The sequence below is a fragment of the Pleuronectes platessa genome, chromosome 7 (genome assembly GCF_947347685.1).
Source record: "Pleuronectes platessa chromosome 7, fPlePla1.1, whole genome shotgun sequence".
NCBI classification, from domain to species: Eukaryota; Metazoa; Chordata; class Actinopteri; order Pleuronectiformes; family Pleuronectidae; genus Pleuronectes; species Pleuronectes platessa.
Window position 1 is genome coordinate 11,142,348 of NC_070632.1, and position 110,582 is coordinate 11,252,929.

At 43.2% G+C, this 110,582-nt stretch overlaps 1 long non-coding RNA gene across 1 annotated transcript; it reads right to left on the reverse strand.

Moving 5' to 3' along the window:
* Positions 1 to 9,449: 9,449 nt before the first annotated feature.
* Positions 9,450 to 108,558, reverse strand: LOC128444979 (uncharacterized). Its single transcript, XR_008339227.1, has 4 exons — positions 108,300 to 108,558; positions 98,807 to 98,872; positions 67,987 to 68,038; positions 9,450 to 9,551 (listed from the first exon to the last, which is right to left on the reverse strand). It is a non-coding gene; the product is annotated as an uncharacterized LOC128444979 (long non-coding RNA).
* Positions 108,559 to 110,582: the final 2,024 nt, after the last annotated feature.

The window sequence follows — 110,582 nt, forward strand, 5'->3', positions numbered from 1 at the left end:
CATATAATGTATTCAATATTGAACTGATTCCCCATGAATCGCTGAGCGCTGCCCAATCGGTGATCTAGGTCAGAGATCCACACCCCTCACTAAACCACTCGTCTGTCACCAGCAGACATGAGGCTGCCTGCGTGTCCGGTCATGAAACGGTTCCTCCCCCTCAGGTGTGTGTTCTTCGTAACCCCCAGTATCACTCCCGTCTGTCAATCACCCAGAGTGAAAACATGGCATCAGTACTGTCGCTCAGCAATCATTGTGCAAGGTGTTCTCCAATCACTCACACTGACAGGATAAACAGACGCGGCTGAATGAGCCCGCCTCCTCTGGACAGTAAGCATTAAATACTGCAGATAAAATGTTGGACCGACGGCCGCTGATCATGTCAAGAAGGAGAGTGGCTGAGGATTAGGATGTGAACACCAAGCAGATCCTATCACCAAGGCCTAATGATAGGTGCAGAGAGGGAGGCGGAGTATCACTGTCACTATGACTGAAGTTATCTCAAACATATTGTGTTCATAGACATCTGATCACACTCGTTGTGCTCAAGATGTGATGAAATGTTGACTGGGATATATTTATAACACTGAATCACTCATTTGAGTAAATATTCAAGATGGATGGAGGAGGAAACCATGACTTTGGTCTGGGTGTAATGAACAACACGCAAAAAGCAATGGTCATAATAATAATAATAATCAGTTTTCATTAGAGAAGAATTGATAAAAAACAATCAAGTTTGAGTGAAAATGTATTTGAAATAAAATAGGTTTGCATCAATGTAGAGAAAGGCAGTGGTGACAGAAATAATGCTTCAAACAGGAAGTTTTCAAATTTTAAAGGGGACATATTATGAAAATTCCACTTTTGTAGTGATTCTACACGTTCATTTGGGTATCTGGCATGTCTACCGTCCCAAAAACTCTGGAAAAAAACAACTCCTGCGATTTGTTGTGGTTCCTCTATGTCAGAAACGATACGCTAGAGTGCGTCGCATGGGATTACGACCGAAATAAACGTCATAGTCACACCATGCCCATGTAGGGAGTCTCGCTACATGGCCTTGGACGAGCGAGCTAACGCTAGCCGGGCTCCACCGGCCTGGTTAGCTCACTAGCTAACGCTAGCATTAGCTCGCTGCTGCTACCCGTCAGACATTTCAGTGGCCGCATAAACAAGGGACCCCCGGGACACCTCTAAGCGTTGACTCAACAGTGTGGAAGTATGCTGCTGCTGCGCCAGCTCAAGCTCCCACTGCGGGGCGGCACTGGGGAGCTGGGGCTCTCGCAGCCAGGCTCACCGGGGCTGAGGGGGGCGGGGCACTCAAAACAGGTCAATCTGAGGAGGTCTGTTTTAGACAGGGTAAAAAGGTGCTGTTTTAAATGATCCTTGTGGTATTTTGACCAAAATATGTTACAGACATTTCTTTAAGATCCCAAGGAACCATATCAACTGTGTTAAAATGTGCATAATATGTCCCCTTTAAACGTTGGATAGTAATGGGACATTTGGCGACTAAATGTTTTGTGGGCAGCTCTGTGTTGCATCTTGACCGGACCCACAGAGGATTCACCATGAGATGCTGGTAAACCTCAAACACAGAAAGGTCCGGCAGCACGGAATGAAACCGATGGAAATATGAGAACCGAAAGAGGATAGACAGAAAAAAAGAGGAAAAAAGCAGCAGCTGTTGATCTCAAGCCAGCAGCTCACCTATCCAGCTTGGTGCTTCAACGATGCATTGGAGATAAATAGCTGCCAGTGTTTTTGATTGATGATTGCACTGCTTTTAGAATGAATGAAGTAATTAATGCAGATCAATAAAGGAGTTCTCAGATTCAGTCGAATGCATACAAATTAATTGTTGGACTGTGCAGCATTACAACAGGTGTACCAGGCGAAAGGCAGACGGAGCTGCAGTGAAGCTCAATGAGAGCATCACCAGATAAGATGTAAAGTGTCTGCAGGGGCCTGTAGTTCAAAGACTACAAACTATTTTCAACCAGTTATTAAATATGATGCTTTTTGCTTCATATATGTCTGTTCAGTCACATTCAAATCCCTAAGATCTCTAAGCACTCCGATCCATATCTTACACCTGACACAATCTCTGGATGCATTTTCTCACCTAGTGCCGACATTGTTTAACATTTTGGACTAAAAACCACCTCATCTGAAGTCAGTGGCTCAGTTTTTCACAGTTGTTTTAAGGGTTCATTATCAAGATGGTTGTATGATCCTACACAGGGAGGTGCCTATCACGCAAAGATCATCTGCTTGCGTGCAAAGAAATATTCTTCTGACTACCTGTTAAATCCATTCCGATAATAGCAACCCACCAAGGTGCAAGCACATGGCTTTTTTAAAGGAACGGGAGATGGCTCTCTGATTGGTTTACTGCATGTTTCATCCCCCCCCCCCCCCCCAAAATAAAAAAAAAAAAAAAGCCGTTATAAAGAAACTTTTCTTTCGAACATAAAACTAACAAAAGTGTATTTGGACGCACCCTGAATCAGCTGGCATTATACTCTTTAGACTCTGCATCAAGACCATTAAAACAGAGCTCCATGTATTTAAAGGCCTGTGTCTCCCACACAGTTCTTCAAAATGCATATATAAAACTCAAATATAAGCTCATGCTTGGCACGTCAATGTCATACGCATTGTTATGATTAAAATCCAATGTGCTGAAGCTCGGAGACCAAAGAACAAACACTTCCAGCCTCGATTGGATGAATCCACCACATAAGAGTTTGGTTAATTAAAAACTGTGGGCAAACACTGACACCTTCAAAGAGTAATCTGCACTGGAACAGACATAATGACTCATTCACACCTGCACTTGCACGATATTACCTCAGTGATTTATGTTGTAATCACTCACACAACTCCTCTAATCTACCCATGAACAATAGTTGATTTATCAGTCGGGCCTAAAACAGCCATCGGTGAAATGAATAATTTCTATTGACTGTTCATTCTTTCCATCCTTCCTGTTTCTCTGCTAAACATATTTTTTCCACAGCCCCCACTCACTCACCATTTCTTCCCTGAATCACTCAGCCCCAAATCACACAGTGTAACATCCTTCGGGAGCATTCATACACTGACACACACACTCTTCCGATCTCGAGACCCATGGTCTCATTCCGTGAGACTCATTCTTCCCAGCGAGCCTCTTCTTCACCCACGTACCCGTCTGCCCTAAACTGTTCAGTGATGTATTCCCCGTCCACTGTCGAGGTCTTTGTTTTCTTGGGTTTGATCTACCTCCTGTTGGGAAGTGACTGCTTTTCCAGGTCTGGGGCAGGGATGGCCTCGAGCTTATGTAGCCATTTGCAGGTTGGATGGCATATGTCCCGGCTGAGCATGTTACAAACAGCAGCTTTTCTCATCATTTGTCTCCAGAATATGGCTTTCATCTCAGCTGCGGAAGCATTCCTCCCAACGTGGACGGAACCGCGCGCCTGTGTAAATATACCGTACGTATTTGTGTTTGCATAATACGAGGCTACAAATCTTTCTGAGTGTGTTTTGAGGCCAGATTTATCTTTATCAGAAAAAGAATCAGGTTTATTGGCCAACTAAGTTTGCACAAACAGGGAATTTGACTCGGTAAAGTGGCTCTCAGGTGCTTACACAGAATACACATCACAAAAACAAACATAACAAAACAAAGCAAAACAAAACAATACAAACAGTCCAAACAGTGCGTCGGTCTAAGAAAAGAAGTGCAGGTGTGCATATTACAATTATCCAGTGAGGGTGAAATAAGTAAACATAATTAAATATAATTATAATATATATTATATATAATATAATATAATTTCGGGAGTAAATGTTGGTTATTATAAGGATCCAGAGTTATTGCACAGTACCAGAGTGGGTTGGCTGCTCAGTTGTGAGACGGCGAGGGGGAAGAAACTTTTTTGTGTCTGGTGGTTTTGGTGAACAGAGATCTGTAGCGCCTACCAGAGGGGAGGAGTTGGAAAAGGTTGTGTCCAGGGTGAGAGGGGTCTGCAGGGATCTTTCCTGCCCGTTTCCTGACTCTGGAGGTGTACAGGTCCTGGATGGTGGGCAGGTTGGCACCGATGATCTTTCCTACAGACCTGACTGTCCATTGGAGTCTATTTTTTATCCAATTCAGTGGCCGATCCAAACCAGACAGTTATGGATGTGCAGAGAACAGACTCGATGACTGCAGTGTAGAACAGGATCAGCAGCTCCTGAGGCAGGTTGTGCTTCTTAAGCTGGCGCAGGAAGTACAACCTCTGCTGGGCCTTCTTGAGGATTTTATTGATGTTGGGTTCCCACTTCAGGTTCCGGGAGATTGTGGATCCCAGAAACCTGAATGATTCCACAGCCAAAACAGTACTGTTGAGTATGGTGAGGGGGTGCAGTGCTGGGGGGCTCCTCCTGAAGTCCACTGTCATCTCCACGGTTTTAAGCGTGTTCAGCTCTAGGTTGTTGCGACCGCAACACAGGACCAGCTGTTCGACCTCCCGCCTATATGCAGACTCATCATTATCCTGGATGAGGCTGATGAGTGATGTGTCGTCTGCAAATTTGTGGATTTTAACAGATGGGTCTCCTGAGGTGCAGTCGTTGGTGTAGAGGGAGAAGAGCAGTGGGGAGAGCACGCATCCCTGAGGTGCACCAGTGCTGACTGACCGGGTGCTGGATGTTATTTCACCCAGCCTCACCTGCTGCTTCCTGTCTATCAGGAAGTTTTTGATCCACTGACGGGTGGAGGCAGGCACAGTGAGCTGGATGAGTTTGGTGAGGAGGACTTCTGGGATGATGGTGTTGAACGCCGAGCTGAAGTCCACGAACAGCATCCTTGCATAGGTCCCTGGGGAGTCGAGGTGTTGCAGGATGAAGTGCAGCCCCATGTTGACAGCATCATCCACTGACCTGTTAGCCCGGTAGGCAAACTGCATGGGGTCCAGCAGGGGGCCTGTGATGTCCTTCAGATGGGTCAACACCAGTCTTTCGAATGATTTCATGACCACAGACGTCAGGGCGACGGGTCTGTAGTCATTCAGTCCAGTGATGCAGTGTTTCTTAGGGACTGGGATGATGGTGGAGCGTTTGAAGCAGGAGGGGACTTCACACAGCTCCAGAGATCTGTTGAATATCCGTGTGAAGATGGGAGCCAGCTGATCTGCGCAGGCTTTCAGACAGGAGTCTGGACCTGGTGCCTTCCTTGTCTTCTGTCTCTGAAAGAGCTGGCACACATCCTCTTCAAGGACTGTCAGTGCTGGTGGGCAGTCAGGGGGGAGGGGGGAGGTGATTACAGGGGGTGCAGATGAATGTGTGAAGTCTGGGTTGGAACGGGTGAGAGGTGTTAAGGCCGAATTATAGTCCTGCGACTGCAACCGCGGAAGGTCGAGCAGTTGCATCGACGGACTCGTTTTGGTTTATGCTTCACTAACGTGTTGCGCGTGTTGCAAGGCAATTCACCCCCAGAAAACTAGGCGGTGTAACGTTGTTTGTCGAAGACAAAACACACAAAGAAGAGACGTCTTCTTCTTCGTCGACTGTTTATTTAGATCGCCACTCCGGCTCCTCATAGCCTATTTCTGGCGGACAAATCGGCCAGTCAGTGACGGGTTATACAAGTGGTCATAATTTCGGATCTCTTCTGCCAAGTGCTCTTCTATTTGGTCCATATTCATTCTTCTAAATCTTCCGTGATTTCCGCGTATTGTGGGGCATGAAACCGGAAACTAGACTCCGGACGGGATGTAGTAAGCCGACCAATCACAAGCCTTGCGGGCTGCGTGAGGCTCGCGTCGCTTTGTCGTATAGTTAGAAAAATTGGCCGACGCACGCAAGCCGCCAGAGGGCAAGAAAGGGGCGTGTTGCGTGTCTTGCGTGCATGCGTGCGTGCGTACAACCCAACTATAATTCGGCCTTTAATGTGGGGTGATCAAACCTGCAGTAGAACACATTCAGATCCTCAGCCAGTTTAGGGTTCTCCATGGGGCGGGGGGAGGTTTTCCTGTAGTCAGTGGTGTCCTACAGGCCTCTCCACACTGATGCAGGGTCGTTAGCTGAAAACCTGTTTTTCGGCTTTTCAGAGTAGTTCCTCTTTGCCACTCTGATCTCCTTAGTCAGTCTGTTTCTGGCCTGGCTGAACAGGATCCTGTCCCCACTCCTGAAGGCCTCCTCTTTGGCTTGACGAAGCCGCTTGAGCTTTGCTGAGAACCACGGTTTATTGTTATTAAAGATGCAGTACGTTTTGGTGGGTACGCACATGCCTTCACAAACACTGATATATGACGTCACAGTGTCTGTGAGTTCGTTCAGTGATGTCACACAAGCAAACCAGAGGGAGGCCCAAACCATCAATCATGCACAGCAAGAGACCGCAGCGTGAGAGAGGGAGCGATGAGACTTAATCCGCTGAACTGTTTCACAGTTTATGTCCCGTCCCCTGTTACCCCACCTGAGAGGCATCCATTACTTCTCCTCCCTACGCCCATTTGCTACATACTGGCAACAAATCTATGATATCATTTTCATAAGCCACAAATCACATCGTGCTGTTACCCTGTTCAACACAGGCTCCAAGCGTTATTTATGTTTATCACACCAATCAGGTGAGAGAGTCTGTTTTTGCAAAATGGAAAGAGGGAAAGAAAAAGGCTTATGAAATGACAGGGAGTCTTTGCACATCGTAGTAATGAGGTAATGGGGAAATTCTGTATCTGGACCCAAACAGTGTGTGTAGAGAAGCTGTCAAAACCTGAGGAGCTCGGGGGACGATTCATTTGCTGCTAAGAGATCCAGCTGAACAGCAACGGGGAAGATTCCCAACTGAAATCTCCCGCAGCCTCCTAGGACCGAAATAAGCATCTGAAAAAGGGGAAACATTGTAACTTGACTGTGCGTAAAGCCGTTAAAAAAGTAAAAGTGGAGTTTTACTGCAGAGAACTAATAGCCTGGGTGGGATAATAAATCTGATGGATTTGGTGAGCCAGGAGAAGGATCTCGCGTTAGAGACGGAGCACGGCTAAGCCTCTGGGAGAGCGAAGAAACAGGCTCAAAAGTGTCCCTACTGCCTCTGACGTTTTTAACCTCTTTTGTGGCTTCGCAACCTCATGTCTTTGGCCTCCAGTCACTCTCTATTTATGCAAGAAAATAAAGAAGAGAACACTGCCCCTCCTAAATCTGTAAACTGCAATTAAGCTAAATTCCAAGTTTATTTCCAAATGCCGTCCTCGCTCCAGACCATGTGAGAGACTTTAGTCTAAAATTATCACACTTTTGGTCAGAAGGCCAAGACGAAGCCAGCGCTAGGACTGTCTTCTCACAGGCCACAGGATCACAAAGATGCTGTGGATGGCTGAGACCATTGTAATAATCCTCAGAGTGGCCATAATTCAGAAATGTGTCATTTAAAACGTATTTTTACCAACTTTGAAATGAGGCAGTTTTGTGTATGTGACTAAGACAGCATGAGAAAATATGGTCAAAGTTGAGGCACATGTATCGGGCTGTCACAGGATTCAAAATATTGTATTATGGCTATGGCCTGAGATTCTTTAAGCAGCACAAAAAGATGAAGGATATAAAAAACAAACGGAAGAAGTGAGACGTAGAGAAAACTTAAAAACATCTTGTTTTAATGAAAAGAGTTATTTCTATTGTTTCATAAAGGGCCCGTGCCGCCAGTCAGTTTAACTGAAGGCATCATGTCGGTTTAAAGGTTTTTAAATTCAACCAAAGGTCTGACGTCTGGAGGCAAACAAAACGCAGCCCACGCACCCCAGCGCATGTCTCTCTCCCTCTCTCTCCCTCTCTCGCTGTCTGTCTCTCCATCATGTGTTTATGCGTCTGTGGAGTAAGTGACAAGGCTGTAATCGGAAGTCGACAACCGTGTCATTTGGAAGGCTGTTGTCTTTTCCTGGGAGCGTGGTGGTCAGCGGAGAAAAACAAGATTTACATCTCAGGGAGGGGCAAAGTGTCAACCCTGAATTATCCCCTATTGGCTGTGGTCAGGGATGGGCGTCAACGTGTGGGAGAGGTAGACACAAGATACCGGCACATTTTTATATCAAATACTAAGGAATGTCATAACCTGAGAATGCATGCAAAATAAAAAAACATATGCCAAACCCTTCCCTATGAAGTGTTTGGCCCTTTCCTGTGTCACATGTTTTACTCGTTCTCTGCCAGTCTCCAGTTTTATAAACTTAAAATCATCAAAGCAGGTGTGTTGTCCTTAAACTGTTGATGGTGCATGTGCCAATCTGCCTTTGTTTGAAAAGAAGTACCACCTATAAACAAACACGAGAATGGATCATGGTAAATATGGTTCATAAAATGTGAATCAGTGGTCTGGGGAAAGGAACCAGGGTATTTCTGAGGTTATTTTGAGAACTCTATATTTTTGTTTTCCTTCGTGATTGCCTTTGATATCGGAGCAGTTTTCCACTTTCAGTTGGAAATAAAAAATAACAACGAGGGAGTATAATTAACAATTCCTCCATAGTGCTTTTATTACAGTTTTACTGATTTCGTCTCAATGTTTACTGTTTATTCTCCATAAAACTATGAGAGGTTTACCGCCACAGTCCTTCGTTCACCTCCTGGAAAGAATTAAAGGGCTCGGAGTGATATATATTTCTCACTGTGTTGGTCTAGTCCTGGTATTGTGGTTATAAGACGGGGAGGTTGCTTTGTAAAGAGGTCTCAATGGAGAATCACCTTTGTCATCCGTTTGCAGCTTATGAAACACGCACATGAGACATAGACTGAAGCGAACAATGAGTCTGAGGTGGCAACACATAAAAAAGAAGAGAATACACTTCTAATTAATATATGAAGCCTCTGAGAATTGATTACTACTGGACAAATTAGGCTTTAATGGATACATTTGGAAATGATATATTGTTAGAATGAAAGAACATCATAAACAGGGCATGGACTACTGACATTGCACTGGGAATATGCGGCGATGGTTGTACCGCATTAACGACTCTCCACTGTATTCCATAACCAGATTTGACATTATCATTTACACATGGGAACAAAAAGAAAGGACAAATCAAGAGCTGCTTAAATTCTTTATTGTTAGTAAACGACATCATCATAAATGTGATCCATTTCTATCTTTAAAAGCTCGAGATATCTTTATTTTCAAGCTCATCTGAAGCCTTCTCCGAAAACTGCTTCGGAGCGGAGAGAGTCAAATGCCCCAAAAGGGCCATGCCCAGTTTTCAGTTAATCCAGCCAGACAGCCAGACACGTTTAATCCTGCACAGGTTCAAAGCTCCGCCAGCGCACATGTGGCCACAACCTGAGCAGAGTTAAAGGGAATAAAAGAAAGAAGGACCCAGAGAACAAAAGCAGAGAGACGACTGTGAGTAATGTATTGATGTGTGTGCTGTGTCTGTGGGAACTTGCAAGTCTGCTTATTTTCTTCACCCACAATCTTTATCGGCTTGCCTGTTAACATAAGTCACAGTTCATTGGTGGGTGTGAAGAAGCTGTATCCCGCCTCCTGCCCAATATCCGCTGTGATAGGCTCCAGCTCACCAAATCTGCAGGGAATCACAGACTCCATCAATTATTGCTGACTAAGATTGGGCATCACACCCCTTTTCATTCCAATGACTCACACTGGGGAACCCCCCCCCCCCATGAGACACATCAAACATTTGATCATCCACCAACGCAGGAGGCTTACTAAGACCCATGCGGACAGCAAGGAGACATTCACACAGACTTAGATCAGAGTCAGGACAATAACAAACATGTGCACAGACGGACACACAGACGTATTGTGTATTTTATCTCAGACATGAATCATGCAGATCCACACGGACTCCTTAAAAGTAGCCACAACTTATTTATCCTTTAAACCAAACTGTGTCTATTCAACAAAAGCAACAAGTTCAAATTACTTCCAAGGGTTAGGGTTAGACACAACTCATGAGGCATCTTTATCACGTACATTTCAGAAGACGTAGATAACACATGAAAAGTTGAAAGGTTCAATTTGAGCAAAAGCTCAAGTTTAATTGTCCAATCAATGAGAAACCTCTGAACCCCTGTCCGGTATTTTATACTATTTTTGCCCCAGATAAGAGCGTAAGAAAGATATAGAAAATAGTTTAGCCTGTTGTACAAGTGCAGAACTATCTCCTATCGTAAATCCAAGCTTGAATGAACCTGTATCAAGCATGGGACATTGCTTTTTTTTAAATATCTAACAATATGAAATCATGTACAGATTTATAAATAGACGATAGACGATTCCTCTGTAAATCACAGAAATGCATCGCAAGAGCCTTTCATAAAACATGATTTATTTCTTTGTAGTAGACTCAAATACATTCTCCGAAATACAAGTCATATGCTCGCACTCAGCAAGACGTAATAAATGTATTGTTCATGGTCGAGTGGCGATCTTCAAACATCTGCGCCGCATATTGTATCACATCACAAAGATTCCATACGAATTATAACCAAATGCAGAAAAGGTTAAACGATGGACTCTAATATCTTGATGTTTTCTTATTAATACTTTTGCACAGTTATTGTTACACATGTCCTCCACACCTCTGTACAGTGTGTACGTAGAGCTGATCACTTCTAACTTGTGCTTATTAACCTCTTGCTCTGGGACCATGATTCTAGCATGATCGAGTGTGAAGATAAACATTTCTCCATGCATCCAGCAGGGGGAATGCCCTGCTTGAGCGCGGCTGCATGGGGAAGGCCAAAAGTGCTGGTCTCAATCTAAACAGTGTGTGCGACTCTCAGAGGTCACGGTCGAGCACCATGATGTGCTCGAGAAGCAAAGGAGAGGAACAAATATGTAAGGAGTAACACACTGTGAAAACAGCTGCACATGTTTTTCACTCAGCTGATATCCTGCGAAGAAGCTTGAGATGATCACTCTGTTCAGAGGAGTCTAATTACTCTTCCTTATCTCATTTGTTACGGTCGATTTAGGATTTCGCATGACATTCACTCTTATTATTGAAAAACTCATATTTCATGTTGAGGAGAGACATTATGCCAACATCTTGGTTTCCGCCATAACAGGATTATGTGAGTTTGGTGCCTTTTCAGCAGCAAATGCTTTGACAGCACATGCCCAGATGTAACGTGTAATGTTAATAGTGGCTGTGCTTCATGAAGGTGTGTCCGTGTCAGGGACCTGGATATGTCCATGCTGGCTCACTGACATGACTAACTGGGACACCGCATTGGAGAGGAGCCATCATTAATGTTATTAGTTCCACAGTTGCTTTTCCCCCATGGCAACTCAAAATGTCTGCCGCAATAACGGTCCCAGACAAAAACTTTTCATACTTTCCCATAGAAGCTGCTGTGAAATGGGTTGCTGGGAGCAGTTAACACACTTTTACACATTTACTTGGAGAATTGTTATTTCTGTTTGTGGGTTCAACGCTCCTCTTGTACATGACCTGAACGCTTCGATGCGGGTGACCATGTGTAGGTCTGGAACGAGGCTATAGGATCAGAATGGGTAAGGTGGGAGTAAACCTAAAACTTCCCAGGTCCATGAGGGTGCGAGCAGATGTCCGCATGCAGCTGGAAGTACGACTGCACGTGTGCACATCTACAGTATGGGTGTGTCCCACTATGCAGACACACAAGTGAATATAAACAGAACCGCATGTGTGTAGTCTGGCTGCACTGATGTCCACATGCATTTCTGGTTTAAAATATATCAGGCCCTTAATGATTGGATGTGTGTTATAGGTTATAAACCTTAATGGTGCATGGCCTTTGATAGCCGACTAGTAACCCATGACCCCCACATTTATATTGTTTCCTCTTTGGGGATTGGAACTCCAGCGTTTGGAACCACTTAAGACTCATTCATGCTCAATGTTAGATGATGAAACCCTCTGTCGGTGCTCTGCGTTCATTTCGTGCGTATTTGTACACGGCATCTGAAGAATTACTGATAACAGATGAAACAGAGCAGGACCACTGGGTATTGGGGGGGGGGGGGGGGGGGGTCAGTGTAGCCAATAGTTCAAGTGAAATGATCAAAGGAGACGAGAAACAATCTCTACAACGACGTAACGGAAATAGGAAAAGCCTTTACAGCACAATTGTTACATTTGTGTTCCTGTCGGCATTGAATATGTGACAATTCAAAATGAATTTGCACATTTTGGAGGTGTTGACTTGGCCTGTTCATGACCTTTGCAGAATGTCAGGATAACTGATTCATATTGCTTCGAGCTAAACTAAGCTAATCCCCGCCCAGCTTTGACACCTTACTGCACAGGAGTGTGAGTGGCATCAATCTTCTTATATAACTCTTACTTATCCCACCAAAAAAACATCCCAGACAGAGATCTGGTCACGATTAGATGATCAAAAGATTTACTGACTCCCTGACATAATTAAGGAAGTGGATCAGGGTCATTAAAGATAAAGGCACATCCACCTCCGACTGCAAAGTCCACGCCCTGCAACCTGCATGTGATACATCGTCTGCATAATCAATCCAGAAAATGATTCATGTCTTTGACTCTAAAGACCGTCTGCAACGTTACAGTGTGCTATTTCCGTATGTGTGCACAGCGTCTTTATTTAGGCTCCAGTCACTGCAAAAGCAAACGTGATGGGAAAAGGAAAACAGTGGTACGAGGAAAGAGGGCTGAGATTAAAGTATTGATTGAACAAATAAACCAGTAAAGCCAATGGATGAAAGAAAACTGTTTTGTCACTTCCTTGCGGGTAAATAAACAGCCACACCAGATGTGCCTCGCTCCTCATTCAGGCTGGCTGTTCTTCTGCACCACCCTCCCTCTGCTCTCTCATCAAGCAGATCCGGTGCAATCTGTCATTCCCACTCAAGTGCAGCATCAAAACCGAAATGCCTCGTTATCATGGGCACGAGCGGCGCTGGAACACATCGAAAGATTATACAGACTTTCCCAACAACTCTACTCCCCTATCAACGGGAATGTAGAAAAGAAAGAAACGTTTGACTCATGAGGAACGGTAACTGTTAACCCTCGAATCAACCACTGGTGACTCACAACTGTCTGGAGAATCACGGGCTCTTAATGGTTTACAGGTTATTCATTAGCATGATCTAGCCATGATCTTTCTGCTGCATTAGCACCTCACATGGACCAACAGGATGAAATGCACCGCTGATTCCATCCTCAGCCTATTCCGATATTTTCTCTGTGAACCTTCGCACACACACACGTATCAGGTTACCCCTTAATTCAGAAAGTCTGATGCCCTCGACTTCCTACAGTTATTCACGCCACTGCATGTCTGTTCCTGAGCAAAAACAGACTGGGGTCTAAAACTGTTCCAGGAGGGTATTTGCTAATGTTTTCTGAGTACTTATGTTCTTCTGGAGCACCCTGACACCTTTTAATAGTTCAAGACACTTCCCCTTGTCATATGCAAACAAGCCTCACAGCTCACACGGGCCCCGCTCCGCTCAAGGGCCTTGGCCGCATCTCGTGAGCTTTTCGGGCTCTCAGTCCAGATAACACAAACTATCGCAACACTCCAGTTCACAAACCCAGACGCCGGCCCTCTGGCTATGCTTTGGTTAACCTCTCTATCACGCTCAGGCCTCTAAGTCCGGCTGTTGTCCAGACACAAACACACAACCCACACGGCCAACATCATGAACACGGAGTCAAACCAGACTGCACTCCTGCCCCTGCAGCCAGACGCGGGCCAGAGGGAAAATAGCAATGTTGTTTATCCGTCACCGGTCAGTTCCTTGAATCACTGTACTAAACATTCTGGGAGACGTAAGTACATGTCCATGCAGCTAAACAGGTGTGTGACTGCTCCAAAAGCAGCTTGTGAGCAGCTGAGCTCTCTCGATGAGCCAGAGAATCAGGCGGGGATCTTGTGTCTTACAGACAAATAGCAAAACAGATGAATCTCTGGGGGCACATGAGAAAGAAAAGCTATTTCCTCAACAAAAAGACATACACACTCACACACACACTAAATACATTATAGTCATCCAGGGCCAGAGTAAATGTCTTTGCCCATAAATATTTGCCCGAGAGGTTCATACATGCAGAGTGTGTCGGAAAAGCAACTTTTCTATGAATGAGCAATAGTTTGGCCGCGCTGCCTAATTACTAAACACAGAGGACATCATCTATCACCCTTTCCAAGACTGTGAGTCACAACAGGCGGTAAAACCTCTGCAGCGAGGAAAAAAAAAAAAACATGTTGAGGAGAAGGTTACACTAAAGATAGCTCCGATATGATTACACACAAATAGAGACAAATTAGGACGGAGGGAGACAAATACACTCAAACACGCAGTATAGTTTCCATAGACACAAACACAATACACATGCTATCAAACAGATGTGCATGCAACTATCAGATGTGGTTTGGAGAAATCATTTTCCTCTTATGCGGCCAGTCCAACATGTGGTCCTAGGTTTGAACGCCCTCCAAAACCTGCATGAAGCCTGTCTGGCAGCTCCGGGAAAACAAAGGACTTTTCAGAACAAGAGGGAGAAGAGTCAATACTGATTGGCAGCCGGCCCGGAGCGAATATGTCATGCTATCTGCCGAGGGGGCCAAGTCCCCCTAATCCGGTCAGAGAAATGTTCTTGCTGGTCGTTTGAAAGTCACGTCCTGTTGGATGGCCACTTCGCTGATTCCACCACTCAAATCGTACCCAAACCACACAGAGCCCCTTCTGAAAGTCTACAGGGAAGTCGATAATCACTCCAAGACAGATAATCTTAAGCGCATAAGTAATGTAGCCAGTTTTCTGCATGCCTCATTGGCTTCTCCACAGCTCTCACTTAGGAGTGTTTTTTTTATGTCTCCCATTCGCAGATCTCCTGTGTATCCTCTTTTATTCCCACCGCTTCATCAGCTGGGTTGATTAGCCATTCAACAGTAGGGCTGTTAGAGAGTCTAGACTACGTTAGACTGAGGTGGGAGGGCACCATACACACATACACACACCCCCCATGACTACACTTACACTTATGTGTAATCACTTGAGTGTGTTGTGCCCTGAGCAGCTACACTGAGTGTTATCTGGGGGGGGGGGGGGGGGGGTTCCACCACTGTCAATCATTACAGGAGAGATCATACCTGCACGCCCTGTGTCCCCAGTATTTGTATACATACACACATGCATCTAAATACATCTCCAACCACAAGCATACATTTACATTTGCAACTCATCCATCGTGTTAGGATTCACCGGACCGGAGAGCGTTGAACTCCCTGATCTCCTCAGGAAGAAAACAGAACAAAACATACACACAAACACACACACACGTTTTTCTAGACTTGTGAGGACGCCCATGGACATATCAGATTTCCAGGCCTTCAATCCTTAAACCCAAAGACAAAACAAGCTTAACCCAGAGCCTTGCCCTTACATTAACCTAGACCTAATTTTAACATTACAGTCTTCGACCTCAAACATCCCTGTGGAGAAGTGAAGATGAGCCGAATTATCTCCAGATCCAAAATAAAACACAGGCATGCACGGGCACACACACACACACACACACACACACACACACACACACACACACACACACACACACACACACACACACACACACACACACACACACACACACACACACACACACACACACACACACACACACACACACACACACCTCAAATTATTCAAACTAATATGACTCTGGAGACCCTGAACCACTATTACTCAGGCACAGCGATGGTATCTGAAATCCATGAAGTGTTCCTTGTTAGCACCCAATCAACTCCTCATTTATGGACCCAGGGAAAAGAAAAACAACCCTCTGGGCTTTCAGCAGACGAGCGGTTAATGCAGACCTTTAGAAAGCCTAATTTATTACTCTCAGGGCTAAGTGGAGCATGATGAAGGTGAAAATGAGCCATCGCTGCACGATGAAACATGGGGGTTGTGTTGTGGGACAGCGATATTATCAACTATCAACACTCAAGTGTACAATCACACACACACACACAAACACACACACACATGTAATCACATGCACGCACAGAGCATGAGGAACAGTCCCTCTTTATCCCTGTCTTTGGCGGTAGTCACTTCCTCAGGATACGGACCAGTTTTGTTTAACTTCAAACACGAGCTCTCCCTGGTTCCTGCCCTGTCCTGTTCCCTCCTCTCTACCCTCGGTGTGTCTGTCTGTCTTTTTCCTTCTCATTTCCCCCCCGAAAGAGCCCAGGCACATAAACTAAATCAGGAAAATAAAGGAAATCGTGACAGGAGGAGGAAACCACGGAGCACTCTGATCTGAAGAAGACAATCGGAGAGAGAGGGGGGGCCCGAGCTACCATTCCCAGCCACTCACTTCCACCGAGTCCAACCAACACCAGCCATAACATAAATCCTTACCCCAATACTAACCACAGTCTGAACCCAAATTACTATCTGCCAAGCACGACAATCTCACAAGCCCACCCACAACTCCAGCGATGCCGCCGCCTCAAAGCAGGACAAAGACCGACAACTACTACTTCTGCCACATTCAGCACACTGTAATCAACCAGGACTCAGGCAATTACTGTGTGCGTGTGTGTGTGGGTGTGTGTGCATTGTAGTGCATATGCGGGAGTGTGTGCTCATTCAAAGCACTTTGAGCAGACGAGCCGAGAGACAGGACACGTTTTTTTATTGCCAGACCGCATTTCATCCCAGCACTTGCCAAAATCTTTTCCCACCGCAGACGCTGATAGCATCAGTGTCTCCGGTTTCACTATCAAGCGCGATCAGGTGGTGCGGCAGAAGCTACTGGATGCTATCGCTCTCTTCGGGGAGTGTCAATTTTTGTTATAATGCAACTATGGCAAGAAATCAAAGACGAGGAACTGAGCTGGAAAATGCAGCTGGAAAACAGTCAAATCCCACTTAATCGGCTCATCAACCCGGATTGTGTGTGCAGAATGCGAGAGGACAATCGGAGCTGTGTGAAGTGTGTTGCCACTGTGCATCACGCCAGGCCATAATTAAGATGATTTAAGGGCTGTTAAATGCAATCAGTCTGTCTATGCATAAAGCCGGCGTGCGATCGGCCTCAGCCGCCCGTCACCACGTGCACACGACTGGATTAATGTATGGCGTTAGTGACGTCACAGTGTTACTCCAGCTCCAGGACAACAGACAGGCTAAGTTCTCTTTCATCCCCCCCCCCCTGCCTCACGTTACCAACTGACTGGTTGACGTTCTAGCTAATCCAATCAGATTTTGTGTGAAGATGTCAACTTGGAAAGACAATGAGATTCAAGAGCTTTCTATACGACCTTCCCTGCCTCCTTCATGCTGAATGTTACAGAGAATTCGTTCCTGTTGTTGTGAACCAGCGTGACCTGGACAATCTCCTGCTGCTCTTCAAATGTTAAACGCAAACTCTGGAAAACGTCCGCAACCAATTTGCTAATGTCTGAAAACAGTTTAACACAGGCTGCAGTTACTGGGCCTCGCCCTGTGACGTTTGAAGAAGAACACTCGCACAAAAATGAAAACATTTGTGTTATTTCCACTGCTGAAAATAATGTGGGGGAAATAATACTTTAGTGGAAGACGCAGCTGAAGAAAATAAAATGCTGCCACAAAAAGACATCACGGAACTCTGTTGGAAGAAGTTGTGTAAACAGAAAAGATGCAACTCTCATGTCAGGGTCTTTTTGAAATGCAACATTTAGACAAAGATTCATGTAAATAGTACAATTAACAGTGGAAAAATGCATTGAGCTGCTTTAGCTCCTGCATGTTGTCTCACTATTAAGCTTATTGGACACTTAAACAGAAGCAAAGATCATCTTCATGTCAACAGTAACAGACCTCGTCCTGTTTGTGTGCGAAAACTGAGAAACACAGACTGAACCAATGAACAACTTTTGAAATCTTAACTTTTTCCATGGTAATATTTACTTTGTTTATGAACAACAGTGTTTGTCCCACTTTTCCAAAGGAGGTGGAGGTGGAGAGGTCTCTCAGAGGACCTCCCGAAACCCACCACGTAAATGTGTTCACACGGAATACTATTCGCTGCGTCACATTTCTGAGGCGTTATGGCCGAGAGCTCTCACCTCATAATTCAACTTTAATGAGGCTTCTGGAGAACATCGCCACTTTTGCTACTCAGTGACCAAATCTAATATGGATGCTTTGGTTCTGTCTTCGTTTAACTAACACATGTCAAAGGGATCTGTGGCCGCACCACTTCTCCGGCACAGATGGTTCCATGTCTCTGGTACACACACAGCAGATTGGGGCGTTTCACATAGGCTTTTTTAATATAAATAGACAATCTGCAAACTGTCATTTGTGCCTGCAAAGCTCTTGTGGACAAATAAAATAGGTGATAATCAGGGAAACCCAACTATCACCTCGTTCTTGATCCCAGCGCCCTGTGAGGCCTTCGCAGGCCCGTCTCAGAGGCCCACTACAGCTCTGGAGAGGTTGAGCTGACGACTGCAGTCTCGGTGCTTATGGCTCTTGTAAAACCAGGGGGACCTGTCTGCACTATATAAAAGACATAAGTAAGGCCTCTGTAACACTGGGACTGATCCTCTCAAAAAGAACAAGCATGACCTCCTGCCTCCTTACATGGGATTTCACCACCTAGTCATGGCATTCTGTAGGATTGTGTTAGTAAGAAGGCCTTGATCTGTGTTGTGTGTGTGTGTGTGCGTGTGTGTGTGTGTGTGTATATGACGTCCTGTGTTATTTTACCTCCGTCCAAAAAAAAAGAAGATATGTAAACCATTCTCCAAACAACAGCACTTTCCTGCAACACGTCTGCACTATTTCAAAACAAACCACATGTGTTTGTGTGATATTGAACAGCACACGAAACAAGAGGACAGTTACTTTGCTTTCTGCATATGATAACTTCTCATAACCTCTGCCTGTCTGGAAAAAATACAATTTTAAAGTGACATGCTTTTGCAGATGTGTGAGAACGCTGGTAGCACGCTGAGGTCAGGGTGTTTTTCTTATCCAGTCAGGCAGAGTGGCTGACTGTGTGTGTCTTGGCTCTGCCCCCACTGACATTGAGATGAAAAATGAGTAGAGACAGCAGGCTATCACTTCAAATATTTTCTTTCCACATACCCAGAGTTTAACTTCAACAAATGATTGCCAATTAGATTAACTGCGGCTAATGTCATTTGCCTCCATCTTTCTTCTGAGACGATGGCCTTGATGTTAGCTCACGAGTCGCCGAGCGGTCAGAGCCGCGCGGTTCATAGATCTACACCGCACTTGAAGTTATTGACAGTAATTAAAACATAAAGATATCGAGTGATTGATGCTGTGTGATGAATTCCATACCGCTTGAAAAAGAAGTCCCGACATTGCTCCAGACAAGTGCTCAACAGATGTAATAACACTCTTTAAAGGAACTGTGGGATTTTGGACGTCCCTTGGCTGCAGAGACACCGCGATAATCCTTTCAGTGCCTTCGCTAAAAAGGGCTAAAGTGTCTTGACCACTCGAAAATGAGGCGAGGGCAGAGACATGCTAGCAGCACGAGCTCATCCCGCTTCTTAATGTCCCATTATTGTGTCTGGGCATCTCTGCAATAGTCTTTGAATCATGTCCATAGAGAGCAACGCCCCCCCCCCCCCCCCCCCCCCTTTGGCTGGGATGTGATAGCTGCCCATGTGTTGCTTGTTTAACTTCCTTTTTTTCAGCGCCACCTGTCTGTCAGGCAACTGCATGGATTCTCGTGTTAAGCCATCCCACACATTGTCCGGAGGAGTCGAATGGTTAACCTTTGCCAAATCAAACAGCAGCACACTGTGCAATAATACCAGCACTGTAACAGACACTGGTAAAACAGTTGCCAGTGCACAGCAGAGGGTCCCGTATCACCTCAGGCCCCTACATCTCTGGAGTAATCAGAAGCTCTACATGTCGGGGTCGCTCTATATGAACAGTAGCGTCGGGCCTCATTCATTCGAGAGGTTAAACCACACGGCATTGGAATGGCGATGACAACGCCCCAACCAATCAGAGCACAGGATCCAACAGGGCTATTATATGTGTGTGTTCTATACAAGAGTCTCTGGCGCTGGTAGTGATTCCTGCTAATAAAAAACCCATCAGGGGTCTTCCTGTTTTCTCCTCACGCTGCTGGAAGAGCTGACAATCATTCAGGCCTGAAACATTCTTCAGCGTGTTTTCTTTACGTCGTCGATAAAAGCTGAAACCTGACCTCTCCATGAAGCATGTCACATATAAGCTCTATTACGGTCATATAATTGCTGGGTTTGGACACACAATCAGCTGTCAACGCTTTGAGCAATACACTGTGGATAGGATACAACTATGTTGGATGAACACAAGGTTTGGCAAAATCCAAACGTGCCAAAACCTTCCAGAAAGGCAGATTTAACAGAATCTGAGGGTCGATCGTTTGTCTGATTGCTTTAATTCTTCAGTTTATTTATTTTACAACCTCTGAATCACAAAAGTAAATTGTTCCATATTGAGACATTATTCTGGGAGCTCATCAAAATGTTTGGAATCTGAATTTAAAATCGTTTAATCTCAGTATGTTTATCATCCATTTGGAAGGTTTGTTGGTATTTGACAACATTGGCGTTGGCAAGTTTACACCACTTGGCTTAAGTGACATCGTTATAATCAGACAGAACTTACAGAAATTAAATCCAGATGTAAATGTACCCGAGAGCTAACGCAATGGCATTGCTCAAACCAAATCATGGATTGTATTTATTGATCTTTTATTTCACCTTTCTTTAACCAAGAAGACACTGAGATTAAGACTTAAGGTAAATAAAGCTCATGTAATGTGCAGATGTAAACAAATTTGTATTATTTTTTCATTCAGATTGTAAAGTAGCTGTGTAAATAAATAAAGTTAAGCAGTTCATATGGGTCTGATTCCAAAGGATCTCACACTTCCAAGTCTTCATAAAAAAGCTTAAGGCCTCGTCGCCATTTTTAAATATAGTTGCCTTAGTTAAAGTCAGCAAAGCCTTAAATCAAATGTGCACTTATGTGAAGCAAATAAGATAAACATTTCTCACGATGTTTCAGCCAATTACAGACAGACAGTGTTCTGGAATTGGTAGACAGAAGATATCATTAAAAAAATCTGGTGAAGTACAAAGTTACCAGGCAAAAAGAAGCCAAATATTTATGCATTCAAGGAGCCTCATAAAACTCCACAATCAGTCCTCGATGCTGGATCAACACCTCAGGCTCGATAGTTACCATCAACATTAACAGTGACTCTGTAGAAATATCACACTCTGACAGGTCTAAGTCTAAAAACACACTACAAACAACAGGCCGCATCATTAAATAGTTCAAATCCAGTACACTGTTAGCGTACTGTAGATAAATATTTATATACACGCAAAAGTGGAATGTGTATATTTAGGTTTATGTTGTTATTAAAAGAACAGAATTAACATATCTTGAAAATTCTTTGCAGTAAAAAAAAAAGCAGCAAAGTAAATCACATTGACGTGTTTGTGGTGGTGTTCGGACAGGACATCTCTCTTTTCTCCACTTGGTGTTTTCAGAACTGCAAATCCAACTGTGCCAAGGTCATGGGTGACGGCCCCAGCATCTGATTGGGATGTGCTGACATTCACTGACTTTTACTGACCCGCTTCTTTGTCTCCCTCACTCACCAGCTCTATCTTTCCCTTACCCATTTTCACTCACCCGTTCAATTACTGCCTCTCATCAGCCCCAGCGGTCCTCCCCGCACTCACATACTTTGCTGCGGGGGGAAAGTTAATTGCATGTGAAATGGTAGTTCATGTAAAATACTGGGCAAAAGGCAGAATGAGAAAAACAAGGAGGCTTTGTTGAATGTCATGCATGATCAGTCAATAGTTGTAACTTGCATGCAAGCACTCATACAGTTACTGTACCAACTTGCTGGTTCAATTGGTACTTTTCTTAAAACACATGTTTGTAGTATCTTTGAGGCAATCAGCTGCAGCTACTTTTCGGTTCTGGTCACTGTGCATTTATGTTTGCATCTTGGTAATGTAGTGTTATTTCCATAATGCTCTATATTTGATTGTATTTGTGTTTTTTTATTTATAGTTATCTCTATATAAAATATACTTTGAACAGTAAACTATCGAGCTTCAATGACATTTCTTTTTGACAGGGGTTTGAAAACGCCATATAGGAATCCCTGCCAACTTTTATAGATGGGCTGATACAATAATCTAATATCTGCATTGACTCTACGACCCCCCCCAAAAAAAAAAATCCAAAATAGGATTTTAATAATCCCTATTGTTGACATTTGACATTGAGCCACAGGCCGCTGCGACTTCACTTTCTCTCAAGCCCTCTTCAACTCGACGCTGCGGCTCGACTCTGCAGAACCACATCTAGCATTTCTTAATCCTGTAATGGCTCACTCACTTTCCCCGTCACTCATCTGAGAGCCATAGTTATTCAATATGTTTCCATATCCATACTCACAGACACGTTTAGTTGTTAGCTTAGCTGCAGCCGCCGTGTGGCCAGAGCAAAGGAGGAAGTTACACTGACATATGTATGTGTAGTGTAGTTCCAACACTAATATTCATATTCATCATTGTGTCTTTTAACTAAGACAGTTCCACAACTCTGCATATGTGTTTATTATTGTAACCATGAATATTGAAGGTCTTCATATGGAGAAAATCTCCTGTTTCAAGAACGTGTGCGAGTCCTGATAACGACTCGGAGAATCAGAATCTGTGGTTTATTACAGAGCCAATCATTTCTGCTGAGTCAACCTCTTTAGGAGAGGAATGGAGAAAAATCATATTCACTTGACGTTTAGTTTATCCTTTGACGTGGAAGAAGAGAAAGAACAGAAATTCCCTCTGTTTCTGCGGATGCATTGGTTTTTAGACGTGCTGAACATATTGGTGGTGCAGAATAGCAGTGTCAAAAAAATTAAAAACCTCCAATGCGACAAACTCCTTGTTCTGAGTATAATAGTTTATCCAGCTTAGAATTTGTTTCACTTCTGTCAACCAGTTCTACATTACAAATGTTATTTTTAATGATAACAACTCAGAATATTTACTTTTGGTAATTTACTCGAAAGTAAAAATTGTATCTGTAAGCTGTCTTCAGTTAAAGTTTTTGGTTTACTCAATTAAATGAGCCTGTTTAGTTTTTTTTTTATAATTTCTAATGTGAAGACTGTTGTTATATTATTAACTCTAACAATGATCCATTAGACATTTTAGAAGCTTAACACATGATTATTAGTTCTGAAAGGAAAATATTAAAAACAGATGCAGACAACTAATCTAATGACACTTCATATTAAAAGGACGTTTACTCAGAATAATTAGGAGATGTCACAGAGAGCTGATAACTTTCAGCACATCCAGGCCGCTGTGAATTCGTATTGAAGTTCACTGACTTCTTCTTATTCAGAATCCAACGACTGGCTCAGCGTTTCTACAGTAAACAGCTAACTCATTTACTGAAGCATGATTGTCTCTTGGGCCAGTTTTACTCACATCATAATAAGATGATGATGCTTTACAGGCTCTCGTTCATAACCCTGTTTATGTTTCCACTGTTTCTTGATCAATATTTTTTGATAAATGTGCAACAGATGTTAGTTTGTTTAAACAAAAACTACATTTCATGCTGACATCTGAATTTGCTGCTTTCTTTATGTGTATAAACAGAAAATCTGCCCTAACAAAACACATTTATTTATTATTGATATTATTGGGCAAGGCCCATCGTGGACAGATAAATTGAGGAATGATTCAAGCGGCCACTCGAGATCTTGGAAAAGTCCTGCAGGCGCGATGTGTTCAATGCTAATCCCAGAGTATTAGTGTTCCATCTGCTGATCAGGGTTGCAGAGTGCATTTATATAATTCTACCCAGAATGCTGTGTGTGTGTTAGATGCAGACTAATGTGAAAATCCTTAAGGAAACAAGCAATTTGTCCACGTCACAGCCGCCAAGTTGTACAGGCCACAGGACGCCTGGTCGGAAAAAGATCTCCTCCAGCGCTGACTTAGTTCTTTGTCAACAGGAAGGAAACCTTTGCCGTTACGGACAAGTTAAAGTGTCTTTGAATCAGAATGGCTGCAGATGCTCATCACCTGATGTAGTGAGTGATATTCAGAGTGTGAAGACAGAGGCTGGGCGACTTTCCCACTGAGCAGGCGTCACCAGGAGGATTAGGTGTTTCCGACATGAATTGTTGTGGATCAGGGAAACGCTGCAGATTTTACAAAACTATCAATCATGTCAAAACCGTCAGCACTGTGAGGTCTGCATAAAGAAAACTGCTGATTTTAACGTCTACGTCAAACTCTCTGTAAGCAAGAACAGACACATTCTTTATAATGGGGGCTCCTGTTAAACAATAGCTTTTCCAGACGTCACTACCTCCACCTGTGTGCACCAAAGAAAACAGTCGACTTCTGCTGTCTGACAAGACGTGACGTTGTTTTCTGTAGAAAAGTTGAACTCGGCTTCAGTTTCATGTTCCTTTGTTAATGATGACTATACCAGAAAGAGGAAAACTGTTCCTGTCAACTCCGTCTTTAGGTTTTATTGAGGCATTTAATCCACAGTATCCGCTGTGGGACCGAGCACTACAGGTCATATGTTCACGATTGTTTAAATCTATTCAATATTTAAAAGAGATTAATTCTATTATTGTGCAAAATCTATACTGTGGAGAATTTGAGACCATCTGAAATTAGCACACAAGGCAATCTTGCACAAGGTAACGCGATTGACTTACATTTGACAAGCTCAAACTGATGCTCTGTCACGTTGCCATATTTAAGACCACCATTAATATAAAATCTCACAGAAATATCCATATTCCTTAAAGCTAAACTCCTGGATTATATTTAAACACTCAGTATAGAGCCCATAACTCGGCTAAGGCCTAACAGTCTTCCTTAGGTCTTCTTAAACACTCATAGATATTAGTTTGCTAAAAACGCCGGATTAAAAAAGCAATCAAAACCCATTAATTATTCCCTGGGAAAACCAGTAATGTCAAATAACGCACTGGAAATGTTGAGGAAAGTGATTGAAAACGTAAAAAAATACGCATCAACCATAAAAGGACGTTGAACCATAACAAAGACAGCAAAGTGATGCGGGTTGAGAACATGTGTCCTCCTTTCAAGTCCACACCCTCTTACAGATCTGCCTTTTCTTTCAGATGATACTCAAGATACAAGAGGTCAATGCAAATGAGCTGCACGCCTGCAACCTCTCCTTTCCCACATGTCTGAAGTGAGGGGACGTGATGGGAGCATTGCATCTCTATTGCATCACTGCTGGATACGTTTGGGGGGGAGAGAGAGAAACAAAATGAAATGCAAATTACCGCAGCACATTAACTGTTCCAAAACAGCCTGCAGATTGGAAGCAGGCATGAAGCCGTGGCCAGACAAACAACAGCGGCGCTGTCAGATCCCCTGTGCGAGGACGGAGGTTTGCAAACCACCAGAACACAATGAGCTGGACCGCGGAACGGCCCGATGGTCACCCGGACGGTAAAAGGTCCAGAGCCTCACCACAGGTTAAATAAGATTGTGACCAGACTTTAACCTAGAGATCTCAAAGTTTAGATCCACAAACACGCAACCCTGTTTTGGCTCGGAGGCGTTTGTCAAGGCCGTTCAACCAGAGGGAGGCCGGCGACTGTGCTCAGTGTCTGGTACATTTCACAAAAGGCAACTTTATTTATACAGCGCCTTTCATACACAGAGGGAGATTCAAGGAGCTGCACAAAACAACTCAGAGACAAATCTAAAAGAAAAATGATTAAATCTAAAAGCAAAGAGTAAAATAGAAGAGATAAAATGGTTAGAAGAGTTTAATTTATTTTAAGGATAAATCTGTATAAAAATTTAAAAGAGAGGTTGAGAGTGAAAATGATCAGAAATGAAAAAGAACTGTGGAAAACTTAAAATAACATACAGTGATTGTATGACCTCATAAAATAGCTTAGTGAAATGCAATTGTGAAGGAAAAAAAGAAAACAGGGCCAGTTTAATTATACAGTTAGTGTGTTATCCTCCATCTGCAGAGACCACAGCTCTTTCCCTTCATCCTTCTTAAAAAAGTATACTTGGACTGGTTTAACATTAACAGAGATTTATAGAACCAGCAAAGATGTGACAAATAGTTATTCCAACGATTTCCTGAAACAACTTCAGGTCAGGAATTATTAATACCACCATGCATTCAAAGCTCCCATTGACATCAGGAAATGCTGGAGGCAGGAGAACCCGTGGACGGAGGCGGAACCACGGACAGAGCAAGACTATAGCTGGGCGTTAGGTGCCAAGAGGACATCCGGCTGGTCGCGGTCGGGGTGTGTGCCGAGGCTGGGTAAGTACAGGCCAGAGGCTTGGAGCTGCTCCAAGATATAGTATGAGGCTCTGGACGAGATCCAAGCCAGCTGGGGAGCAGCGGAGTCAAGTCCTACAGCGACCTGGATCTGTGCGGCCTGGTCGCACCGCTGACAGATTTATCAACGTGGACCTGGCTTGGCAGGTTTAAACTGCAATATACCATCAACCATATCGCACTCACTCCCTGTAAGCCTCTCTCTGCATAAAGTGCCCTGGATTTGTTCTTCAATCTCGCCCTGATACTTGATCTCGTGAGGTAAATTCTAGTCAGTCCTCCACTTTCCAGTTTGTTATGCCAGCGACAGAAAGTTCCTCCTCACCATTAATATCGGTGCGGGATTGAACTTTATGATGTGAGCCGAGAAAACATTTTAGATTGAATCGATACCTCCGCATCAACTTTTCATTTTCAATCCATCGAATTGAAAGCAGACTTAATATTACTTGGCAGGACTGCAGGTATACTGAGCTGCAGCAGTGTGTGGGGGGGGGGGGGGATTCAAGGAGGGTGCAGCACTCCTGGGGTGAGGCGAGCGCCGAGCGGCACACCTGCCTGTCTGATTAGGCCACGGACAATAAGGCCTCTGTTGCTACCTGTCCACCTGTCTGCAGCGAGAGGCCCCCTCGCTCTATCTCTGCAAGCCATGGAATTCCGCTCTACCCCTCCCCGACTTCTTGTCCAGCCCAGGGCATGCTGGGTATTAATAATTCCACTCCCTCACACATGCACGCACAATCGGTGGAGCGTCTGCATTCAGTGAGAGTCCTAAGACATGTCTCTTTCTCCAGACCTGCCTGGATAAACACCAATGACCTGCAGGTACTGGTTTTGCTGTTGTCATCAATCACAGACATGTAGAATATTAGCTTTCACTACAGCACCTGTTTAAGAGCTCGCGCTGCCAGAACCTTTTCACTGCTGATTGGATTATTAGCGGTGTTGTTTCCACAGCGCCTGCTGAACGTCTCCTATGAGTCTGTCTTGTGTGGTACTGATTCACAATCATGTCTGTCAGGACTCCTCTCTGCCAGAAACAGAGGCCGGCCACCCTGCTGTGTCCTGATCCTTTATTTAATGTATGAGTCATCTGTGTGGTCGCTGGTCAACTCTTACACTTTACTGGGTTTTTTTGCGACACTAGCAAGTGAGTACAGAGAGATTTCACGAGTGTGTGTTTGAATGTGATACATTCCCCCCCCCCCCGCCATGCCTTAGTGTGTGTCTTTGTTTTGGATAGAGTACCTGAAACAATAAACACAATGATTACAAATAAATACAGATGGGAAACGCCGCATGGAGGATTCTCTGGAGCTGACCCATGTATCAGCCAAAACTAACACAGCCCTCAGTTGCTAATCCCCTGTGAAGCCCCTTATCATCCCACTGTTTCCAGCTCGTCCACACGCCTCTTCTCTCCCACATCTCCTCGGTCTGGACTGCAGCCTGATATATGAAGTATGTGACACATGGTATCACAAACACCACTGATGAACGATGTGAATGTGACGTTAACGCTTAGAGATGGATCTGATACTGGTGACAGTCGGGTTATTCGTTTGTGGTGAAGTCACTCCGAGGGCCGAGCGTAATGGAACGCAGCACAAGTATGGACTCTGTGTGTGTGTGTGTGTGTGTGTGTGTGTCTGTGTGCCTCTGTCTACACATACCTGTTTCCTGTTTCCTTTACTGCTTTACTCATCAGAGTTCAGTCGCGTCTTTGAATCTTTTTCTCTCATTCAGGCTCTCTCCCCCCTGGAGTATCTGAATAGTTGGGTAATTGTTGCTTAAACAAAGTTATTAAGTGGGAACAGTTGCACTATTTTAAGTTTCCAGATTTTTCAATGATAAAAAAAATTCTCTTGTTGGAAATTGTAGGCACCTGAAGACATTTGCAATAATTATGTTCACCATTTTCTGATATATTTATGCACAAAAAGTATAATTGATACATTCAAGAACATTTTCGCCTAATTGATAATACAAATATTTAGTTGCTCCATAGCAACAGGCTCCAAAGTACCATACTGATGCTAAAATCCCCATCTCTGAAAAATTATTTGAAACTATTAGTATAAATGACTAAGGAGTCCAAAAGAAACATTTCAATTATTCTCGTACATCCAATTGAGAGGACAAAAGATCAGCCGAGTACAGAAACGAAGCACTTAATAATAATAATAATAATAATAATAATAATGATAATAGTGTAGTTTTAGTCTAGGGGCGCAAACAAACAACAAGTGCAAACCTGGCATTGATTCTATTTGCAATCACTGCCTTAAGTTTATTTATTTTGTTTTTATCCTTTCATCTACCACTGCTCTTGTGTGTGTGTATGTGTGTGTGTGTGTGTAAGAGTTCAACACTACCGCCGTCTTACTCCATGAGAAAAAGCAATAATGTGTATAATATATTTTATGTGTAATAGTCACTTGTGGAGTAGGAAACACTTCCTTACTACGCATTTTAAAAGGTCACCTTCGTAGAACTCCTGGATGACAAGTGGACTTTTTGAAACGCAGCGACACATTTAATGAGAAATTGTGCAGGAGAACAGTAGTAAAGAGGTTCCACAATGAGGAGCCTTGTTTTTCCCTTTCAAGCTTCCAGGAGACTCAGACATACTTAAAAAATTATAATAGATATTAAACTATGTATGGATCCGAGACCGTGATACTTTCCAGTGGACATTCTTCTGACAGAGCAAATTTGTCAAAAAGCATTTGCCACATTTTTCCAAAGCGGACTAATGAAAACCTTTTTTTTTTGGAAAGAGGAGAGAAAGTGCGCAAGGCTGTATTGTTGAATGCCCCTTTTTTAAAAGGCCTCCCAGCTGTGCTCTGTCCCCCCGCCAAGCGTATCCATTAAAGAAGGTTCCAGCATGTATTGTTTTATGTGAATCTAATACCCGATGTTCAGATTATAAGAGCCCAGATCCCGACCTCACCACAAGCACAGCATCAAAAACTTTGTGCGGCTGGAAACTTTGTTTGAAAGGGGGACAGATGAAAGTGGTGGTTTATCCCTATCAATGATAATCCCCTTTCCCACCATTCTCCCCATTGTTTCACCCTCCACCACATCAACACGCACGAAGGCTTTGGATCGGCAGGAAGCGTGTGGTCCATTGACAGAAGTAGGTCGGAGCACTTTTAATCCAAGAGCAGTAAAACAACCACCAGTAAGTGGAGCACTCACTTCCAGAGATTATAAACTAGCTACCTATTACTGTATTATTAATAGGTTTGTCGATACAACTGTATAAATCGTGATCCTCTCGCAGAGTTCAAACATTTTCACTGGCCAACAAATAGATTTAATTGGATTTTCTTTGGAGCAGCAGCAGCAGTAAAGTTCCTTTTTTTCAAGAACAAAAAAAAGCACATTCTATCAAAAACATCCATGAGGTTCTCTTTATTCCAGTATTGTGTTACACACTCTCCTTTCAATAATCTGCACGAGAGACATCCAGCCCAGGAGGGGATTAGGAACACGATGGAGTCTGAGTGGTTTCTGTACCACTAAATATCACATGAAATTAACTGCACGGCGTTTTATGGAGTCGAAGTCGCAGCGTGTGATGCAGATGTTGGATAATGTGTAAATAAAAACTGTATGTTTAGGATAAAAGTTTACTGAGGCGGAGAGTTCATCCTGTCGGTTGATATCAACATCATCCTGAACCTCGTTCTGCCACTTCACAAACAAATAGGCTTTGAAAGGTCAGGGTTGGGATCCGAGATGTTTTTCTTTCTTTAACATTGTGAGATTTTCTGTTTGTCTGTTTCCATTGTTTTCTCGGATAAATATAATTCTGGAAAAATAAATCGGACATGTTTAGTTGACTGATTGATATTGAGTGTGGAATGTGTGCAGTTCGGTGCAGATCACAGTGAAAATCCCGATCTGGTGAATGTAAATGTGGTTTCATGAGGGGACGGTCGGTCCCTGGTGGAGGTGTGGTCTCCACTGGAAATAAACAGGGTCAAGGGAAACCACCACCTGCTCTGTTCACTTCACATCACACAGATCTGTCCAACAGAGAGCAGACTCACAGCGAGCCACATTGTCTGGTGGCAACACACACACACACACATACACCACTCCCTGCATCAAAGTGTGTGTGAGATGTGTGTGGACACTGTGTGTGCATTTGTCAGTTGTTTGCAGGTGACACACAAATGGGATTTTCCTCATTAACTGCATTTCTGTGATCAGGTAATCAGAATGTACAGGGTGCGAATTAATGTGTGTGTGTGTGTCTGTGTGTGTGTGTGTGTGTGTGTGTGTGGCTCCTGTGGTATGTCCCCTCCAGTCATCTCAGGGGGCTGTTTTCACAGTCTCATTAGGGAGCCTCACTATTAACTGTGATTAAAATGCTATCATGGCCCAATTCTTCCCTTTCACAATTTCCTGTCCCCCTCCCCCCCAGAGCACCCGGCCTGCAATATAATGAGCCAGTATACTTGGCTGACTGGCTGTGGACGCACACCAGTAGTAGAACGTCTCACCTTTTAACCTGCAAATAGAGACGTGGGTTTGAAGAAAAAGACAAAAACATATTTATAAAAATCTCCCATAACAGGACCCCCCCCCGGAGTCTCGTTCTTTCTACCTCTCCCCCTCTTCCTCCTGATCCCTCTCTCTGCTGCCAGACGCATTAAGAAATGGATCGTTCTGTTTGCTTTGGCAGCGTTGGATCAGCACGGGCTGGCTGAGCAAAGGGAGTGTGCCTGTGCAGATGGCTATCAGCCTTATCTGCTGCTAATCAATCTCCAAGAGGGACCTCAGAGGATCTCATACAAAACTCTAGACCCGCCTCGATCACCCAACACATCGAGCAACCCACCGATAAGCAACACAGTTTGGGACGCACGTGCTTCCAGGACAAAACAAGGGGCTTTTCAGTAAGTGCTCAGGATCAGAAGGTGCCTTATAGCTTTTGAATTTAGGTTTAAACAGCACATACACTACACTGAATATTTTATTAATTTAGTGTCAAACAAGAGAGGTTCTCAGTTTCCCCTTTGACTCTCTGCAATGCTCGAAATGTTCAAAATTTCTACAACGAAACATGTGTTAAGTTTTGTATGGAAGCACGGAATCTGTGTGACAGATGCAGTTTAAAAGTTAAATATTCCCTCTCTTCTTCTTGAATCGTCTCAATTTCTTTCATTTTTAGTGTCTGCATGTGTTTTTTTGTCTCTCGATGGGAGACGATAGTAATTCTGGTAAAGGGAACATCTGCATCCAGCACAAGTCGCACCAGTCTACACACCCTCATCTCCTGACCGTACTGTACACAGTGATTTGGCCGGGATGTGTTTACTCAGGCAGGCATGTGCACACCCACACACTGCACAATCCAGAGTGTGGAGCTGGGTCCTCACAAAGGCAGAGACAGACAGATGCACCAACAGACCTACAGACAGACATTCAGGGTGGGCTGCAAACCACCTCCTCCTTAACCGTGCCCTGTTAGGCCTTATCACAAATGAGGAGAAACCGTGTAGAAAAGAAGAGTCACTTTCACCACAACCGTCGAATGTACTCACACACTCTCGTGCAGTTGCACCAGAACAAAGTCCCGACACTCCAAGCACAACATCTGTTCCAGTCAGAGAGCCGGCCGCTGCCAGAAACATGTTCAAAAACAAAATAGCGTAAAAGCAATGGAGTAAAAGAGAAATAAAGGAAAAGAGAGATGCATGAAAAAGAAAACAAGAAAGTCTATATTTCCATTTGATATTCAGTGTTTTTTGTGGCACACGGTGGCGTTTTCCCAGCGGTTGCGCTCCCACACAATCCTGAGCCCTGCAGATTTTTTTCTCCTAGGTGATAAAATCACGTTGACATTAAAAGGTGCTAATTGCCAGAAAGTGAGGGTAATTTAATGAGAAGAGAAAGGAGAGTTTACCATAATGAACATGAATATTTACCCAGTAGGAAGTGTGTGTAGGAATGTGTTGTGGCAGGTGCCCAGGGAAAATAAATATATTCTACAGTATTAAAAGTGTTCTCTAGAAGAGGAATAGTAAAAGAAAATATTTCATTAGAAACTGCTCTTAAAACATCGCTGAGAAATTTTGTAATTTTATAAATTTACAAATGTTAACTATTAAATGTGGTCAAAATAAATTGGCAGATTAATTTGCATATTTAGCTTTCCTCTTGGCTAATACAAGTTTGTAGCCAGTATCATGTGTTTGTAGAACTTGGGATCGACACTGTTTCCTCACTACTAGGAAGTGGGAGCTTTAATAGTTCAGCCATCGGCAAAACTTCCCCTTCAAGACCAAGCTATAGGTTTATAGTCTGCGCGGCCTTGGCAGGAAACGTTAAAGGCAATTACAGTGGATTAAACAAACAGTTTCTTGGGGCTGGTAGGTGAAACAGGCATTAAAGTCAGGTAAATGTTCCTCGGGTGTCATCATTTCAATGTCTACCCATCTCCTCCCACAGGAGGCTGATGCAGAACATATGGACATAATTGCTGCAGGAGGAAAAACAAACACAAATTATCTCAATTTATATCTTGTCTACTCTTTGTGGTGCTCCAACTCTTTCTCAGAAACCCAACAGATGAGCTTTTAGAGGGGTGCTGCAAATGCAACGTTTAGACAGGACTATTTTTTTTTGTTCTTGTTTCATTTTGTCTGAAAACATATTTAATAAAAACAAAAATCTTTGCCCCACGCTTCCATGAAAATAATAAGGAGCCGAGATGAATGAGCTTGAGACACATTTTATTTGATTGTCCCGCCTACAAATCGCAACCTAGAAAGAAGTAGACGGATTAGAGACTAACAAATAAATATATACCTCTCTGAGCAATCAAGAAAAAACATTCCCGGACGTGAGTTTCTAAAGGCCTTCCTCTCTGTAGGGGTCCTTCCTCATTTCCCACAGGAAGTCAGAATGGTTCAGAACCGGGTCATGGTTAAAATCTGTTTTCCCTCTGTTCTCTGCTGTCATCCCCTGCTTGTATGGATGTTTGTCCTTCTAACTGTCTTTTTTTGGTTCTTGTTTAATTTTGTCGGAAAACATACTTAACAAAAACAAAATCCATGAAAATAATGAGCCGAGATTATGAGCTTGAGACACATTTTATTTCAAATCTAAATTATCAATCAATTTATTATTCCTAGGAATTTCCAGTTTTAATATGGACTATTGCATTTCAAGAGCAAATCCTACACTTAAAAGTAAACGTGTCAACAGTTTATCATACATTTAATGACAAACGTGCAGGAGACAAAACTTGCTCCAGACTCTGGGTCGTGTCGTGGGTGTTGGTCTCTGAGCACTTTGGGCTCCTTTCCTGTTAATGGCTCATTAGCCAACTTCTTAAAGACCTGCAGTGATTCCATCTTAAAGACTTGAGGGTGTTGAGTGTGTGTTTTTACAGTCTGAGTGTATGTGAGCTTCAGAGAGCACCTCAGGACACATGGCTACTGTTAAAAGACACTGGCTGTGATCACGGCGATGGGCTTTCATTTGGAGGAGACCGAGGTATTTGGACAGTGGAACAATTACAATAAGCTGGGACTGAATATCGACTTGTTCTGCCAGACTGCTGGATTGTCTTCACAACTGGGCGGTTTAGAAGGAGTCAGATTGAAAGGTAACCAAGGAGAGAAAGTTTGACAAAGGGTATAGAAGTGAGATGGAGTAAGCTTACACTCCCCTCCTGTGTCTAACTTCACCTCTCGGGAGATTTGTCAGGGCTCTGACACAATTTTCTGTCCCTGGGGCATCGCAGGATTTATTGAGAAAGTGAAAGCCACTAATTATGAAGACATAGTGGGGAACATGCAGGAGAATGTATGTATGTTTGTTTGCCGGGGTTATGTGGGGTGCACAACTACATGTGCTACTAGCATGACAACGCAAGCTGCAGCCAGAGAGAGAGAGAGAGAGAGAGAGAGAGAGAGAGAGAGTATAGAACAAAGGTCAGGGAAGAATCCATTAAATAATGGAGAGGATTCTTGATATAACGGCAGATCCAGGAAATTGTTCCGTTAGCAGTGGATGGAACAATGGACTTTGATGATGGAAGAAAAATAATCCGACGTGGGACTGATATTTATGAGTGTGTGCAATTTTTCCTGTGAATGTAAATATGGTTTCATAAGTTGACAGTGGGGCCTTGGCAGAGATGTGTGCTTGCTTCAATTCAATGCCTTTATTGTCAGTGCACTGTGAGTGTGCCGTCTACATGTCACAACCTAGAAAGAAGTAGACGCATTAGAGAGTAATAAATAAATATATAGCTCTATGAGAAATCAAGAAAAACAATTCTGTCCTTCCTCGTTTCCCACAGGAAGTCAGAATGGTTCAGAACCGGGTCATGGTTAAAAATCTGTTTTCCCTCTGTTCGCTGCTGTCATCCCTTGCTTGTATGGATGTTTGTCCTTCTACCTGTCTGTACGTGTGTGTGTGTGTGTGTGTATGCATGTCCGGGCTAGCCATGGTTACCTGGCTCATGCTCCAGCCAGACCACAAGCACACGTGTCATTCATTCAGCTATTTACCTTCAACCTGCTGTTGTGTTTTAAGCCCGGCTAATCCCTCACTCGACCTTGTGAAACAGACGTTATGACCAAGTTCGAGTCTGTTGTGTTTTCCGTGCTGCAGGTTAACTCGTCGGGCTGCCACCTCCAGCTCCGTCCTCGTCACCTGTCTCCGGTTGGGATCTTATTTTAAGTGAAATTGTGTCTTTTACCTTGTCTTGCAATAATAAGACATTGTGAACATCTTAAATGTAATTATTCATCCTCCCGGTATTAAGTATTTTGAACACAAATAACAACAGAATACTTTGACCTATTGTTTAGTGATTTTAAAATAGTATAAATGGTGGTTAAAAGTTATTTTAGAAATTGTATTCCTACATGTTTATTTCCGCGTGAACTACTTTGAATAAATAATCGTGCACGCTCATTACCTGAAACCAACAAATAGGTAAGTGTGTCAGAGAGGTCAGACTATCATCTGAGGCCTAAATTCTGTGTGTAAGGATTAATTATCTACTCACCACTTTGCCGATGGGAGGGCGGGTGAAGTGTTTGAATCTACAAAACACTTTTTGGAGTCTAAACAGTGTTGCAGCCCAATCCGATCCAATTGAAGTCAACGGTGAGTCATTCTTCAGACATAATAAAACAACAGAAAAACCACAACATGTCTCCATACTACTCCTGTGGTGTCATCCAAGTGTCTGCAAGCCAAGATATCTGTTCTTATGGCTACATCCACTAGCTCAGCTACTTCTGGAGGCCTTTAAGGCTTAAAACCAGGGGTAAATTTGTGCAGGATCCTGCCGGAACAGTATCCGGCACCTCTTGGTTTTGGCCTGCCCGTGTTCCGGGACTTATTTGGGCTGATCCGGTACCTCTCGTATAGAAAAAAATATTAATACAGAGCTGCCAACTCTTACGCTTTCGGCGTGTGACACACATCCAATTTCTCACGCCAAAAACAAATTTGATTTCTTACAAGTGGCCAATACGTCGATCGCGAAGGCAGTGTGGGCCGGCGCCCCCCCGACAAGAGGTCGGCCGCGGACGAGGTTCGCTACATCGTCCAGGGCGGGGGGTGGCGGCGGCTAAAGAAACACCGCCGCTGACGTTTTGTAATAAATCTCATTTGATTTTTGTGTTTGCAACTTGTGTTTCTGCTTGCGCGGCTATATTTTGGTCACCCCCGACAAAATCTCACTCCAAGGTTTTTTGAAAAGTTGGCAGCTCTGTTAATATTAAAAAAATGTTTAAAAAATGTATAAAATAAAACAATAATATTCATATAATCATTTACAGAACAAATCCAATGAATTTCATGTTGTTTATTAAGATAAAACGACAGATAAAACTACGTCATTTGAAAGACTCGGAGATCTGTTGTTGATGCACCCCGCTTCGCAGACAAAAACTTTTGAAATTTGCCGCATCTGGGGAGCAAGCAGCAGAGAGGAACAAAGAGTTACCTGTTCAGTGCAAACATGTCAAAAAGACAGTTGAATTTACTGTCCTTTTTCAAAAAGAAGGAAGAGTTGCATGACGCTTCGAAACGAGTCAGAAAAGCCTCGACAAGTGGCGACAAGGGCAGTTGCAGCGGTCATGTTGACGAGCAAAACCGGCTGGAGCAGGAGACTAGCGCCGCAACCGCTAGCCAGCTTCACCGACAGCTAGCCAAGCCAGGGCAGGAGGCCGGTACCGCGGCAGCAGCAGGTCAGGTTGCCCGCCAGCCGGAGCGGGAGCTAGCTACAGCGCCAGCATCACAGACACACGCAGTAAAACCCGAAACAGGGAGGAGGAGGAGAATCCGGACATGGTCGTGATGTGGGGTGTTTTGGACAACTAAATATGGTGAGCTTACTGTCTATTAATAGGCCGCCGTGCCAATCTTTAAATAATAATAATGGAAGATTTATGTGATTTATTGTAAGCTTTGAACTTTTATTTTTTATGTTTTACAAGTTAGATCTATGTTGAGAAATTAATTGCTGACTGTAAGTCCCACCTGTGTTGATGTGGGCATTTGCCTGTGCTGTGCAGTATAGCCTAAAATAAAAATGTAAATTATTGTCATACAATTTATACCATGGATATTATTTGAAATTAAGGCTTGTAAGTCCCACAGCATTGTCAGTGGGCATTTGCATGTTCTTTTCAGCACCGTTTTCTGTATGCGTTCCGGGACCTGTGTCCGTCTCGTCATCCCTGCGCTGTCATATGTACTTTGCGTTCCGGCACCTTGTGATTTACAAATTAAGCACTGCTTAAAACACAGTGTAAATGACCTTGTTTAGAGTCGAATATGAATGTCAGGGCCTGCGGACATTGTGATAACACCACAGGAGCAATATGGACGCATGCTGTGTTTGTTTTCTGTTGTTTTATTACATCTAAAGAAGAGGTCGCCTTGGCTGCGACCTGAGACTCCAGAAGTGTTTTGTGGACTTAAACACGTCACCCACCCCTCCATCGGCATAGTGGCGAATAGATAATGAGTGAACATTTTTTTCAGTGAACTATCCCTTTAAGGCGTCACTCTCTGAAAAGGACAACTGACCTTCAATAAATCTTAGGTCTAATGGAAAGTATGTGACAGGTCTCCAAGAAGCAAAGACGCAACCGAGAGGAAAAACCAAGATGAAAATGCTGCTTTGGAAAATGTGTTCCTGTAACCTGAGAGCCAGCGGAGGATAGTCATCTGGGAGCTCCGTTTACCTTTTCCTCTTTGTTTTCACGTGTGTGTGTGTGTGTGTGTGTGTGTGTGTGTGTGTGTGTGTGTGTGTGTGTGTGTGTGTGTGTGTGTGTGTGTGTGTGTGTGTGTGTGTGTGTGTGTGTGTGTGTGTGTGTGTGTGTGTTGCTCCTGCAAGTGACCCAATGCTTTCCATGTGTGCGAGAGGAAGTCGGCAGTGTTTTGATGGGACCAGATAGATCACTCATATGACAGAGCCAGGGAGCTGCGCTGCCGCTCGGTGCTGACGCCATCCGTCACCATAAAGCCCAGCGTCAACAAAGCGAGGACACAAATGAAGAGAGGCTGTGTTTTTAACATTTGATTTCACCCTTTCTTCGTTTTTGTTCACAAAAATCATCACTTAACAATTTCAGAGCACACTGTATACATAACCTCTTTCCTTCTGTCGGCCATAAATCTCCTGAAGACTGAGGCTGGAAATTCTCCAACTACCGTTTCTTTGATCAAACAAATTGGGCCTAACAAAGGGAAAATTCCATTACAGCGGTTGAGCAGATAAAACATTATTGTACAATCACAGGCCCGAGCTGTGAAATCTTTGGAATCACTTTTTCAAAATCTCAAATATTCGTCAATGAATTAAACATCTGTGGGATTGTGTGTTGATTTTGTGAGTTCAAAAGTAACAAATCTACGAGATGTGACAGCGGCTGAAACCTTTGAAGTAAACATGTGATAATAATTGAGCCTGCAAGAGGAGAAGCGGGTTTTCACTGCAAAATGATGGACTGTCGACTCGCTGGTGTCGTCTTTATGGGGGCAACGCGCCGCCTCCGAGGACAGAACGTGAAGCGTATACAGCGACTGCTTCCTCAGCTGGTTAAGACTAAACAAACAACAGCCATCTTCTCAATTTTGTGGTTTTAACTTTACGTTTTCCATGTTGTTGTAATTATATTCATCATTTTCTGATCCGTGGCTAATCCCGAAAGTCATTCCCTTTGGCTTCATACGCACCCCAATGAAAATGAAACCTTTGCTTTTCTTTCTCTCAATCACACACACACACACACACACATACATACACACAAACACACAGAACCCCACACCCCTCACTTTCCCCAAACTCATCCACATGCGGAAACAGTAGTGAGGTCGACGCTGCGGCTGAGGGATCCTGGTCTGTATGATGTGGAAGCTGCACGTCTACTGTTTCAGAAAATAAACATAGCGAGATTGTCCCAGAGTAACACACACTTGCCGGCAGACAGACTCATAATATTTCCCCCCATCTGATGACAACTGGGAGAGTTTTCCACAGTGATAACAGAAATGTTTTCACACCCTCTGGACACATACAGTCTCCTCATTGTGGTCGGTTTCACACAAAGAACCTGTAGAGGGTCCAAGGTGCATACAGTGGAGTCCAAATGAAGCAGGCTCGCCCACAGATGATAGACTCTCGTCCCGGCGGGGACTCTCTCTTCCAGAGACTTATCTCAGATTCTGCTTCTCTCTGTTTTTGATCAGTTTCTTATCCCTCAGCTTTATTATTTGACTCCTGACTCTTGATTTCCTTCTATAAACCTACAGTGCTCTTAACAGAGCCCTGGGCAAGCACAACCCCCCCCCCATACTGCAACACACAAGCACATTTTCTATATGCAGATGTAATATAATACACACACTTTCACAGGCATAGTGTAAAACACTTGGGGTTGTGAGGAGCAGTGAGGCCTGACACAGCGGCAACCATTGATAATCCTTGGAATAACACAGACTAGCCTTCGTCGGCTTCCTCTCTCAGGCCAAGGCTCTAGTGTTACACACATACACACATACACACACACACATGCCTCATAATACACAGAGACCATTCAAAACCACAGATGCATGAATACTTGTCTATGTACATTCAACAGTCAGGTGAGAAGTCGCTGCCTTCCAGCTTCTCGGACTCTGTCGAGGAATATCACGCTGGCTGTCCTCCACCTTTCCAGCGTTCCTGTCAAGTCGACCCACATCTGTCATGGTCCTGAGTTTCAACCTTTCATTCATTCAGTCCAGTTGTTTGTGCATTCAAGTTCTATTTCTGATATGAGGGGGCCACGCCCACCTGCCTGCAGAATAACCTGAACCTATTCAGGTTCAGGTGTGTGTGTGTGTGAGATCATCACTGGACCAAGTCTAAGAAAAGTTATGAACTTAAAGTTAAAGTTCACAAAGCTTATTGAAATATCAAATTGAACTCGCCCTAAAACCTGTTCCCTCATTAATGTCATTGTATGATTCTTTTTCTTTTTTCATTTTGCCTCTGCTTGATCCATTTGTATTTTGCACTTGCTCTGGCTCGGAGGGAGCTGCATCCTATTGTATTTGTGCCAGTTTACTATTATCAATATTCATATTCTGCAGCAGTGGCTCAAATTAAAACGATCTTAAAAATAGCAATCGCCTTAGAACTGGAAATAATATGAAAGCGCTTTCTAATCAATATGAGCCTTCAACCAGATGGTGGCGCTGTAAGTGAGACCCAAAAATGAAATGTTGGAGTCAGTCTGTTTTCAACAACAAAATCCTCTTGGTAAATAGGTCTACCATGCTGGTCCCCCTAAACTGCAGGTCCAGTTGCTTCCAAATCATCTGGAGATCATCACTGGACCAAGTCTAAGAAAAGTTATGAACTTAAAGTTAAAGTTCACAAAGCTTATTGAAATATCAAATTCACAAAATTAAAATATATGCTCATTGATACTGACTAGATCAATCCACAGTACTGATGTTGACTCTCACTGAAAACTATTTGAGTTGAGGCCAGCAGTGAGAGTGTGCTGCAGATCAAACAGAGCGCTATGCTGACTGGAGGCACTTCAGGAAGACGTGAATACGCAATGAGGACCCCTGGGGTTCAACTGGATTCCTGTGCGTTCCACGAGCCCCTGTCCCGGCAGGTTTGGAGCAGGTGGGCTGGGGGTGTTACACACACCTGACTGACTTTGTAACTGCTTTCCTGAACGGTGGCAAGAGAACCATTACTGCATTATAAGACACCTGAGAGAGCACACATGCAGACATGCATACTAACAGTGCTGCGTTCACATGAATGCACACAATTACCACATTGCCAGACTGGCTAACACACCCTATAGAACACTGTACTGCCTCTGACCAACATCTGAATAAATCCTGTGCTTTAAAACACGCTCTGAATCACTACAACAGCTCGTACTAACATGAGGAAATAGACAAATACTTTATGCTGCCAAGCAAGTCTCAAGTATAATCTAATAAAAGTGCTGTCAGCACTCTGCGTGGTTAGAGGGAAGATGCATGGGAAAGAATTTCCACATCTGAAAGATCAGAATAATGCTGGAGAGAGGCCTCTGCATTCCCCAGAGGGCAAGATAAGCAAAGATAACCTTCAGAAAGACTGTGTGGCTTTCTGTCTGCCACAGCCACATGATTGGTGTGTAAATTATAGTGGTCATGAGTGTTTAAAAGCAGTTTAGTACCTTAAAAATCTGCTGTTGACTTTTACATTACAAACATGGGATTGATTTACCGCTGCTCGGCCATGCAGGTAGCGGGAACTGGCTCGAACTGTAAGCAGCTGATGGGATTGAAAAACAGCAGCCAGGTCACGGAGATCAGAATTTTTAAACCAATAATCAAATATCCCTGAGGTCCTGCTGTCATAATACCAAACTCTAAGTAATGTAAAACATTTCAATACTCAACTCTTTGGTAGTTTTCTTCTTCAAAAATAAAACATTCTGTAAAACCAGTAAGAAAAATGTACTTAATTGAGGGAGGCTTTCTTTGTGAACCATAACAAAAAGAAAAAGTGTAATTTTGCTTCATCCCTTGGCATTTAAAGTTTGTTTAGGTTGTTGTGTTTCTGTCCTCTCCTCCAGTCAGTGTCAACACAACACATTCAGAGCTCTTTCCTCCGAAACACACACACACACACACACGATTATTTTATAATGAAATGTTCCAGTCATCTACCACACAATCAAATTCTAGATGATCCAAGATTGTCCAGCAACGGAAACTGGAAAAGGCCTTTTCCAAAATTACAATTTAAAAGAAGACAACACAACATCTGCGTATTTATATTTTCTGTGAGAAGCCCCCCAGAAATTGTTGAGAATGAAGAATAGAAACAGCAAAACGTCCTCCTGATGCAGATTACTCCTGCAGTGCAGACAGATGTGACACTGGTCTGGTAGCTCTGCAAAGCGATGCACGTTGTAAAAGATGACCACACTCTCGCTGAATAGCAACGCAGTGAGCTCAGCGACAGCAGATCCTCCGGTGTCTGCTCCCTCACAGTGACGGCAGCTGAGTGCACTGACACGGCTGAGCAGAGCCCTTGTTGTAGGATGAAATGCACGCTCCGAGCTGAACGGGAAGACTTTGCCACATTGCATTAACCTCACATTGAGCCGAGCAGCGCTGATGAAGTCATAAGTTCTGAAGTCCATTCTGATTTAATTAAAAAAAGTCTTTCACCGCAGTACACAAGTCATCAATCATGTCCCCACTCGGGCTGCCCCGGGTTCAACGTGCAGATACAGCCACACTCACATCCACTGAGCCATATGTACACTCTCAAAGGCACAAACACATACTTAAACACAGCAGGAACCCTTTACGTCCGGCCAATCGCCATCCCACCCTCGCCCAGACTTGTTTTCCTCATCCAATCCCGCTGATGCAGACGCACATCTGTGAAACAACGTGCGTCGAACGGGAGAGGGTTAGGGTTAGGGCGAGGAATCGCTGCTTTTATTTAAGCCATTTGGCTTAAGGAAGCCTCTTCATTCTGTCGAGAGCTGGAGAGAGCCGGCCACAGAAACTCTGACAGATGAGTCCAATATAATCAGTGACGCCTGACGTTTTAAAAGAACAAAGTAAAAAAAGGGTTTTTTAAAGGAAAGAGAATAAATATAAAGAGGATAAACATCAGTACATTGGATGCAGTGGAGTGCGTATCCCAATTCAAGTTAACTAAATTAAGATCCACCAAATTGCACAATCATAGATATCAGTCTTCTACGCATGTCCGTTTTTTCCCTCATGAGCCGTGTATTATTCAAAAACTAAATGTTGAAAACACATATCTCACAATTTTCAAAGTATAAACAAATCCTGGCATCTGATCCCTATCCAATATCCAAATGTTATTGGTTCTTCCGCACCCCTCCACAAAATGTCATGGATATCGGACAAGTGGTTTTGTATGATCCTGCTGATAAAAAATGAAACAAACATAGATGAAAGCCTAATGTCCCTTAGTGGGAAAAATAAAAAAAAAGATATAAATTCCTTAAGAAATAACAACACAATGAAATTTAAAAATACAATGTAAACAGAATTGGTCGGTGTTGATTGCATGTTCTGGCCCCAGCAGCCAGCTCAGCAGAACAAGGCTGATGTCACAACAGAGTCAATGAGGGTTTAATCAGTCACTGTCAAACAGTCACCAGCTTCTTTAATGTTAAGAATTGCTTAATTTCTGTTTTACATTTGGTTATGAACTGTTGTTTATTCAAAATGTCTTGTACTGGCACTTTTCACCATTTTCTGACACTTTATAGACTAAACAGTTGATTCATAATGGAAAAGTGTAGTGTCGCTGACAATGAAAGTAATTGTTATTTGTAACCTTTTTCGTGAAGGAGCTGAGTAAGACAGTGAGAAAAGCTGCAGCACCACAGGGAATTTTAAAATATTTATGTGGAAATAAACCTCCGCGTCTTGGTGAGGGCTTGTAAATTGAGGAGTAGTGTGGTTCAGACTGGCAGCCACCCTGAGTCTGTTGTACATGGAAAAGAGAAAGATAACTGCAAGCTCCGACCGAGTGGAGAAGCCTGTCAGGCCCTTTGAAGCCCTCCACATCACTCACACAGTCTGTCCACCTGCAGGAAATGCCTCCTTACTGCAGTCCGTTTCCAGACATCCACTGGACTTGTCCACTTAATAAAGTGCGCTGGACCTGCTTCAATATTAACTTTCTTCCCTCATGGTCCCAGTAGAGCTAGTTAGTGGAGTGCCTCGTTTTTAAATAAGAGCTCAGAATATGAGGCCACGAACAAACAATAAATCCTGTTCATTACTCCGATTCTTTGGGTAAAGAGAACTAATGCAGTAGCTTAAGTATCCCACCACCCTCCATTATAATCCAGAACCTCGGCCTTAGTGCCCTCTTTAGTGTTACGGCGTCTCAGCATGAGTTGGATGAGGTCCCAGAGACATTAAAAGCAGCTTTGCTGACCGCAGAAAAATACGTTGTGTAATGAACTATGCGCTTTCACTGCCATATCAAAGAAGTTTCACCCGAGTGCTGGCAAGATTTACGGCCGATGTTCCAACAAAAGTTCAAATTCTGCTCTTAAAACAAGCACTCTTTATTGCATCACGTCCGAGAAAAGATATTTTAATATATCGCAGTCACTGATCTCACCAGTATTCTCCTCGCAGCACTCATCGCCGCCATTGTTTTTAATGTACTGCAAGTGAACTATGTCTGAAGCGAGGTGGAAGTGTCGGGCTGGGAGAGAGTGGCCGCTGTCAGTGGGAGCTTCTCAAGCCAAAACCCAGGATCTTGCTCCTCATCCGTGGCCCATAAACATCAGTCTGTGTTTTCGTTTCCGAGAGGAAAAGCTGTTTTTACCAGGACTTTCCTCATCTTTGGCAGATACGGCCTCCACTAGCGAAAACATTTACTCCATCAAAGAAATATACGCTCTGACAAAACACATATCTATCTTTTTTATTTGAATCCGATGAAAAATGCACTTGTATCGCAGTCTGAGATGTTTAGGATCTAATCATTGTATATCCTTAAGATCATTAAAGTGTATTTGAAAGAATGGCAATGGGAGTTCTTCCTTTTTCTTTTTTATAAATGCACATGTAGAAATATTGAGTAAAAAAAGAGCAGGTCCAAGTTCTAATTAGGGGCCCTCAATGTTCCTTGATTGTTGTGGCAGTAAACATTCTCATAAATGTCACGTATGATATCTACCGATTTTAAACCTCATTAGGAAAACACATTCTTTTCTTTGTAGAGTAAAAAAAAAGTGTTTTTGGAGATATTGTATTACGGTTGTGTTTATATGTAAGGGTAAAAGGTTGGCGGAGAAAGATTGGATCCAACTTTTGCTCGTAAAGATTTAGGGGCCTTGTGTGTGCAGAGGTGAACTTGCTCTGAGGACATGAAAGTAAATGCAGATGTCTTGTTTCTGAACCTCGTCACCCGCTGCCATGTTGAGACGTTTACATGGCCGTTCAAAGTTTGTCCAACTGTCAAGGGACGGTTAGAATATCGTTATAGTGTTTACATAGAAGAATCGTGGTTTCTGTGAGCCAAAAGAAAAGAGACAAACAAGAGAACAAGGATATGTCACAGGGAAACAATGGACACACACGAGGAGGCAAAAAGGGGTTAACGTTGAATCTGGTTTGGTTTATTACACACTTTAAAAATTAGTTCCATCATAAAGCTGGACTCACACACAAAACTTTACGGTTTACAATTGCTGGATTAAATTGCAGGAGACAGGAGGATAATGTTGTTTCTCATACGAAGCACAAGACAGAGAGTTGAGAGGTTGGAAAATGAGTTGCATATATTTCTCAAGTTCTGATGGAGAGCGGCTCATGTGATACAGGGAGATGAGAGAGGGGCGATAGACTGGAAGAGACGGGGAAGGGATCGGGTGGGAAACAGTGGATCTGAATAAGATTAACGTGTAACAAAAGACACTCCTTGAATCTATCCCAAAGTATATTAGTCGCCATCCCTGAGTGTCGACCACGTCCTTTGTGGAAACTTGAAAATCAATTGCTGATCAATAAAAAAACATTGGAGGCCTCCTCCGAGCCCCTGGTGGAGACGTGGACTCAGACCCAAGGAGGGACCAGACTGGTGCTGTGGTGGCGGAAGGACGGCCACCGGGTGCCAGGGGGCTCAGCGCCACAGGGAACCGAGCCAGTCTGGCCAGCGGACTCTAGAATAAAGTACTCCCCAGCTAACTAACCATCATCAATGTGGTAGCAATCAGCTGTGGTGCTGGAGGAAAATGGAGCTAAAGGAAAAAATGTCTACCCCCCCCCTACACAAGGCGCCCCTGTGTTTTCCCTGCGCTGCTTCCCACCTCTCCCAAAGTCACTGGTGCTGATTGTTCATTTGGAGACCTGAACAAACTAACATGGCTGTTCTGGGCAGATGGACAGAGGAGACATGCCAGTGGTTGAGGCAACTGGCAGGGCACAGGACACCACAATATCCATCCCAAACTTCGTTTTCCCCCGACTTCCAGTACATACCCCTCAGATGTGAATGCTCTCCACTAGTATCAGAGGGGATGAACAGTAATTGCAGTTATTTCTCCTGCTGTTTACGCCACAAAACAACTCCCCTAATGTTCATCTATGCTTCGATGGCTTCACAAGGTTTTTATTGCTGCCTGGTACACTGCCCATAGCCTGAGCGGAGGAGGTTTTCATGCTAGGGGTTGAAAACCTCCAGCCAAGTGAGAAAGGTCTGACTTATGGGAGCATTAAATCAAACCTGCCAGCGTTCAGATCAAGTAATCACACTGCCGTTGAAAAAACACACTTGCACCCACATACAGATACGATCTCAGCCAAGACACATCCTGTCCAAGAGAGCACATGGTAAATCATAACCCCCCCGCCGCCCTGTAAAGATCCCTGATTATCTTTACAGACAAGGATCTTCAATCTGCAATGTCATGTCTGACGTTTTACCGGTTCCATATACACACTATAGCTGCGTGTCTTTCTGCAGCACCGTTTCAACTGCGGAGCGATTCAAACCAGAGAAAACAAACAGTGAGTGCGAGAGAAAGCCTCTGTGTTGGTTCATTTTCTCCACGAGTGTGCGGACAGCCCGGCATGGCTATTTGTCTCCCTTTTCAAACCACTAGAAAAAGCGCCCGCAGATCCAGCGAGATGGTTTCTAAACCAGTGAGTTATGGTTTCACCACACTGATGTCACTGTTTAATAGCGTGCATTTTGCTGAATTCTGAACTTTTCCTCCGAGCACTTCAAGCCTCTCATCACTTCTTCATCACTCCTCGCTGCGCAGTCTGCCTTCTACGCAATCAGCAGGCCATTTATCGAAATTAACCGTATTCAAATTGTGGGCCAGCACTAAGACCACGGGTACTGAGTAATAAAAAGCAGAGATGTATGGTCGGACTATGGTTTTTCTTTCATTGAGTCTGTGTTGGGAAATACAACACACACACACACACACACACACACACACACACACACACACACACACACACACACACACACACACACACACACACACACACACACACACACACACACACACACACACACACACACACACACACACACACACACACACACACACACACACACACACACCAATTTTTATTCATGAAAATGAACTTGAGAGTATTGTACCCTACACTTAAATCTATGTGTGCAAGTAAATAAAAAGCAGAACTAAATGGGCAGCCCGTGGTTTGCCTGTCTAAAACTGTTTGTGTTGACGTAGATGTCCCTTTAGAATCTCCCTCTCTGTTTCTCTTCATCTCTTCCTTCTTTAGGTTTCCTCTTTCCAGTTCTGACTCATTCTCCATTACAGGTCCCAGGTCTGGCGTCAGACGAAGCACAAGTCAAAAACGCCTTAATCAAATAAGCCATTTAAAGCAACTAAACGCTACCTCTTAGTCCCCGAGGTCTCCTATTCTATTGGACTTTCACCATTTCTGCCTCTAATGAAGTCGACTGCAATACAAGATTTGAATAGTGTGCAGTTCTGTCACATGTTTGCGCATATATATGATTTTAATCATCCAAAAACAGCATCATCTCCAGTTTTGTATAAATAAGAGAAGAGCAAAGCACATGTTCATATCTCTCTGTGTGCGTATGATCCTGTTAATGTGCCGTGTATGGATAACCAAATTAAACACTGTTCATTTCAGTGACATTTTCCATAAATACACACAAGTCCCCACAATGACATCATGGCTTGCAAATGATGACAGTGACCCATGCAGAACCTTCTCCCTTTGCACGATGTGAAACAGAAAAAATAAAATCCTATTTACAGGAGTGGCTCTTCATCTGTTTTCAAAAAGTCTTCTAACCATAAAAAACGAGACAGGCTGAATACTCACTTCCACAAAATCATAACTGGAACGTAAGCATGTGAAACAAAGCTAAAAGCTTCTGCGATGAGATGATGCAGTTTAAATATCCTCACTGTCCTAAATCTCTTTATATCTCCCTTTTGGATTTGGCCCTGACTCCGTCTGCCCCGAGTCTGACCTTCCCTCCTGCTGCTTGCTGCCCTCTCTGACCCCCTCCGCACACAGCGGATCAAACGTGAGACCACCTTTACATTACCATACTTTCTAATTGCCAACATTTTTCAGGCTGACAGTTGTGGAGATGAGCTGTGGGGAGTAGAGATGCTCTTGGCTTAGCTTGCTGCTTTCTGTGCTCGCTGGCCTGTCTATTATTTCCCTGATGGCGTTTTAAAAGAAGCTCATCCGTCAATTCCTGACAGCATCTGTCCTTCTAACCTCTCTGGCCTGATATGAAATGATAAAAAAAAATAAAGGAGAACAGAAAATCAGTCACTGTAATGGACAGCTCCTCCCACTGGGTGGCAGGGAGTCAGGGCTGTGACGCATTTGACTGAGGTAATTTACTGTGTGTGTGCATTAACGTGTGTTCGATAGTAACAGAGACAAATAACGAGGCAAATACTGCAAGATCGACTTGGACAGACGTGAGAAAATAGAGATTGAGTTACATTTAACGGAGACTACATTAGAAAAACAACGAGCTGTGTATGTTTTCTTTGGTGAGCGGGCTACCCGAGTTTAGGATTCCCTCTCTGGATTGCATGATGGGAAGTGATGAAAGGTTTAAAGAGGAAAGCCCCAATCATGAGGGGCTGCAGCCGTGTGTTACTCAATGCCATGTGTGGTGCCTACTGTCGGGCACGCAGACCCTGCTCTCAGTGTAATTAATGCCCTGAGGACCCATGTAGCAGCTCCTATACCACCTAATGAAAGAAGGATGGCTGTATGCAGCAACAGTTCTCTGGCAAGGTCTTTCGCTAACAATCCCACTGTGGATTATTCATCTCTGCTACAATACCCCACTATTATATTCAAATGATGCATGCAGTGCATGTGCACGATGGTGTCTCGGTCCAAGCCTTGTCCTGGGTTTGTTTTTCTTTATTACTCTCGCTTCCATTGACTTGTGCATGTTCTTCTTGTGTATTTCTGCAGCCATCTGCATCCCACTGATGCAGATTTGTCCTTGTGCATATGTTATTGTGTAGATCGTCTGTGCTGCCGTCGGGGACTGTGCTGTTTCAGCAGGTTCCTATTAACAACAGACAGGCAGAGTTCACCGTGTGCCAAGCTGGCATGCTCCCTGGGATAATGAGAGACTATGCTTTGGTTTGGATTGTTGATTGTGGATTATTCAGCAACCAAACAAGCTACTGTGTGCACAGATGAAGCGCACTGGGCACTAAAGGGCACGGCTAGATCAGGTCTTAGCACACGGAAATGTGGAAGGAAAATATACTGAGAACAAGAGACGAGATAATGCAGTAAATGTGCATTAGTGATGTCTGTGTAAACACTGGATCAGCGAGCTGGCATCCTTTCATGCATGCTCTGGGTTTCTTTCTCTCTGCAGACACAAGTGATTGTAAATGCCTGTGTCCTCTTGCCATTTACAAGTCAATTTGCAAGGCAACATGGGATTCATTCTTGGTTGCATAAATTGTTCTAAATTGAAAGAAAATGCTTAAACTGTACAAACTGTAGACAACTGTAGGTCTTATTATCATCTAGCCACAAACATACAGTGGTTAGCTTCTTGTTTACTTTACTGGCCTGTCGGGAGGCCTTGTGCGTCTTGGCAATTGTTAGCAAATAAAACGGGAAGTCAACGAGACACAAACGCCCCATATTTCACACGCTTTTAAAGGAATACACTGACAGTGAAGTGAATATCTGCCAACACATTTTATAGCTTCTGAAAAAGAAAAGGAACACACGTGTGAAATTAAGTTGGCAATTTAGCGACTTGGCTCAATGAGGAATCGAGTTAAATGATGAGAAACAAATGAGTTTCCAAAGAAGATTTAAAAGGCAGATGTAGCAAACAGTTGTTGTGATGTGCGTACTCGCTGTAATAGCATCTGGAATGTGACAGTCAATCAGTCAGATCATATTCTGCTAATATCCAAACCCGCTCCAACCATTGCACATCATTATTCAACAGAAACACACTAAAGCCATTAAAGCCTATGCTTATAGTGGGTTGATGGTCGTGCACCTGCAGCTACACGAGACACTATGAGAACTGAATGCTTCAGCGCCTCAGACTCAAACACTATGTGTGTACAGTACAGTCTGTCCAGATCTCCCTTACGTGTGGGAATCGATTTGATTTGTACACTTGGATGAGTCATTTGTCCAACTGCAGAATCGAATATCACTCGTGGGGAAAAGAGCATCTGTTTCCGAGAGAAGACATGCATATGTAATATAGTACATTCTGTATGTCCCTACTGGTTCACACCCATAAATGTATTTACATTTGACTCGATGAGGTTAAGCCACTTAATAATAAGTGCTTCTTGCTGACTGAGTTACAGTGAGGCAGAGGCGGACAGAGAGAAAAGGATGGCAAGAGATGAATTTTGACAACACTTGCTGAACCATATGAACACATTGAGGCAGCGTGTGGGCCAACTCTGTTTGGATTCCTCATGCTTCCCATTCCCAGAGTCGTGTATGCCGCAGCAAAATCTCATTTGTGTCAAAATGTTTACTCAGATTTTTATATTCAGCTTGCTTACACACCTGAAAGCAACCTCGGGTTAGGAAATATTCTCAGCACAAATTAGAGAGGAAGGAGACATCGGTTGCACACTGCTCCCTTGTGCATTTCGCCCTGCTGTCTATTTTGGCCTCGCAGATGGTTTCTTTCCAGTAGCATATTTGTTGTAGTAAAATTCACCTGGCTCATGGAGCTGAAATCAGTGGCAACTGCATTTCCAAGGTGATCTTATAATTAGTGTTGACTACTTTCCAGTTCTGAAAAATGCTGGTTTGGTTTGAAGGTGAGGGGAAAGAGCCCGCTGTCAACTCGCTACATCTTAGAATAATGGAAAAAATCAGTTATTCATTTATATGGAAATGAAACAATATACTTTTACCATCTGTCAAACACTCCACTTAGAATACCTGCCAAAGTAAGTCCTATGTCTGCCAATATCAATCAGCATGAACTTGGTTGAGACATGCAAGGCAGAGGTCCAACAGGACGCAGCATGGGTCCCCACTGACAGGCCCGGCTGACGTGATTCACAAGATCAATGATGAAACATGTAACGAGGAACATGCCACAAAACCTCAGCGTGTCACTCGGAGTCTGCGGAGAGCAGCCACTGCGTACAGCAAGGTGTGCTGATCACATCCGAATGAACTGGATTCAGATCAGAATGTCCATCATCCTCCTGCACACACAGCAGTGGTATGTAGCAGTTTGTTTTGGTTTAAGTGCTTCAGATCATCTGTTAATGTGAATGTAATTGCGTGAAACTATTTTAATTTCCCCCTTTAATTACAAACACTCACATAAAACTCTGCAGAGACACACGCACACACTGCAAATCTACAGTACACACCAATGTCACATAAACACCGACCAGACTCAAAAAGCTTTATTTCGACACCACAAGCAACATTCAACTGCACACGTGCACAGACATGCACAACTTTCATTGCCGCTCCAATATTATCATCTAACCCAGACCTTTCTCACAGTGAACATTTCGACTTGCCATCACTGAAAAAGCAGTGTGACAAATAACATTAGTTGTGGCTGCGCTCCATTCAGGTGTGCCGGTTCCAGGGCTGTGGTAATATGCACGCTCGCCCACTGGCACGGATTACTGGCGCTGAACAGAGCCATCATTAATGAGTTACACTTGTGCTGGACTACCCAGAATGCCTGCTGGGATAGAGACAACTCTATCCAAAGAAAGTACAATAGCTTAGAAATCAAATGAGCAAGAGGCCACAACCATGACAGGGACTGTACACAGACTTAAACGCTCACATCACACTAACAACACGGTCACAAGAACGGTTAACTTAGTTTTCAAGGTGCAGCCTGACGTATTGTGGCACAAAAGAAATGTCTTAGCTCTAAAGAATCCCGTGGCACAAATACTTCACACTACCGGGATTATGTAGCCTCTCGCACACAAACGCTGCATCCACAGGAACATTCCTGGTGGCAGCACAAGCGGGAACCTGCCAGGCCCAGCATCCGACGAAGGGCGGGAGGTGACTGCGAGAACAGAGCCGTCTCAGGGACCCAGGACAGCATCGTCATTATGAGCCCTCGGGGTAAATAAGCCGGCGTTAATGCAATACGGCACAGCCTGGCCGCGGCTCGCCAACCCTTGTCAATCGGGCCTCAGATAGCGCGGGGCCCGCAGCGCCCGACATCTCGACAAGTACACAGGAAATCCAGATAAATACATAAATAAATAAGAGTGTTGTAGTTGGCAGGCCCGCGCTGTTTGAGAATACCTCTGTTTATTTGGATTGCTACTTGAAGCTCCGTGCACTGCTGGACATTCGGTGTCTATGCGGGTCTTTCACAGGGGCGAGAGCTGAGGCTGAATATGTGGGTTTGATGATCACGCGGCCAATTGAAATGCACCACACTTCAGGTGCTGAATGTTTAGCTTGTGGAAATTAATGTTGACATTGTGCATCATTATGGTTAATGGTGTCGCTGCTGCAAAATACCTACGAACACCGTGAACCCCCCACACATGAAATACACGCAGAAAGGGGAGTGCCGTCATATCCATGTCATGCGGATCCGTTTTGTTTTCATAAGGTTTTCTGATATCTGTCATGAAAGACATCTATCTGCACGTACAGTTAAAGTGAATGTGCGTTTATTTGTACAGCTCAAAGCATTACGCAAAAAAATCACATTTGGACAGACTCAACATCAGCACGTCTTTCCAGAAACAATGTTCCTGTTTCTTTGGATAATCCACAGACCTTACCGTCAACAGTTCTCTTATGAACATTTTCTTTGGTAAAAGAAAAATAGTTCCACTGAAAACTTTGACAATGAGGTCTGTGGGTTTTTACAGAGAAAGGAAAAAAAGAAAAGAAAAAGGTACTGCTGAGTTTTTCAAATGTCATTTCTTAAAGTTTTAAGGAAAATTTGAACGTTTGCAGTGAAAAGAAATCCAGTAGATTTAACAGACGATATCGTCATGGTAAGAATATCAGTGCGGCTAAGTCACAAAATGTTTGTTTTGGTAATTTGGCTGAAGTGACACGTAGATACCAAACCAGGCAATACACAAAGGGATCTCCTGCCTCTCCCTTTGTGTGGTACCTGTCTTTTATTGACCACGTTGCCGTGCTTTGATTTGTTTTAGTGTAAGATCCTTAACACTCTGACAAACGCTGCACATGATGTCTCAGACTAACAAAGTCTGCATGTTGGGAAACGCAGGGTTTGCCAGTTTTCCCCTCTCCTCTGTTGTTCTATTCTTTCACTCTGCCAAAGCTTGGGAGAAGAGGAGGGGGGGGAGCGGTAAGAAATCCCCTAGCGAACGACAGCCCAGACCTGGGACATGTTTTAAATTTGGACACTAATGTTGGCTCTTTTTACAGCCCTTCTATAATATGTTTTATGTGCCTCCCAAATATTGGAACAGGGCTCGCATCCCTTATGCGAGCCCCCCCCCCCCCCCCCCCCCTGCCCCGCCCCCTTATATCCATCTCATACATCACACGGAGGAGCTGGATGTCAACACGTCCTGGGTCTCCTATACTTTCTCCCACTCAAAGGTCTGGCGGCTCATGCACCGATATGAAGCAGCATCGGGAGCAAGGAGAAGAGAATAGATGAGAAGGGGGGGGGGGGACAGAGGTAGAGGGAAGAGCATAAATCCTCACGTTAATGTCTTTCTCAGTGAGAGTGAAAGATGTTTAGAGAGAGGGGGGAAGGAGAGGTCATCATCTGTTGAAAGCATCCAAAGTGTTGAAGCCTTTTTCTTTTTTTGCCGAGGGCGCCTTTAATTAGCAGCAGAGCATTTTTGTGGACATGACATGGAATATCTATTCTCCAATCGCGGTTGGAAAGAAAAGGGAATGACCCAACCACCTCTATTTACCAATAATGCACTCGAGTTGGTTTCTCTCAACAGCCGAAAACTGTTCTAAATGTTGGTTTGTCCTCAGAGAACCTTCTGTTTCTCTGAAAACACCTGAACTTCATGAGGAATATTTCAGTAAACATCATATCCCGAGTATTAGGGGCTTGATATTAGCACTGTGTCGCCTGCCAGCACGAAGGTTGACGGTTTAAATCTCGATCTGTTTGAATGCTCTCCCTGTGTTTTGTTGGGTTTTCTCCTGTTTCTCGAGCTTCCTCCCACAGGCCGCAGACATGCAGATTAGGATTAAGTTAGTAGGCGACTGTAAATTGCCCGAAAGTGTAAATGTGATTGGTTGTTTGTTGATCCTTTGATAAACTGGGTGTAACCTCTCGGCCAATTTCAACTGGGATTGACTCCAGCACCCCTTGAGACTCTCAAAGGAAAAGCAGTAAAGTAAATGGCTGAATGGAAGTTCGTATTAGAAATTAAAATGATGCTAATCACAGGGCAAAGTGTGTACGGAAATAAAGATGTCCTCCATTTCAACTAATAACTAATTCTAAAACATCCATGCACACACAAACAGACACAAACAGATGTAGATAGATACGGTGTGAATAACGTTGGGGTTCAGGGGCACCTCCTCTCATCTTCCTCCCCTGGTGAAAACAGGCCTTCTCCCACCGTGGCTGGATTAATGGTGAACACATGTTCGGAGGAGGTCACTGTCTTCCAGTGGCTGCAATTTAGCATTAGTGGAAACAATTAGATGGAAACAGCTCGGCTCCCATTCTGCCTTTCATTTAACTCCCCCTCCTCCGCTGAAGCCCTCCCCTCACTTTAAACCCCACTACTTCATTTCCCTCAATTCACCAGTCAAATTGTCGGGCTCATGCTCTTTCCTACACGGTTGGTGTGGTTTGTCTCCGAGGAGGAACATAAACAAGACCGACACTCAAATTGGGGAGAGAGAGGGGAGGAGAAGGGCAAGATGAGTCTCTGGATGCTGGAGACCGAAGCGCTGCGGCAGGGAAACACTCTGGCAGTCAAGCACTTCGCTGGTCCAACATTAACAGTGACAGGCTGTATCGCACACGCATGATCCCAAAATATATGTTCTCTGCAACGGCCTCGGCGTGGAGGAATAGACAGACACGTGCGCGTACGATATCACGAAAATCTTTCACAATCCAGTCAGCTACAGCTACAGTCATGGAGGTAAGAAAAGCGGCCAAGGACATGGGAGAACCGACACCAAACCAGAACAAATAAACCGCACCGTAAGTTTTTCCCCCGCTGCGGGAACTGAGCGAAAAGGGGAGAGAAGCTGAAAAAATGGAGTGGAGTGAGAAAGAGAAAATCTACAGGGCTTAAAAGGGGCGAAAAGCCCACAGCACGTGGCCGAGAGTGTGCCTCGCATGCAACTGCTTCCCACCCACTGAACCAGTCTCCAACATGCTGTGCTAGCAGGACTGGGGATGGAGTAGGCTGGAGCTGACACTGCAAGACCAGATAACAGATATCCAAGCAGCAGTGCTCCGACTTATAGGGAGAGTTCAGGGCTTTTGATTTAAGAGCAAAGGAAGGTGAGCAAGGCAGGAATATTTCAGGAAAAGTGGCCATGACGGAAAAAATGAGGAAACATTTGAGCAATAAAGGAAACTGCAAAGATGATGTTCACATGCAGACGGAGTGAAAAGAATGGAAATGGTTATCTGCTGCATCTGATGATGATGTGCAGCGTCTATTTGCAGCTTTAGATTAATTTGCTTGTATTTACGGCTACACCAATTGATTTAGATAAACAAAGACAGAGAATTTTAGGCATCTCTCAGCAGCAAATACAGCTGTTTCTGAAACTAATAAATACCCTGTGCACTGCCGGCTTGGTTGCTACAATGAATACCTGTGTGCAGTGCAATACTCTGCCTGCTCATCCATAAAGTAGTTACTGTCCACGCAGACAGTCAGACCTATAGGTTCAGCTGCAGCACATAACTGGCAGCATCATGCAATCCAGTTCTCTCTCACACGAGAATGTCTCTTTCCCTCTGAAAGGTAAAGATGTTTATGTACATCTAACTCGGAAATTGCTGTGCATGAGGGCGAGCTTTGTGCACGTGCACATGCAGACTCAACCACTGCAATTAAATAAATTCTGTGGGGAAAGGCTGCAAAGAACTTGGGCCACGTCCCACTCCACAAAAACGTTTCATGAAGATCTGCTCGGCATTGATTGTGTAATCCTGTTTACAAACAAACGAACAAATGCGGATGAAAACACTGAGGTAATAAACTTCGTAAGGAAAACTATTTCCTGACACTTATATTGCCACGACCCCATGTCACGAATAAAACAACAGATTCTTTATCCTCAATCGTTTACATTTATGTGCTGAACATTTAGCTCAACTTAGAAACTTTTTTATCATACAAATAAACAATATTTTTACTTATATATATTGACACTGCACATTCAAACAGCTCAAACTGTGTTTTTTTTCTGTTTTTACACGTTGTTCATGTTTCCATGCAGCATGAATGTATTATAAACATAAAAATTTACATTTTGCTCTTTAAAACCGTTCCAGTCTAGCGTCTCTTTTTTTTTGTTTGGGGGGGGGGGTCAGCCCTGAATCCACCTTCAAAAACAACCAGTGACATTATCTCCACAGGGGGAACATTGCTGCCGACCAGAATGGGTTTCGAATGAGTCCCAAAGTGTGGGCCAACTGGTGAGGGGAAGAGAAAAACTACAATTAGACGAGATGTTATGGCGATGGGAGGCCGGGCAGATTAGGGGCTTGGGCTGTGTGTGTGGACTGTGGACAGTGGGGTAAAGAGGTCCATGCCTGACCTCAGCTGCTGTTGCGGAAATTAACCCGACAATTATCCAGGACGTATTTCCCCAGTGCTCCCAACACTCAGTGGCCAGGCTTTACGACCTTAGGAAACTTTCTGTGTTGTTGGACTGTGGTGACTTCACTGTAGCGTGCACTCGAGCTCTGCTATAACCCAAAAGCATGACATCAGGGGTAAAGAGAGTTTAAAGAGCGGTGCAGCTTCTACATAGTAGTCAGCATAGATCGTAATGTGTTCGCCTGCAGGAGACAGACTGATGAGGAGTGGATGTCAAAAAGGAATAAACAAGTCGTATGAGGTTTAAACCTGCCAACCAACCAGGGCCTTTCTGTTTCTATGTTCTCTCCATGTGCATGTGGGTTTCCTCTGGGAACTCCTGCTCCCTCTCTCAGCCCAAAGACATGCAGGTTATCTAGTGACTCTGAACTGATGTAAATGTGAATGGTTGATTGTCTCTATTTGTTGGCCCTGTGATGAGCAGTAGAAAATTGATGGATGGACGGAACTCTCTGTTTAAACTATGGCACTGTATGGCTGAATGACATCAACACTGACTGGGATAGAAATATGTACTCCATGGACAAAAAGAAACAGCCTCATGCAGCTGATACTCTACATTGCTTGAAAAGCCAGTAAGAACAAAAGATTCCAAAATAGGAACATTAAATGGGTTCTGGAATGAAAGCTGAATAAGAGGAGGTAAGAAATGAGCACTCCCCTTAAAGTCACATGAAACATAAAATGCTTAAACCTTCTTCGGCCATGACCTGGATGAGATAGAGCTATGCTAAATCTCCTACATCAATCAGACTGATGATGTAACGTTTGTTATCAAGTACATACATATGCTTTGATAAATGTTCTGTTTACGATTCTAAACGTATGGTTCATGTGCTCGGTTCACGTTGAGGTCATCTTTATCCCCAAGGAATCAAGTGACTTATTACCTTCGGAGAGGAGGTTGTGTTTTTCACCCGTGGCCTGTTTGCTTGGAAGAATTCGGATTCCTCCTCAAAACTTGGAGGAAGGATTTCTTTCAACATTTTCCCTCTTTTCACAGAGAATAATTCTCGATGAAAAAAAAGGGGAGACAAAGTTAGAGAACTGATATCTATGAGTGTGTGAAAGTTGGTGCAGCTTGATTGAATTTAGTTGGTATGTGATATAGATTACAGATAACCCTGATTAAAAAAATGAAACCATATTTTTGCAATTTTCTAAAGGCCAAAATTATAGTTGAAAAAGAAATAAGGCGTCTTATACAGAAGCATACACACACACACACACACACACACAAAATAGCAATAACAGCCAAGCAGAGGAAACAGGTAATGCTTCTAAAACTCAGAGCCAATCACAACGATGTTAATAGTCAGTCACGGACAGTCGAATACCTTAGTGTCAGAACTGGTGGATTTCATATATTTAGCTATTTTTACAACTGTATTCGATAGAAGCTTTTTGCTTCAGAAAGAGCCTGAATGATGACATGAGCCAAACTGGACTTAGCTCGAGACGGACGTCAGCCAGGATTAAAATAAACAGATGCCCATATTAAATAAGCCAGATAATTTGTCCAGTGCATTATTCACAAGTAAAACAAACGCTCTGTCAGTTTGTCTTGGTGAGATTTTCGTGGAAAAATACTGACAATGCAGAAACATGACTGAGAACATACAGGACCTTGAATTTAGCACAAAAGAAAATATATTATTAACATGATATCACCTGTTGACTATAAAAACTGAGGAAACAACCTGATGCTGTCATTCAAACCAAGTGTTCGAGACATTTCACTCATCAGATACTGTTGCAATACACTTTCAGTATCATATTCATTTCTCACAGGCAACAGAGCACGATTAATAATCCATGATCCATGCCAGTGAAGCCATATGGCCGTGCAGGCTGAGATCCAGCAGTGGAATTGCTAACATTAGTCCTTCTGCGGCTGCAGGAGGGGGAGAATTGGACAAATATGCGGGGCTGCTCTGCAGTCGTGCTGAAAACACTGAAACGGGCCGATGGATTCCAGACAAAAAGGAGTGCAACAAACAGAAAACCACGTGTCTCTTTTTGCCATCATTAGCATGCAAATGGGAAACATAAACATAAACATGACAACAAGAGTTTTCCAGAGGAAAGCGAGAAATAAAACATGAGCAGTCCAGACTAAAAAAAGATCCAAGGGTTCAACAAGACAATGCAGTCCATGCTCGGCTGCTCCAGATCACATCACACTCCGCATCTGCCTCTAACACAAAGACAGTGGCCCCCATTTTATCCAGAGATCTGTGTTTGCATGTACTGCAAGCATGAGCGCAAGGCAGGAATTGTCTTTGCGCTGCGGTGAATAGCCCAATGATGTGTTTACTAATGTGTTGCACCCAATCCTTCTCCTGCAGGACCCCCCCACCCACCCACCGAGCAATGACATCATACCGAGACGGACATTAGAACCATAATATTACTTCTATCTTTTTGTCAAACGCGCTGTTAACAATTTGAATAATATCTTGTGTCCCAGTAGATTTTCCTCCTGGTGTAATAAAATAACATCTGAAAAACCTGCACCTCATAAATAAGGCTGGAAGCGTTTTTCCATCATTATGCAGCAGCACGCCGTCCATGTCAGTGTGATGGTCACTTGGGAGGAGATACTAAAATCTACAGTAGAAATTATGTATCAGTAAAATGTACACCCTCTGGACCTCAGAAATGTATTATTATTGACGAGGGACTTAGGTGGAGGTGAAAAGTTGAGAAAAAAAATGTCATTATCATTTGTTTGGGGGAATCTTTTCAACTCTGAATACATTAGACACCATGAAGGCAAAACTTGGAGAATCTCAGTGATCACTTTCAGTAGTTGCCATTTTGTATGTCTTTACCATGGACTGTTTATAAAAATGGACCAGGTGTCTTCCCTTCATCACTCCATCCAGAAACTAGGCCAAAATATTCTGGAAACAAACAACATGATCTTACGCCAAAGACATCTTGAGCCTAAATCTGATGGAGCCGCGGCAGCGAGGTCCCTCATATACACGCACATGACCAATCTCGAGTCAGTCTCAGCTGTCAATGTCACCGTTGCACCACATTTCTATAACATCAAATAACTACTCAAACCCGACTAAGCCCAAAATGTACTCTTGAACATAGAGAAGGCAGGGTTTGTAAGCTATACTGCAGCCAACCACCAGGTGGTTTTCAAGACAATTTGGCCTCACTTACAGGAAGCTGTTATGCCTTCAATCATTATGTACAGTCTATGATCTTTTCACAAGACTTCAGTCACTGAAGTGCAGTTTTGGCTACAAGCCACAATAACACTTATGTTATTACAGAGTGAATGAAAAGTTAAGTAATTTTTTTTCAGTTTTTATTTCTAATACAAATATACTGTATCTGTTGTGAAATGGCAAACAAAATAAAAGAAGGGTTTATTCAATTCAACAGAGGGAGAGATATATTCAGGCTTTCCCCCTCGAGCAGGGTCGATTTCCAAAGACACTAGATTTAGCATTTCCCATAATCAGAATCATTTATATACTGTGGCTAGAAGGGTATAAAACACCCGGCCTTGCTGTCAGGCCTCGATAGCCCATTAAACTAATTTGCTCTCGAGTATTTTACCTACTGATGTAATATTAAAGGAAATAACATGCGTAACGTATTACTGTATGCACTGGAGCAGTCAGACCTTTAAATCTCAGCAGTAATATTTGGAGCGCAGAGCAGCAGATTTAAATCCCCGGAGACAGAATCCCTCCCACGCCCACACACCAGCAGTGTTTGTTTTCCATTCCTAGGATGTCAGTAGACATGGCAGCAGAGAAGAAACAACCAGAGCTATGTAGGAAATAGCTTCAAAAATAAATCTCTTTAGGTGTATTATTAGTTGACATAACAGTTCCAGTCCTATCGATGTCATAAGCAGGAAACTGATAGGGTGGTAAAACTGGCAGCGATGTACAAATCCGAGCATTCATAAATGTAGATTTATGAATGGCCCGAGCTCGACTCTGCAGCTCGGCCCGCTACCGTTAAACGCTTTTGGGTGGTGTGGCATTTTATAGTGTAGTGTGTTTAACTACGTTTAATAATTGTAGTTTTACTGCAGTACATTGGGCATTTCATTGCTCAAGGTGTATTGCTTACCAAGTCTTTTACAGCGTTTTGTAGCTGGCAGCGTGTTGCAGCGTGGTAGTATGGTCCACATCCAAATCAAACGGAGCTGAAAACCGGCTTAAAGGAGTAGGTGTTTATGAGCTTTGTAAATAACATATGTATAAATAGTCCCCTGAGAGCCGTGCATTATTGTATTTGTAGTATTTTCTATTCTTTGGATTAAAACCCTTGATAAGGAGAAACTAACTGATTCATTGCTTGGCTGTTACAAGTGTGGTTTGTCTCCGTCTTCCTTTTTAATGACCTGTTTGATAGATGGTTCAGTCCTTCTCTTTAAGTATTTTCCCACAAAAGTTGAGGTGAGGGAGGCGAGAGCATGGAGAGACGGGCAGTGAAGCAATGAGTATGAAGAAAACCAGGAAGCAGGGAAACTAAATGAAGGAGAGAAGAGGAAGCGGACGTGGAAACGTTAGAGTAAGAAGTCATGGAAAGCCGGAGAAGAGAAATCCATTCATTAATGCATAAAGTAAATCCTAGCATGGGGGAACGCTGCGGCCTGACCACTGAGAGAGCCCCGGCAGAGAGGGGTATGGTCCAGAGTCAGAAGGGGGGGGAACGTCCAGGGGGGTAAATGGGGGGTAAGGGTCTTTTCCAAAACTTCAGAAAAACAAATCAGTCTTTAATTTTCCTCCTCCTCCCTCGATGCTCTGGCCCTCGCTCACTCAGCCAAGGAAGTGATCAGTGAACGCTCCGGAGCTGAAGGCAGACGCAGGCCCCGTCTTGCACAGACTCATTTGCCGATGGCGTCACTCTGGAAAATGCATGTCCATCTATAATTTCGAAACCTGTATCATAATTGTACCTCCAAGCTTCTCTCTGGTGTGTGATTAAGGGCACGGCGGATGAAAAGAACGGTTCAAACATGTTGCATTTGTTATTCTTTAATAAAGCTTGCTTGGCCTCAAGTGCTCACACACATTTTCGGTAATGAAACACATTTTACAGATATTTTCGTAATACTATAGGGATGCTTAAAACTGGCATCATTATTTTTCAAGGGGCATTTCTGTCCCTATAATGTCATCATGAACACAATCATATTTAATAAGTTAGATCATTATCTGAGCGCATATCCTCATTTTCCTCAAGTAAGCTACCCTACTCAAATGTTTCCACATTAGTATCAATTTATGAATATGAATGAAAGTTTGTCAAAGAAATTCCATATCACTCCATTTTCCAGGCTGATTGCTGCTACTCAAGCATTCCAGACGAGCGCATGTCATTAGGTCTACCTAATCCCACATTAGTCTCTATTACAGAGACATGGTTTAATGACTCCACTCGCTATCTGCACAAATTAGCCCACCACTCCTTTCCCCCTTCCCTCTCTCTCTCTCACACACCCGGTTCAGATGTGGCTCTATCTCTGACTAACCCTTCCCAAGCTGTTTAACGCATGCAGGACGTTCAGAAGCCTGTGAAATGTAAACCTTATAATGTCAGTCACATCTGACTCACATTTCATTCGGTGATTTACTGGTCGATAGTTCCTGCTGAAACCCACCCAGCACTACAGAGGGAATGGAATGAAATCTAAACATACATCAGCTCACGGGGTCCCTCTGCAGGGTTAACCTCAGGGGCTGTGCATGCTCACAAAATGACACACACACACACACACACACACACACACACACACACACACACACACACACACACACACACACACACACACACACACACACACACACACACACACACACACACACACACACACACACACACACACACACACACACACACACAAAGACAAGGCCAACGATGGATATGCCGTTCAAAAGACACGTCTCGCCAGATATATTGTGGCTTTTACTGCCGTTGGCTTGTGTTCCACTTAACGCCCTTTACTTTTACACACACAGTATATCACTCAGCTGCCTCTCAGCTCACTGCACTGCTTAACCAGTGGGTCCAGGAGCCAGTGGGAAGCCCTGAATGTCATTGGATCTGGGGTCAGCACGCAGGTCAAAGAGTGTTGGATTACTCCCTGTGATACCGAAACAATCGCATCACGGTTTTGACGTATGTAGGTTTCATTTACACACGTCCATGCATGTTGCAGACGTGAAGATTGAGATACATCCATAGAATATACAAAGGCTGAATATTTTTCTTTTTTTTAGCAGGATTATGCAAATACAACTGGACGGACTACCATGACGTTATGTGGAAAAGGGTTTAGGGAAATCTTTTCTTGTTGCTTTTACTTTTTTTTGACATTTTCAAAAGTTTCTCAAGAAATAATTCATGGATGGATTCTTGATGAAAAACCATAAGGAATATTAACGTGATTTAAATGTATGAGTTTGTGCAGATCGGATGTTATGAATTTCGCTGAGGTACGCACATTCATTAACAAAAGAACAAGCAGTTAAAGAATCATAGACTATAAGTAAACACACCCACTAATCTGAAAGATGGCAGTGTTGTGTCGTCGCGGCACAGAAGAGCCACCCAGTGAGGGCACTAGTCTATTCACATTAACCAACATGTTTCGTGTGGCACCAATCCATTACCATTAACATGTGTTCATGCATGACCCATCCAGTTTAACCTTCATCATCAATTTCTTGTATGTGGACCAAGCAGAACCCGCAGCAGTAATGAGCGCGTGGAGACTTGGTGGCACATGCAGGGGGACAGCAGCTCGACGATCCCCAGGGGAGGCCTGAGTCATCCAGCTGAGCAAACAGATGAGGCTGTGGTCCAGACTCTTTCAATAAGGCTGAGCTCTGAGCTAACACACAAACTAATGCAGGCCAGGAGGGCAGGAATTGGCAAGTGGTCTCAAAATGCACAGTCCCGATTGAGCTCAGCAGGTCGGTACAAAACCCACAGGAAAAATAGAAATAGATGTGGGGAAATAAGACTGTACAGAATAGGTTGTGGAAAGATTGTAAGCTGGTTACAAGGTTAAAACAGTTTACATGTGTTTTCTTTGTTTTATAGCATTTTAACAGCCCTTTTCATTTAAGAAAAATTCATGTTAATATGTGTTCTGCAGACATATTCTCTATAAACTTGCTATTCCAGGGGCCACAAGATTAGATGTGATGGCGAAAATTACAGCTTGTCTTCTGAGAACTCCGGATTCAGGATAAAACTTTCTACAAACGCAAAAATGTCAGTCTCACCATTAATAGAATGATACTCTATCTGCAGAGAACCGACCTCAACGCCACAGGGGTAGGGTTACATCTCAACACACCAGGCAGCATGGAAAAAATTCACTTTGGGGCCATCGTGGTCTTATTAGGACCAGTTTGTCTCTTCTGGCAGGAGATACTGTCACATTGACGCTTGAGGTTGGACTCTCCTCCTCAAGCTGACAGGCAGCGCTGGTTAGTTGTAATTAAAAACATCACACCTTCCAGCTGGAAGCGAACCCACGGCTGTGCACAAGATGCACAGAAATATTCCTCACACACTGAGCGAGATCTGTGACACAGGCCTTATATAACACGAGCTGGTTATGAAAGTTCTGTCAACACCATGGCTCCTCTGAGCTCAGGATGATTGCCTTTCCGCTCTGGAGACCAGGATGGTGACTCAGAGAAAAACTGTGCCGTCGGGTGTCCGATATGTGTTTTTGAGCCTTAGGTGAATCATTGATACCAGTGCAGCGATCTGCCTTAGTAAGATGAATTATCTCAACCAAATGGCTGCATGTTTTATCTGTTTTAGTGAACGATAAGACCCTTTAGGCTCAGGAGGAAACAAAATGACTTGTTAAGAAGGGGCGTCTCTGCAGAGAGGACAGGCTTCAAGTGAAAACAGCTGAGAATTGATACAGTGCAATCATCACCAGGCCTGGGAAATTAGGCTGGAACTTTAATGTGAACCGCCTTGGTGAATTACCATATTAAATTTATGTTGTGAGTCTGTCTTTCATATACAAATTGTACATAAATATTACCTTTTTCCTGCTTGTTGACTGCATACCATCACAGTGACCGCAACATCACAGTTTCTATCCCACATCTGCCATCAACTAAAACCATGTGTTCAGATGAACTGAACTAACTTTACTGTAAGGCTGATGAGTTTCATAGGTGGAGCAGATATTCTTGAAGCATGTATCTAAGGGACTTGATTATAGATGGAGCTGTTTTTATAGCAGCATCGAAAAGGCCTCCTTCACTAGCGGATATGCCGGGTTGGGCCATCGGCGGTTTCAAAAAAGCATTTGCACTTTACAAGTAGGTAACTGTTTTTAGAGCAGCGAAGAAGTGACTTCTGGTAGCCTAGCATTAGCCAGAGTTACCTAAAATGTGAGCATTTTGGTAATATGTTAGGCCGTAAAATCCCACAAGTAAAAATGGCGATGCTTTGATTTAGCCAATCACAAAACCAGCAATTGTCCATACAACAATGATAGTAGTAATTAATTACAGGGATAGTAGCATATATCTAGCAAAATATGTAAAATTCATTGTAATTTTGTATTCTTTGATATCTTACCAGTTTTCGCTGATATGCAAAGTCCAGGTATGGGAATCAGTAGGGAAGGGAACAAGGCGATCAGAACATCCCTAGTTTAAGGATAAAAGTTATTTAAGTGGACGATACAAATGATAGTTTATGTGCTGAGAACCGAGAATGACCGTGATATGACAAGAGCAGTGACATTCCTCCTCATAGTCCACTTCTGCCTGACGCGTGCAAAGTGAGGAAAGTTTTCGTCCCATAAGAAATCTCAGAATCTCCTTGGTAGCAAATAAGCCATAACATGCAGAGGCAAAAATCTCCGGCATCTGCTTTTCAAAAGGGCCATCAGGGAGTCTCCACTTTCTCCTGGTTATATAAACAATGGAGCATTAAAGTCAAAATGCCTTTGACAGTACGGCTATCGCGTGGCCACTACGATGGTTTCCTTGCTGCCTCTTTTCACAAACTCAGCCTATAGACCATGGTCTCGCTTATTAAAACTAAGTCCTTAAATGACCAAATTCCAAATAGCTTCGTAACTATTCACGTTGTCGGTATAAACGTTTTCAGCCGTAATTTACTCCCAAAAATGGCTGATATATCACTACAATGAGGTCTAATAAGGTTTCAGATTGACCAAATGTTGGTGGTGGGGCGGTGATAAAAGTTGCACAGAAAATTAACGTCGGCAGAAAAGGCTAACTAAAGGATTTATGAGGAAATGCGATTCAAAGGCAGTGGAGAGGGTGAGAGGGGGGACAGTTCTGTGTTCTTTTGAACGTGCCAAGCCTGACAAAAGACAACACCAGCTCTTGTTAAATTTGTTTACATCTTTCAAGCAACTCATTGTTTTTAACGAGGCCAAGAACTTTCTCAAAAGCAGAAAAATGAGCTTTGTTTTTATTTGAGCGAGAACGGGAAAGTGAGCATTTCCCTCAATGTGAGCCAGCGAGCGTTTTATTAGAAGTGAATGCACATGTGTCCATGTATGTGTGTGTGTGTGTGTGTGTGTGTGTGTGTGTGTGTGTGTGTGTGTGTGTGTGTGTGTGTGTGTGTGTGTGTGTGTGTGTGTGTGTGTGTCTGGGTGGGTGGGGGAGCAGAGCGTGTGCATGCGTGTGTTTACACAGCTGGAAATAGAGAGCGGAATCACTTCACCTGGCGGTGGTTCCCGGGGTGTCCGCTGTGATCCCATTAAAAGAGGCAGACAGGCTCTGGCACCCTCTCCAGAAAACAAGAGCACTTCACTTACCAAAATATCCCCACATTAGAGCTGGAGAGGCTCGGGCCAAATCCCTACAAACCCCTGCAGAATTTACTTAGGGGGCAAATGGTTCCTTCTCTAAACTCCTGATAGCTGATTGCTCTGGCAGGGTGAAGGTGGATCTGCTGAGTGGCCTCCAGCCCAGTTTCCACTCCATTCAAGTTTCCACTCAGACCCAGACTTACCTCCACACCTCCCTCTCGCCTCTCCTGCTCTCACTCCAACCCTCCCTCTTCACATCCTCCTTCACAGGCCCGGTCCTGGAGCCAAAAACACTGATGCCAGATTTAGTGTAACTTCCATATCAGAAGATGTTTTAGTATCTATCCCCCTCTGACCGTCTATGCCGATCTCTCTCCCTCTTTACGCTTCCCACAGTCAGCCTGTACCTTAGCTGCCTCTGCAGCTTCCTTATGTCGTGACTGAGGATGACGAGGCGTCCTGCTGAGTTCAGTTGTGCTGCGGATCAAACCAAACTCAAGTACCCCTGTTGTTTTTTTTTATCCATCTTACTAATAGCACATCTGAGTCATCGTTTAGAGATTCAGGAGAGAGAACTACACAACTTGGTCCAGCATTACTCTTCTGACCCCAAGCCAACCTCAGCAGCACCATACTCAGCCTGTCTGCATGTCTTTTTTCCATTTTTCCTGGAAAAAACTGAGGCTTTAATGACTCTGATATGATACCAAGTGCTGAAGATTGATAAGCCTCTAGAGCTCACTCAAAACCTAACACACAACACACACACACAGACCAAAACTAACAAGTGTGTGCTTTGCTCTACCGTCTGCAGAGCACGAGGCCAAGCTCGTTGCTCACTAATCTTCTGGTCACTGTCCTACAGTCAAGGGAAATAAAGTGGGGAGACCAGAACCAATTAGCTGAGAGGCTGCGAAGGGGGATAGCGGTGCAGTCATGGAACGTGCTGTGGTCCAGCAGCGCTGTAATGCGGATCAAAACGACACGAGATGTACTAAGTCTCTGTTTCGTTAGCCTCTTGTCCCGGCTCTGCTCGGTTTGCAGGCCCCATTGAGCTGCGGCTGAGAGCAGATCACTGGCTGCTCACTTATCGTTTGTGTGTCGTCCAGAACAATAAAAGGCAAATCCATACATAAACAAGCTGCCAGATCCTGCAGGGGGAAACAGTGGCGCAGTTCACAGAGTGAAGCACTCTTGCATGTGATTAAAGCTGTTAACAATCACAGCATCGAATTCAGAACATTGTGAGAGGTGGAGAGGGGTTGAAAGGACATTTAACCACAACCAGACAGACAAAAGGCAATAAATGCAGACTAATGAGCGGTGACCATGTGTAGGTATATCTGCATACTGGCACAACATCAAAAGCATGTTGGAAGAGATGATTCAATTCCTACCTGAGCGATCTTCGTTCCTTGGCTAATCAGTCGAGGTGAGGGTCAACACAGGCTGGAGGACACAAAAGGAAAATGTGTTATACAGCTGGAGCCAGATGCTGCCAATAAACTGGGTCATTTACAGGCCATTGACAGAATTCTACAGAACCAACTTCAGCAGGAATCAGATTGACCTCCATCAGGGATGGAAAATCAAAAAGGGTTCACAGGGTTCAAAGTTTAGTGGCAATATAATTTTCCGGTACCAGCATGTGACAGTTTGTTTATAGTGTTTAGGGCATTATTATTTTGTTATATATATAATTAGTTATATATTGACAGACAGCAAGAGTTTCTTCTTGGCAAAACAAGAAAACAAACCATAATATCCGCGCCTATCTCACCACAAAGCTCTCCGCAGGCAGACAGGCAAAATCAAGGTCATAAAAATTTGACAGAACTTTGCAGCGGTGATGAACATGTTACAAAAATGTGGAAACTGATGTCGAGCAGGACTGAGCAAGAGTGAAACAGTGGGGTAAATCGCTCTCGTTCCTGCGGGCCAATTTGCTTTGCAGCCAGAAGTCGTAGACACACACTAAATAAAACAAATAAGCAGCAGCATCAGCTCATCCAATCACCTGAGAACAAGTTTGAATTCCAATGGAAAACACAGCAACGACCTCAGATGTCGATTCAGGGAAAATTGTAGGTAGGTGCTGGGGGAAGTATGGGGCAATATCAACAAACATCACAATAATTGTTAGTATTATTATTGTGACGTGGTGCAAAACTACGCTTGGAAATGGTATGCACTAAGACAGAGTTCATTGTTTGAAGTATGATCTGTTATAGAAGATATATCAGTAACGTTAAATAAATAAAAGACAATTAAAAAAATCTATCGAATCAAAGAAAGTACAAGGCCAATAGACACACAAATAGAGGATATTTAGTTTGTGTAACTCCCTTTTACATATCGTCAATGATCAATACACACACCCTGTATAAAAGTACTGTATACTCAATCTGTGTATTAATATTACTGGTCCATCAAGGGCACACAAAACAATGCAGCTCACAGCCAGCCATCTGGATCAGTGGTGCAATTTGACCTCCACTTATTCAACTTTAGCTGATATCTGGTTCTAAATGTGTGAACGTGACTCATGTTAAAGCATTAGAATGCAGCCTAGAAGTACAACTACGAGATGAGTTGCTAATTAAAACCCTGGATGTGGCTTGTGTCCACATCCTGCCAGCACTCACAAATCTGTCTGACAGCAGGTGTCTGTACTCCAACACCTTGGTATTTGGTGCGGATATGGCAAGCCATGGCATGCAGACAACCAGTTAACCAGACTGCATCATGACAGCACATCCAAATGTATCCAACCATTTTCACCCACACCCTTACACATTTCTTTATAAATATAAATAGGAAACTTATGTATCACCTGCAGGATACAGGCTGGTCTGCTGCGTGCATTCTCCATCCATCACCTACAACGCGTATTCTGCGAGGGTCAAGGGGGTTAGAGGCTGGAATCCCCATGGACAGGTCACCATCGTACCACAGGGTCAACACAGAGTCAATTCACACTCCTGTTCGCACATATGGTCAATTTAGAGTCTGAGATTCTTACTGTGAAATAAAGGATCGATAGTTACACAATACACACAAATTAATTCAGGACTGATTAAAGTGGGACACAATTTATTCAATTTCATCCACTTTGATTTCAATCTATTATTCAGCAAAAAAAAATATTTGAGGGACAAAGCTAAGCTCAAAAGTAGGTCAACCCTTGAAATGCTCTTGGAATCTGCTAAAACCCAGGTTCCTGAATATCAATACCTCAAAATGGCATCAAAGGGCTGACACATGCACCTCAAACACTTGTGCAGATTCCATTTCAACAAGATATATGGTGAGCGCCTACAGCTCTGCCCTGAACTGTGGAGAGAGTAAACAACATGGCACGTGTCTCAACCTACACTCTGGGAAATATCCCTAAAACTCACACAGACATAGACACACACACACGCGTACCTAAGACCGTCCATATGCATATAAACTTGCATATACACACATGTGCCAGACAGACCGAGTGCACTTCTGTTTTGATAGGCAATGAACTGAGTGTTGGAGATGAGGATGTGTGTGAAAAATTGGACCTGCGCAGAAGCTGCTGTGCATGAAGCCTTGGAAACCACACATGGAACGCGTAATTGAATGAGAAACGGTCTCCCGCTGGATCGAGACAAGTTTCTGGCAAAGTAATGAAAGTATGAAGTCGCTACAGACTTTTCCTTTTTTTTTGTGTTGCTAACTTCATTCTGTTTGCAGTGCTTTTATTCGTTTAGCCTCTTGGACGGCTCGCTCTGCATCCTCCCTGCACCGAAGCATGCATAATGTCATGGACTTGTGTTGTTTAATACTTTACAGAAAGTATAAATCCAATATCACCAACAGTAGAAGTACCTGTTTCCAGAAGAAATGCAGACAGAGATTTGCAGGATACTGCTGCTAATACACAGGCCTGCTGCCAAGATGGAGGAGTGCTGGGCTCCTGGTTTCAGAACTTTATCTCACACACACACACACACACACACACACACACACAAACAAAGACACACGCACACACAGTCATACACACACACGCACACAGTCTTCTCTTGCTTGGCTTCTCAGTGCACCCTGACTATCGCTGCCATTCACACATTAAACAGAGGGAGTCGTGAGGAATGACTCAGTGGCATGTTGATGAGTATTGCAACAAGAGGTGCAGCATGTGCGCGGATATAAAATAAATAGTAATGTGTACGCCAGACAAGGGATGACATAGTGACAACAGACAAGTGATTTACAAGCAACGGCCACAGCGGAAAAAAACACTTGTGTAAACAAGCGCTTGGTTTTACTTGCTTTTTGAAATCTGGCTGCCTCAATCAACAGAACATATCTCATTCTGCTGACTTCCTGGGAAAATTTTAATCATCTCTTAAAGGAACCAAAGTAGTAGCACATTCACCTACTTTCATGGGAGTAGTCAGACGCGGAGGAGAAAAACTCCACTGACCTCTGTACTTTTCAGAGTTTTCCCTCACATGCAATTTGATTTAACCGGGAGACCTAAGGTTTGATCTTGAAATTCTCTTGGCTGTTTATGTAGGCATCGAAATGTGGGAAGTTTGAAAACGCACATGCCCCAGTGACTGTGAAATCTAGTCCCTGATGGTTGATGAAGTCGGGCGGACGGACTGTAGTAAACCTGTCTAAAAGTCGTGATGCGTGATATGGAGAACATTTTGAATTTACGAAAGTAGAAATAAAAGAATTTATGGAAAAATCCAACAATAATAGTCAAGCACACCGAAAAGTAGCAGTTTTATGATTCTAAAATACATCTAGCGTCATGTCTACATAAATAATGTCTAAAATTAATGATGCAAAGCCGACATAAATTTTCTCAGTAAATTCTCTCTGTACTCCGGCTTCCACCTGAAGTCCAAAGAAATGCAGGTTAGATTAACCAGTAACTCTAAATTGGCTATTAGGTTTAAATTTGGGCATGAATGGCTGATTGTCTCAGTATCCCAGTTCTGTGATTGGTTGGTGACCTGTCCATGGTGTCCCCTGCCCGCATGTCCGATCATTCCACCAAATTGAAGGGAAATCAATTCAGTAGTTTAGCATTATCTGGCTCACACAAAACAAACAAATTGAGAGGGGTGAGAACATACCATCCTTTGCAGAGATAAAAGTACAAGTTGGGTATTCACTCCTGTTTTTGGTCTTTCATAGAATACAATTAGAAATGTCTACAGGAAGTGTCGAACCATAAAACCATTGACTTTCAGACAAGGGAACCAGAAGTGCTAAAATGCTAGCTAATAATGAAGACATCAGTAGATTTCGGATTTGGCTATAATTTTTTTTTTTTTAAATGACACCGGAGACTCAGAGAGCTGACATTTTGAGAAGGTAAAGAGCAGATCTTGAATTCTTGGATGCTAGATTGATCTTAGCTGCCGAATTGCTTTTTATCTCTGGGGAGGAGACTAAAAGCTAAAGGCTGTGAAAACAATCTTTATAAAGAACATTTCAAGTTCAACCACTGCCTTGGACGGTCTATTGGATGCTGAACACATGCTGTTGAGCGTTGTGTTGTTTGTATGGAAGATGAATCAATTTGCAACTTCTCAGCCATGACACGAATACACCACATGTGCGTGCACGGTGAGAACCTTGTATTCAACAACCTTGTTCACCTCTTTGCGGATGACTGCGCTCTCTGTACTGATACAGAGCATGATTGCCTTTCGAAAGAATGTGGTAACTCCAGTCACAAAATTATGAACAGATGAAAACCTACTCTACTAAAACGCCTTGTGAAGCCCCGGGTAACTCTCAGTGCTATTGAGAGTAATGCATCATTATCTTGGCAATATTTATTTTCAAACAAAAGTTGCAATCCGCAGTAAAGTGGCCAGAGCTAATGATTTGTCAGGCAATTCTACTTCATCCATAAAAACTGTCTCTGCACAGCTTTAAGGATCAAGTGACAATCTGTTGTGATGCACAAAACAGTGACACTTTTTTTGGATGAACAGCCTCCTTACACCACCTGACAGAGTGTAAACATCAAACTATCCACATGCGTTACAGAGAATGCGTCCAATAAACCACTTTTCACCGAGTTATTTATTTCAGCAATAAAAAAGTAAGTATAATTTTTACGGATGTCACCCCTATTTCCACGGTGCTGTACGTGCTCCCAGGTGTCATATATTGGCCAGACTTAAAGTGAGAAGCCGGTCCTGGCTTTAGAAGGACGTTGGCCACAGACAGAGACGGATCCACAGACATCGATCAATGTGTTCCCCAACTTCAGACCACACTGGAAGAAAATGAATATTTACGGAGAATGAGACGATGGAGGGATTTAATGGATTTACAGGGATGGAGAAAATGGTCCTGGCTTTGTGTTTTAGAATTGAAGTTTGGCTGCCATGTCTCCCATAAACCCAGACACCTCTGTGATGGTTGGTTTTAGTCAAAGGTTTATACAAAGACAGAAAGGTGATCGGAGAGAGTGGATTTAAAAGGACCATATAGCTCACCAAGCAATTCCCTTGATTAATCCCACATTTTCTTTCTGGCACACACAGATACTCTTTTCTCAGATGTTGCTAGCCCCTCTATCACTCTTATGTGCACACAAATACACAAAAGAACACAGCCCCACAGAGCGTGGAGAAAGTACCATTATGAAAGTTAGCACAGAACCAGCAGTGGTGTCTTGAGTTATATGTAAGGATTTGCACAACTTGACATAGTGTCTATAATTTACAGCCACTCAGGGTATTGGGTTTCAGTTTGATCCCCTAAAAATAACTGTCCCAAGTGCATGTGAGGAGCGGTGACCTGAACGGGAGCCACATTATCAATCTAATACTCTTCAAGTGATTCCAAGATTGAACAAAGATTTACCGTGGGCAGAGTATCCCAGTTCTATAACTCACTGAAACCATGACTAAACTGAAATGACATGTCATTATTCCTGTTTCTAATTAGGTCAGATCTTTTTGGAGAAATATTATCCATTATCCAAGTGTAAGGCTGTGATATACTGGAGTTTCATTTGAATCAATACAACCTGATCCACGACCTAGTAGTGACCCAATAGTCTTTATCGTTGCTTCACTGCACAGCCCCCATGCGAATGCGTCTTCAGAATCCACAGATATAATTGTAAACATGTTGAGGACAAGCTGTAATCGTGCAGACTCAGAGTTTGCCGATCGATAAGACTATTCTTCTGGTTTCTATTTGCAAAACAATCGATGGAAATTACATACAATAAAGACCCTTGTTAAAGTTTTCACAAAGGCAATTATATCTTTACTGTGATACAGGGTTTATCAGGTACTTGAAGGTCAGTGAATTACAACCTGAAACAATTTAAATATGCCTCTAAAAACTATGATCTTGACAAAATGTGGATATTTTGTCTTTTTATATTTGAAGATCATGACTATGAATCGAAGCAATAGAGGGAAAAAATGGTTTCACATCAAGGTACATACAACGCATGGATCCTTCACCACTTTATTTTCCCTCAGGGCTTCTTTCATTCAATCGCAGTCAAAATAATAATGTCAACTTTCTAAATGTCCTCCATAGCATAGTTATCGTGTTTGGTCTAATCACAAATTGGCAAGATGACCAAGTCAAAACATATAACTGAATAAACCACTGTTGATATGTCGTAGATTCAATTGTGGAGTGCACAGAGTGATCCTCTCATAGGAACTGTTTATGTGTCCAGTGAATGTGCAGGAAGCATCTAGATCGTAAATCAAGAGCCTGTTGTAATCCAAACCAACGTCCCACTTGAAACCAGTAGTCATGACATCCTGAGGCCAAATCACACTTCACTGGGAACAAAAACATTGCAGCAGTCGGCACAGAAACACAAACACTGACAACAGATACATCACTGCCTATCCTATCATATATCCCTCCACCAGCAGAACTAGAGAGTCCGGGAACCTACGCTACACCAAACCACAAGTCCCTGGGGGGCTCTGTGGTCGGAGCGAGTGAAAATCCAGACACATACTAGACTACTGTTTCCGTACCTGAGATGGCAGCTTACATGCATGTAAAAAATATTATTACTGGTAGTAGAAGTAGTAGCTTATTTTGAATCTGAGTTGTGGGCATGTACGTCTATGATCTCGTTTCAATAGACATAGCAGTTATGCCACTGACCAAATGTAACCGGGCTGTGGATTCACAGAAACAAAAGCTTGGCCGTTGACATATGGAGAGCAGAGTGGTGATGCTGCATTTTTGTTGGACCACGGCACTCTTTGGCAAGCGAGACTGCAATTCCCCCCTAATGTGGCAAACACCCACTCACCTGACATCTCTCTTTAAACCCTTCCGGCCCCCTGCTGGCAACTGGACATAATGACTTACCCCCACCAAGACAGAACTGTTTGTCAGGCACTGAAACATTAAAAAAACAACACTAAAATTGGAGGTTCCTTTTTAGTTTCAACCAGTACTGCCAAGAAATTAAATTTATGAGAAGGTTTGTCTACAATAACACATTATAGCCCTGTGAGACGGCAATGCCTGTTTTTATATCGCCTACAGGACGAGCATTCAATGGAAAGTGGAGGAGTGGAGCAGTTCTGGTTATAGTCAAAGTGCACTGCGAATGTACTCAAGTGGTTATTTGCTGAAGGAAGACTGTGCTAGAATTGGACAGAAGCATGTTCAGTATTTTTCTTGAAGGAACTGAAGGCATTCTGTGCCGTGGTCAGGTTGGACCCAGAGCCAGCGTTAAGAGTGTGCCTCATGTCTCAAACAATGCTTTAGAGCTACAGCACATTGTTTGAGGTTAGGGCTTGTGGTCGAGTAGAGGTCTAGAGCACACAGTGTACTCCTCTGCCTGTGACTCTTCATATGAATCAATGCAGGTCAAACAAAAAATATGGTAGCGCTGATGTCAAAGGTTTAATGGGATTGACACTGTTTATGATGACATCTCTTCTGGTGCAGGAATTATGTTATGGTGTTCAAAACAGCACAAAGTCTGCAAATTCAAATTCATCATACAGTTAATTTACTTCTGAACATGAAAGACTAGTTGGTCCGTCTATGTTACTACTGGATGAAACTGTAGAGATATCTGTATACGGCTTGTGTTGTTCTTTCTACATCCATGTGTAGGTCAGGGTCTGCTGAATCTGATCTGAGAATCTGCTGTCTGACGTCTGTGTACCTATCAATTTGTTATGTCCACATTGAGTAGTCCTAGCCAATCCATGGGGTCACGGAGCTCCAAGGGCGCTAATCTCTATATGAATCTGAGCATATGAATATATCTTTATATTCATATGTTTATACGAGGGACAAGATTTGGGGTCTGGCGACCTTCTGGTTTCTGTTTGTAGTTTGACCAATCCAGTTTGAGCAGATTTTGGTTGCCTCCATGTGGGGGCCGAATGAGGTAGACCACATTGACCGAAATGAATCAGCTATCAGCTTTTAATTGATCTGCATTCATACTGTAGGGCCAGAGCCCAGAGTGAACTGACCATTAACACAAAGGCCTGTATAAATCAAGGCCTTGTGGAACATTCCTATCCACCTGTGAGTACTTTTTCCTGGCAGTTTCGAGAAACCCCAGCAGGTTTCAAGGCCCCGGGGGAGCCCTGCTGGGTCTGAAGAGCCCAAGGGGAGCCACCAGACACTGGAGCCGAGGTTGAAACAAAGGGTTTGTTAAACTTTTGGAGGGAAAACATTCTCCAGCAGGCCCAAGACTCTCCCCCTGGTGGTGTAAAATGTCCTGGGAATGCCTTGGAACCCCCGCTGACTTCCAAGCCCCGCCCACTCAGATCGTTTCCTGACAATTCAATTGGCCGATGTCCTATGACCAACTCCTTAAGGAGGAGGACCTCTCAGGTAATTTAAAAGGGGCTGCTCATCAAAAATCGCAGCCATTCTCCCTGCTAAGGACTTCGACCAGGGCCCTTCCAGGCCTCTCAGATGTTCCAGCTCTAAAAGGGGGCAACCTTAACTTTTAGTTTATCAGCCATTTCTCCCTGCTAAGGACTTCGACCAGGCCCCTTCGGGGCCTCCCAGATGTTCCAGCTCTAAAGGGGCAACCTTAACTTTTAGTTTTATCAGCCATTCTCCCTGCTAAGGACTTCGACCAGGGCCCTTTTTGGGTCTCTCAGATGTTCCAGCTCTCAAGGAGGCAATCGCCATTTCCTGCTCTCTGAAGACGTCAATAGATCTAGCTAGATGATTTAGTTGCTAAAGGAGGCAATAACCACAAAAGCCGCGCAACAGGAAGCTCATTCGCCGGCCGAGACAAAGACTTTTCTTTTCCACGATCTCCAAAACAACTGTACCACCGCTGTTCATCACTGCAGAAGAACGACGTCATCCCGTTGAGGAGCAAGACGAATCTGCTCCTATTCGGCCCAGCCGACGCCGCTGCAACAGAAGAACCAACGCCACCGAGCTTAAGCGGCCACGATCATTCACTGGACTTCCGGAATATCCGCGCGACACGCGCATGCAACACCGTGAAGGTCACAGTAAGAGGCTTTATTGTCTGGGCAGAGACTAGTATAAATACTTAGTGTGTCATTTATTTGATTGTATGTTTGTTTGCAGATCGCGGATCTGTTTTAAGCCGTGTAACACGACGAAACGATACGTCACTTCCGGTTCCTTTGTACCGTGTTGAAATGTTTTAAAGTGCCTCTCGCCGTGACAGAGAGCCTCCGGCAGCTCTGTTATCGTCCAACTAATGTTTTGCAGAGACCTGTTAAAAGATCGGTACACAACTCCAATTTGTGTACTGAGTGGTGAAGTCACTGTAGCTTGTCTCAGACGATGTTTCTGATCTCTCAGAAACATCGTCTGACTTAATTCATCTCGACGCCGTTGGCGCCAGAACCAGGAGATAAGAAATCTCTTTGTCTAAAAAGTTTCTTTGTGTAACTGGCGACTGACCGCCATCTTGTCTTCGACCTCATGTCGTCACCGGGGTCATAAACCTCCATCTTGAACGTAACATCTTGCTCTCAGCCAGACTACGTCACCACGTGATCTCGTCATTACGCCATAACCACTCTCCTATCTCTTTCTTACACACACAGAGACACAGACAGGCAGACACACACGACCACACACACACACACACTTGGATACTCAGTATTACATGTGTGACAATTGTGATAAGTGCTGCTGCTGCTGTTGTCATCTTTGAAATATTGGAGTTTGTTAAATGAAGAATCATTGAATAACATTAACTCTATTTCCCTTTTTAATAAATACTTTTGTAATTAAAGTATTTGCATTTCTGTGATTATTTGTACATATGTATGTAAATACAGCTGGATTACTATAGCCTGTGCTCGAACTTAAAACCCTTCATTGTTTATTATATAATCATTAATATTGAATATTGAGATTATTAATATAACGTATATCACGTGAGACTGATATTTAAAGATTGACTTGTTGGTCCCTGTAACCAGGGTGGTGCCCCGCAACGATAAGTAATAATTACAGATTGTTTCATTCTTAATTGATAATTGTATTGTTTTCATTAATTATTTAACGATTATTAATTGATAACCGTATCATTTCTAATTAATTATTTTACTATTCTTAATTAATAGCTTTATAATTTTTAATTATTTTTAATAAATAATTTTTATTTTAATAATCATTTTCATGATTATTAATAATTAGCCAACGTCATCTACTACTACTATTGCACAACAATACGCAGGTAGCAAGTAACTTTCGACCTGTGTGATAAATTAAACTTGTCAGACTGTAAACCGTATACGGGCGAATGGCAGATGGAGTCTTGGCCGTTGAATCTGACATCTACAACAGAAGACCCAAAATATTGTCTGTTGCCCTCCGAGGCTAATTCAACATCAGACCATAGCCGATGGTCTCCGGGATTGCAGTGGCACCAACTATACCTAACTGCAATCCAAGCAACTTAGAAAAAACTACAATGTCCATGATGCCTGAAGAATTATAATGGAGGCCTCATGTTGTTGATTGAGGGATCCCAGAGTTTATAAAGTTAACCTCTCAAGTCCAAGTGTAGAATTACAGCTGATCACACCATGCAGTGATGGAGTGAAGTCTCCTCACAGCAGGATCATCTGTGAGTTTGCCTGCCTGTGCTGGCTCCCTGCCACAGACCATCAGGCCAGAGATTTATTACAACCTATTGCATATAGGTCGACTGAACATTCCAGATACAAATGAGCTTTGCATCCACTCTGCATTTTGAAGCGAAGCCACTGTACATAAAGTTTCAGTCAGTGTGATATAATCAAATAATTGGATATTTGTCTTTTAGCTTGCGGTCATCTACTTTTCAAGTAACTTCACATTAACACATGTTCCCAGCTCCTACAGCCACAACTGGGCTCCAAATCAGCTCCAGTACAAACCACTGGGTGACATCATCAGGACACCGGACCCACTTCTTCTACAGTGCACTCTGTGTTGTGTGAAGTAGGTCAGAGTTAGACCCTGCCAGGTTGAAGGACTTCATGGTCTGACCAAACTTCCCACTGTAATGAAATATGCTTGTTGTGAATTAAGTGTGGTCATATGGTATTTGCCTGAATTATAATCAGTGAAAGAAGATAACTGTTGATGTGCCCTAATATCAGCAGAGCGTCTGACCTACAAAATCGTGGATTGTCTGAAAAAAATATACATATTTTCTGGTCTGAGTTCGTGTTCATTCTGCAATGTAAACACCTAATAAACCGGTCTGAGGACTGGGATACTAACACATGGTACACACACACACACACGCACGCACGCACGCACGCACGCACGCACGCACGCAAAACTGCTTAGGTTACAGTATTAGTGTGTTCGGTGTGCTTAGCCAGATCTATTAACTATCAAAGCATACAGTCCGTCAACTAACATCACTGCAGAGCCAAGGTACACTAGGAGAAGCTATAAGGCTGGAATTGTTGTTGAGTCATATTGGACACCGACAGGACTGGTGAAGTGCCACCTACTGTAGAATTTATATTCCTTTCTGATTGTGCAATAAATTTAAGAGCCGCTGCAACACAGAGTCTCAATTTTCAGCATGAATAGCAATTCCAGTGACAGCTCGAAGCCGCCCACATGGGCCCTGCCTGCCATTGGGAGGGGGGGCTTACTGAAAGAGGCTACCAAAACAACATTCTCCAGCTATGCTAATTGGCATACTTTCACATGGGCTGGAATGCTATGATAACATCCACCTCTATTCCCTGGGGAGGCCTTGATCATGAAGGCGTTTACTGGGTCAGGGGAACCTTGATGTGGATGAAAGCAAGGTAGAGGGGCTCCGTTATGGATATACAAAGTGGGGGAAGGTCTCTCACTCCTGGACAGGCACATGGTATTTGGATATGTTGGGGGAAGTTGCTGCTTCTGGAAATGGTGTTTTGATGCATTGGGGGACAGAGGGAGGCTTGGACTAAAGTTTCTGTAATTTAGGGGCCTCTGCTGTCAGGTAGCTGTCACAACCTATGCACAGTGGGGTCTATAAGCCAGGGGGCCTAGTGGGGAAGTAGGGTGGGTTTTGGGACAAAGTGGAGCCCTGTCTCTGCAGGGATGGTCACAGAGGCACGGGATTGATGGTGTGGTGATGATAGACGGAGATGTCAGGGAACAGACACCCATTCAGGGTGGGACCAGTAAGGGAGGCCTATGGGGAACTCTGGGGCCCATCATCACCTCCGCTCTGTGGCCTGGGCTTTGGAGGAGAACCTGGGGGAGGGAAGAATAGAGAAGAAGGGGGGGACTGTCCAGTGGGGTTCATACACATCACCCCCATATTGGTTTATTATTCTGGAGTGTGACCTGAGCCAGGTGCCCCTACGCGTACAGAACCTACAGTCTGTGTCCACACAAGATGCTGTGAATCAATTACTGCTCTATGCTGCCCGAGTAAAAAACAACTTCACAGTGCAAGTATGGGTGTCATGCTCGCAGTCTGAGCAGAAGGGAAAACAAACGGAGCTGGTTTCCTCATCTGAAGGGCATGACATTTTGGGTCACAGCTCCTTTGCAGGGCCTCCCAGATATTTCTGAGAGTCAGAAATATGAGACTGATAAGAATCCGTCGGCTGAGGTCATACCAGGTACCCAGAGGGAGATGTTGGTGATATCCATGCATGAATGTCAGTAGGGATGGATCAACTTTTCTCTCTTAATTCTCAATCCATAGTATATGATGATACCAGTAATCGACTTAATAGTGTTTTACTTTTACAATATTTAACATCTGTGTAGATCACTGGATTTTTTTTTCATGTTTAGGCTTCTACTGACAGTAAAGAGAGAGATGAATATAGAATGACAAGCCACCCGGGTTCTCAGTGGAATGTGGACTAAAGATGTTCCAGATCATGGTCAGTCCTTTAACTCCTGGACCATAGGGACATTCCATCATTTTTGGTCATCCTTGATCATGACTGAATCATTTTGGCTAATCGTGTGTTAATTGTCTGACTTAATAGGGTCGGTATATGCCGATATGAAGCATACCAAAAAGACTCGCTATTCCTCATCATTAGTCGCGTGTTTAATCCTAATTACTTTCCAAATCCACAATATCTATTCTCACCTAGGTACGAGTTGAGGTGTTTTTCTTTCCTGGCTGCTGCTGCAGACAGACAAAGCCATGGATGAACTGGCTATTGTTTGGGGTGCATGTGGCATACACGTCAGGGGACAGAGTAACCCGAGCCAGAGCCTCTCCACATCCTCACCAGGGAGCTGAGCCAGAGAAACTCTAGTCACGTTCAAATAAATTCTTTCCTGTCCAAATTGACACCCTTCCGTTGCCACAGTGTGGCTTTGGTTTTCGTTTACAGTAATTTGGAGTCTGGGTGGCACAGGATTGTTGTGAAGGACTGAGACTTACGGTGCTTCAGCTTAAGATGACCTGCGTGCTCAAACTGTGAGATGAGCTTCCAATAATTATCAATTTACATTTTAGTAACAAAGCTATACTGCTTTTCTGTTGAAATGTAAATCCCTCCTAATTCTTGCAATGCAATAAAGGCTTGAAATGCATAACTCGCCCTAGATATTGACATTTGATCTGTATTTCTTTATGAATGACACTTTTTTCATTTGGTTATGAGGCCTCAGATAAACATGTTCTCTATCATCTCATACATCGCACTTTAGCCAATCTACAGGGGCATAAATGGGGCCTTTAGGGTTACGTGGGGTTAACTGAGAATGCATATGAAATACTACTGAGGGTCTAAAATCCGACAGGTCCTATTTAAAACTGCCTTGGAGCTGGACCAAACACATTCCCAGCCAATGCATCTATTCCAAAATATAAAACAATCAACGTCACTGAGCTGAAAACATCCAGCAGTGTGTGTGTGTGTGTAGTTTGCATAAGGTATACAGCGTTTTGATTGCCCCACAGCAGCAGTGAATCTTTACATGCTTGTGAATGGTAAAGCTGGCAAATTTCTTTTTGATCGGTTCCAAACGTTGACAGACCGACATGTGGTGCAGTCTTCATTTCCAGCTTGCAAGATCTAATAAACGGTCCCCATGTACTGAGGATAGCAGGACACATGGTGTTCATAAGTGACATAATGCTCACCCTTCTAAAAGGTAATGGAATCCCCACAGCACAGACAAATTAAATACAGACATATGGATATATGCACACATCCGCAGCAAGACATCCTCTCTCTTACACTCACTCCCTCTGCTTCCTTGTCTCTTCCACACTTTTCACCCTTCATATATTTACAGCCATAATCGAAATTGTCAGCAGTCTTTCCAAATTCCTGTCTTAATGTAAAAACCTGCATTCGATTGGAAGCTGAGGCAGGTTTGGAAAAAACATCTTATATAAGTAAGCATCCATCTTTCCTGTAAAGACAGGGCAAGTGAGGACGATTGGCACAGAAGCTCCGACAAATATAAGGGAGTGTCCTCAATGTACTGAGGCAGAGAGTAAGAGGGTGTTGCACGTAGTCTTATGTATCAGATGACAACAAATTAATTTAACAACAAAAGCAATGCTGGATCATAAAGTATAGCCTGCAGCAGATCCACCACCCTACCTGTTAACAACAATTATAGGATTACATTTTTTTTCATGATTTAAAGAAAATAGAGGTTCGAGGCACAGTGATGCAGAAGTGTGAATCGCGGTTTGGCCCCAGAACCTTTCTTTGTGGACTTTGCAGGTTATATGCATGTTATCGCTGTGGTTAATTGGAGCCTGTATTCTAGCTGTAGGTGTGAATGTGACCATGAAGGGTTGTTCTATGTAAACTCTGTCCAGGGTGTGACCGGCCTCTCCAGCATCTGGGATTGGCTCCAGCCCCGACCCCCCCCGATAGACATATGAATATCATGTTATCGTTCTTCGAAAAAATCTTTGCTGTTCCATAGTTTTGTTTATATACCTCACAGCTTTGGTCTAATGATACTATATGACATCATCATCACTAAAATACCAAAGTGGTCTCTAATCACACAACAAGTAAAAACCTGCTTCATTTCAAGTTCAGGAAATAACATCAGATGTGGGTTCATGACGACATCCTGTCAGATGTGAAGGATGCTGTCACAGATAACAGTTCAGTGTTGGCAGAATTGATAAGAAAGAAATGTTGCTAGTGTCAAATTATTCAAGGGCTCTTCTGAGGGCGGACCCCTTTTGATTCAAATAGGCCCGGCCATAGCTAAGACCGCCAGTAATTCAAAGCAATAAATAAAATCTAGTAATACAGGGTGATGTAGTGGCGATCAGTTCCAGTTGCATATTATTGTGAAGGTTAAAGCAATCTGACTGGACGTTCGCAAACCCTGTGAAGCCGAGGAACAAGCAGAGGCCAGCTGCCCAGTCTGCCCATAACCTCAACCGACTTCCAGTGTCTGGAAACGGGCTCCCAGTGGAAGAGCTTCCCAAAAACAGCGTTACTCCAGAGAACTAATTTACAATCCAAACCATACTGCAGCTCCAAGTGTGGAGGTTTAATGTTGTCTGCAACACAAACCGCCGGTTTTAATGAGAGAGTAGGCTGGATGTCAGTGTTTACAAAAGAGGCCCATTACCAGTATTACTATTACGTATTTCCATATGTAGCTGCCCTGGCCATGACCGCTTACAACTTGATTATAACAATAAATCTCTCTGCATACAGGACACAGAGCAGTTAGCTTCTTTACGGCCACTTGTTCCCCCTCCAAGGTTGATCACCACATAGAACAAAAGATCAAATGTGCAGTGAGAGCATGGCCGGCCCAGTTAATCTCCCTTTATGAAAGAGAGAAAACCTCTCAAGTCAATAAAACACTAGAGTAATGAAGTGTAGAGTTCACAGAGTGGAAGCGTTCAGCCTTACAGTGAGCGACCACCAGGCCCGGGTTAGGTCCACAACAGTTAACGTTGATGCTGGAACATGAAGTAGCACTGGACTACACTGATATGCGATAGCAGGAAGAAGTGCACAGCGCTGACCGGCTGCTGTAGGAGATGGAACGCTGTAAGCAAAAGGGCTGTGGCGGGGCTGAATAGAAAGAGGGGTATTATCCGTATGCGTGTTGAAACCTGTTGTTTCACTTCATTCTCCTTCAGTGTCCTTTACACATCTCACAGCCTAATCTAAGCTTCACGGGGATCCAGTGGGAGACACCTAATTCATGAAATTCCAAGATGGCAGCATTAAGGAAACACTTATTTTGCGTTCGTAAAATCCGTTTAGTTTAGGAACCTTCCTAACTAAGTGAAATGATCTGGAAGTGTTTCAGCGGCCGCCTTAAAAAGAGCTGTTTGAATTCTCTAAATGACAAGGAAAGGAGCTTCAACGCTTCCTAACTTATCTCCTTTGGCATAGGAAACATCAGACCACCCTATGTAATAGCAAAGACAAAAATGCCGCCCCACAATTCTTTGTGGCATCAACATTTCATACACCCACGTAACTATAAAAAAAGCGAACATCTGTTTTATTATCACGATCCTGAACTGAATCATCACATGATCGTCTGCTTTCCTCTGTCACATCTGTTCAGTGAACAACAAGCTGATTAAACTTATTGTTCACAACATCATCATAGGAACTAGATAATTGTGTAAAAAGTTATTAGAATCTCCAGATTTTGGAATGTACACAATCATGTTTTTCCTCCACTTGTACAAAGTTTTCTCCATTTATATCTCTCACATTATTATATTATTTCAACATTTTAGTTCTATTGGTTTTATTTTCATATTCATATAAATCTGTGGATTATTTCTGTGAGTAACTAATGGTTAAATGTTGTCTATAAACTGAAAACATCTCTTTTCAGGATGCGATATTATGTTTTAGACAGAGAACTTTATTATAACTGACCTAACCTAACTCCTTAATCTTCTCCTTCACATCTTTCATTGGGACGTATTCCACAGGAGTCAATATAGGTTAGGCAACATTAACTTTTTCTTTACATTTAGAGCCACAACAGCCTCTGCAGCTGCAGTGGTAGTAAGATCTGTTGGGCCGAGGTCCGATCGGGTCGGCAGTTTCCATGCACCAAATGGTTGGCCAGAACTCTGACTGCATGGTCCAACTTGCTGAACTGAAACACGACTAAATGGTGGATATTCCCCATGATCCCCAACTTCCCAAAGCAGACAAGGTGTCGCTGTTAAAGCAGGACCAACTCCATTTGGAAGTATTGGTGTATTAAAAGTTTTTTTCGCAGAATATCAGAGATTAACCCAGGTTTTGAAAGTCTTGTTTTTTCTCTTAACAGATCGGCTTTGGTCATTAACTCGCTGGCCCCGATTCTGTCCGTTTGAGCCACAGACGATTATTCAGTTAGGCACTTCGGGAGATCGTACCCACACAGCAGAGTTACATATTGCAGTAACAGGTGTTTGGAGCGAGCCATGGGAATGAAAGGGGAACCAGTCTCCCTATTAAAAGTCACTGTACCATCAAAATGATTATGAAGCTTTTTTATTTTATGGCAAAATAGCTGCATAATGTTGCTTTAAATCCACTGTGGGGATAATTGTACACACAGTATGAGGAGGTCATGTAAGTACACTGATCTCTTTTAAATTCTCTTCAGCTTTAAGAAAATGACTGATGATGTCATATATCATCACCTTTCCTTCTCCCTCTGTACCTCACAGTGGGTCTAATGCTCTTTCTGATGAATGGTTAAAACAAATTGTTTCTGACATGATGGGGTAAGTACCTGGGAATGTGTGATAGTTGCAGGGGGCAGGTCAACAGTAAAGCAGCAGACATTATTAAAACTTCACAAACCCCTCCTCACGACTCCTTTACCCCACTCTACTGGAGGACTAAACTGAAACGGCACAATGTTGACAGTATGCACATCAAGTTTTGAGCAGATTTGCATTTTTGCACACGGTTTGAGTTAATAACAATGTGTGTATCATTTTGTATCTTGAGCCATTGCCGAAGTCTTTTGTGATGGTGGGTGGGAGCCAAGGTCTGGCTCCACTGCTCCGTGTAGGATCTGGCTCTGTTTACCTAGTCCTGATGGAGTCCAGATGGACTTTCTATGACTCTCCTCTTCCTCACAGGCTTGCTGAGTCTGGACCACTCACTCCAGCAGCCAGGCAGAGCTGGGTGGGTCCTCTCTGGATGGGCAAGGACGAACCCAGATGGTTCTTAATTGAGAGGCAAGACAGGGTTGATGTTCCATCATGGCAAAGCTGGATGTGAATTCAGGTGTGAAGTCCAGGATGGAAAGACGACGTGCACAGAGGACAGGAAGCACGGGACTTCATTCCTCTGTAGGGAGAAGTTAGCTTGGTGGAGGGATGGCAGACCACCATAGTAAAGCAAAGTAAGGAATAATGAATGCATTAAAAAAAAAACTAAACATTAAAGTGCATTTTTCGTTTAAGACTACCCATTCTATAACTTCTGCTGGGCCCGGTTCACACTCTTATGGTTAGCCTCAAAATAAAACCAGGCTTTCCTGCACACAGACGACAGGGGGGCTTCAGGGAAAAACAAGCTCCTGGGCAAAATGTATAGACGGCCTCCAGCCCCCTTTCTCTCCATGGAAAAGAGCTCCTAAGCCCTCAGGCTAATGGCTTCCATGTGCTGAGCCCCAATACATCTGAAAACTGTAATAACAACATGGAAAAAGATCTGTGTTATTGCGTCGCATGTCATAATCTTCAAAGGGTTACACTTCAACGTGTCTGAGAGATGCACCTCTGATGACTGCTGGGGCCCGAATGTCAATATATGTCACAGAACACACACACACACACACACACACACACACACACACACACACACACACACACACACACACACACACACACACACACACACACACACACACACACACACACACACACACACACACACACACACACACACACACACACACACACACGGGGGGAAAAGCAAATCATAGCTGAGACCATTTCCTGGTTACTTTTAAGGCATCTTTAACTTTTGAATACAAAATTTCCCTCTCAGAAAACAGGCATTTATTTTCTAGGCGCTGCCTTTGCCAGTTAAATGCAATGTTGATGTTAACATACAAAGTATTTACATATTATGAATCCTATTCTAAATGAATACTGACACAGGTTATAGTCCAACAGAAAAGGTTAGTGTAATTACAGTGTCTTTGCAATAAAGCTGTGAGTACACTGCAGACCCTGAGAACACTACCTGTGATCACAAGCTGAGAGCTGGAATGAAAACAGTTGTGGCAGATATGATGGAATTGAAAAACGTCCAAATCAAATGAAAACAGAGTGCTCACTTTCCACTGAACTTATTATTTTGCCACAGGCTGTTACTGTAGCTGTTACCAACTATTAAAACACGAGATAAAATGAACTTTAATGACTGACATCACCGGCGCAAACAGAGACGGGGCCGTGCAAGTGCATACACATTCACATACAGAGTTTACCAAGGATACACATATTGTATTCAAAAATCAAACTCGATTACTGGTCCTGTTCCAAACGCTGTCAATAAGGAGACAGTCAAGGTAAACACCTGCAAAAGCACATGCATGTGTCCGCTATTAAAGGTCATTAATTGCACTCGGCTGCTTCCTCAATGAAAAGCCCCGAGGACACGTCTCGGCTCAGCTTGATTTCACCACACGAAAAGTTGCAGGGGAGCTTGATTTTCACCAACCACAAAAAACAAAGCCCATGCTGACAGTAATCCAGATTACACTGGCTGGGGCCCGGTCAGTGCTCGGAGCTGCCTCCTGACATATACTGTGGCTTGTCAGCCTCCTCTTTTCACTGACAGTAGGAAGTTTTCATTTCTCATAGTAAAACCCTGCAAAATATAATTGTGTAGCACATTCCGTACAATGTAGTCCCAATGCTTGTTTCAAAAGCAAATGTGAAGCATAATCAAATCAAATCAAAGTTAAACCTCTGGGTTTAACCTGGGCTTGTTAACTATTGCAGCACAGAGCTGTTTAATGAATGAATGGAGTCTCAGTTTGGATCTGTGTTATAGAAAAGAGGCAAAAGCAGACAACTGGTCTTTATTGCATTGAATGGGTGACAGACTGAGGAGGATGTGAACGGTACAGAACACATGCAAAACTGTACTCATTAAATATTGAATTTGTGACAATGGGAATGGATTCATAGAAAATGCCAAATGTTTTTGATGACAGCCATGACTTTGTTTGACCTTTTAACCCCATCAAGGTTGTTTGCATGTGGCAGCACCGTCTGCACATTCATGTCAAGAAGAATATTAAAGGACTGTCATTGTTTTTAGGCCGACCAGAAGTAGGAACTGGCATGAGTCGACAGATTGTGGTCAACATTACATATGGTTTATTAGAGTGTGGGGGTCCCATCGTAACAAAAGACACTTTGTTGCTGTCACTTAATTTCCCTGGACCGATGATGTGAGAACGTCAGACTTCAGTCTGGTGTCGGGCCAAACCCAAATCAGAACAAGGAAGCTGGTCTCCGCCATTAACCCTCTGCGCCCTGTTTGTACCAGTCGCTTTTCTCAACAATCATAAAGCTAAAGCGACAGACTAACAGACTGAATAAATAGAGCTAAAGACTGATGGACAGAATAAAAACAACTTGAATGCTGTTGCAGAACTCCGCATTTAAATTCACTACATCCAGATTTTTATTGGGACTGCATCAAATGGCACACAGTCGTAAATATCAGTCCCTGCTTTATAGAAAGGGAGAAATCAATGAAAATGTACAAAAATGCTCAAAAAGCCCTTGATCTGCTGCCTGAACCAGATTCTCACCAAAACTTAATGGGTGCTTTCTTGACTCATACCACATCCTTCCACCAAGTTTCGTGGTAACCAGTCCCGAAGTTTCCGTGTTATGCTGCTAACTATCAGACAAACACTGATGAAAACAACAGCACACAGCCTTTCACAATTGAGTGCATACATGTATATTTATATGCCCGGCTATTAAAACCAGCTGGAGAAGGGAGCCGGGCATTAAATGCTTAAATGGAAGTTAAATGATATTTTCCACTAGTCCCCTTCATTACTTCACACCCATGTGCCGAGACATTTACCCTAAACCCGCTAGAATGGACTGCACAGCTCTTAAAATAAATGTGAGATATTCAGGCTTAACGCTCGGCAGCTACCCGAGTGATCACAGGGCCTCGGTCCACAGTAGTCCCTCTCATTTATAAATGTCCCCGTTTAAGCCTCGGCCTTTCCCTCCCCCCCTCTTTTCTTTCCACTTCCCCCTTCTCTGCTTCATTTAAAAAAAATCTTCTGGCAAGAATATGATCCAAGTCTTTACTTCAGCGATCACCATGCAAATATTTGACAGATGACAAAAATATTGCACCAACTCTCCCATCCACCCGCGGCATGATGGCATGCATAGTTTTGCATTAGCACATTCGCATCCCTAGAGGCAACTTCCACCTCGAGCTCTTACATCACTTGCTGTAAGACTGCTCCAGGAATATTTCACTGGACTACTGTAGCTGTGGAACTGTGTCCCAGGTGCACGCAAGTCTACCATCTGTCTTCAAGGACAGCTACATCACCGTCACTCGCCCAGATAACAGTGGAATGATTGGATCTTCCTGAGCCGCCGACTCCAAATTCCATCTGTAGGGGACTAGAGAACGTATTGCTCCTATAACGCTCCAAAACAAACACAGTAGGTGATCTCCCTCTCTGCACTCCACTCTCGAACATGGCTAATATTTTGTCCTTGGACGATCATTAATCAAAGAAAGTAGCTTTCTCTCTTTTGACCCCAGGCAGCAGGTCCCTCTCCCGACGCTTGATTTATCGTTGTTCACTTTCACACAAACTCTGAGGGGTTTCACACACCCTGGTCAAGGTCAAGCAACACCCAGTTTTCACTGGTGAACTTCGGAAGCTGCGAACGCCAGCGTTTCGGCGAAAACAGTCAGCGATGAGCCGCCTGCCACAGCCCGGCAATCAGTAAGAGCGGGGGGGAATCCACGTACAAATGCTCATGTATGTTCATTTACTGTGAACGCCAAGTCATCAGTGTTGTTCTAGCACTGACAGGCAAACAATATAGAGTCACGGCAGGATGAGTGCACCACACCCCACTGTCTCTGAAAACACTCCACTCCTCCACATTGCTGTATTAGTAAGTAGTAAGCAGCCAATCAAAAACCATATATCCACATCAAAAACAGGACTGCTTTTGTACCTAACTGAGACCATGTTATAAAAGCAACTCTAAATGGGACCATGAACGGAAAAGCTGAGTGAATTAGGGATGGCACGTGTCCAGCGTTCTGATGTGTGAATCAGTGGAGCTTGAATCTGAAAATGGAGTTCAGCAAGTTCAAACACAAATGAAGACGGATTAGGTTTATTACAAACATGCCAGTGTGTCTGTACACCGAAAATGCAATCTCGATCAAGTACTACTCTACTGCCAGTGCATGCACCTTTCGTCAAATGTACAGGCATTTGTCTTCATGGATATTAGATCAGACATTGCAGAGGCCTGGTAGCAGAAATTCCACAGTGTGTTTTTAAAGTGAGTTCATGTCTCGAGAGATAATTTGAAACCTGATGAAATGATGTCACACGAAAAAAGGTGAACGCAGGTCGCCTTAAATTAACAGGCCCCTTCTATGAGTGACACTAGATGAGAGATAGGGCAATAAATAGATAGACAACACATATTTGAATGTATTGGTTCAGAACCTTATTGTAGAACACAAGCATTGTGTGTTTATTCTAACCGAGAAGCTAAGTCTCGGCTTTGTCTGTCCATCTCCTCAGCCACTTGGTTTAAGAGATAAAACAGGCCACCTTAACGTACTGCAGGAGTCGTCCCTAGTTTGAACTCAGAGACCAGTATACTGCCAGTGCTATCCAGCCAACACATGCTTGAATCTTGCCAATACAAGCCAACAGATTTCTCTTGAAAGTTAAAGCTGGAACGTGTCACAATGGACTGACAGTAGAGGGACAATAGGAGAATTGTGGTTCCAGAAACAATAGGACCAAAATGTTTCAGGATTACACACAAAGCAGAGATATGACTGCAGTGGCGTGGTGGGAACCTGGTGGAGGAGTACGCTTCGGGAGAAAACACTGAGAGAACAGTGTAACTGAATGTTTTGGATGAGAGTGAGGAAGTGCAGGGCCTCATATATCTACCGACACATCCATAAATCAGTTATCCCCTGCACCCATACGACACACACACACACGATATTTGTCATGACTTTTGCATGACCTGCAGCGGATCACATGGCATGAACTTATGAGACATATATGGACGAGTGACAAATTAAAGTAAACCTGCAAAGTATGAATAGAGAAACATAACAAATGCCTCGACACGGAGTTCAAGGGGTCACCGAATGGTTTGAGTATGAAAATCTTATGCTGCGGGTCATCTCAACCAGAATCTCCACCCAGTCAAACACCTGTGGGAGATTGTGGATGGAAATGCTAGACAGCAGTCTCAACCACCAACAGCAAAACACCAAATAAGTTAATATGTTTTGGAAGAATGGCGTCCCATCTCTCCTGAACTGTCCCAGATTTACCTCCGCCAAGGAATATATGTTTTCATGTTTAGGGAACTGAGATCTGCGAGTTTGTGAAATTTGGTTCAGCTTGATTGAATTGAAGGAGACCGTTGAGCCTTGGTGGAGGTGTGGGCCCGACATGCCTTTTTAGTTTTATATGTAATGGGAAAACAATGTGATAATGTGGATCAGATACTTGGATTCGCAGGCATTGAACTGTTCTGCTATAGCTCCCATTAGGAGCGGCATTTAACACAAACTTAATAGAAGCCCCATTGCCCTGGAAACATAGTTGGCCAAAGGTGTAACTGAAGAATCTCAGCTCAGCTTGTGTACATATAATGGCCTATCCAACATTCTGTAAAATGAAGACTGTTGGAAAAACAATAATGTGAAATTTTTTGCCATCCATCCAACATTGATGAAGGTCATGATAACTGATGGACATTATTTTTGCATGGAAAAAAAATGATTAAGTAAAGAATGGACGGAGGATTTGAGAGTCACAAACGCTGATCTTCTCAAGATGTGTGACATCTCGAAATTCCTCCTTAATCCTAATTTCCCTCTTTGCTGCCATGCATCATATGTGCATGTGGTGGAGGGAAAACGACATACACTTACTGATATCATTAGGTTCTAATATATACTTAAAGACATTTGTCACTCGTAGTTTTTTATGAATATATAATCAGAAGCAGGGCCTGTCGGATACTTTAAAGGTTTACCAGTGAAACGACGCAGGAAATGACAAAGATAAGTAGATGCTGATGGGGTAATAACTGGGTCCTTACAGGTAATGACGGGGTCCTCTTGAATGTCAAAAGTCCTCTCTGTCACGCTGCGTTGAGCTGAAGTGCAGTATGGGGCATTGAGGGGTGTAAGTGCATCCAAGGGAATGCAGGCAAAGACCTTGGACGCAACTCAATGTTCAAAATAAAACCAAAAGACAGCATGAAGAAACACTGAGATACAATAAAGTCAGATAGGATTCACTCTGTCCCCATCACTTCCTGAAACTGATCCAAGGCTTTGACAGTGAAAAAAAGCACCATATGTGTGCTGAATGTCTACCCCCTTGTGGACAAAAGACATACTGCTCAGTCTTGGGCATCAAAGCAATGAAGGGAAGGAATTTTAAATTTTATGCAGGGCACTCTAAAAAGGAACCGAGGAAAAGAAGTAGGTTTCAAAACCCAACCCCTCAATCCTACGTGAAGTAATATTAACTAGGACAGGTTGATTTTTGCATCGATGTGAATCTGCAGGTATGTGTACATTCTGCCCTCACAGCTCCTATGAATACAGCTGTCAAGGTAATCTCCATTGACCCTGTGTCTTGCCTATTTGTGCCAAGCATCATTAAGAAGCAGTGACGGCTGCCAAAACCAAGCCCCACAGGCCCGGCTGCAGACAGAGCAGCAATGTGCAATGAACCCGCTAACCCCCAGCTGCAGGGAAATCACACTAATATCTCAGTGTCGCTGCAATGTGTTAACTTAAGACGGCTTGTCCAAGCATCACTTCCTCTTCCCATCGGTCGGACTGAGAGCGAGGTTGGCACACAGAGCTCCACCAGGGAGAGGGAGACAGGAAAGGAGATGCTGCTGGAACCGATCTTTACCCCTGATAGATCTTTCCACACAGACTGGGAGGGATTTATGCTTCTTGAGTTCAACTGCAGAGAGACACAGGCAGGATAGTACGTCCTACAGCTGAACGCAGGACCAAAGAAGTTGTGGGTGCCTGTGTCATTTTGGATAAACTGATACTGATCTGCACGCTGATGCTTACCCAGTGACTCACCTTGGCACAGTGTTGGCCATTAACCAAAAACATTTTCCTGGTGTGTTTTTGTGTTTGTTTTGTTTATCCTTTCTTCAAAAACAGATGAGATTTTTTTTCCCCCTATTAACGAACAAAAGTGGGAGTGGTGCATGCATAGGAAATTGATTTCATTCGAGCACAATATTGCCAAAAACAAGTCTTATGTTTCAGCATCTTGCTTCAATCAGCGGTAGACAAATTCCAGTCATTGCCCATTCAGGATTGTTTTCTCAAGACAGATATGCGAGTGGTGACATTCCTCGTGTAGACAGAGCAAATCATACTGGAGTTATTAGGGAGACGGTCTCTTTTTGATATCACTCCGAGGCTCGCAGCAATTTATTTCACCGAATGCAATAATGTAAAGAAAGGCATAACTGTGTTGAGAGAAACAACTGTGGATTGATTAAAAGAACATCTGTGTGCGCATTTCAACGTATGGGAGCGTCTATGAATCTGTATCTGTGTAATCACAACAGCATGAATACCTGTTATCCGATGCCAAGGCTGTGAAGGCGTTTTCACGGCGCCCCATGGGATCTGGCTCCCGCCTAAAGTTCACAGCGACTCCACAAGCAAAACACATAAATAACAACAAAAGCAATTATCCCCACAATCCGCCGTTTTCAGCAAACGTGTACGGCAGCGAGCGCAGCGAGGGAGGCGTGGGATCAGAGGATCTCAAAACCAACACTCTCTTCCCCGGGAAGGTCCCAGGGCCTTTGTAATCTGCCTTCAAAGTATGAGTCATCAGCTGCATTATGGGTATTATTGTTGGCCGTGGGACTGGGTCTTCTCATGACCCGAAAAGAAAGTACAGCGGAGATAGATGCCTGTCGAGTCGCTTGCATCTGCATCCACCTGACATTTAGGAGAATTGTTTCGTGATGATCATTCTGTGACAGCGTGTGCAGGTCGAGCTCTTTCATTCTCCTCACTGTCGGTGCTTTACATCGACATTAAAGAGATGAAGCAATCGCTACAGGTCGTGCACCACTACCTCCAATCCAACGCACACACAGAACGCCACTAGCTGTCAGTCACTTTAACTGATGTGGCCTGTCACATCCCACAAACCCAATCATCGGTGATTGTCAGTCGGCAGGTCTACAGACCCTGGTGCTTACCGTGTCTAGACACACTGGGTGACTGGCAGCCATGGGGATCTGAGAAGTACACTGCACCCAGTTTAACCACAAATGAGTGCTCCACTGTCATTGAGTGTCATAAATCAGCCCCCTTGCACATAAACAGTCTATAAGAGTTGGTGGAAACACATTTGAAGAGTAATTTTAAAACAGTGTTTCAAAGGATAAGTAGTTAAGTTATGGAATTTTCCTTTTGATCAAATTAGCATGCTTTATTCCTGAGGCTAAACTGTGCTCCAGCTGAGTTTCTATGGTTCCCATACGATGTGCCTTTCCATGCTGGGTTGTTTTTCCAGCTTCGTGAAAAAAGAATAATTGCCCCGGAGCTGACGGTGGTTTGAAACGCAAGTTTTAAACCTATGCTGCTCTGCACAGAGTAAACACTGCACTAAGGTGAAAAGAGCTTCATTCTCTCTCAGTTATCTGGGCAAATAATAATAGTTCTCACTGTGGGAAAAGAACTCTCCTCTTTCCAAAAAACAAATATTATTTCCACTCTTTAACTGGCCGAGCACCGACAGGGACATACTGTACTAGGCCTGTTTTCAGTATTTCCAGCTGAAACCTCACTCAGACCTCAATTCAACATGGCCCTCAGCGATGCCTGGAAAAAATTATGCCACCGCATATATTATCATATTAATTACCACAGTGTATTTTTGCTCACCAGGAGGAGGAAGAATCACAAAATAGTCACAAAAAATGAAAATGTTGTCTAGCCAGAGGAATTTGTTTACACAGAAGAGGCAAGAAAAAAGGAAACAACTTTAAACAGTAAGAAGATTTTCCAGCAGACCACATTTAACAAGAGACACTTTGAGACAAAAAAATAAGATTAATTGCGACATCATCACTTGCACATCTGGTGCAAGATGGATTAACACTCTGAGCTATGTGGGGGCCATTCAAGAACATTAACCCGCTCACACTAAATATAGGGCCGTGACAGTATATTTGGGATTCTGCAAATTTGGATAATGGCACTGGGAGGGGGGAGCAGCCTTCTCCAGACACAGCTGTGACTCGTCCACTACACAGAGGGGCTGCTGTTCCTGTGATATGGACTGATAGTGTCTATCCCATCTGCTCCCCCTCAACTGGAACCACGGCCGTAATCGCCGAAAGGAAGTGGACCTGTTATTATTATGACCTCAAAGGCTTTGGGTGGTCCACACACAAACATATAAAGAGAGAGCGACAGGAGACAGCAGGCATACGCAATCATAACTATACCAAAACACTTTGATACCACTTCTCCAAACACCTGCCATTTCTTTATTTATGAGAACACAGACAAACGCTGCTTGAGCGGACCTAGAAGGGCATGAGGTGTATTCCCCCAAACTTTTATATACACAACACAAATCTCTGGAATGCAGTTTTCTAGGAAACTAATGACAACTGTTTAACACATCTACACAAACAAACCTATCCACTAATGAATTCTGCAGCCAAAAACCCGACACACTTAATATATACTAGTCCATAAACACGTGCATACCGGTGCATGTGTGCATGTGCATACAGATGCACAAATGGAGAGAGATATGCATCAGTCACAGGATGATATACTCTACAAACTAGTCCGTCAGGGGTTGGAGAGGGCTGATGCTGGCAGAGATGAATCGTGACTACAGCACAACACAGGACTGTCCAAACAACATGTTCAGCCTCGCCCAAGACAAGCAGGTCAGAGCTTATCTCCACACAAAAGACACAAAGCCGAGCAAATTACGACGACAAATCTGAGAAAACAACAAGGTGTTGCTTTAAGCAGGCCCTCGCTAAGTCTTTGGTTATTTTTCTCTGTAAGACTTGAGATCAGGTCGGAAAAGCAGGTCCATTCCACGCCTGAACGCGTGCCTGAGGTGTGGTGTAATGTCACTGATGCACTCAATGCCCTTCTGAGTTGAATTTGATCTATTTAAACTACAACCTATCATGGCCAGAGATAAAAACCAGTTATAAAATACTCCTTTATGCAGACAACCTATTTTTTGTATAGATATATAAACATGTATACATTTTATATCTGACCCAGCAGAGACTTTACCTCACCTCCTGGATCTACTGCAGAGGTTTGACAAGATCTCTTGATATCATTTAAATGTATTCCATCAAATAAATTGACTAAACCTCACATTCAACCATCTGTCTTGAATTTGAAGATTTGGGAATAACTATTTGGTAATATTGTAGCAAGCACGGTTAAGAATTACAAAAAACAAATGTAATTATAAAACTACACTGAAAAGTAACAAAGCGGATTTAGACAGATGGTCAATATTGCCTCAACTCCTTTGTCAAATCATTCTATGCCCAAACAAATCAAATTGATTTAATGAGAAATTGAAGAGAAACATGTCTTTAATAAACAGTGGCCCTTACGAAGACCACAACAAGGCATTTCAATCTGTGCCCCCAGTCTGACAGTGCTGTCATTAACATGATTATCATGATTCACTGTGCTCCACTGTGACAAAACCCCAACACATTGAATCAAAGCACAAATACACAACGCTGAACAACGGTTGTAAGGGTTGTGGTGCTTCTGTGGTGGCTTTGTTGCTACTGTACATTAGTTGATATATGTATCATATAGTATTTACATTTCACTGATCTAAGCTTTCTACTGATGAGTGTTGTAAGAAACATTTAAACACTTGAAACTGAGATAAAAAACAAATGCTGACCAGCTGGAACTCTGTAGAGTTGCCATGACTGCTCCAGTTCAAGTAATCAAAGCTTAATTCCAATTCAAACCATAATTGCCCTTGGCGTCTGTAAATGTTTGGTGACTGAATGGTCCAATTTGATATTTTTTGCCTACATTCAGGAATATGATAAACCTGTGTTGTTAGATCAATGTGCCAACTCAAAACTGAAAACGTACATTTTAAAATAAACATGAAAGCACCATCTAAATAATAAAATAATGAAACCGTTGTGGTGGCCTGAGTCTTACCTCAAACCTTAATTTAATTTCGTTCATCGATGAAAATAATCCTTACATAACCCACCACTGAAGGCTCTTTGACTGCTTTCCTGAATTTGACTGTTAATGCCATTTCTGCAATGAATAACACACTGTGAAGAATTCCTTAATGCGCCAAAATTAACTTTGGGGATTAAGTTCATTCAAATACAATTTCAAAGAAAAATTAGAAATCTAGATAAGAAAAACATTTTAATAAGTTTTTATATTCAGCTGCGTAATGCTGTTATCTGTGATCAACTATTTAGAGGGGCCCTGGAGCCTGAAGGAGGCAGATGTCAACATCTCGGGCCTGATGTTCATATTCTTCAGACCTGCAGGTAAATGTATAAATGATGATAATCGCGCCCCTCTTCTCCCGTTTTTCACATCCTACCTGGTACTAATTTAGGGATTCAGATTAATTAACATACCGGTTGCTCTTTAAGGACCTTTCATAAAAACTAATTCAAAGGTTAAATTCGACAAGGAACCCATTACTGATGAGGACATATCAATGATTGTTCCCGAATACTCACCCCCGAGTTGAGTTATACAGCATGAAGAGGTTATCTGTGTTTCTAAATCAGCCCACGGTGTAATAATACCTCGAATTTGAGAATAATCAGTCCACTAAGGATTTTTAGCACATCAGCACTTTCATGCCTACACTGTGCAGTGCACCCAATAGAGCTGTGCTGCCGGCTGCCTGCAAATAAAATCTTCACAAAAACCCCTGCAGTCTCTCCGTAGTGTTTTATATGAAAAATGTATAATGTGATGACCACAAATGCACTTTTCTGTTCACCTATACCGCCCAGCTTAAAAGGACAATTTGAATTTGACTGTTGTCATATATTGTCCCACTTTGCCAGAGTCAGAAACTAATAAATGCCTTAAGACAAACCGAATGGGATCAAATAATCACGATCGCATCCAGAAATTGAGCGAAACAAGACAAGTAAAGTGGGATGAGGGGGCACCGTCTCCCAAGCCAGGTCTGAGGGGAGGCCACAAGACTCATCATCATCAACAGCTCATAGTTTCAAGAAAACGGCTCTATATAATTATGTAAATGCAGCACATGTGTTGATTTGAAGACTTGTTTTCAACACGTATCCTTGACTGGCTTGACATGGGAGAACTTTTCTCAGTAACTTTTTACATTCAATTCTGATACCGTTTTGTACATACAGTAAATTACATATTAGCAAGGATACATAGTCATATACATGCAATTCAAGTGCATTAATGTAATTCTTACTGTTTCAGTGTCTGTTTGAGCAGTACCTCTGTCAGCAGCTGATCTCTGCTGCTTGGTCACAGGCTCCTATCAGAGAGAAACAGTCATTTGTTACACTCAGGTCAGTGAAATAAGGTAAAGATCACTTAGGCTCTCACTGAGGTTGATATGTAGAAAAAAAAGACAGTGGAGCTCTGAATGAATGGAACCAGGAATGAAGGACAATCATTCATCTGGATGAAAGACAACCTCACAAATTGATGACACCTTGCAAACAAATGAATAACCATTTAGGGAATTCCAAAGACGTCAAATCCCAACATCCCTTCCCTCTGCTTCAGTGCAACAGCTTCTTGGACACACTTCAATAGTTTCACTTATCCCCGAATAACTCTGGCAAGATGAACAATGCAAGAATACAAAATCAATGCTTATCAATCAATCAGGAAAATGACAAGAAAAAAGCTCAGGCTTTCCAGAGTAAGAACCAGAAGCCAAACACTGGGATCAATGTTGATCAAAAGAAAAAGTTTATTGTGTGCTGGAAACACAGCGACTGCTAATTAAATAAATTATTTCCATGTTCAACATTAGTATAAAAGCAGAGGATAGACTTTTTCTAATTGTGCAAAAAAAACAACGATTGGCAGCACTCCTCAAAGTGCAAGCGAGCCAATGAAAACACAGAGGATTGAAGCGATGCCTCTCAATGTTTACACTGAATCTGTGCCCGTGATATCAATAGGGGGAGGTTTTCTTCAAGGTCTCCAATCACTGGTTCTATTTATTCACGGATTGAAGACATTGACACATCCAGTAAAGCTTTTGAATGGTGCCATGTAAAAATACAAAGCACTACGACATGCTTGAAGTCAGGAGGGAAAGGATAGTCAGTTGCTTGTGGGAGCATGCAAGGTTCTTTGATTCGGGCTGAGAAAGTATCAAAAGTACGCGCTCCTCCTAGCCTCCGGCGTGGAGTGATGTATTAGTGGAAATGCTGACAATGACTCATTTTACAGAACTGTGAGGCACCCCATCTTAATTCCATCTGATCTCAGCCCAGCTGGAGAGTGACAATAGGATTTATGTCGACTTGATTTTGACAGAAAAACCATAAACAAGAGGAGAATGAAATAAAAACATAAAAAACATAAGGACTTTCGATGGTGAATTTGAATCTCAGTGGCGTGACACAGCACTGTGGCTTGTGGAACTGTAATTTGTGAACTGTTTTTTTTCCCCGAGAGGACTTCATCACACTGGATATCACACTGGTTTGTCAGTGAAGCTTAACATGCAACATGAGCATGAATGGGTTTGTTTTGGTCGATTGACTATAACGATTGTTCAAGGATGAAAAGTCCAGTACGGCACTGGTAAGTGAAGGCAGCACAGACCCATCACTTCTTCCTTATGAATATCATCTGCTTGCACTTTATTGATATGTGCTGATTAGTCTTCTAAGAGCGGGATCCCCTTCTTTGAAATATCGGTGCAAAGAAAGAACACTACAGAGTCAACATGGTGCTCGTGGACTTCTCGACCTTCGATAATCCAGAGGAAGCTACATAAGTGGAATACAACAAGCACATATGGAAGACATTGTGGGCAATTACCGAACAGTAGTGGAGACACTTATACAAGCTATGCAATATGTTCACAGGAAAAGCCACAGCATGCATCTAGGTCTAAAAGAGGACAGATATATGGAGAATGGTGGCAAAGACAGGGTTTGGGTAAAACATGCCTCCTCCTGCCAATAGCGAAAACTCGTTACAGCCGGAAAGGCACGCGAGACACATAAAAACAGATCACTAACAGGTGGAGGAAACGGCGAAAATAAGTGCTTTTTGCAGCTTTTTGGCAGTTCCGTGACCTAAAGAAAACTGTACGGATGATAATGAGTTTCACTCTATATTGAGTGTGTGGTGAATGGAGAGAGTCACCGGTGAATGGTTTATTGCCTCGAAAACAAAGTGTGTTTTGTGCAAACAATCATGTGTAATCTTAATCCGATTGTCCGTGTTTGTGCACTGAAACAAACAGGCACTGTCTTTTCAGTCCGACCCTCGAGCCACACTGTCAACTGCACATGCAGCAGAACAACTGTTGTTCTACAATCGACTACTCCGAAAACGCATCATCTTGTTTCATGCACGTGGTTCAAATTAAGGAGGATTGGCTGTACTCGGTGTGTCATATCAGAGAGCTATTATTCCCAAAGTCCCGCAGGCCTCCTCTCTCAGGATCCATGAACTGCACACTAGCTTTTCCTCATCAAACATAGGGCTGCATCTCAGAGACAGCAGAGCCGAGAGAGGAATGGGTTCAGCGGCAACACTGGCTGAGCATGAGGATGCTCTGCTGATTTCTTTCATTGTGCCAGTGCAAACTAGTGAAACTGGAGCCAAAGCACCTCTGCCAAAATCTTGTGTAACACTTTGTTCTTATCAAATCATTGCGAACATCTTTCTCAGGTTACCATGAAATCATAGACAATGGTATGGGGTTTTGTTTGCACCGAAGAAACTGAATATCTTTAACCACTTTCTGTCAGTTTGTATGACTGTGTTAACTAACTTGTCTCAGCTGGCTGGATTGCTCAGCATTGTTATCTGAGAACGGAGCTGTTCACGGAAAGTTTAACATTTCTTCAGGAGAAGATAAAAAAAAATTATGATAATTCACAACATTAACCATATAACCTTGCAAAACAGTAACAGGCTAAACAAAAAAAGCTCTGCCGCCAAATGTTCTGAATTATAAAAGAAAAAATTCAAGAAACAAAAGCATTGACTCTGGATTATGGTTTGGGTATGTAACACAGAAGTGTCAGAGAGAAGCAACTCTGTCATTTGACAAACGACTATACACAGGTTGAGAACTGTCAAACAAAAACAAAATGCTCAACTGGCTCAGGGGCCTTCCTCAAATCAGTCAGCGATGTTTTTATTGGAAAAAACAATAGTCCTCCTGTCCAAAAAGATGCCACAAATTAAATATGGTGATTTAAATGTATCCCCTTCTTCCTCTTCTCCAATAAAGTTTGGGGTCTCTTTCACCACTGATGCCGCTGGCATCCCCCCATCATCAGGAGAGCTCGCCAGAAAGATGAGCAGGAGAAATTGCCAAACTGTTGATCATTCTGCAGGCCGTTCTCTGTGGAAAATTGTGCTGTGACTGTTTTTGTGTGTTCATGAACGCCGACAGCTGTTTTCCCCATTTCTCCTCCCGTGCTTTTCCCCACACAGATCATTTGGGCAGATGTACGCTCCACCTGGGGTAGAGCTGACAACCAAAGCTCCTTTGTGCTTATTATGAAACATATCCTGTCTTTAAGAACCATCATGTAAAGGGCTTTGCTGAATTCACTCAAACAACATCATGGTAAGCACACACTAATCACTGTTAATCCACCTTTCCCAGACGCTAAACACAAATATAGGCACTGCTAACTGGAAACATACATACCTACAATACCTTCAGTGTGTGTAGATGTTTACATACACATGTGGCGTCCCCATGACCCAATTTTATGTCATCAGCATCAAGCAGTGTCTGCCTAAATCCCCCTCTTTCCTCAAATTTGCCCTGCATGCCCCTCTCCCACTGCTCCCATAACAGTTCTCACATTATCCAACCACCCACCTCTTCATCAGCAAGCTTCCAAGTACATTCTGCTGCTGCATCCAGGGTGACTCTATGATTGTCTAAGCCCATTACAGGGGCTCCTGAACCCCCAAACTCACAGATACTGCAGACCTGTGTGGGCCCGTGAGGCCTGGGGCCTGACCTATGGGCCTGACATGTGGAAGCAATCACAGCAGAGAGAGATGAAATGGTATATAGAACTAACACAGAGAGGGATCAGTAATAACTGAGATCTAATGTCTAATCAAAATACATTCACTCAACACATGCAGTGACTTCATCTGTCTGGGTGTGTGTCTCAAAGTGAAGGCCCTGGTCAGTAATGACTGGGTTCACATATCTTATCATAATACATGGATGGGAGTGCTTCTATTTTAAAACTTTTTCCAAAACTAGTCAAGTCAGATTAATTTAAATGGCACAAAATCATAACAGAAGTTAACTCAGGGCACTTTTCCTATTGAGTGGATCTAGACTGTACTAATCATCATATTATTTACACAGACCCAACAATTCCCACCATGAGCAAGCACTTGGCGACAGTGGCGAGAACCTTCCTTTAAGAGGCAGACTCTCTCCTCATTCTTCTCCATTATTAGTAGACCACTGCACCAAATATTTATTATAAATAAGGATTGAAGGCAAAAGTCTGTTGGGGGGAGGGGGGGGGGGGGGGGCGGTTTGAACATGTAACTTCAAACCGTTTTATGCAGAAATAGTTGAATCCCTGAACGTTATCTAAACCTCACTACATCATTTGGCAGCAATGACCAGACTCTATGACCGACCTGATATCTACTGTATGTCAGTCACGGTAATTCTCTTTAGAAAACTATTTTCTGTGTATGCTGCCAAGAAATAATACTGAGAAAGGTTGTGCTTTGCATTTCCTTCCAAACAACGTCTCTACTTAAAATAATAGACCATAAAATCTAAATGAAAATCAGGAATTTATAAGCTCACAATATCATTAACAATTTGGATGTGCATCACACACATTTGATCAGAGTTTTGATTGTCCATTTTGATAAGCACGACCAAATCCTTCTGGCAAAATAAAATACAGCTTTAAAGCTATTTTCTTCTAAAAAGCTATACAAGAGTAATGAAATGTTGGACATACTCTCTTTAGTTCCCATAATTCCCAGAGAGCAAACGTCTGAGAGGTGGTGAACTTGTTAACTTTAGAATGCACAGCTGAAGTGTAGCGGCAATTACAGTCATAGGGGGAATCATTCCAGGGGAGAAAAACAGCAGATTATATGAATGAGTTTCCAAACTGCTGTACACTTTTCCTTCCCATACGTGCATCAATGCCTTTCGACTCCAAAGCAACTTTGATTCCAGCCAGTGAGGGAACACCATGACCCTCTACCAAGGGTTGGGTAGCATACTCAGTCAGGTAAGTCCTGATTTTATTAAGTTGTATCGGACAAAGCATCACAACCCTGAAACAGACGCAGTAGAGCAGTAAGCAAAGCTGGCCATCAAACATGACACCCAAGTTTCTCACGACCTGAGTTTGAGTGAGTTATGAAGAGGCAATTTTGATGTTGATATTGTGGTGGAGAGACTGATTATACGGTATGACTAACACCTCAGTCTTGGAGAGGTTTAGTTAAAGGCGACATTCCTTCTTCCATGTGAATATGTCTGAGAGACATTTCAAGATCCAGCCACATGGGGACACTGGTGGGATGGACCGATCCGATGAGGTGGTATATAGTGCAAAGAAAAGAGGCCCCAGCACCAAGCCTTGGGGCACACCTGTGGGCAGGTGACGGGATAAGGTTATTTGTGAGTTCCATGAGACGTTGAGGAACCAACCGGTGAGATTTGATTCAGAACGACATGCCCATAAAAGAGTGTACACGGAGCAGGATGCAGTGGTTTACTGTATCAAAGGCTGCCTGTTTGAATGTGGTTGGAAATTGTACTGAAGCTAGTGAAGCACTTATCGCTTTGTTTGTTGGGACAATGGTGGGATACATGCCTTCAAAGAGGTTGGTGGGAACGGAGTCCAACACTTATGCAAGTGTGTTGAGTGGGACTGCTACATTTCGCAAATTTTGGGGTCTTACACTCTGCAAGAGGGCTGAGTGAAAGGAGTTGGGAGTTACGCTATGGACCAGAGGAGGCAGAGATGGTCATGAGAGCAGAGCAACATTTCTGTTTGGCTTACTGCCCTTGGTGATAGGGTCGACTGTGGAGGGTGCTGTGCCCTTAAGTGGGGGAGATTGGTTGTCTCTGAGTGGTTCACAGAATTCGCTACTGATGGCTGCCAACATTTCAGTACAAAAAAAGGAGGCCAAGATATCAGCTGTAGTGTCGGGAGGACTGAGAAAGGTTTGTAAGCTGAAAAATAATGATAACCCTATAAAGGGTGGGAGGGGTTGTTTGCTTTATGCCATGTACTCTCACAATCTTAGAGATCAGTATGCAAATTTCAAATGGTATCAGTGCTATGAGTGAGGGAGGTTAGTGTTTGGTCAATAGAGACTACCTAGAACTCAGCGTAGTATACAGATGCTCTGTGACCTCTAATGACCTCTTGTCAGGAAAATGTGATTTGAGGAGGTAGTACGCAGGTAACCACTGAGGAGGAGTGGTTGGGAGAAAGGTTAGGATTGGCAAAGATACCAAACAAAACCTGAGCTGGAGGAATGTGGGGTATACGGTGAATTGAAAGATTTTGTGGTCAGAGAGGAAGAGTGGTGTGATCATTAGACAGTCTGTGGCAGAATTTTTAGTCACATTCTTTACTGGCTGTGTGAGTTGAGGGCTGCAAACCCTCAGGGACAGGAAGGCTGATGTTCATATCAAGGATGAATACTGGCCAGTCGTGCTCAGGAATGTTAGACAGCAGTGTGTCTAGCACATTAACCCCACTTGTTCGGGCAGACGTAAATGACAACCACAGAATCTTTTAATGCAGTAGTCAAATAACAGTTTTGTACTCAAAAGAGGTGTTTTTGAGGTGAAGCAAAAATGGAGTGAATTTCCATTTGTTGGAGATCGGTCCAAACTCCTCAACTGGACAGACAGGAAGAATGGGAGAAGGGGTCTGATGAAAGTTTCAGTGAGACAGTTCCACGACCCAACCGAGGAGGAGGCACGCGTGGGTGAGGAATGTTGCAATAGCTGGAGGTTAACCAGACTTCTTGCCTTTTGGCAGCAATACTGTTGGCATTTACAAGAGACAACAGGAATTGAGGGGTGAGCTACAGTTTTAAGTGTTTAGAGAAAATAAGATCATTTGCTTTGCCGGTGCCTTTCTCTGTACAATCACACAGGTAGACTTGCTGGTCTTTATCCAGGGAGGTATTCTAACATGGAGGGCTACAAACTAGGGCTGACGCTTCCACTGATGCCTCAATAGACACCAATAGGGCACAAAGTGATTGATTACAGCTGTGCACCATTGCATTCAGCTGAGGTTACCATCTGGATATAAAAGGTTCTTGATCGGGGGTGTGAGTGTCTTTACACTCCCCTGCAAAGAACTTCCAGTAATAATACCCAATTAATGGGCTTTCCAGTTTCCAGTTCCAATACCTCCGACACACACACAGAGGGCACATACACACATTCTCAGCTCTCCAATATCATGTTTCTGTCAATATGTCTTCAGGTAACACTCTTCATCATAGACTAGCAATGTTTCTGTGCCATAGAGACAGTGAGAGCCTGTTCAATAATTTTCAGTCTTCATCTCTCGCAGACATTTGCCATCCATCATGGACTCTGCTCACTGTTCCAATTGGACCTCACACCATCTCGCTGATGCTACTCTAGCTTTTGGTCCAACAACAAACCGGCTGACCTTTGTGAATGTTGTGTTTTTCGAGTCAACTCATTGCAAGTTATGAAGTTTTGTTAATCCTTCAGGTTTACATTTGATTTCTCCCTGGGCCTTGTGAGGGCCACTGCCAGCCACACTCACTTCATCACGTTACTCAGCCGCGACAACACAGCCTTTGGGTGTTTCCTGCTCTCATCTCTCGCTCTCTAATTGCACTAAACTATCACTGGGCCAAGACACAGCTTGGTACAGCCACGTTCACCTCGTTTCCCTGGGCTGAGGACGGCTGAGCTGAGTGGCGCAGGCAGGCCCCATCCTTTCTCTGAAATGGTTCTTGTTCAGCATTGATTGCGAGAACCATCGTCAGCGTTGGAGGCAACAGAGCCGCATGTCTATTCCTCTCTCCGCTCTCCTTCTTTACACTTCTTTTGTCACTTGCATTACAACCATGGCGCCATCTTGACCCGCTGTGTAACCTACAGCACCAGACCCTGATTGAACCCGAACACCAACAGTGAAGTCATAACACAGCCTGAGCTGGGAGGTTTATATCACATCCTCCTTGCTGTGTTTCCTGTTTGTTTTTGTTTTTAATGCATGTGATTTATTTCACTGGGAGAGATTTAGGAGGTTCTGCTTCTAGTTTTCTCCTCTCACATGTTTGCCACACACATTCTGGATCATTAAGAAAAAAACAAGGACACCGACAAGGACAAAATCTACATTTTACCAGACACAGCCAAATGGATATTAATCTACATTATAGTCAGTGTAACCTTTACCTGGTTCTTGAAAGCTGTTGATAATTAAACAACCTATGTTAAGGGCTGTAGTTCTTTCCCAGGAAAGTCGCTTGGGGCGTGCAGAAGTGATAAATAGATGCAAGAAGAAAAACATAGTAATTAGCATAAGCAATGAAAGTAACCACAGCTCGGCCCACCAAAACTTTCTTCAACTGAGAGTAAAGACATATTGCGGATGTTGACTGTGAAATGATTTCTGTTAACGGCTGGCCCCAGCACCAGAGTTTTACCAAGAACATACCTTATACAGGTTATTCCTGATATAGACCTTCAGGACATGCTTTCAATATCTATTTCCTCCTCCAAGAGCCACAAAGAGAGCAACGATGCCACCACACGATAAAAGATAATAACACAAACACAGATAATAACAGCTTTTTTCGAGCATGCCAGGACCATATTGTACATCATCCACTGATGGCAGATTCTCCTTTTCAAGCTTTTCACACAGCAGGTTATTACTGCCACTCAACTATGTAAAATAGAAGTTTGTAGTTTTAACTCCCATGCCAGAAATATGCACTGCAGAATGTTTGCAATGTGACAAAGTTAATGAATCAAGCTCATATCTTTAGTTTAGCGCATATAGCATACTTGGCTAATATGATACTTTAGCATATGGTGTTTCGCTAATATCATAGCTTAGATTATATTGCGTATAGCTAATAACTTTAGTTCAGTGAATCATGCTTAGCTAATATGATCGTTTAGCATATGTTATTTCTCTGATATCATAGCTTATTCAACCATTACTTCACTTTAGCGTGTCTAGCATGTTTATATATGATCATTAAGTTGCAGTTTTTTGCTAATATCATAGTAAGTGTATATAGTATTAGCTAATATTATCAGCTTAGCGTATAAAACATTTTCAACAAGTTACCATCCCTTCACAAACACAGTGAAGAGAATGACATGATATAATACCGAGCTCTTTCACAGCAGACATTTTGGCATTCAACAGCAAGAAAAGCCCAGGTGTGTGAACGTTTAAGTGAGAGTTGATAGTCGTCACGGTTTTCTAACAAAATATTCTGTGGCTATTCACTTAAGACCCGATCTGTTCGACCCGTTTCTGTGGTCAAGACGCTGCTATTTTTAGCAGTTTACTTCCTCTGTGTCACATTACATGAGCCAGAAAATATTCCAGCAGATTCAAGAGGGAGACAAATTTGGCCTCGAGGCCTCAAACAATCCGTCATGCAAAACTCAAACCCAGGACACATGATCGCTCTGCATCAAAAATGCCAGTACTCACAGTATTACACGTGTCCATCTGCTGCTGTGAAAGGTCTAGGCCTTGTGTCCAGAAAGAAAGGATGACAAATAGAACCAGACCTGCTTCTTGTGAGACTTCACCAACTTATCTTCATCTGTCACTCCCACTCAGCCTCCCATCTCTCCTCTTTACTCTCCAATGCAAACTCTCACTCTTTTTACTGTCATTGACGTAAAGCTCCAATTACAATTTATACTCCATATTGTTAAAAGGTGCAAACAAACCCGATAGGTGGTGCCTTTTGGGGCATTCAAAGACGATATGACGTTGATAAGCATCTCTTTTACGTCAACATCTCATCCAGTTACATTTCTGTGCTGCAGCCAAGTGGTTCCGCACGCTATACACAACAGTAGGAAATATGCGGCCTGAAGAATTGTCCAGACAGATTGCCTGCTGATGTTTGGTTGAGTGATCCTTTAGAAAGGGCTTTTGACTTTAAATCTATTTACATTTTGCCTGATAAACACTGTTTGTAAATATTGAATTTACTTGATCGTGTTGGATGATATTGTTGTACTCATAAGGGCTTTGTTTGAAATTTGAGAGTGATATTGTTCTGACTGTAGGCCACTACACTGTGAAGTGTTACAATACTTAGACTTGTTTAATCCCATTTACTGCAAACTGTCCCAAAACGATTGATTAAGCACCTCTATTTATCATCGCTTGGGAATTTGTGTCTTAAAAGTGGCTCATTTAGCAGATTTAACAGACCATTAAACCAGAGTCTAGACTATTGATGAATGAATCTATTATGCCACATTCTGTTGCATGGAGGCCAAAATATAAGAAAATATTATCAATCAATCTTACAATATCAACACCGATTAACTTGTCTGTTTGTATCTCCGACCCAATGCTGGATTTGTCCCTGTTTGTTTTTGTGTGAAAGAAAGGGTAACAACTTTCATCTGATAGTGTGGAGATGCAAACATGACAAGTCCCACACAACCTTAGTAGCTTGTATGTGCTAAACATTGATCTGCGACACAAAATGCTAACTTATCGTAGGTAAGTGCAGCGAAGATAATTCAATCAGAATATTAGGCTTACGAGTCTCCAGTCACGTTTTGGCAGGAAGGCAGCCGGACTAAAAAAGTAAGGAACAGGGCAGAGAGCTGTGAAAAGTCAGGAAACAGAGGGATGAGAGTGGAGTGACAAACAAAAAGAAGGCGGGGTTAACTGGACACAGGTGAAACACATCAGACTATCACAAAGGCGGGAAAATAGACAAAGACAGGAAGTAAGAGGACACACAAGGTAAATAACTTCAAAGTAAAACAGGATATACACTCCTTGTTACGAAGGGCAGATAATAACAGAAACATGGAATCATATAGTTTTATCGCTTTTTGCTCTCTCTCTCTCTTTTGTTATTCTTCTATCCATTCAACATTTATATTATTCTATCTTTTCACGCATTCCTCTTGTTCACTCCCCAGCTCAGATCAGAAATACTTTACCTGAATCCTAATCGCTGCGTCAGTTCCATCCTGCTGATCTCTGTCTTTCTTGATTTTCATGAAAGGTCAAAACTCATTATATCTAAGCAGTCAAGCCTAAACAAGGCTTGACTGTGTCCTGCACTGTAGTGCTTTTAATGGCAAGCTGTCTCGTGCAAACTGGGATTAGGTGAGCCAGTGCTTTTTGTATAAGGCACAACCCCTGAATCAGACAATAACACTTTCTGCTTCATGCTACTACGCCAATAGAAGGAGAGTAGCTCAGTTTACGAAGGATCATAAACACTTAAAATGCACAATAAAAGACATAGTACTCCCCTGCAGACACACACGAACTGTGTAAATTGATGGGAGAGCCAGCCACATGCACTCAGAGAATTTGGATGGTTTAATGTGTGAACATAGCCAGAGATGGTGCGTTGCAGTGTCAGGCACTGGTGTTCAACAGCTCCACGAACCCCCGGGTCCCTGTTTTCCTGGGCTGACCTCCTGGTCCAGCTGGACCAGAAGAAAACATGCTTTGAGATATCAATCATTTATATCCCCAGACAAAGCCCTGTATCCAATGCCACATTTGGCATAATCATTTTTCATAACCATAACGTAGATAAGAGGAGCTAAATCAAACACAGCCTCTCTCAGAGCATTTAGATGTCTGCCCAACGAAAAGCAAATTGCAGATTCCTTTCATCACGTGAGAGCTTTATGGCGTTAACAAATAAGAAGCCGTTCTCCCATGGAATCAGAGTCGGCCGCTGTCCAAAATTCACGACCTCTCATAGTCCCTAATGTCTCA